At 39.7% G+C, this 144179-nt stretch overlaps 2 protein-coding genes across 4 annotated transcripts in view; both read left to right on the top strand.

Annotated features, from left to right (window-relative positions):
• LOC103821481 (zinc finger protein 474) overlaps window positions 1-9626 on the top strand; it is a 10871-nt gene extending 1245 nt beyond the window's left edge. The window contains 2 exon segments of the mRNA XM_018921168.3: window positions 6109-6289; window positions 9475-9626. Coding sequence (XP_018776713.2) covers window positions 6109-6289; window positions 9475-9626 — 333 coding nt within the window.
• Window positions 9627-49245: 39619 nt separating this feature from the next.
• On the top strand, window positions 49246-143658 carry SNCAIP (synuclein alpha interacting protein). Of its 3 annotated transcripts, none has more exons than XM_030237114.2 (12): window positions 49246-49384; window positions 85050-85152; window positions 94877-94949; window positions 111763-112625; window positions 114270-114449; window positions 115878-115991; window positions 121351-121476; window positions 126735-126904; window positions 133414-133506; window positions 135922-136990; window positions 138718-138785; window positions 143026-143657. In XM_030237114.2, exons 2-12 carry the CDS (start codon window positions 85096-85098, stop codon window positions 143108-143110), a joined length of 2898 nt encoding a protein of 965 aa, XP_030092974.1. In that variant the 5' UTR covers window positions 49246-49384; window positions 85050-85095; the 3' UTR covers window positions 143111-143657. The 3 variants fall into 3 exon arrangements, with proteins under 3 accessions (XP_030092974.1, XP_050843148.1, XP_050843147.1); XM_050987190.1 differs by lacking the exon at window positions 49246-49384 and adding an exon at window positions 52932-53054 and having other exon boundaries at window positions 143026-143658; XM_050987191.1 differs by lacking the exon at window positions 138718-138785 and having other exon boundaries at window positions 143026-143654.
• The last annotated feature ends 521 nt before the right edge of the window (window positions 143659-144179 follow it).

Here is a 144179-nt window from a genome sequence, read left to right as displayed (position 1 = left end):
CAGTTTACTGAGGACTGCATATTCAAAGGCAGCAGTTCTGGGTATAACAACAACAAAATAAATAAGACTGCACATTTTTTTCCACTGAATTTGATTCAAGATCCAAGAATAAAGAAGTTGATTCATATTATCCAAAAGCTACACAGAGTTTTGGAAAATTGGATATTTTTTCTGCATTTGTTTCTGCACAAGCTGTCTTTTGGCCAGGAGTTTTGTAAGATAGTTGTCTAAATTTAGGCCCAATGTCCAAATTAAATGGCCTATTTTTTTTTTTCCAAATGCAGGTTGGAATCCTGATTGCCTACATTACTTTTGAAAATGGGATTTAGGTCTCTCAGTCACCAAAGGAATGCAATGCTATGCAGAGCATTTCTTAAGATGCTTTAGAAGGCAAAGTGTGTAACATGTTAGTTTACCAGCTGCTGAGTAAAATTAAAATAATAGCATCACCCTAGTTCACATGAGACTAAGGACTTCCTGAGTCCCTTTTTTATTATGCTATATGGGGCCACTAACTGATATATTTTGGCAAATAAATTTATTATGCTATATGAAGCCACTGATATATTTTGGAAAATTGATCTATATTTGGCAAATTTGCTTTTATCAGCGAATTTTACTTCATCCACAAGCAGTTCAAAGTGCTGCACAGCTGCATTTATAGTTGTAGGAAAAGTGATGCTGTTTATACTACATTGTGCTCTTTCCTAAAGAACTGTCATTGCTCTAAAGTTGATTGTTCAATGAAAGGCATGGGTGTGAAGCAGAGAGTTTAATCTATCGAACATAATTCTGTAGATTATAAAAGAGAGGGTGAGAGCAATTTTCTATAATTATGATCCCATAAAAAAACTTTAGAGTGTGGTTTGGCACTGACAGTGATCTGTAAAAAATGTTACCCTCTTGCACAACGTATCTGCGCCCTTTGTGGATTCACTCACATCTGCGGACTTGTTGAACAACAACATTATTGCCACTTTTTACTTCTGTGAGCTCTGCAGAGCCAAAATGAAATCTGTTCAAATCTGTTCTCCCTTCTATGTGAACAACAGGTTTCCTCATTTACTTCCAAGCAGTTACACTTCATCAGTTGCAGCAGAACTAATGTGGCTGTATAGCTTGAAGTTTGTAAATTACTTTGAGGGACTTTATTATTAACAATGACTTTCAGGAAGAGATGATGGATTTTGTGTCTTTGAGGTCTATTCTTTAGTGCAGAATTATGCATTAAAGGCATAGATGGGATGGGAAGATGGAAAGAAGTGTCCTGTGATCCAAGGGGTTCTTCAGGACTTGCAGACAGCTTTTAAGAAGCTGTCAAAGGAAGCCACTTTCCTGTAGATTTAAATTCTCTGTGAGAGAATCTTCATTTCCAGTTGAACATTTTGAAAGGTCCACACATTGAAGGGTGTGGAAAAACACTAAGCTTATGGAATAACTGCAGATTAATTATAAACAGGGACAAAGTCTGTGTCTCCACTAAAGTCTTCCTCCTTTTCCAGCATATGGTTTTCATTTTGCTTACCTTACCAGCTACTCAGCTGCTTATTAATACTGTTAAAAAATAGTGCTTCACTAGTGGTAGAGTGAAATGGCTACTGTTCTGGTCCTGGCTGGAAAGTATTTGGGGCAGTCCCTGTCTCATCTAACAGACTTACTCACTGTGACAGTGAATTATTTAAATACTTGCCTAAAGTCCTGATTCAGCCAAACATCAGAGGAAAGCAATAACTGAAAAAACCCAGCCAGTCCTTATGTATTTAAGAGAATTAGTGCTACTGTTAAATAAATTTATGCAATAAAAGACGCCCTAAATGAAAAACCCAGATTTTCCTAATTTTCAAAATAAAGTTCTGATTGATTTAGTAGTATACCATGTAAAGTGAATTTTGATTTTACAGCTGCAAGCACTTCTCCCTGTATGCCCTGGAATTCTCTCTTCTTCAGCAAGTGTGGCATCAACTAGGCCTGTATCATTACTGACAAACTCTTTCTCAGTTCTACATTAAATGTCTTTAGAGGTGGAGACTGGACAGCTTTTGTAAGCTATCTCTTCCAGTACCTCGCTCTCAGAATCAATGAACACATCTGAGTTAATCATGTCTGGCTATGTGGAATAACAGCCTATGCTTAGAGACTCTCAAGGGTCACATCAGCTCAGAAATTCTGCTTTGGATTCTGCTGTGATACCCCAAACAATGGAAGTGGTGTCTGCAGCTACTGAAACTCAGACTTGCACTAAAACAGAGTCTGTGTTCTATTGTTTCGTGGATGAAAATATGTGATACGTGTAAGTGAGCATCAATAACTTGCTGTGTGTATATGAATTTAGGGTTTTTGACAATAGATAATGCTGATCTTAAAAGCTTATTAGATGGTGCTGCCATCTTCTGTTTTCTTCTTATCTGGTTAATTACCTAAAAAGATTTCACTGATCTTCTTTTTTGCTCAATTATAATGCATTTTAACACTGTGTAAGTCTTGAACATTGGTGTAGCAAGAGCTTTGATGTTGTATTTTCCTCTAGCATAAAGCCATGTAGCATCTTGGTGAAGGGAAATCGTCTTCAGGTGCAGTATAATTCTAATGAAGGTGAAAGTCTATTATGAGCTTTTTTTCTTTATTGCAGTGGTTTTGAATACCTTCCTAGGAAAATACTGACAAATAAATTTGCAAATATAGAAAGTTAGATGAGAATGGACAGTGAATGGATAGTTTGAATGAAACTTACTGAGTATTATCATTGGGAATGACTGAGTATCCTTCCTTTCCTTGTACAATGCATTCATTGTACTGACATACTCAGTTTAAAAAGAGAGCACATCAGGAGCAAAATTACATATTTCATGTTTCCAGTAGAGTAATATTTTTAATTGTATGCATAATCTTTCAGAATTACCTTGCTGTTCAAGGCATATGATCCTAACATGAGTGCTGTTGTAGGCTGTGAAGTGCAGCTTTGGCTAGTCATGAGAACCATACTATACCTTGTCCGTGATCCTTATGCAAAATGCCTTTTACTTGGCTGAGAGGAATGTGTGGAAAGGGTTGCTTTCATACAATAGAATGCTGCTGCTAAGTGCTTGCACCATTCTTTTCCTGAGCCTCTAATCCATGGGCAGTTCAAGTCTATGACCAGAGCTCCATCCCAGAGCAGGATGCCCCCCCTTTTCCCATTAAAATAAATAGATAATTAAACAAATAAGAAGGGAAGAGGTGTGTGCAGTCCTGGATGATAAATATTTATGTAGGGAAGTTTGGGATTCAGTCTTATTGTGTGTACTTAAGAAGAAATAAAAAGCTTTGTGCAGTATGGAAGGATTTGACCTCATGTAACACCGCAACAGCAGCCTGGGGCTAACCTTAAGTAATGTCAGGTCTATTGAAAATACATAGTTGCATAGCCCTCTGAACTAAATAACTTCATTCATAGTCACGCAGACATACTTAGCAGTCTTGGAGTAAAAAAGAAAATACTGAGACACCAGAGGAAAGCCTAACTATACTGTTAGGTATTTGTACGTATTTTTATAATAACACATATCCTCAGGAACAGACCTTCTCTACAACCCTTTTTGAAAGTTAAAAACAAAGCAGTGAACAGACAGCCTAGCCACTGGCATGTGAGTAGTTTGGGTTGGAAAATTATGGTGTTTCCAAAAATAGTTTAGTTTCAAACTGCAGGCCTCCAGATGTTACATTTGGGATAGACACACTGAAAACAAAAAGAAATGAAGGGTAAATATCATCAGCTGTAGAAATTCCAAGTAAAGCTTATCATATCTTGGATTCCACAGTTAAAAAAAGAAAAATCTGTTACTACCAATTTTTAGGCTAATCTCTTTCAGGTTTTAAACATATGTGCCGAGAAAAATGTCTGTATACAATTGTATGTGTGGTGATGGGTCAATCTCACTATTTTTCTGGAATAAAAATAATTCTATCCTAAGAGTGATCTGATTTCTTTTAATTAATTCTGCTTTCTCCTGTTGTTTCTGTACCATTTTTAATTGTGGAAATAGCAAAAGACATTTCTACTGGAAAAGATTTCTGCATTTGCACTAGGATTTCTTTTTCTTCTTCTGTTACCATAGAGAGTCCCTATAATCTGAATGTAAGTCAAATTGCTCTTTCCTAGTTTGTAGTCAATAAGTAACAATTTAAATGAATGGTAGGAACTCACCTAATGAGAACTTGTGTGGAAAGTGTGTTCCCAGTGATTTTACACCTAGCATTTTTAAAGAAACCATTTCTAAAATAGTATAACCGTACCCACAGCAGGTATGCACACTAAAAAGAGTTCTCTGACCTCAGGAGTTTAGATTGTAGTATCCTTATCTAAAGCTCTCCAGAGCTTACAAATAAAGGTATAGTGTCTTCAGAAGACTTTGTATCTGGACCCAGAGTATTACTTTAAAATCAGACAAGTTCTGGCTCACAACTTGAAGTAAAGAAGTAAGTGAAATTTGATAATGAAAAGTTATGTTTTTAAAATAGCTGTTGCTGTATTCATCTAAAAAAATAGGAGAAGAAGGTTGTATTCTTATATATATTAGAAAATATGCTTATATAAAATACTGTGTTATCAAAGATAGCAAGAAAATTCCATTTGTAAGTCAAGAGGATGAAAATGTCCTTGGAGAACCTGTCTTTGGATGTTATGTTTCAAGACACTGTGAGAACTTTCCAGATGAAGTCCAACTTTTCCCAGAAAAAATACACTTTATAGAGTAGTATTTCTTTCATGTAAGTGAGATTGCATGTGTGATACAGGAAGGGAATCTTATGCAGATTGTTCACTAATGACATTTTCAGACTGGAACATAAATACAAGAAGAGCTGCCCAGAATTTCGCAAACACATTGATGGGCTGACAGAAAGAGTCATAAATACGGGAACAGGTTATGCTTTGTCTTACACAGCAGCAGAGGAAAAAATGAAACCCCCAGCACTCTTGTTTGAGTGAGAAGGGTTTCCTGTATTTGGTCTGGCATGGCTGTCTGTCTACCTTGAGGAGGGCAGGGAATAGCTCATCTCTTACTGGTATTCTGCAGTCAGAAGTGTAGGAAGTGCTGGCACTTGTGAGACCCATCCTTGTGCCTCAAAGTTCTTCTCTACAGCATGTTTTTATCCTACTTCCTAAGCACAGCTGGTACTGACACCACGCCTAGCCCAAGACGTGCCTAAGGACACAGCTGAGTCCGTAATCTGCAATACCACAGTAATTATACATTTTTCAGCCTTAGATTATGTATTTGTGGGGTTTGAGGTTAAGGAATCTTTTTCTTCTGTTGTTGAGCTGTTTTCCTCTGAGAACAAAAGCAGATCTTCAGTTTGGAAACATGGACTTGCTTAAAGTCTAGTCCTGCCCTTGCTGCAGTCACTGGCAAAGTTCACACTAAGGCCTTTGGGATAAACAAACAGCAGTTTCTTTTTTGCCTCTCATCCTGAAATATCCTGTCTTGGTTTTAATCTTTGAAGGCAAAAAATTCCACCAGATAACTAATCTGTGTCAAAAGTGAGGTAAAGAACCACAATCATCTCTTGGGAGAGCTGCCCTCGCTGTCCAGCTTAAGAGAAATACTAAGGCTGGATACAACACTTTGAGCTGTGTTCTGGTAGAAGATGGAGTTTTTCTGTTATTGTACTAGACTTCAAGAGTTCAGCTGATGAAGCTTTTGTTGCTGCTTTCCATTTAATGTCTGCTTGGTAAGTAAAAAATGGCTTCAGCCATTTAAGATGGATGCTGCATTACAACATGATGAAGCAGAGGTGGTGTTTTGGCATGTGAAGACTTAGCATTTTAATGAACTTGAAGGTATGAAAATAAAAGAGAAGAAACTTAACACATCTAAGTATAGATTAGTCACACACATCTCAGCCCAGCATCTGCAGAAGAAACCAGCCTCTTCCAGGTGCCCATTTAATGAGGCAGTATCTCTTACAAGCCTCAGGACTGATTCCAAACAAAACCAGACTGAAAAAAACAGTTACACAGATTTTACAGATAAAACATATTTTATCTACATGATTGCTTTCATACAAAGTCATTCTGATTCAAAATGAATATTGAAAACAATATTTCTTCTTCATGGTTGTTATTTGCAGGCAAAAGTGATAGGACGGCCACCAACAGTGATTTGCTACATATGTGGCCGTGAGTATGGAACAAAATCTATTAGTATACATGAGCCACAATGCCTGAAAAAATGGCACCGGGATAATGACAACCTCCCCAAGCACTTGAGAAGGCCAGAACCCAAAAAACCTGAAGTCAGAACCGTGCAAGGTAAGCTACAGATCAAATTAAGAGAGATGAGCAAAAATGTGTGAGGAATTAAAAAAAATATTTTAAAGCAACAGGTAAACAGTTTGCAAGTACTTTGTTCTCCAGTTTACTGTCAACATGTTGTTTTAAGCTTTGCTTCTACTTCACAGAAGGAAACCTTGTAACAAAGTCTTGAAAGTAAAAGTAGTCATTACCTATGGAACATGGCTCCTGGGACATCCCCCTCTATGTGCCAATGTGTCCTGAATTAAAACACAAATAGATTAGCAACCTGCTTCACAGCTACACTACTACTTTTTGGCTTATTTTAACACAGGCATGTCTTAAAATGAGCAAAAACATCCCAAGAATAATGTGCAGACATGACACAGAATCATTAAAATAAAATACCCTCAGGCAACATAGGTGTAGATACTTCAGCCAGATTCTTCTACAGTCAACAGCCCATCTTGATCCCTTTTTATTTACAAGTCTGAGAAGCTTTTATTGTGAGACACTGTAATATAAACACAGTGGAGAGAAATATATATGTAGTGCAAAGTAAACTGTTAATTTTTGCCAGTTTTACATGTTTGTGCTGTGGGTTCTGTTTCCTAAGATTCCACTTCTTCAAATCAATGAACAGTGATGATCCCCAGCATCCCCACAGATGGGCTGTCATATGTATCTGAGGGTCATATGTTCACTCTAGGATGTAAAGGAATTCCTATCCATGCTTTGCCTGGAAGCTGTTCCCAGGACTTCCCGTTCCCACATAAAGTTATTTCACTTTTCTTGGTGGATGCTTTCCCTGGCCCTGCCAGCTGGTCTGAGCTACTTTGGGCCAAGTTTGGACCACTTCCTCACAGGCATTTAATTCACACACACTTTTTTTTAAATTCCCCACAATTTCCCTCAGCTTCCCATAATGTCTGGAAAAGTAGACAAAGTCTCCTACAACTTACTTGTGAAAGAGTCATACACTAGATCAGTTTACAGCAGTACAAAAAATATGTCCTCAGAAGACATGCAGAAGAGAGCGGGATCACTGAGAACACTAACCAGATGTTCAAAATAATAATCAAAGTTGAAGTAATATAAAATTGGAACTTGGTTACCAGATGCCAAGTGGCATAGTTGAATCTACAGTAAAAGATGTGCTCAAAAGACATCTTCATTGTATTTGCCTTTTTAGATGTTAAGCACTTTTAAATTATTACACATTGTGTGGTAAAACAGATGGAGAAAATGAGAATTCCATGTGAAAGAGGGAGATGCAAAAAGGCAAATCAGATTATTTTGAAATACACTATTATTTTGAAGGAGTGAAAGCAGAAAGACAACCGCTCTTTGAGAAAACAATCTAGCAGAAGGCTCCCAGATATGAATCAGAAAGTTGTCTCATTTACTCAATGAGTCATATCAGGCGCCTCCAATCTCCTGTGAGGTGTTGTGTGCCCACAGTTCCTCTGGGGATACTGACCTGCTTCCAGCATCTGTCCCTAAATGCCTGCTGATGCAAGACTGATCAGTTCTGTAGCTTGAGCTAAAATTGTTGTTCCCCCTACAGTTGCCTCATATTCCTGGCCTTGAGAAAATAATCTGTGTGTTGTTCTTTTTCCATAAGACTTACTCTCAATCATGTGGTAAATGCTATAACTGACCTTCAGACCACATGCATGTACTGCATGTCTCACAGTTTCTCAGCTCAGGGGGGAGGGATTACCCCTGTTATTGAATGAAGCAGACAATGTTCAAAAAAAGCTCAGAAATATTAACTGCTTACATAAAACTTTTTAGAACTTACATAAATCTTTTTCTGAAAACTCAAGTGTCACAGGAAGACAAACACTTCACTCATTACACAGTGTTTTGTTTATGGAATGCCTAACACATGCCTGCAAGGAGAAAGTCATCTCTCTTTCTCCCTCTCTTTTTTTTTAATATTCCATAAACTTTCCAAAGTACAGAAAATACACATTCATTTCCTGCAAGCAAAGGGGATATTTGTCTCAGCCAAGAAAAGAAACACTACTTGGTTGCTCTTCTAACAAAAAGAACATTAGTAACAGGCATATTAAGAGATCTAAGGCTTATTGTGGTTATGTGAACCATTGAATATGATTCATATTAAAATGGTATGGGCCTTTAATGAAGAGCTCTCTCATGTGCCAATGACAGAAACCATGGAATATTTTTAAATGCAAAAATCCTTTTCTTTCAAGAACTGTCCACTGCTAACAGTTCAAAGAAAAAAAACAGATTTTAAAATCTTTTTCTATATTGTCATACCAAATAAGAAGGGTGAAGCAAATACGTCTTCAATTTGAGCCATGTGGACTTTTTTCTGCAAGCACTTCAAATGAAAATCCTTAAGATCTAAATCCAGGTATTAAGCAACCTGCCTGTCCTTTTTGCAAATCAGTTTGAAACAACACTATGTGAAAATCCATTTCAAAAGTCCATTTCAAGATGAAAGTAAACAAGACTTTTTTTTTTTACCCAAATTAAATCTTGAAAACACATCTGAGTGTTTGAAGAATGCTCCTGAGTTTTCAGAGCAGTCATTCTTCCCACAGTGGAAAATAACTGAGGTAAGGCTGGATTAGTGTTTAGATGACAATAGATGCATCACTGCAATGACTTCACAGGAAGTTCTGGCTTTAAAGTAGTGCAGTTTTTGTCTGTAAGGTTTTAGGCTTATCTAAGATTTACTCCACTTTTTAGCATAACTTACGTAGACTCTAACAGGAAGAAAATTGAGCCCCTTGATCCAGAGCAGTACAAAGAGCATATTCTCAAGTACAATATGCTCTCACCCACAGCCATCGTCAGATAACACATGCTTGTTAAACAGAGCTTGAGCAAAGCCAAAAAGTGAATTTGCTGATAATAGTAGGTATGCAAAGATGTTAATAATTAGCTGAGAATGCAGATCATAACACGCAGCATGATGTTTTCTCTGTACTCTCATACAATACAAAATTATTCAGTTTGAAGTTAATTTAATTCAACCCTTGGGACAAAAACCAGTCTTTTTATGTACTTTTTACTCTTTTGCTTCTTTCTTTTCATTTGCAAAAGCAATATGGTTTGGTTAAACTGAAAGGCTCAGTCAACAGGTATTTCCTGAAAATATTTTCCATAAAGAGTTGAATGTGGGTCTCCAGAATGAAAGCTGATACTTTCTTTTTCTAATTTTCCAGCCAAAGGTTTCTATGATCTTGATGCTTTAAATGAGGCTGCCTGGACCAGCGCCCAAGCCCAGCTAGTTCCATGTGATATTTGTGGGCGTACTTTTCTTCCAGACAGACTGATCGTCCACCAGAGGTCCTGTAAACCAAAACCTGCAAAGTGAAGTGGATGTAACACACATGCATACAAATGTATGTCTGCTCACACACACACAGACAGACAGACACACACACACATATTTATCCTAAGCTAAATAAAGTGTGCATGTGTTGTGTGCACACGAGTACAGACACTTGCACCCATGCCTTTCAGACAAACCATGAGAGAAATAAAATTCATATGGAGAGACATGGTCACCAAAATGTTATTGTGTAATGATATCATGTGCTCCAAAAGTCTCCAGAGTAAAAAGCAGCAGTTGCTACTAAAGTGTAAAGCCAAATACAGAAAATTACTTTGTTGAAAACAAAATTTTGCTTCTCCTCTTTCAAAGACACTCTGGTTGGTGTAAAGACCTTTAGCCGAACTTGACCAACTAGAGAAATTAAGTAGCTCCTTTCAGATTGTTTCATTTTTGTTTGGGTTTTCTAATTTTTGGGTTTTTTTCTGTTTGGAGCACTGTTCACACATCCATGTGTAACTGTATCTCATAAAGCCCTTGACTGCTGCAAGTGAAACCTTCCCATGTAAACGCATCCAGTCATGTAGTAGAGGCAGACACAGGCTGTTTATAAAAAACCACCCAGAAGCGTCCTATTTTTGTTTAAGAATGATGCTGACCATGTGATTTTCCTCAGCTCAGTAAACCCATCATGTCAAAAAATTTGTAAGTCAGGGAAGCACATCTTGGTCATGAAATTTGTAAGAGAAAACGTTTTAATGTCAAGACAAAATGAGCATGATGTCCCAGATGACTGGCAAAAACTGCCATCCTGCCCCTCTGTACCAAATGAGGCCATCACAGAGACCCAGTTCTGAAAGACTGGGTATTATACAAGAAAGCCATGGGGAAGGTGTTTGAAGGTGCTATTTTGAAAAATGCTGTTACCTTATGTAGACGAATGAGTGCCAAAACACATCAGTATAGGAATAGGCTAAACACGTGAAGGAAGCAATACTCCCTTTTACAAGGTACAGCAGAGAGCAATTATTATTTTACTTACTCTGAAGCATTTTATTAAGTGGTGAGGTTATTCAAAAGATATGACAAAATCCAGTACAAGTTGTGAACTAGCAATCTGGGCTTCCTGATATCATGAAAGAAACTGTACCATGTATGAGCTTAAGGCCTAGAGTTGTCTGTTATATATTATGTGATTGATGTGACTTTTCTCAGAGCATTCACACTTACTATTATACTTACAAATCAGAGGAAGCAAGTGCTTTCATACACACTAAAATGAAATATGGGTACCAACAACTTTTCTTTTCCAAGAGATCAAGCTGTGTGATTTGTGGAGTAAGTGAAACAAGAAGCAATATCTTTGTTCTGTTATTAGAGAAATGCTCCTGGCTCCAGCCCTGGTGGGCTGTTAATTCAGACTGGAGAAGTACCAGCATTCTTTGGTGAAAATAATTTCCAAAACAATCAATGGTACCTCAGCAGCCCTTTCATCTTTGGAATGAGGATTGTATAGTCTGAAGATAGATATCTTCAGGAGTCAAAGGTTCAGTTTCTGTTCTACAGAACAAAGCTGTGTAAACCCTGCAGATCTGTTCTTAGTGTCTCCAGTGTATGAAGAGGTGCTGTTGGAGCTGGACCAGTGCCACCCCTCCTCCTTTTGGCTGGGAGAAGGTGCATGTGGCCTGAGGACAGAAGAACAGGGGCACTAGTTTGTGGTTGCTAGACAGGCTCCTAGGAGCTGCTGGCTGGCAACATACACTGCAAGCCCCTGAGGCTTTTCTAAGTCACACCAAGTGCTGCCCCACTGACAAGTGGTTTGGTAATTGGAGGATTATGGATATCATATAATCTCACCTTTGTGTCCCCTCTTCTTCTTGGAACACTCTCTTTTCTTAGACACAATAAGGATTTTTTGGTTACATATGCCTCATTGGGTCATCAAGATTCACTACATCCACTTCATGAGCAAAAACATATTTTAAAGAAATTAACCTTTGCATTGCATAGTCACTGCAATGTTTGGCATTAAAAATTCAGCTCTGCCTCTTGGTGGAATTCATATATTGGAGTGTCATTCTGAAAGTTGGACTTAGTGTCTTGATATTTTAAATCTGTCAGAGATTTCACCCAGAACAAGTTTTCTGTATTTCATTGTCAGCTCTACACTTATATATTTTTTGGTTTCTGGAATTTTTTTCACAAAAAGCAGTAAAATCTGTCTGATGAGCTGAATGTTTATGAATAATAAAAAAAGTACCAATATTAAGTTTACATTCTGTCTTATCCAGAAGCACTGTTGTAGGGGAACTCCTGAAGCCATAAGCGTAGAGTATGTTTTCCACATCATCTTTTAGAAAGGGAAATGAGGACCTGCCAAATTAGGAGCTGTCTCCGCTAGCTAGTGATTGCTGCTGAGTTCTGAATTCAGTGTGGGATTTGAGAAATGGTCAGCCTTACCACTCACGGAGTAAAGTCAGCATTGGGTTGTGAGGGCTGATGGTGAGACCAGAGAAGAAGCTCAGCTGGAGCCAACAGCCCTCAGAAAAATCTCAAGGGTTGTAGCATTCCTTTCCCTCCACAACTTCATGGGAACAATGATTTCCAAAATATGTAGAAATATAAAAATCACTGATATAGGAGTGCATATTGTTCTGTTTCAAACTGTCATGCACATCCCAAGGTTACTCTCACAAGCTTTTCTGCTGAGCTCACCAGTGCTGATGTGTTTGCCAATGATGATAGTGAGGTCAAAGCAAGCTTTGTTTACTGGGAGAAGCACGGAGAGTGCCTTCATGGCTTGCTCTCAACAGAGTTAAAATGAGATCTTATGAGCATTACAATTATTGCTTGGCATGTATAATTTTGGCTTTTTTTTGCAGGAGAGGAAAAGGAAATGAGAAATTGAGCCACTTTGCTTCCTTTGTTTCCATACTTTAGTGATTTGTCATTTAACCTTATCTCATCCACTGTTGGCTCAATGTTATTTCCAGCTGAATCCCATGTTTCCTACTGCCACAGCACATTTAAAGAGCTGAAAAATATCTTCTGGTACTTCAAAACCAATGACATTTCATCTAGTTTCCCACAATTGTGCTGATAGCAGCTAAAACTATTCCAGGACAAAATATACAGAAATCCAGGACGTTGATTGAAAAGCAAAATTTAATCACATTAAACAAATGAGCATGCACTTCCCGATCATAAATAAAAGCCATGACTTACATTTTAGTTCAGCCATTTGAACCTGCCAATTTCAAATTTAAAAAAGAGGCATTTTATAAAAGCAAATCAGAAGATCATAGTCAAGCTAGAAGCGTTTAACTGCAGACTTGAAAAATTGGGCATTAATGCAAGAATCCATAACTGTAGTTAAGTATTATGTGTAAAGTATTATAATTTTTTGAGTTGGGAATGTCAGAGTTACCATACAAACTTCAAAAGGTCCTGTATCTTTAAGGGCAGTAGTTAAAAATGCCTGATAGGCTTGACCAAGATAGCTTCATGGACCTTTTTTCTTAAAGACTACTAGGAGTGAATAGACCACAACCTGAGGAACAAAAACATTTGTAAATATAATGTCAGTTTATAATTAATAATAGTGAACACTTATATGGATCTGTGAATTCTCTTTGCAGGCCACAGACCTAGAAAGCATATAGCACCAAGTAGAAATTATGTTTTCAGTATTGACTAATGTGAATGCTTAAGCTTTAGTCCAGTATTTGCAAACATGATTTTTGATCCTGCGTACACTGAAACAAATCCTACGTTTATTGTACTGTATGTATGTATATACTGTACTGTATGAGTACAGAATGATCACATGTTAACACATGTACATGTCTTAATCCAATTAGACTATGCAGTTTTTTTATGATAGCACACAAGCTTTCAAAGCTTATGTTTGCTTAATGATAGAACCTTATAGTTCAGAATTTTGGGTTTATTACCCAGTTCATGGAGCTGGTCCATGAAGAAGGAATTTTAGGTGGTCTTTTGTCTGAATTAGTATTTTCTTTGAGGGTCCTGTGATTAGTTTTGCTTCACTGTCAGTGGGAATAAGGCTTCTGAAATCTGTATTTCTGAACTGTGTCAACCACAGTGGGTACAAATGAGTTTGTTGTATCTGGAGACATGCCACCCCCAGCAACATGGTAGGATTGTGCAAAAGCAGGATTCAACAGGGGTGTGAAGTTCACCAAAAAACAAAAACACAAGCCTGGAAAACCCTCCGAGAAGTTGCCTGAGGGACTGTCTAAATTCTTCTGTGCTCTTTCTGTTTATTCCTTGGTCAATAACATAACTGACATACACAGTACTGATGACTCTGGAGCATGCAAGAATGAGTTACTCCTCCTAAATATATATTTCTTGAAAAACTTCTGTCATTTTCAGTTGAAGAAAAAAATTTATAGTCTTCACAGAGTTGAGAATAAAGGGTTGACAACAGAGCAGGAAATTGTACCTGACAAGAGAGACTCCAGGAGGTCAGACTGTTTAACTTCTCAAAAAAACCCAAACCATTAAGTACCTCCCTGATGGGCTGTATATATCCAGATTAAAGAGACTTCTTTCCAGAAGAAAACAACTGAACAATTTCCAAGCAGGAATTTGTTGCTAGTCAAACTCAGAAGTAAGAAACCCATAACTTTCAAGCAGTTTACTGAGATTTTCAGATTGTCTGTGGCAGGATTTTTACAAACAAAATTAAAAAAAAAAAAAAAAAAGTTATGCATAGGTATAATATGAATAAAAATGAATAAATTTAGGCCAGCCTTGTATTACAGTATAGCATGTAGAACACTGGACTCCAAGATATTTCCAGAGGACCATGAAATATAATAATTGAAATATATTTTTCAGGACAGAAAACAGTTTGTAGGAGTAGAAGAAAAATACTGCAAGTAACAGAAGCCTCTTTTCCACAGGCTTGTGTTCATATGTTAATTCCCCGGGTTCTGTTGTCCCATTGGCCTGTTGGCTCTGACCACCCCTGTTCAGCCCCCATTTCTGTTTATGCATATCCTCTAGAATGTTCTCCCTTCCCTGAATCCCCATTGGTCCTGTTTTACTGCATTGCTCCACCCTGTCAATGCCCAATGGCTTTCCCTGTCCCTAACCCCACCTTTGGAGCATTTTGCCCTACTCCCCTTGTCCCCCTAGCCCTCTGGACTGCCCCTCTTACCCCATATATAATCCTGGACCCTGAAGCCATCCTGGTTCTTGTCCCTGGACTATATTTGAAGTTATATCTTGTTTTTCTATAAACCAGCATTAGGATTTTCAAGCAAGAACCTGTCTCAGCACCATCCTTCGTCAGCCTTCTGGTGGCTTTGTGCTCCAGGCACAAACACATGGTCTGCCTGGGGGCCAGTTCGTAGCATGTTGCTACATCTGGCTCCCGAACAGGGCCTTTCTTACTGAACTCCCTGAAAGCAGCCATGACGATGACCTGCTGGACGGCTGTCATTGGGAAGAAGACGCGTTCAGGTTAGCCACAACCCTGTTGCTAAGCCTAAGTTTTATTGGGAAAGACTGATGGGAGAGCCAGCACCTTTCGTGCATCTGGAGGATTGACTCTGTTGGTGAGCCCCCACAGGACATCGTGTGCCTGACCTCTCTCCAGACCCACAGGAGGGTGAGTTGCAGGAAGGCTGCCCAGGGTCTGGGTCCTTTTCCATTAAAGGTCCTCTGGGTGAGGGAGAGCAGCCATGGGGAATGTGCTTAGCATGGCTGAATAGGATGTATACATGCCGGTTAGGGAAGTTTTTAATTCTTAGGGGGAAATAATTCTCAAAGAGGAATCTAAAATAATTCATTTGTTGGTTGTTTAAGAATGTTCCTGTCATTTCTAAAGACTCTGTTAATTCATTGGGTTTTTTGGGACTCAGTCAGGGAAAAACTTGATGTTCTGCACACAGAGGAAAAGTTAAAGGCTGCTAAATTCTGCCCTCATTTCCATTTAATTTGTGATGCAGTTCAAAGTTTATATTTGAACCCCACTTCCTAGTCCTTGTGTTCCTCCCCCCGTGCTCCTAATCTCTCTGTCCTGGAGAGCAGGACAGGAGATGGAAACTGCCTGGGGGCGCAGATGAGCCACCTGCCTTCTGCCATCTCCCCTCCCTTTCTACCTCCTACTCAAAACAGTCTTGGCCAGGCTGTTTTGGGTCCTACCCTAATCCACGCTCCAGCATCCTTTATTCCTTTTCTTTCTTACCACCCTTCCCAAAATGGCAGCGGCCCTGCAGGGGGAGCCATCCTCCTGAGTGACTCTCTCCCACTGCCCTCCCCATTTCCCAACCCTCCGAGTTCCTTCCCTATGACATGTAACACTCCCATGTCGGGCACCACCCCTGCATTAGGAGCCTCCCCTTTTGCCGAGAAACCCCTTCCCATCAAGCGCCCCGCTTGCCCTCATACCCCTGACCCAGACTCTTCTGGTCCCCCAGTATTCCAGCGCCATGGAAGTGGCGCTGACCGGCAGGCAGCAGTCTTGGCTACTGACAGCCACATCTTGGCTACCACCAGGCCATGCTGCTCAGCTGGCCATCACACCTCCAAGCCATATCCATCCTCCTCAGAGGAGGAGGGTGAAGGCACATCCGATTATCATCACGAGCATGATGGTCATTGACAGAAAGGGCAGAGGCAAATGGTCAAGGAAGAGGACTGGACAATGCCTGCTAAAATCCAAGCAGCCCCAGTGCAATACCAGACAGGAGCTAATCCCAGGTGGGGAGTCTTTATTTTATGGGGAGATGAAAGAACTTTGCAAAAAAGACAAGGATTTTAGGAGAGGGTCACCTTATTTTTACAATGTTTTGTCTGCAACTTTGACAGTGCATGTTTTAGTGCCACATGATTTAAAACCTATAATGCCTGTCCTGTTTTCTCCCACTGAATACATGTTATGGGAGGGAGTATGGAAAAGGCAACTTTAAAGACTCATAAAAGACTATGCAAATGAGGAGGGTGAGCATGCCTTATTTTAGAGCGCTTAGCTGGGGAAGGGGGACTACTCTAAGCCTGAAGATCAGGCCATTGACCTTCCCCAGGCTGTCTTGGAGGACATTAAAAGTGCTGCAAAAACTGCTGTAATCCAAACACCTGATGGGGTGACCCCCAGCCTTGGCTTTGCAGACATTTAGCAAGAGCCAGAGGAAAATCCCTGGACAGCTTTACAGTTGCAGAGCAGGACTTAATCCCAGACATATGGTAACTTTCCCCAGGATTTTCCCAAGGAAACCATAAACCAGTTTGATAAACTGTATCTATGTTTGTCCTGGTTTAGGGCAAATTTGGGAGAGAATTCCCAAAAAGGGTTTCTCCAAAAGCAAACCCACACGGCCCCCTCCCCCAACCGGTTCAGGAAGAATTCCTCAGAGAGAGGTGGAAAGAACCTGTTTATTTGACAAGCACAGCGCCCCCAACACACACAATGAACAATACCGGATGACACCACTCTTCCACTGCTCTGAGAAAGATGACAAATTCAGAAAGTCTCTCCTGGGGGTTTGCTCTGTTATCAGTCCCTCTGGCACTGAGGCAGCTGCTGCAGTCACAAGGTGTAAACTCTCTCTCCGTGTTCTAAATCCCAGTCCGGAGCAGTCAGCAGGTCCAGCGGGGTGGGGGGAACAGTCCAGAAAGGAATTTGGACTGTTTAGCTAAAGTAACTAATGAGAAGGGGGGAAAAAAAAGCAAGAGCAAGCAAAGCAGAAGCGAAGCAGAAGCAAGAGAGAAAGCAAAAAGCAGGGCAAAAAGCAGAAAAGCCGCCACATGCACTGGTGCTATCTGTATGTCCCGCCGAGTGGCTGATAAGAGACCCAAAACAAAACTCTCACTCTGCCAGTCTTAAAGGCACGGAACAGAATATCCAGCATAAATTACATACACACGGATGGGGATAACAGTCACCCTAGGACAATGTTGCACATCAGTGACAAGGCATGGAGACACAGTACCCATTTTCAACAAGTTTTTCCCCATTTCAATGGCTGTTGCTTTTGTTTGCAGGCTAACCTGTGTCCCCAGAAGTCAAGACCACCTATGGGCAGGAGACCTCTGTGTATGGCCACCATGAAAGGATTCTGGATGCTCTTCACTGTGCCACATGCCCTGAGCTGGGTGATCCCACAAGCCAGCCACAACGTTTGGGTCACCCTTGCCAGGACACTGAAACAAGATAGCCTGTGTCTGTCCATGGAAAAGCCTTACAATCCCCTTTCTACATGCCTAGTAGGGTAACCTATGGATGAGTGGCCAGTAGCTGTGGATGCCATCCGTGGAAGGCAAGGTAGCTCCCCCAACAGCACCCACAAGAAGCCTAGCCCAGTGGATACCTGGGACACCTGGACCGAGAGGCTTGAGCATGCACCAGAGGAACCCCAAGAATTAGATCTATTGGGATCTACGAAAATGAATTACTGTGTTAAGTTTTATTACAAGCCCAGATGGAAAGAATGGGACAGCAGAATGGTTAGGCCTGATGAAAAAAGAGTGATTGTTAGACAAAATGTCACTCCCCATGATTCAGTTTATACAAGGAGAAAGAATTGGTGTAATTACACATTTCCCATTATCTCTTGGTCCAGCCTGCATCCCAAAAGGTTACCTAAGGGTGTGTTCCTTATCTGCGGGGATCGAGTGTGGCCTGGGATTCCATCCAGCCTTCAGGGGGGTCCCTGTAGTCTTGGGCAGCTTGCTCTCCTGACCCCTGACATTACCCTGGTTCAAGACTGGAAGAGTCAACTGGCTTGCAAAACGAGATCACTTAATGAATTTGACGAAAATTGTGATAGCCAAATTACGAATTGGAACAAAGGTAAGAGAGTCACAGAGTCCCTTTTTTTACCTTGGGTGGCTGCAGTAAAACTCTCGGAGAGTTAAATCTTTTAGGGTTTTGGCTTAGCAAGCACTCCAATGCTACTTCAGTCATATTAAGCAGCCTGCTTGAAGATGCCGAGACCACCTGCTGTGGTACCATGCAGAACAGAGCAGCTGTTGACTACCTGCTGCTCACCTCTAGGCATGGCTGTCAAGAATTTGAGCGCATGTGTTGTTTCAATCTATTCTCACACAGTGAGTCTATTCATCAGAGCATACCATTTCTAGAAGATGAAATAAAGAAGACCCAAGCAGAAAGTGGTGGAGACTGGATTGATGAACTCCTTGTTGGCTGGGGGCTCATGGGTTGTCTCTTGTTAGTTAAAACTGTTTTGTGGGTTACAACTGTTGTTGTCATTGTGTTAGTTATGATAAACTGTTATGTTTGCTCTTTGCAGAGGTCTGTGACAGAGACTGTTTTAGTAAAACAAAAAGTGCGAGTCGTGGAGGCCCAAGGACCACTTACTAAAATCATCCCTCGGCCTTGGAAAAGTTGCAATAAGTAATACATTCCAATGTTAGGATGACAAAAGCCTCTTTTCCACAGGCATTTTGTGTTCATAAGTTAATTCTCTCTGAGTTCTGATGTCCTGTTGGCCCATTGGCTCTGACCACCCCCATTTCTGTTTATGCATATCCTCTAGAATGTTCTCCCTTCCCTGAATCCCCATTGGTCCTATTTTACTGCATCGCTCTGCCCTATATCCTGTTTTTCAATAAACCAACATTAAGATTTTCAAACAAGAACCTGTCCCAACATCATCTTTCATCAACTTTCTAGTGTTTTCATGCTCCAGGCCTCAACATGTGGTCTGCCTGGGGACCCGTTTGTAGCATGTTCTTATGACCAGTGGCATCTCTGGGGCAGGTATTCAAGAATTCAACGTTAGCAAATAAATAGAAGAAACAGAAAGATGCATTTATTTTAAAAATACCACCACCTCTCCAAGAATGTGGGCCTTCCCCTGTGAAACATGTAAATAGCAATGCTTCTTAAGGTAAGAGTGTTTGAATTGGGTTAGGATTTGTACCTGTATTTGGAAGCTGAATCAGACCACCAAGTCAGATTGTGATAAGAAGTCATTTAGAGCAGCAGTGAGAGATCTCAGGATTAAAAATTTTTAAGATACAGTCTCAAATGGAAGATAAGCTGCCAGTCTCATCAGAAAGAGATTGATTTCAAAACAATTAAGTGTTTTGCCTTCCTTGCTTTCTCTGGCACCTTAAAGGGAAAAAGATTTACCTAAGTTAGCTCATAGGACTTGTAAATCTCAATAGTTAGGAAACTGGCTGTTTCGGGTTAGTTTCACACTTTACTGTTGTAATACATCCAATTCAAAACAAATCATACTTACTTGCTGTCTATTTATACCAGGTTTAAAGGCTGGAAAGATGTAAAATAATGGCTTTGCCAGCTACAGCTTGTGATAAAAGCAGATTTCCAAAACCTCTTTCTCCAGTCTGCTCCCTCTTTGTAACAAATGCTGGTTTGTTAGCCACCATTGCTTTCCTTGTAGTTGTTTTCCTCCCTGTGTTCCCTGCTTTACCATTTAGACTTACTTGATTCATTCAGACAGAGGTGTCTTCTCTGAATACCTCTTGAATAGTTGAACTTCTCAGTGTGTTTCCATGAGGCTGCAAAATGTGTGCAGCATGGAAGAAGCCAGTGTCAGAAACATGGATCACACGCAACACTCCATGTTACAAGGCCGTAATCTGGATACATTCAAATAATACAGCAGAGCCACATGGAGGGTTTTTAATCCCTTAATATAAAATATTTACATTTTATCACACAGAAGATGTAGAAGGAGTATGCATCTTGAAAAACACAATTGTGGCTACGAGAATAAAGAGGCTCAGTCTGGTCAGTCTTCTCAAAGACAACACAGAGAGGCTGTTTGATCTATCATGCATGCCATATTTCAGCTCCGAATTTTCATTAACCAAGTACAAGGGTAGAAGTGAGCACTCACAGAATTCCACTTTGCATACTTTACCTTGACATGCCCAGGATCCCAAGAATGTTTTACAAACTTCATCTCATGTAGGTAACATAGCAGACTAGATACCAGATTCCTCATTGATGTGGCACTAAAAATACCTGGTACTACTTCCAGAATACCAGCTTTAGCAAAATTTAGACTTCTGAAAAGACAAGGGAGGACACCCATTCATCTTGTCTTGGCTGTTTTGAAACAGTCTGTGGAAAAAATCAGCAGTTCTCTAGTGTTTACCATTCAGTTTTGGCTGTGAAGCTGACCTGAATGCTAGAGAGAATAGAGAGTTGTCAGAAATGTGACTATGGTATGAAGTTGTCTGGACAGGCAGTTTATTTTCAGTGGAGGTAAGAGGCCTTTCTCCTCTTCCTGAGCATCTGTGGTCAAAGGAGTTATGTGCCTACAGATCTCAAGAGATCTAGCTGTGTTTAACTAGAGAACTGTATTATTATTTGGTAGCTGGAATGAGCTGTTGGCTTGTACAAAAGTTTGTCACATGCTAGGAAGGATCTGACGAAGGTCTGTGGACTTGATGATGAATACAGGACAAGTATAATGTAAGGCAGCATAATATTTCTAAGACTGAAGAATAAAGAGAGCTTCTATCCAGTAGAGTTAAAGAGAGCTTCTAGCCAGTAGAGTTCCAGCAATTATATATAGGTGCTATGAACGTCTTGAGGGCTTTTTATTAGAACTAAGCAAAATTTCTGGATTTCTTATCAGATCTATAGTTTGCTTTTTTTCTTGAATGTGATCCTTTCAAATATTAGTAGTCTGCTATTCTAAGGGAAGATTTGTCTATGGAGAAGGGGAGTTGGTAATCTAAGTCCCAAGATCCTTATTTAGGGACTACAGACTAACTTCTTAGTCTAGGAGGCACACTAAATGTCAGTGTGTTCTAGTCAAGCCTAGGACTTTCACAGCACTCCAGAAAAGATCAGGGAGGACAGCTCTGACCCTTACAGTTCCAACAATCCATCCTGAAATAAATGGAAAGATAAACTCAGTTACTTGAAGTCAAAGTTTACTGAAACACAGTCCTTTTTCTGTTTTTTTCTGTTTCTTGAGAGTGTCCTTAATCCAGTTTATAGTCTCCATCTGTCTCCTTTGTCCACAGTTTGAGTCTGCATTTTTTTCATGCCCAAAACCTGTTTACAACACCTCTCTTTGTAGATGGTTGTTTTGCTTGTGACTTAATTGGCTCACTTATGGGGTAGAACTTTTGTATCTTCTTTTCAAATTTATTTTCATCAAGTGTTTTCATGCATTTAAATAAAATCATGTAATAAAATTCTGTACAGTAAAATTACACTGATACAGGTAATTAGTTTCAAACAGCCATAGGAAGTAGATATTCCTTTGTCATCCAAAAGCTGCAGTATCATCCTAGTAAAATGAACCAGCCCTTACAAAACCATGTAGAGATACTTTTTATGGATAAAATCAACATGAAGGTATGTCAATTATCACTCCTCTCATAAGTAAAACAGTTATGAAAACCAAGCTTAGCTGGTATTGGGAGTGGCAGTCTCCAATGCAAGCAAGATGTTTGTCATGAATAAAGAGCCGAAAAAGGATACCAGCTGTTGAGAGCAGAGTTAGAGTACATACCCAGTGCTTTTCCACATTGTGGTAGTACAGATGTTTCTGATCTGTTCTGCTTGGGTCAGTGAGGAGGTTTTTGCCTTTCTGAGAGAACAAGCTGCAACAGAAACTGTTCAACCATGCTGCCATGCTAGAGTGTGCAGCACTGCACTTAAACATCCAGCTAAGTGCAACTCACCAGGTTCTGACCTTGAAAGCATTCTAACCACGATGATCCAAATAGGCTAACACACTCTATTTGCAGACAGATTTTGCAGCATATGTCAATTATCACCTGTCCCTTGCTCTGAGCTGCACGTGGCTGAACTGCCTTAAAAAACCCCCAGCTATTTCCACTCATATTGTATTTCTCAGAGTGCATCACCTAAAGTCTAAGAGAAATAGAGGGTTAGAATCCTTTGATGAATGTCAAACATTCATGTGAAGCAGGTTTTTCAATTACGTGTTTTCCAAGAGAAACTTGATTAAACAGCCATAAATCCTCTGACCCGGAAGTGGAAAGTATAAAGCAAATTCGCAGGTGAAAACCAGGCATTTTTAGGGTTGGGTCTTTTGCTAGTTTAAGGAAGTTGTTTTGTCCCTGTTCAATAGCAGAGGGGTCAAGGGAACAAAATCTGTTTAGGAGTAAAAGTAAAGGGCCAAACCACAACTCTAACTTTGATTTTAAATTTTTAAAAGTATTTTTCCTGCCTAATTTTTTATTTCATCCAAAGAATTTTTATATTTAAAAATCCCCCAAATATTTTGTGTTCTTAGATTCACTTGTTTCTTTAGATCTGTTTTTGTGGAGGAAAGAATACGATTTTCACAGAACTTGTGAAATTAAACAGTTAAAGTACTACACTTTAATTGCAAAGTCTCATATGCAGCAATTTCCTACTAGTTCCCGTTCTCATGACTTTTCTAAATCTACAGAGAGAAAAGGTGTTCCGGAAGCACTTTGCTTGCTGCAGGCTTGTCACCAATTTGGTCCATCGCTCACATCCACACCAGTAATGCTGCATCATCTTGTGGATGACCTGCCTTACATAAAACAGGACTAAATGACACAGCTGACACAGCTGCACTGGCACAGCTGACTACAGCTGGAAGCTGATACAGTCTCACAGTAGCAGACACGGCCCTCTACAGTATATGTACCATAAGAGAAGTGACTAAAACAGTCACTACAGAAGAAATGCAAATTATTCTATTTAAAAGGTTCAAATACGTATTGTTACCCTGTCTTTGTAGCAGATACCACACTGTAGCAAAACAGCCCCCCTATTCAGTATGTCAAATATATTTTTGTCCTGTCTTGTAAACAGGTACTTTCACATGTGGTAAGAATGACCAAACCTGGGCCTTAAAAATGGATTTACTTGCGTTTTAACAAAAACCAGCTTATATAGTTAGTTTTCTGAAGAGGGGTTTGGGGATTAGTGACAAGTAGTCTGTTGGAACTGCAAGCACATTAACACTGATAGGTTTTTAAATTTTTTTTTTCTGTGACTCTTTGGTTCACTCAACTTTAAATTATTGACAACCTCATATCTGCAAGAGGCACTTGAGAAATGCTGTGCTTGCTGTGTGCTTGAGAAGCAATGAAGCCCAGCAGGTGGCAATATAAGCACTTCTCCTAATTTAAAATCGTTGAACACTTGAAATCCAATAGCATTATGATTTATTCTTTCATAGGTCTGACTTGCATGGAAAATAAGCCTCAACACTGAAGGTGATTCTATTCACTAAAATAATGCAAATTCCACATGTGAGAGTCTGGCATTCTTTCCATCTCTGGATCCTTCTCGTGCCTGTGGAATTCACCAAGTGCTATTGCATTCATCTCAGATTGAACAGTGTCATGTAGCTGTGACCAGATTACATCTAGAAACACACCTCAGATATTTTCTTTATTTCTGTATGCTGGAAGAATGAGATCTCACCAGAAATTTCTCCTAAAGTGCTGTTCTAAGCAGGTTTTACATATGAGTCAACATGAAGTAAATATTCTCATATGGTTAAGGTTTCAAAAGATTTGCTCTATCTGCAATTAATCAGCTTCCCTCAAAACTATGACCTCCTTCTGCAGTATGACTTCAAAATCATGTCTGCTGGTGGCTAACACTGATTTCCAGCTCTTTTTGTACATAAATGTACTGTTTAAAGAGGAATTAAATTACTTGAGATTGGACTAGAATATTTTACTTCTAATTAAGACTCAAAGAGTTCATGTGAAAAGGCATGTGAAGGGCACAAAGGAAATATTGAAAGAAGATGTTTGTAGCCATAAACTACTCTTATGAAGTGTCCTGATCATCTGTATATGCATAGAGAAATTTATGGAGAAAGTGAGTTTTAGTGGACATCAAGTTCTCTTCCAGGCTTGTGGATACTGAAGTAACTGGAGAGTTCCCCCTTCTCTTCAGGGCTCCCTAGGTACTTCAAAACCAGCCATTATCTCAGGCTTAGAGCCTTTGCCAGGCAAGGCTCATTACCACCACTCTGATGAAACTGGTTGGTGGAGTGCAACGTTACAGCTAAGCCCTGTTTTCCTCTGCCCACTCTGACCTCCAAGAAATGGTTCACTCTAACCTGACTTGGTGGTTTGCTAGGAACTTGAAGTTTTCTGAAAGCCTGATAGTCTGAACTGTAGCAGACAATGCAGAAGCTAAAATTAATATTTAATGTTGCAAACCAGTTCTCGAATAACTCAGATGCAGATAGACCAATATGGCTATGTAAAATCTTTGGCATTTTCTGTAATGCTGATGAGAAACAGGTCTTTGCAAATGCATTCCCAAACAGGGATTGTGGAGAACAGAACTGGTTGCTTCTGCTCATAGTAGCACTGTTGCTTGAGGAATCTGTTGAGCAACGTGCTCAGTCCCAGGTCTTTTATTCCTCAATAATATTTATCTAATACCTGCTACTCACACTTCTGTCACATGTCTAGAGTGAAAGATGCACATACCACAGACCAGCAATGTCTAATGAATGAGAAGACAGCTCACTCCCAGCATTCCTCCTGGCTCCCAGAGGGACTCCTTCAGTAATTTCTCAAAGCACCATGTGCCAGGATCCTTATGCTGTATGGGAACAATTCACAGGATGCTATAAACACACTATCTGACATGCTGCACAGTATTTTCTTAACATTTAGGAACTTAGCTTTCTGGTATACTACTTGCACTTTTGGCTCTAATTATACTTTTGGTTTTGTTTCCTGTTTTGCTCTTTTGTTTTCAAAAAATTAATAATGTAAATAAATTTTTAAAAGGAAAAAAGAAGGACATAAACCCCACAAAATGTGCTCTCTCAGGCCCAGTCACAGTCCTAGTCACACACTAGGGGCTCAAAGGAAGTCACTGCCTGCCTTCTGACCTGGCTGTACCGGGAGAGGACTCATGATTTTCAAGTTAAGAATTGTTCCCAGAGGCAACACTTGGAACCTTAGCAGGTTTCTTCTGCTGGCTGTGACAGGAGCTGAAGCCCTGTCAGTGAGAGAGGTGAAGACCATTTCCTTTCTAAGTCAGACTGTCTGACAGACTCTCATGAGAAGAGACTGCAGTCTGACAAGGAAGTCTCAGCACTGTGTCTCAGTGCTACTTGTGGTCTGTGACTCCCTAGCCTCGGGGCCCAGCCTTCAGACACAGACCCATGTAGATAAAAAGCACCAGGACTGTGGCACACCATCACCATCTGGGTTTGATGAAAACAACTCAGAAGCAAGGCCACCTGTTAAATATTGGGCACTTTCACCACCCTCTCCCCAGCTATTCAGCATTACATGGAGGCCTGTGCCTGGGAGGATGCACCTTGGCTGACGTGCATCGACCTGGGGAAAGAGACGTGGGAGGTGGCTGGGAGATTGGGAGTTGCTGGGTGGAACATGGGAACTGTCAGCAGCTCCCAGCCCTTTCCCACATCACTCCTCCCTGCTGTGTACCACCCACAGGCTGCACAGAGGAGCTCACTAGCTTAGTGGCGGCTTCCCATGCCCAGAATTGCCACCACTGTGTCGCCACTTGGCTGCCCCCCTCACTGAGTGATGCACGTGGTGACAGAAGTGATTTCCATTGCGTGCAGGTCTCCCTGACAGCCCTGCCAGGGGTCCACAGCCTGCTGCAGACCTGGCACAGGAGGGGGAGTAACAGTGACCAGTCACAAAGGACTGGATGAACATCTCTATGAGATTTGGATTCCCAAGTTTTGAAATATATTGAAGGATTATAATGGTGCTTAGGTTACTTTTCCTAAGACGGGGAAGTACACATCATGCTTATCACTGTAGCATCAAGAAGGCTCAAGTCTCTTGCTGCCCAAGCTACATTTGTTTAAAAACCCATGGGGCAAAAATAAAAGACATACTAGCCATGAAGGTGAAAAGGTGAGCCTTCTGGATTCTAGCATTTTATTTTCTTCAAGCCATTCTGTTTCATCTCTTTTTTTCCCCTCCCTCCTATTTTCATTTATTGTCTATATATCTGACCATGTCTATATTATCCTGCTTTAAGTTTCAGCAGATATACTTTAAATGTTGCCAAATCTTGGTGGGTAATATTTCATTCTGTATGTCTGCATATGCCACAGACTCAGTATTTTTGTGGATCAGAAACTTGGTGGAATGTTATATTTTGGAGAGGAAAAAAAAAAAAAAAGAAAGGAAAAAACCTGCAGCCTGAACTTTGGTCTTGTTCATATCAGAGAATGCAGTGAAATTGTTTTTGATTTCTGTGCATGTAATTGAGATCAGACTTTGGCTGAAGCCATGTGTTTTGTCAAAGGCAGAAGACCACGGTCACCTTTGGGATATTGATTAATTATAACCACCAGGCTGTCTTTCCGGTGCAGGTGGTGCTTTGTTATATATATATCATGTGTTTTTTCTCCCTGAGTATCTGACTTACTGGATCTGCAGACTTCACAGCCTTTATGAAGTGTTTTGTAACAAGGAAGAAATTAATGGTCAAAATCAGCAATGAGCCACAGAATTCAAATCTAGACTGGATCATTGTAGGAGCTGTGGCTGGGCTGGAAGGTATGGTTATAAGGTTTCATCTACTTACTATGAAGAAGTAATGGATTGGGGCAAGGTGTTAGGCATCTGCCAGTGCCTGCAGGTGCCCAGCACCCACATAGGTAGGGCCCATTGCAAGTACACACAAGTGTAAAATGAAATTGGACTATTCCCCACACATGCATGTAGGATTACAGAGAACAGCAGGAATAGCATTTACAGAATCCTCCTGACCTTGAATTCACCTCATCCTTTTTCAGTACATAAACTACTGTAAATATCTAATGTGGCATACTGCAGCTTGATGCAAGCCAGCACAAAATTGCATTTAAAGAATTACCTCCTCTTTTAGCAACCGGGTAGAATCAAAGATGACCCAATTTCAGCTGTTTCTTACATGCACCAGATATTTGCTTCTACAAGGTCTCAGTTGCTGCTAGAAACACAGTACATTTTCTGCAGCACTGACAAAGAGAAAAGGCTTGCCTTGTACAGAAGAGTACAGATTCTTATCCTGGTAATACAATTCACCTAAATACCTACAGGAAACCCCAAGCTGAGTATTATTTAAAGGGTGCTGAAAAGCTACATTTAAAACACAGCCTTTCTAATTTCTGTCTCATTTCCTTACTGAAGAGAGGAGAGGAAGATGGGGTTCCTGTGGTGTATTAGAACAAGGTAGGGCCAGTGAAGGTCCCCACAGATGCTGCTTCCAAGAATATAGACTCAGATTTCCTAAAATGCTGAATATAGACTCAGATTTCCTAAAAGCATTTACAAAGAGAACCCCTGAACCTGGTTGTGGAGAAGAACATGCTAGATCCTGGATGATTACCTACATTAAAGAAGTAACTGCTGGATGATATGTTAGCAGTGATTCCCAACAATCCCTCTGTATTCCCTTCCTCTGCAGTATCTCAGGATGCCAGGAGGAGCAGCTGCAGCACTTGGAGGCAGACGTGTTAACCAACTCCACTTCTGAGATCCATCCCAGTTTTCAGCAGCAGGAATGGCCAGCCTCCGTCTCTGTGCCAGAGTTTCCCCAAGGGGGATGATGTTTCCCTTGCTCACCAGGTGTCTGAAGAACTAACATCCTCCTTGATCTGCTGCATCAACAACTACCTCCATTTCAGCTGGGTTTCTTTCCTCACCAGGCTCTGTCAGGAACAATCTCCAACAGTCACTATCCATGTGTTCTTGTGATGGCCCAGCATGGGAACAGAGCCTCTAGGTCAGGCTGAGAGGTGGAGACAAAAGTAAGGGCTATAAAAATCTGAAAGTGATTTCATAAAATGCATCATTTTCCTCCAGAAGAATTAACTATATATACTGTAGTTGTACCTAATCAGTACAAAATACATTTGAGAACAAAACCCATCATATAATGTGGAGAGGAATGCTTCTAACTCAACTCATCAGAAGAAGTCCTGAAGAAAATCACAGCTACAAATATAATGGGCAATGTCAGGGTTTTATAAGTGATAACCAGTTAAATATTTCACAAAGGATCAGCTGAGAAGGAGACCGGATATTAAGAATATGAATTATGGGTTAGCTTTTGCCAAACACTTGTCTTTTATCTTTGTTCATATCACAAGCTCTGAATTCCAATCTCCATATCTATAAATTGTTCTAGGAACAATAATAAAAAAGTGTAAGAACTGTGCATTGCTAATGTAATTAATGCCTGACAAGTATCTGGAAAAATTAACATGAAATACTTTGAAATTCATGCAAGTACTGTTCTCTATCACAGGCCTGAAAAATATTTAAAATTTTTAGTTGTACAAATTTTAAATATATTTATTTTTATTAGTTACTAAATATTTAAAGAGAAAATCACCCAACTTCCAGACTTTATAGTTGTATCTCAGCAAACAAGCCAATAGTAGTGTGCCTCTGTGTGTTTGTGAAAAAAAATGAGGCAAAGTACAGGAAGAACCAAAGACTACTTCAGAAGTGATCGAAGGAGATGAAACATGTCCGGAAGGCTTTTTCTTTGTTTGTTTCAGCATGTTCAAGGCTGTTCGTGTATAGTTCATTTACTGCATTTTCACAAAGTGTGAAATTTGTTCACAATTCTGGGTGCAACGCAAATGTGTCATTGTTTAAAAGCTGATGTAGAGTACCAGGAAACACCACAGGGATGGATTTTATCAAAAAATGGGCTGGGCAAACCTGGAAAGTTGAAAGGTATCAGTAGCCAAGAGATTATCATTCCCTGGTGGTTTCATTTTTACAATACCAGCTCCATTTTATTTTTGCTCTGTTGGAACACAAGCTATTGTGCTGTTGCTGGAAGAAGATACTCTGCTTTAAAAATGAGGACAAAATCTTGTGACAAGCAGCAAAAGACTATTTGGTGATGTCTGGGGCACTCCAGAGGGTCTGATCCCAGCTCTATCACTAGTGTGCCATGCGCAGCCATGGAGCACTTCAGTTTCCAAGTGGGATACTGCTACTTAGCTTTCCCAGGGATGTTGTTCCTCTGTCTCAGACATGCACTTCAATGAGCGGATTGCAGAAGTTCAGTTTACAGTGCTGCTGTTGTTAGTCACAAAGCATAACAAACTAAAGATTAACTGCTTTCTTGTGCCACTGAAATGACCTTTTCCTTTCTTTAGGGCTTTGGATTTTATCTTTGTGTCTGCTGTGCCTTTGTGTAAATTTGGGTAGTCTTTGTAGCAAGAAGGCCCTAAAGCTAAAATCCCGACCCTGGAAGAAAAAACCACAAAATTGCCCTTGATTTTGGTGCAGGCAAAAAATTCTGGGACATTTACCTGACATAGTTCTTTAAATGAGTTGAGGTGTATTAACTGATCATCCTCTGAATGGTAGAATTTTCTGTCTTTTTATATCAGGGAAGTAGCCATTATTTTCTTCTGTGGCACAGAGTTGCAAAACAGTCTTGGCTTATTACACACACACAAAAAGTTATGATGTGTTAGCAATAAATGCTTAAGTGAAGCAACTCTAGATTTTCAAAACAATACCCATAATCTGGGTGGTTTTGAAAACTCTGCTTTTTCCTGTAGATCTAAATTTCTTACCAGACTTTTTCAGCCTTTAAAAAAATGGCTGTAGTTATCTGACCTCTAAAAGAGAATTTATTTAGATTAATGGATGGCTTGCTGTAATTTTTTTTAATCTAAGTGGATAATAATAATAAGTAAATAATTCATTCCTTTGAGCCATGATTTCAAATTTGAACAGCATAAATTCACCTATACTTTTCAAATAAAATTTCATAGTTTTTCTTTATTAGAAAATTATGAGTTCCACTAATTATTCTCTGGCCTTCTATGCAAGAGATTTTTCAGTACCTTTGATCATTCTTTGTTTCTTCTCTTTATTGCCTAGTGTATTTAGTGTACATTAGTTTTCTCTCCTTCATGGCAGAGGAATAAAACAACTGGTGATGCTGCACAGTTATAATCCCTTAAGTGCTTTGTAGGAAAACACACAAAAAAAGAGTCACTGATGTGTGAAATAAATGTAAAATACTGATCTGTAGAAAAATTGTTTTGTGGCACAATAAGATGTTTCAAAAAGAACATTCTTCAAAGGCAAAACAAGAAAAGAGATGGTGAAAGATTATCTCATCATTCTCTTAATGCACCAATACCCGGTATAACTCATGCCAACCTTTAAAATGGAGCTCTGTTTTTATCTTTTTAATTGGGATTTTTTGATATTCCTAATTTGCCAGTGCACATAGGAACTGCTTTCATTAAAGGTTTGGAAAAGAAAAGATGTTTTTTCTTGTTTTCTTTTTATGCTTATACAGTGTTTACACTGTCTTGGAATGTTTCTCCAAAGCATACTTGTTTCCAAAGGATAATGGCACCAGGCCCTTCCCTCAGTGAAGAAGGCAAACCAAGCATCATTTTTCAAGGAAGCAGCATCAACAAAAATAAAAATACCAACATCATGTGGAAAGTACCCGATTTCACTGTTCAGTCCTCCAGACTAAATGTTCCTTCTGATCTGAATTTGTGCCCACTGAGACCTCAGTTCTGCAGTCCTCTGCATGTGTTCCCACACCAACCCACCAGCAAACATCACCACAGCAGAAGGCACAACATCCTTTTTCTCTATACGCGGTATCATTCACCTACACTAAAGTGTCACATTTACATCACTGTAAATTAAACACTTAATTTACAGTGTATGAATAAAAGGTTTTGTAATTGCCACCAATGTCTGCATGTTGAAAACTTTCAACAAGAATGTTATGGAAAATAATTCACAGAAATAAATCACGGGTTTTTTCACCTGGACTTTGAAAGCAGTTCCAATACTGCTAGATGAGAATTTACATTATTGCTGTGACCCTCATTAAGGTACAAAACATAGGCAGCTACCTTTACCCCAGCTACTGGCTGCTCTTTGAGAAGCAATGCCATTTTGTGTGAACAGAATCTGGCTTACTGCATAAGACAGTAAAACCTGTCCTGCAGCTTCTGTGTGTCAAATACTGACACAAAATACCTCTAAAGCTGCTATAGCTTATTAAAAAATGCTAGTAGTTCAAATTAATAGTCAAGACTTGATCATCACAGCCTGTATGAGTCTAAAATAAATACAACTAAAAAGAGGACAAATATATATTGAGTTTTCTTGCAGTAAAACAAACAAACAAAAACACCTTCATACTTGGCATTTAATATTTCAGAGCCTGTTTCATGCTTAAAACCAAATCAGGGCATGCCAAAACTTACACTTGTCAGAAACAATGTACTTTCATTTTGGAGTACTTTTAAAAAATAATAAAACAAGAAAAGATATGACAGACTGGGCAGGCTGACAGCAACCCTTTTTCGTGGCAATTCAGTTATGAGAAAATACACCAAACTTGCCAATTCCAGATTCAGTCACATTGCCTTTGGGGATATTAACATTTCCTTTAGTGTATTCCAGCCACCATGCAATCCAATGCCTGGGAAGTCTAGAAACGGGCTTGTGAACTGTTTTGTTTTAAAGTCTTCCACTTTGTATAATGAACAAAATAGTTCTTGGAAGACACAAGTTTTTCCTCCCAAGAGAATGTCAGAGGCATTCATCGATGCAAAGAGCATCTGCAACCTCCTTCGCAAAAAAAAAAAAAAAACCAAACATTTCATGCAACATGAATAAATTTCTCTTAGAAGCAGAGGAACTTTCTTGTTTGTCTAATCCTTTCTGAAGTGACCTGAAATTCAAATCTATTTGCAGCCTCAATAGTGTCAAGCTGAACTTGTCAATCATTTTGGAATGAGTTCTATCATATTTGATGGAAAAGGATAGCACTGCTCACTTAATGCCACACCATTTAGATTGTGACATTGCAACCACTGATGAAATCTTCAAAATTTGGCCTACTAGTCTTTAACATCAGCAGGATGCTGGATGTTCATCAGCAGGACAGCAAACATTGGAAATGGGGAGTGAACAAAGGGTAGAAAAAGTCTATGCTTTTTTTTTTCCTTCTGATTTTTCATTAACTCAGACACAGTTGAAAATGTGTGTTTTCTCTTTTTAATTTTTTTTAATGAAATATACACTGACCAGATAAAGTGGATTTTTAAAATATTAAGGTCTGACTTGTCTTTTATTTCCTGAGGCCAGTGCTTCAGTAGGTCTGACATACCAGCCAGAACATCAGTTTAGCACTTCTTTCTCTCAACACAAAGGAAAATATTTAGGGTCTTGATTAAGGCCTGCCTGCCAGACATGCCTATTTGGGAGGCTGAGTCACACCATGATCAGTGGGACAGCTGAAAGCCCTGGGGACAGACACAGAGCACAGCACAGAGCTTCCAGGCAAGGCAGGAGCCGGAGCATCAGAAAGAGCTGCACTGTAGATCCTGAGCCCTCGTTGAGCTGATGGGCCCAAGGAGCAGCTTCCACCCTTCCCTCCCTGCCAGTAACAACTGCATCTGATAGAAACAGAGAAGCCAGAACAAGTCTTCCTTGTGGCCTCCTGTACCTCGTTTTGGGAGGTAAGGGGTCTCAGGGCAAAGGAATGTCTAAGTGTACCGGCAGGAATTTGTTGCTGTTCTTGCATGCTTCCAACACCATCTGATACAAAGGATAATTGATGTAGTTTTCCCTTAATTTTGAACACTGCACATACAATTGAAAACAACAACTCTTATTGTCCTTGTACACCTTCCAAAATCCAAAAGGATCAATTATATCCATAGGAAGCAAAGCCTCTGCCCTTGACACTTGCCTGCAATTTCTTTGACCCTGACACATTTGAATCTGACACATCTGTGGAGCCATTAGCAGTGAGTGCCTTTTATGAGACATTGCCTCTGATATTTTTATCGTACTCCCCAGACATTATATCACTAGAGCACAGTGCTCTAGTGATATAAGCTCTGATACAGTTTTCCATGACACAAAGTTTTTCCATAATGTAGCTGAAGCTGTCACAAGAAATGGCTTAGCATGGGTGGTATGTGAGGGCATGCAGCTTGTGTGCTGGGGGAGTTGTTTAAAGTAGTGAAAAGCATAATTTGGTAGTAAGAATCAAGGGACTTAGTCTGCATTTCTTTTATTGTTGCCAACGGCTGCTTCTTTTATCCAAAGAGATTAAAATATGCTCTTAAGTGCCTGCAAAGCCCTGGAATGTGTGGTTTACAGCAGTATTAAGAACTGACCTATAATTACAAATAGACATGGCACTAATAATTTATTTGGTAAGCTTCTGAAATGCTGACTGTTTCATTCCTTCTTATACATTGAATTTAGGTTGTACAAAAGCAAGCAAAGCAGGAGGTCATGGTTTCCCCCCACATCCCCTTTCTCCAGGAATTCAAACAAAGCATGTTATTTCTGGATGTAGTCTGGGTCTGAATGTTTTCTTTCCTTCAGAATCCATGGCAATAAGCATCCACAGCTTTGTGTAACCCAAGCTGAAGCTGGTCAGTTGTTTCTTATATGATACTCTTAGTGACAGGGGTTGTCCATCTTACAATGATGGTCTCTGCAGAGAAAGCAAGAGGCCAAGGAGACCTTACAGTGATTGGGATTAGCTTAGAGACACCACCTGGCTGTATCCACCCTACTGCAGAAAGCTTTGCCACTTTTGCAAGCATCAAAGTCTAGGCACTCATTGCTTTCTCTGTGCCAAGTGAAAAGACTTTGGCAGAGACTAGTCAGCAGAAAATGGAGGCCTTTACAGTTCGCTTTATATACTTGCTGTGTCACTCATGTAAGAATGAAATGTACCCATCACCTACGACCAGAGGACTAGCCCTCAAAATATGGCTTAAAGAGTGAAACTGTGAATTCTGTCTTGCATGGATGAACTAGTGACTGATTTTGTGGCTCTTGTTCTAAGTCAGCTCTTCAATTTTTTTAAAAGGAATCAGATTTTTGGTACTATACTGGACATTAGGAAGTGAAATACACTGTTATTTTCACCTCGTGTGTTGACCTACTTACTTTAGCAATAACATATTCCGAACTGGAATGCCTGAAATTAAGTATTACAGCAATAGAAGAAGACTAAGCTAACAGTGCAGCCCTGTGTCGAGAAAGAAAATTTGAGAATTTCAGGTTTAAGTGTTAAATAGGAATTCTTAACATCACTCCTAAATAATGAAAATATTGCAGGATCAATATTTTGGAAAGAGTCAGTAATAGCTGGAGCAGTTGCTTGCTCTTATGCTTTTTCTGCCACTTCCTTCTTCATGGTCCTCATAATTAATTAAATTGTATTAGCTGAAACTCTGACTCCTTCAAATTAATTTTGCTTTTAACATAAAAAACTATCTTTAATGAATATTATGACAGGAAACACAGTAGTCAGACTGCACAATAGGTTTTAAATATTGTTCACTGTAAAGTAAGTGTTGTGATGCTGTATGCTAAAGAGGAGTCTTCTTATGGTAGATGTCCTTAAAGTTTGCTGGAAGTGTGTCTTCCTTCACAGGCAGTGCAAGCCCCACTGCCTGTGCCCCAACAGGCAGATGGTGATGTGCCAAGGCATTGTAGCTTCAGCCTGCCAACAGCACCCTCTCACACAGCCATGCTCTCAGTCGAACTCAGAAACTGAGCTCTAATTTTGCAGTTCTTTTGATGTATTTAAGAAATTCTAACTAATTCCATCACAGATTTTTCCCATGCATGGTTTTCAATGGGAAATTAACAGCAACAAAAAAAGAGTTCAGTTTGATGGTTATTTGTTATAAATGAATAATGGAGAGTATCCAGCAGCAGCAGAAGACAAACTTCATCATCTTTTCTTCATGGATATAAAGGAGGTAGCATGACAATTTTACAGGAAAAAAAATCACATTAAATTTGCTGTTGTAAATGGGGAAGTAACACAAGAGATTTAACTTACAAAGAAAATTTGTTGAAGACTCCTAGAAGACAATATATTTTGGTTCTGATATATGGAAGAGCTTTACTCATTCCAGTTACAGGCATCAAGCAAAGCTAGGTGGCAGAAAAAGAGAATAAATCTCTGTGCCTCAGTTAGGACTTATTCCCCGTGCCAAAAAGTAGCACAGAAACAGCAGTGTGGATGTTTTTCTCCATACTGTCCAACCTTGGTTCAAGTTCTTCTATAATGCATTTCTAATTTGGTATCTTTTCCTTCATTTTGCTGCCCATTTTGCCTGTGGCCTGCTGACTTTGGCTGGTTACCCCTTCAGTCTTCTCTACCATCCTGTGCACAGAGTCCTTCTTCTCTAGTCTGAAATAATTGACTTGTAACTGCTTTCTCCATGGATTTCTCACTTTGAATCTAATTTCACCAAGAATATAGTGAAAGGTATGAGTGACTTTTTGGATAATATTGCTGGATATTTATAATTTCAGAGTAGGTGAATGCAAAGGACAGGTGAACTTTCCATGCTATTTTCATGGTTTTTTTGTTTTCCTGAGGTAGACCAGTTTGCTGTGATTGTTACAGCCGACTAGAAAGTGTGAAAATTCTGTGCTTGCAATCCCTGAATACACTGAAGCTTATCAATATTTCAGGAGGGAAGCTGGGAGAGCAAGTATCTTCCTTTTGCCATTTGTAGTCACCTCCAGTAACAATATGTGCAATGCACCCAGCCATTAGGGTCTTCTGATTTTCAGCTCATTGCAGAGTACAGGTGCTTGCATTTTCTATTCTAATGTAAAAGCAAAAATCATTCCAGTAAAGAGAAGATTGGCTTGATGTATTGTCCTCTATTTACCACAAAAATTCCTTTTTAAAGCAGATGAATGTACTTGGATGTTCAAACATGGGCTGACAGATCTAACTCCTGCCCTACTTTTTAGACTGTTAATCTCCTTGACTGAAAATCTTTCGTGATAAACTTTTCATGAATTAGACTTCAAGGATTATAACAACTGAGAAAAACACTGACTTATAAAGGGGCTCTTTCATGCGTAAGGAGAAAGGTTTATCCAGAGTAATCCTCTCTTTGCACAGCTTATACTATTGCCATGGCATGGGACCCTAATACTTCTGTAGCTGAAAATAGGTCAGCATTTCTCCAACACTCATCTCATTCAGCAGTACCCACCTATTCCTTTATGCCCTCTTAAATTTCATAAGCATATGTTTTTTGAAAAATTTGCCTTGACTAAACAAGGCCCATAGGTATTTATACCTCTAGTTGTGTGGGATTGTGCACTGTTTTATGTAGATTGAAAATATGCCCTAATGTCACAAACATGAAAAAAATAAAACTAAAACCAAACCAACCACAAAGCCACCACAAAAAACCAAAAAAACAGTGGTGATGAACTTATTCGTTGGTTTTTAATAATGACACATTGGTGGAATAAATAAGTGTGTATTCCCATCAACTATCTGCATTTTTTTGTCTTTCCACATAAACCTAAAAAAAATTAATTTCCTCCATAAATCTAAAAACAATTAAACAAGCCTAGGCTTATTCCACTCTGAAATAAAGCATTGTTTTTAAGACTATCTGGATAGCAGAACTGAGAGACTTGATACTACTGGAATAACCTCAAATCTAACCCCATTACCACAAATCTAAATGTATCTTATTTTAAACAATGGCAAAAGCTTAATTACAGAAGTATAGAACTTTATCAAATAAAACATTTTTTTTTTTAATTTTAGCAGGTTTTGCACACTCTGAATCCCTCAAAAAGAGCAGAACTTTATGGGTCTGTTTCACAGAATATACAGAAAGCAAACACAGATTAAGGGCCAAATGAGTTGACTTTTGTAATATGGAAACATGACATCTTTCAAAATCCTGACCCCAGTGAAGCCGGTGGAGATTTTGGTTTTTTTCTTTTCACTAGAGCCAGAATTACATTCTGTGTGGGATCTGTCAACACTTCAACAAATTACTCTGAATCCTGTATGTCTTCTTAAAATATATTATATTAGAGAGAGAGAAGCATGCTAAAAAGGATTATTTTAACTGAGTTAAGCCACTTAATCATCAATTTACTGAAAGTGTGCTGTTTACTCTGAAGAGCAATGGCAAAACAAGAATTATAAACGGAATATTACTAGTGAGTATTACTTGAGATATTGAATTGCTACTACCCATTGTAGAAGTTAGAGCTGTTACTGTATGTTTCACCAATCCAAAAAAAAAACCCAAAAACTTTATTCCCTTACCTTAGAGCACAAAAAATATTCCAAAAGGGCAAAGTAAAATTCTCCAACTGGCAGATAGCAGATGAAGAGAACTCAAAGGGGATATCTCTTATTTCTGTATAACATTTTTCCTTAAAAATAGTGAGGTCTCTGTAGCCAACCATAACTTTGATTATAAACCTTTATCCACTTAGCTAGTGGGAGAGGTTTTCAGTGTATCACGATGTTCACAATGTATATAACACCTTCTGTATTTCTGACTCTTTATGTTGGAAATCTAGTTTGACTCTAACTGTTATATACAGTGATTTCTAATGAATGTGAATATCTAAGCATATAATAAATTTGTCTTGTCTGTTGTTGATGGAGTAGTCAATGGAATACCTGAAGTTGGTTAGAAGTTAATTAATTCTTCTGCAGGATGCCCAGCAAACACACTGTGCTTCCCTAGCACATATAGCCTAAGCCATTCTGCAATCAGAATGAAATAGAAAACTCAGCTCTAAGAGGCTTGTCTATGTTGCCATTTCTTGCCAGAGTTTTTGTGATTCTGACCGTGAGGGAAAATGCAGGATAAATATGGAAAGTATGGAAAGGCAGGATTCCATAAATTATACATGAAAATGAAAGAAGCTAAAGTAGGAGGAGATACGAGATGAGTGATAAATAGATCATGTCTATTAGGGAGATTATAATGAAAATCAGTTGTGGCAAATAAATTTTTGTTTCATTTCAACAGCAACTATCTCCATAGTTATGTTGGGTCAGATGGGGTAATTCTGCTCATTATATTTTTCCTGATAATAGTCTTACTGAGTTTGGTTTGGGTTGTTTTTTTTTTTTTAAATTATTTATTTCTTGACATAAACTAGAAAATGACATAAACTAGAAAAAAAAAAAAGAAGAAAAAAATAATGCAAACAGAAGGGATATGTCAAGTCAAGGATATCAAATCTAAAATAGCAGCTGGCTGAGACAATGTTTGGCAAGGAGAAGAACAATGCCAGAGATAGGCATCTCATTGCTGGGTCAGGATTACTTCATATTCAACTGCATGAAATATTTTACCATTTCCTTTAGGTCAATAAGGCATTGAAAAATCATCCATCAATGCAGGAACATCTGCTATTTCTATGCAATGTCACAGCAGACAACTGAGAACAATCTGACACTGGCAACAGTTTTGGATTTTTGTATAGAGAAACAACCGAAGAAACGTGTAAGAATTCTTCTACTGGAGGTGAGGGGCAGCCTCACCTCCAGTGCTGGGGGCAGTTTTGAGCACACCAACACAAAAAAGACACTGAGCTGTTAGAGAGTGTCCAAAGGAGGCCACGAGAAAGGTGAAGGACCTTGGGGTGAAGCCGTGTGAGGAGTGGCTGAGGTCACTTGGTCTGTTCAGCCTTGAGAAGAGGAGATGAGGGGAGATCTCATTCCAGTTCTGCAGCTTCCCTGTGAGGGGAAGCAGAGAGGCAGGCACTGATCTCTTCTCTGTGGTGACAGTGACAGCTCTGCCAGGGAAGGTTTAGGTTTGATATCAGGAAAAGGTTTTTCACCCAGAGGGTGGCTGGGCACTGGAACAAGCTCCCCATACAAGTGGAACCCGACAGAGTTTAAGAGGGTTTGGACAATACTCACATGGTGTGATTTTGGGGCTTATCCTGTGCAGCTCTAGCAGCTGGACTTATGGATTCCTTTAAACTCATGATATTCTATAATTCTGTGAATACATTTATGATTACTCCATATGGCCTGAAATTCCTTAAAGGAATTTCTGTTGCAGTTAACACTGCTCTGACCTATTTTCTCTCTGAATCTGCTGACTGTGTTCCCAACCCTCTTACATACTGTACTCAAATTCTCACCCAGTCACCCAGTAAAATCTTTTCTTAAATGTTTTGTATATTTCTAATTGTGCCTTCCTTTTCCTGCTTTCAGAAATCCTTCCACTTTCTTGTTTTAACCTGTGCTTGGAAAAAAATTGTGAAGTCAGCCTGTAATCTTGACAGGTGCTAAGCGTGCAAATTCCACAGCTTTTCTTAAATTGTGTGGCTTCAAATGGAGATGCAGGATTTTGGCTCACATCAGTGTCAGATCACAATTGTTCTTGTTTTGCCTATTTTATCCTTGAAGTTCACAAATCCTTTTTAGCTAAGTCACAGTTACCTCCATGATCTCCAGTGATCAAATTTCCACTTACATTTTATTTTTGCTGATATCATCCTTAAGTGAAAGAACTAACTTCACACCCTTAGGTCCTGCTCTAAACTTTGCCTTTTCATGCTTCACTATTTAAAACAGACATCCAAAAGCAGTAGCTGGCAAAAAAAAAAAAAAAAAAAAAAAAAAAACAAAGACACCTTGGGATTTTTAACTGGCCAGGAGACAGCATGTTTTGGCTAATGGAGGATGATGAGCCTTCAGGCTGCAGGTACATAACTGCAATGTACCATTCCTGGCCCAGGATAATCTCCCAAAGACTGAGGGATGTGATAGCCTGTTGCTGTACAAATCCTGATAGTACTGATAGAGCATCCAACTGAGTAGGTTTCTGGGTTAAACTCTAATTTTTGGCTCAGATTGTCTGGGATGTTCAATTTGGTCTTGTCAATCACACAAGGGGGTGTGGGGGAAGGAGGGCTGAGTAGCTTGGTCCTCATGTTGACCCAAGGCCAGCTCCCAAACCATTTTAAGTGACCAAAAGGCATTTCTAAACCATACCAGCTGATAGCTGGAGGAAACATTTGCCAGGTTAGCATATCATGCCAGCTTCTAGTTCTTGGGCTGGGAGGACACATTGTCTGTAAGGACCCACCAAGATACTAATATAAGTCTTCCTTGGAAATTAGGAAATGCTGTTCTGGTAGATTATAAATAGTATTATTTGGTAGACTATAACTAGTATTACTGGTAGATTAGTAGTAACCTATCAGATTTTTAATCTGATAGGTTATAAACAGTATTATTTAGTATTACCAAACCCCTTGGTAATCCTCTCATATTGCTAAGAGTGTAGAAGGAGATAATATAATTTCACATCTTCATTTTCCAAGCTCTCAAGAGGCTAAGTATTCTGGATTTTTTTCTCGTTATGCAGGCACACCACAGCAACAACCAGTATCTAGAACAATGGAGTTGTCACAAATTGCAGAGGCTGGTACTTGCATGGTGGCCCTTGAACAGAGAACGTGCTGCCAAGAGAGATTCAAATAAGTCTCGTTTCTTCTGGAGAAAAAAAATTGGAACCTGTTTTTTGCCATTTTAAATAACAATAATATATCAAGAGAAAAGACACAAAAGAAAGATGAGGGGAAACAGAAACAGCTGGAGAAAAGAGAAAAAATACCTTCTGGTATTGTGTACTACACTAGTGTAGTACACAATACCAGAAGGACAAATACAAAGAGAATACCATGCAAGATGTGTTATCATTAGCTAATATTATCCTCCTTATGATGTATTGGAAGGAAAAAAATAAAAGATCAGAGTTGGAATCTTCATGGGTGGAAATCAACATGATTCTTCTTTGATTAGAAAAGTTATGATAATTTAGAACAGCTAAGTTGGGCCCATATTGTTTTTAGCCTTTTTTTCTGGTCCTATTTTTGTAAATCACAGCGATGATCATGGGACAGAGGATGAATTGACAATACGAACTGTGAATCCCATGGGACATGACTGCTGTTTCGAGTTTTCGAAGTCTTTTGAATGCTTAACACAATGCTACTTGAATAAATAACAAAGTTTTCTTTGGCAAAAACCCTTTTTGGTATTGAGTGACTAAATTATGCCTTCAAATGATAATTACCAAATTGAGTTATTGCTGGTTCATAATGGCACATGTGAGTGTTGGGAGAGGGAAAAGTTGATTCTGTGTTATTGACCATGAGGGGAGAACTTGTATTCCAGGTTTAGAGAGCATCCTGAGTTTTGGGGGATTCAGTTTGGACTTCAGTTCTGCTTGTGCTTTGAAAATATGCCCTCTTCCTCATGAAGAACAATATGTTGTTTCTTAATTAGGTTTTGGTCTATTTTATCCATAGTCTTTATCTTCTTGTCAAGGGTATTTACAAAGAGGACCACAGTCTAATATGCCTTTAAAATTGTGATTCTTTCATGAATTATTTATTGCAGACAAATACTACTTACTAGCAACAGCAGAGTAGTAGAGAAAAAAGAACATAAATTGATTCTTCTTTAGTTCCCAACACTTTAAACAGTTAGATGTCAAAGATGGCAAAGAGAAAGGTAATAACAACAGTAGAAGAAACAACAGTGGAATAGAGCACAGAAGAGCCAAAGGAAAATGCTGTCTGAAATAAGCTTGCTGTAACTGCCTCTAAACAAGGTGAGAAAAGCAGTTTTCCTGTGGTTCTGCCCTCTGCTCTGCTCTGGTGAGACTCCCTGGCATGCTGCATCCAGCTCTGGAGTCCCCAGCACATCCACCTGTTGGAGTGAGACCAGTGCAGGGCCACCAGGTTGATCAGAGGGGTGCAGCACCTCTCCCACATGGAAAGGCTGAGAGAATTGTGTTTGTTCAGCTTGAAGGCGAGAAGGCTTCAGGATGACCTAAGTGCAGCCTTCCCTTACCTGAAAAGAGCGTGATGGAGAGGAATGTTTTCCAAGAACATGTATTGACAGGAGAAGGGATAATGGTTTCAGATTGAAAGAGAGCAGGTTTGGTTTAGGTATTAGGAAGAAAATCTGCTGTGAGGATGGTGAGGCACTGGAACAGGCTGCACAAAGCAGCTGTGGATGGCCTGTCCCTGGAAATGCTCAAGACTGGGCTGGATGGCCCTGAGCAATGTGGTGTAGTGGGAGGTGTCCCTGCCCATGGAAGAAATTAGAGGATCTTTGAGGGCCTTTCAAACCCAGTCCATTCTATGATTCTGTGATTGTGATTTCTGTGATTCTGATCAGAAATCAGCCTGAAATCTGATACCTTAACCTTAAAGCAGTCAGGTTAAGTCAGCTTGAAGATTCACAAGACATCTCCTCTTTTCCAGTAGGAATGTATACTAATACGTAAAAATCTTTAACTCTAAATGTTAATTATGGTAAAGGAAAGCAGAATTCTCCCATGTTTTTCTTTGTTCACAGAACTATTTCCAATCTTACAGATGGAATCTCAGGCAGACAGGTGGTTTTAGTAAGCTCTAGTAAACACAGATTTGCCAAATAAGAAGTCATGTGAATGGGAATTTTTATTCCTTATGTGAACATTAATGTTCTGAAGCATCTTGTCAGCAACTGAGAAGGTGGAAACTCTCAACATCTGATCACTGCAATGATCAGATGCTACAGGTGAAATGGTCTTCTTCCAGGACCAAGCAGCACCTTTACTAAAGGTGGCTGTATCCTTGTGTTGACACACACAAAATGCCTGTACTCCGCCTTCTGGGTAAATGCCACATTTTTTTGCTGTCATGTCTCTACATTTATTGAAACTCTCAAACTATTTTTACCTGAAATAGTGCCTCTGATAATGAAAAAAGTCTTCTGAGAAGTTAAGAAGGCATCACAATGAGAGTGGTCTGTAATGGGAGTAGTGTGGCCACTGTTGGCATCTTTACTTTTATAAGAACCAAAGCAGACCACTACATATTCTCATTTGTTGAGCTAACCCAGCAAATGAACCCTCTCTTTGATGTGAACCAAGAAGGATAAAGAACTGATGTTTATTTTCCAAGGAATAATTTCAGGGCTAGTTTTAGCTGTCATTGTGTCGAGTTCTTTTCATATAAGTAGACATGCAGGTAGAGGTGTGTGTCTGCGTGCAACTGCAGGTCTGCACGTGTTGCCTGAGATTCAGTAAGGCAAGAGAACAGGAAGCAGCCACCTCTCTAACTGCTTAGAAACACTTTGTTTTCCTCTGTGTCCTTGAGTTCCCTGCACAGAGAATTATTGTAGAACTCTTCAATTCAGCAGAGAAGTAACAGGCCCCAATACACTGGTCAATCCCCAAAGTTGAAGCTTTTAGGCCTTAACTTTTTAATGGGAATTTGCTTTCCTTTTAGGCCTTTATTACAGTCAGCTGGTTTACAGAGTGTTTTCTCTAGAGTGTTTTTTAAATCATTATTTTAGCAATTACTTAAAGACTGTTTGAAATGTCTTGCTTTGATCTAATTCAGGACATAGAGTCTTCTGCCAAGGGATTGACAGTCAGCACAGATCTAAACTTTCTCAAAATAATGTTATTAACTGGGGCATCTTCAAAACAGTCAAATCAGTAGTGGTGTACTGGTTAAAGCTATAAAGTTTTTTATTAATTCACGGGGTTGCTGTGACCAGAATTCACTTCTGGCTCTTACAATAAGTTTATGGTGGTACAGATTTTGCTTGAGGCTCAAGTGAAACATAATATTTGGTCTAAGTCCAAGTTAATGTGTTCCCCAGTCAGGATTTCCTCTAATGACTCACTCATACCCCTAATGAATTGAAAAGGATATGTGTAAATTGACATTGAACCTAAACTCCAAGGCTTTTGACTTTTTATCTTATCTCTGGATTGGCACCATACAACATCTTTATATTCCAATCACATTAAAAAAACAACTAATTTTCCTTGTTTTTCTTGCCTAATGAGGTCACATCAGAGAATCAGTGTCATATATGCAGGATGGGAGAAAACTGGAGTGTAATTCTGGACAGCTAACCCCACGTATGCCCAGTATAAAACAGTAGCCAAGTAATCCCACAAAGCTCTAATGCTGGAAGATAATGCAAAAACCATTCGGGTCAGCTGCTTTGTGGGATCTGCTTCTGTGCATGCTCTCATCCTCTGAAGAGTGTAAATTCACCCACCCCTTAAACAGGAGCATTCCCCTGGCATGAGATCTTGCTTCAGCATGGGAGGGAGAAGGAGCTATGCCAGGGCAGTTATGGAGCAGACATGTAATCCCTTGCTTCAAATTCTGTCTTGCCTTGTGGCAACTTGCTAATGTGGCGATATTCAAAGGTGGTCTTGGTACATAAAGCAGAGGAATAATGACAGAAAAGAAAAAGACAAATATTTATTATTTTCTGTAATTTGTTGTAAGGATCACACTTAGAAGCTTTCCAATTTGCCAAAATTAATTTTCAGAATGAAAATCTGTGACGTCAAATATTCACAAATTCAAAGTTGTGGGCTTGTATTACTATCAAAATGTCAGGAAAGTTTTAAGAAATCCTTTATAATCTATCCAAAAAACTTTTGGAAGGGGGCTTGAAAACATACTGTAAATACATAGATGTAAGAAAACCTATGAGAATGGACAGCTTCCTATTTATATTGAGCAAAGTCAGAATATCAAAACTCAAACAAACTGAATGAGAAGATGGACAAAGCACACATAATTTAAAAGTTAAGCTAATGATCTATTACAACAATGTTGTTAGGAGTATAGTAATCAAGATTAGATCACTTTCTGAAAAACATTCTCTAGTTCAACCAGGAATTGTGGGGCTTTATGCCAGAAATCATAGCAGCTGATTATGGTAATTGTCCCTGACCTTTTGATGCAGTAATGCCATGTACTAGCTTTCCAACCATACAAACTACGTTCAGTTCTTCTGCACAGCTGTGCCAAATGTGTGAGCAGGACCTTGGATGTCACATTGTGAAATTCTCTGTGTGATTTATCCAGCAGAATAGATCAAATAAATAAGCATTTAATAAAGCCCAGTCTTGAGTCTCCTCTCCGCCCACGATGCTGCCAACTAAATGGCCTCTTAAGACTGCAGAAAATACTTTCTGCCCAATCCCAGGAATAAAGCTATATGCACTGAAAGATGGTTTTGAACTCATTATTTCTGGTTTTGTAAGCCTCTCTCTTCTTATGGATAAGGAACTGATCTGTATTCTTTTCAAGGCAAACTCTTGCTTTCTGAATTCTGCTGATGTGAGATTGGCCCACTGTGGGCTAGCAGATCAGGTTCAGGCATTACAAACACTGAAAACAATGCAAAAACACAGCAGAAAACAATTGTTTTATTGCAGTCCTAGCTATGTAGCCTCAATTTTCCTTCAGATGTAGCAGTTCCATGAATCTCAGATGGTCAGCTTACTCATCAGCATATGTGTGCATGTGTTTTTCATAATCAAGGTGAAAAGCTAAGTCATTACTTCTAGCAGTCTATGAAATATTGTCATAATTTTCTCAGCCTAAGAGAATTGTGCCTATACCATTATTTGCTATATTCTTATGTGCTTCTACGAATTAATATTTTTTTCCAAATTGAGCAAATTCTTTTATATATTTTGACTGAAGGTGGGAAAAATTAGGAATGATGATTTTCAAGATTTAGATGCAAGGTTGACTTGATCTGTGTCCTGTTTACATCCACTCAGAACCTGAAAGGTGAAGCCAGGAACAATTCACCTGATTTGGACTCACACCTTTGAAATCAGTAGATAAATTCTGTCATGCTCCAAAAATGGTATTCGCTCTTACTGATTCTCAAAGCTAAATATGTTTTTGATCATTTTAATTTTTTTTTAGGAGAACATCTAAGTGCCCCCGTGACTGCCTTGAATGACTGTGAGGCATCATGGTTCATCATTTGACTGAACTAAAGCTTGTTCTTTGTTATTTCAGGAGATACTCTTACACTGTAATTGCTAGGTTTGGCTACTGTGATACTGTAGGTGATGTTCCTTGGTGGAGATATTACACATCAGCAGTCCTAGGTCACCATGGGGAAGTTCACAGGCTGCCTGTATGTGTCAATTACAGTCCCTAAGGTAACCAACTGTTAGAGTTACCTGTACAACACTGATTCCCAGCCCTAAAAATGGCTCTGGAAAAAATGGCAACGTACTTTATGGTGCTGGGCTCATCTCTTCCAGGCTTCTGCTGCCTCCTTTCTGTTCCTGCCTTCACAACACTGCTGCACATACCCAGGAACAAATATAGAGATACTACCATTGGTCCTGCATAGGAATAGAAAAATCTCCTGCAGGAAATGTCTCCATTAGCTTTGTGCCCTAAGTAAAATGCAGTAATGTCTTCATAAGCAGTGTCACACAGCACCACACTTTTAAATCTGTCTCAAACTCATCTCTTAGAAGAATTTCAAAAGTAATGGAGGGTTTTGTCCTGTGTTCATTAAAGTCAATGTATGTGACCACTGATGGAAGCTGTGATTGCTGCTGACTGCCACGGGCCCTTGATTTGGGCACAGATCAGTCAGTTCTCATGTGCATCCAGCCATGCTCTGCAGTTGACACAAATAGTGGCCTTGGCTTCACCACGTAGAAATATCAAGGTTCAACAAGCCACTAAATGATCCTGCAGAGACATACTAGAAAAACAACTGGCAACATATTTTTTAATTACTTTACTCCATTGGGAATAGGATTATCAATGACAAGCTTTTTACCTTTTCAGCAAATGTTTGTATTTGCACACACAGCAAGAAGAGAGCTAAAATTGTGATTTTACTTTAGACAAAAAATAAGGATGGGGCCATATAACTGGCAGTAAAAATCCATCCTGAAGTTCTTACAAGAACTGAAGCTGTGTATTATAATTGAAGGGTTTTTTACAGTCATACAGCCTAATCAGCATTTCTTATTTAAGCAGTATTTTCAACAATGATTTCAGAAGTACATACACAAAGAGGGTTATCAGTACTAATTGAGACACTAATATATAACATATACAAAAACATTTGGCAAGTTTTTATCTTACAAATTGTATTTGCATATGAATGGTATTTATAGACTCTAAATTAAAATAAGATTTTTTTGGTTTTGTTTTTTCATCTACAGTGTTTGTCAGGCAGGTCATACTCCTATATGACATTGTATTCTGGAGCTGACCTGCATTCCTTTCAAACCACTTAATCTCACACAGCTGACCAACATTCCTGGATAAAACCACCTAATCAAATGCCCCAAATGGTTACTAATCTCCATATATGTACAAGTGTGAAATGCGCAGTATCCAGATGTCCTTTTCCTAAAAGTGAATTACATAAAAGCAGAAGACCTGTCCAAAGCACTCCTTTCTCCACGTTCAATATGCACGGGTAGTAAAGATACTATTGCACCACATAGCTGTATTTGCGCACAAACACTAGAATCCATCGCTGTAATTCCTATTCAAGTTTGTTTTCTACACATCTTAAAAATGCAATTTAAAAATAAAGAAATATAACAGCTTTCCACTTCTAGGTGAGTTTGTTAAATAAGCTGAAAATGCACAATGCTGCAGCTCCTAGGTAGCTCAAGTAATGTATCATGGAGGACTGTATTTCCTTTCATGTCCGAGTTGCTGGGTTCAGATGACAAGCTTCTCAAGCTTGTTAGTGTCTGATAACTTTGTCTCAGGACTAAGCAGAATTAAAAGGAGGGGAGGAGGGGAGTTTAGGCACTTTCACTAGAAATCCCTACAGGAAGAGCAGAGACCTACTTAGCTGGAGACTAGAGCATTTTCCCCATTTCCAGAGACACTCGTACAGAGCAGTGCTATGTGCTGACTGATGTGGGCATGCTTGTGGCAGTGCTGAGTGTGCTCTGTGGGCAGTAGTTTCACTTAAATTCACTTAAATTTCCTATTTGCATCTCTCGGGCTTTTTCACTCCTCACTCATCCGAGCAAACGAAACATAAGATGTTCTGTGTTTGAAAGGTAAAAGCACACAAAAGCAGTGGAAGGTGGAAAGGTATATAAAGGGATACACTTTAAGACACAGGATGGAAAATGTGCCCATAAAAAGTAAGGGGGAAGCAAAACAGGCTGAATCACAAAGAGGAAAACCCAGCCAGAGGGTTCACTTTTCTGCTCTCTTGGTGCTGCCATCAGATGCCTAGGTGGCAGGGCGTTACTCGGGCTACCCTCTTTGGTGGATCCTTTCTTCGTGCACCGTTGCAGTGTCCGAGGGACAGCCGGCGGGTTTCTGCCCGGCTCATCAAGCACCTGCAGCGGCGGGGTGCAGAAGCACCTTTAGCAACACTGTCTGAGAAAACGCTGGTTTCTTGCCAAGGAAGGAGGGACCAGCTCGATGAGAAGGCGTACAAGGATGCCACCTCCTCTGTCCTCGTGAACAAGAGTAAAGCAGCGAGGCTTTCCAGGTTTTACAGCAGATTAAAAAAAAAAAAAATCCACCTCAAACCCGCAGAGTTTTATTTTAAACAGATGCGAGCGGATTGAACTCGGCATGTTCAGGCTCGAGCTCTGCTTTTCCATTAATTTTAGCGCAGCGGCGTGCCACACGCTTCGCATTGGTCACGCCAGGGCAGCGTTTTCAGACACCGCGGGCAATCGCTCCCGACGCGCGGGACCCGCGGGGCGGCGGTGGCGGCTCCGGGGGCAGCTCCGGGCCCCGGGCTGCGGCCGTGGCCCCGACCCGCCGCTCCCGCCGCTCCCGCCGCTCCCGCCGCCCCAGCGCGGGGTCCCGCGCGGCCCCCGCCCCTCCGCCCCGCGCTCCGCGCCGCCGGTCACGTGGCAGCGCCCCCCGCATTGTGACGCAGCAGGGCCGGGCGGAGCCGCCCCCTCCGTCCTCTTCGTCCCTCGCTCCCTCCTTCGCTTTACCTCTCCTCCTCCTCCTCCTGCCGCTCCTGCCGGCCGCTGCCCGGTGGCAGGGGCGGAGGGCGGGGCGGCGGGAGCCGGGCCGCTGCCGGAGCGCTGCCTGCACCGGCGGGGAGTGGCGGGGGGCGGCAGCCGAGAGGCGGCACCTGGATCCTTCCCCCGTCTCCATCACCCCGGCCGCCGTGGAACGGCCGCGGCCGAGAGGAGCGCAGGGGTGAGGTGAGCAGAGCGGAGCGGAGTGGACGGGGGCTTTGTTGCCGCCGACAGCGCTGCCCCCGGGGCGGCGGGAGAGGGGGCGCGGAGCTGAGCCCGGATGCCCCGCGGGGGCGCGGGTGCCGCTGGAGGCGCTTCCCCCGCCGAGGTATCCCCGGGGGCGCCGGAGCGGGACTGCCGGGCGGCGGGAGACACGGGCAGCAGGCGGGAGCGAGCGGCGGCAGGGGGGGAGCCCCGGCCCCGGCCCCCGCCAGCCCGCCCCGGGGAAGTGCTTTCCGCATGAAATCAGGGCTGAGTGCGGGGGGTTTCGCTGGGACTGAGCACATACGTGATGTCAGCCGCGCCAAGCCCTGGCAGCGCAGTGTAAGCCGCTGACACTCGCCCCCGCCGCAGATCTGCCGCTGCTCTGCTCGGAGCCGGGCGTCCGGGCGGGCACCCAGCAGTCAGCACCCTCCTGTCCCGCCGGGCAAGCCGAAATCTGGAAGAAAATCAAGTAGGAGTTGCATGTTTGTAACCGTTGGGAAACAAATGCCAAGTTGTCAGGGAGAAACATGCTCCACGCTTTGTACTCGGGTCAATCCAAAATCGTGTTTTTGCAGCAGCGGGGATCAAACCTTTTCATACCGGCATCAATGAGTGCTTTATGTGAGCAGATGTAATTTATATAAAGAAGAGCTCGAGGATCAGGTTCCGATGGTACTGGATACATAAAGAAGATGGTTGGCTTAAAGCCACATCTCACAGAGATATTAATCAGTCACAACTGGTCCTCAAAAAGTCCCCTCACCCCAAAACCCACCAAAAAACTGCTAGTGCCTGTGTTTTCCATGGAAAATCTTAGCATCTTCGCCTCATTTTATACCTCAGCATTCCAGCAGCAAAAGGTAGCTGAAAAAAATGTTTAAAAAAATACTTCTGAAGCAAATCACTAGACTGTTGGACCTTTTCTGTTATTTAAATGACTGAAGAAAGATATACAATCATACCATTTGGAAAAAAAAAATAATATTTTGTGCAAATAGTAGTGATCCTGCAGCCAGAAATTATATTGAATGATGTGCATGCCTTTAGCCTTCTGTAGCATGCTGTAGCAGACTTTTAATGGTGTCCTGCCCTTACTGAATTTAGGAGTTATGTGCACTGCATGTGCTTCCAGCAAGCCATAAAAAGCATGACCTGTTGCCTTACTACCACCCATAAACATGAGATTCTTCACCCTAAAATCCTCTGCAACTTGCTCATGTGTGAGCTCATGGTCGGTGAACTTGGTAAGCCACTTTAGTCTTCATACTGTTAAGCCTGCAAATATGTCTTGTGGAATACTGGAGCCATATTTTGAAGATTTAGCAGGTAAGCTGAATAACTGGTTGCAGGCGCAGGCTTGGGGGATTGCTAAAGGGGTAATTCAAACACAGTGAGAAGCACTTTTCATCTGAATGAAACAATTAGAATTTGACCTGTTTAGTTGTCAAAGAGACATTTGCCTCATCACTACAGCCCATTTGTGAAAAGGCCTGTAATGAAGAGGCTCCCAAGGGGTATGTGGTGTAAGACTGACTTGTGCAGGCTGGCCATTTTGCTTAATACAGTCACTTACACTGTCTTAAACTGGCAGTTCACTTATTTTTCAGGTGTTTGTGATTTCTGGTCTGTGTCATTGATTTGGTGTGCTGCAGAAAGCACATGTGTGATTTGCAGCTTCTGAAACAGTGAGTAAAAGAAAACTACATCAGAGTACTGGCCCAGGGTAGAGTTACCTCCAAATTCAAGGAGACTGGTTAAATAAAAACCTCCTTCTTTTTTGAGCAAGCAGTCCAGTGCAGGCTGTGCAGGCTACTCAGAATACTTTTAAGGGTCATTTTGGAACAAGCAACTGGGCAGGTAAGGAAGTTCTGTAGAAGATAGTAGCTTACATTAGCCAGAAGCTGCTTGTCTTATCTTTTTCTCTAATGACAGCAACGTGGAAAGTAAGTATGTCATGAGTTCTTTGGGGCCAGCTTCTGAGTTTCCAAAGAGCTGCATGTAAAATTAGACGAGGTGACTTGTCTAATTTTTGCTTGGACAAGGTGACTGAAGGTACCCTTGAAGATTCAGTCTCTTCACAGAGTACTGTGAATTAGTGATGTGTCATTTTTTTCATAATTGCAAAACCACAATCCCAAATATTAGGTATTTTGTAACTGTTCCTTGACTGGGCATAAACAGAGCTTGAAAAACTAAGAAGTGTCCCTCTGCTTTCCAATTGTCCATTTTTTCTGGCAGCTGAAATCTGTTCCCATGTGGACTCCATAGGTGCAAGGGTTCATCCCACGCTTACCTGGAGTGGAATACCACCTGCATTGGCACAGCTCTCTTTCTCACAGTCCTCTTCCAGGATCTCTCAGACCTGTACCTAATTCCACAGCAGCTCTGTCCTTGGACACTTGCCTGATTAGAAGCAGAAAGGGAAAAGCATGACAGCCCCACTGCAGCTGTTATAGCTTCTGTCCTCTGAAATGGAGACTCACAAGTAGCGCTGCTTCCACGTGCTGGATATGCCAGCAAGAAAGTGGGAGCAGAGAGCCAGAGGCAGCCCCGTGGGGTGGCTCATCTGTCACAGACAGCAGCACAAAAGTCCTTTTGGCAGTGGTGCAGATATGATGGCCCTTGTCACATAGTTTGGTGTCTTGAGGTGGTGATGCTACACCTCGTGATCACAAAGACAGTAGTTCAGCAGCCTTTGTGAGATGCAGCAAGTTATCTCCATCATCTGGTGTTTAAATGTTTCAGCTGACTAGATGTAGCAGAGCTTTATCTGCACCCTTGTCTGTCTCTGATTGTGTGCGTGAAGCTCCAGAGGCAGACCATGTATCATGACTAAGGAGGCAGGGAACAATTATTTTTTATTTCAATTTTAGAATAAATCTTTTCAGGTAGGTGTCAAGAGGAGAATATTCTCATCCTTCCTTATGCAGCCATTATAATTAAAATTAATGCCAAGTAAAATAAAGAAAAGTTTATATTTTTCATGTGCAAGTCTGTAAGTAATCTATTTGCCAGTGCTTTACTGTGTGTTTCTTAGCAAATAAAGTGGTTTTTTACAGTTGAAATCTACATAGTCAATGTCAAAATGAAAAATATGTTAGAAAAAGTTGAGAAACATTGGATTTTGGAAGGGCAAATAGTAATTCTTTTCAGCTCTTGTCTGAACAGGACCATAACTAAACTAAATTGAAGGAAATGGTGCTTAGATAATTGTCAAGAGGACTTGGAGTAGTGTTGTGTCTGAGCTCCTTCTTTTTCTGGCAGATCTGTTGTTTCTCAAAGGAGGTAGAAGAGATAGGCTTCCACGAAACAGGTGCATAGTAAACACAAGGGAATTTCTCTTTAAATGCAAATATGGTTCTACAATAGATTTATATGCACAGTGGAACCATTAGAAACAAGAAGATAGAACATATGCATCAGATACTTTATTGATTTAAGTCCCTAAGAGAGTTCTAAACTGAGGGGGGAAAATAATCAATTCATTTTTGTGGTAGAAATATTGTTTCTATTTACCTGTCTAAGGTGGAACTGTGATTTCATCTTCTACAATAAAGCACCAAGTGATCCAGAGGTCTGAAGGTCTTAGAGTTACCAAAGAAAAGTACAATTCAGCCGCCACAGTTTGGCAATCCAGGCAGTCCTTCATTAGGTATGTTTTCTTGTGTGTTAAGGAGTGTTTACAAAAGCTTATTTTGTATGAATATGAATATGGCTGATTTGCACTTCATAAAGAATTATCAAGCAGCACTTAAAAGTGTATTTTTTCTGATTAAAACATAGCATTAGGTTTGCAAGGTTTGCTGTAATCATTTCCTTTTTGGTTCAATTTCCTCCTCAGTTGTTTGCAGTCAAACTGCTGGCATTATTTTTGTTTATACCAGATAAAAAAGCATTGTCTTTCTTATCTTTTAAACTCAATGCAGTGTACTACATGACCTCTTCTTATATATAAATCCTCCCCTTTCTCCCCCCTTCTGTTTTATTGTTACTGAATCAATCTGGAGCTTTCCATTTAACATGAAATTCTAATCAGGAACGTAGCACTTCCCTTCAACCCCCCCCCCATTTTAACCAACTTGTTTACATCTGTGACTGAAAATCAGGCTGTGCTGCTGGAACAGGCTGCCCAGAGAGGTTGTGAAGTCTCCTTCCTGGACCAGCCTGGACATGATCCTGTGCAGCCTGCTCTGGATGAGCCTGCTTTATCAGGGGGGTTGGATTCAATGATCTCCAGAGGTCCCTTCCAACCCCTGCCATTCTGTGAATCTGTGATGTGCATGACTGGGGCAAGCATGTGATTGCAATTTGCAGCTGTGGTTCTCTGTGGGTTATTCATCCATGTAGTTCTTCTGCAGGATCTTGCCATACTGGCCTCTTTTTCTGATAGAGTTAGGAAATACCTTTAACTGCTTATATGTGCATGTACATTCCTCATGTTCTCTTTAACTAAAATTCGGATGTAAATATTCTGCCCTTTCTATGCTATGCTGTCAGTTCCAGTTGAGTCACAATTGTAAATTTATGAAGATCCCATGGGCTCAAGATTTTAAATACTGAAGTTGTTAGCCTGTTGAGACACTTATTTGAATATTTGTAAAAGCTGTCTCCAAGCTGCTTTTAAAAGCAAACCAAAAAAAAAAAAAGGGCCAAACAAAATGAAGCAAAATATATTTCGGAAATATACCACACACAGAAGCAGAAGAGTGCTAGTAAGGTAAATAAGCTGTATCATATTCCCTGACCCACATTCTACTGTGCTAAGTATAAGTGTACTCATTTCTCCTCTTGTTACATGGAAAGAGTCCTCGGTTGTGTGTCCAAATTATGTTAATGTGTAGGATATTACCATTTTGCAAGCTCATATACTGAGCTCCGGATAAAGCACAATATTTGTGGTTGTTGCTAGGACATGGCCGAAAATTTACCTTGAGTTACAAAATGGAATCACCCGGAAAGTGAGCTACACTTACATGATTAATTATTTGCTTCTCACTAACACTGAAACTCTGACAGGCTTGGTACTGTGACCACTTCCCTGGGTGAAGAACCTTCACCCTCTGTGTAAAGAACTTTTTCCTAACATCCAGTCTAAACTTCCCCTAACACAACTTCAGGCCATTCCCTTGGGCCTTGTTGCTGTCACCACAGAGAAGAGTTCAGTGCCTGCCCCTCCTTTTCCACTCAGGAGGAAGATGTACCTGCAGTGAGGTCTGCCCTCAGTCTCCTCTTCTCCAGGCTGAGCAGACCAAGTGACCTCAGCCGCTCCTCACACGGCTTCACCCCAAGGTCCTTCACCTTCCTTGTGGCCTCCTTTGGACACTCTCTAACAGCTCAGTGTCTTTTCTGTGTTGTGGCACCCAGAACTGCCCCCAGCACTGGAGGTGAGGCTGCCCCAGTGCAGAGCAGAGCGGGACAATCCCCTCCCTTGCTGGTCTGGTGATGCTGTCCCTGATTCTCCCCAGGATGTGGGGTGTCGCCCTTTTGTTGACAAGAGCGGAGAGCAGTGCTCATGTAGTTACCAAATTCACATTTATAAGGTAGAGGAGTTCTCCTATGTGCTAGATGCAACCAGGATATGGTTGGGCCTTTTGACTGCCAGGGCATACTGTTGACTCATAATCAGCTTGCTCTTGATCAGAATCACCAGATCCTCTTCCATGGGACCTTTCATTCCTTCTTTAGCCTCTCAGTCTGTCCTTACAGCCAGGAGTGCCCTGTCCCAGGTGCCAGAACATGGCTCTTGCCCTTGTTAGGCTTCATGGATGGTGATTGCTCAGCCTTATAATTTGCCAAGGTGTCCGCAGGGCATCTCTTCAATGGAGTCAGCAGCTTCTCCCAGTTTAGTGGAATCTGCTGGAATGGCGCTGCCTGGTGACTGGATATTTGGCTGTGTTTGAGTGCTGAGATGCTCAGGTCCAGACAACTAATTGGAGAACAACTGTGCATGTGCTCAGGGTTTCCACAAAGAGACAGGCAGCCGCACAGAATGTTTATCCCTGCACCCAAAACTTTATGTACTTTACTAGCTTGCTTCTTCCCATGGTAAATTGGCCTGTAGGTAATCCCTGCTGCTGTGATCCAATTCCTCCCAGGTCTTTAATTGTCTGAGTCAACATTTGCTCTTGTGTGTCTTTATACTCTCCTGGTAAGGCAGCAAAATATGCTGAATAACTGCATTCCTTCTTGTGATTTAGCAAAATGCACACAAAATCTCCTCAGAGTGAATCATTCCCTGTGCAGTCCGTTTAGGAACACGCGTGGATCCCTTTGGTCACTTGCTGGACAAAAGATAGTAAGCCATCCTGGAGATGATGTCGTGGTTTGGTGTCTCTTCTGTAGATGGTAAAGCTGGGTGAATTGCTGTCCTTGAAGGTTCAAGTTAATCTGGCCTGACTGTGAATTCCCACAGGAGAGGCCAACCAACACATGATACAGGAGTATAAGGGAGGTCCTCCACAATTCCAGCTAATGGAATTTAGCAAAATGGACACTCTCTCCAGCATATGTTCCTCATCAGGTCCCATATGCTTTACAGTATGCTTCCAGGCTTTTTGCAGATGGAGTTTTTAGATGAACATATCTACAGTAGCACTATTTCTGGATGCGTCTACACTGCAATGAGTAGTGTGATTGCAGGACATGCAGACAGCTCTGTAATTGCTTTGATCTGTATGTGATGTGAAGACATGCCAGCTTAGACTTAAGAGAGGGCTTTCCAAGCCTTCTGGACAGTTATTAAACTATGCTGAAGTCTGCTTTCATCTGTCTCCACTGCTATTTTTAACAGATGAAAGTCTGTCCTCTCTAGATTTGCACTGCCGTGGATACACCTACAAATGCTGACATAAACTCAGGACGGCATGTCCACTTCATGCCTCCTGCAGCATTGTTGGTGGATGCTCTGCATCTGGGTGCATATCCCTTTTTCTTTGTATTGAGATAAACTCCATAGAAAAGCAGACTAACTGTCTCACTATTTAATTACCCTCTGTAAGGAATTATAGAAAGGGCATTAGAGTGTCAGAGAAACTTCTGGCAAATTTCCATTCCAAAAATTAACTTTACAGTCCCTATTCCAAATTTGTTTGTTAAATGCAGCCTTACGGAACCATCATATCCAGGCCATATATTTTTGCAAGTGTTAAAATCCAAATGAGAGACTGGGTTAAAGTAGCAGTGTTAGAAAGTGAGCATTTTGAAATGTTCTGTTACCAAAACATTTAATCTAGAGCACAACTATGGAGAGGAAAAAAGTGAAATTAAATGAATGATAAGAAATATCAGCAATAGCAGTAAGGTCACTATAATATATAAAACACAACCCAACTCTGTTAAAAGGATTTGGAATTATTTTTAAGGGAAGGAATGTGTATGTTTTTACGAACATACTTGCACTCCTAAGAGGTTATTGTTTTCGTTTGTGGAGGTTTTATTGTTGGTTGGGGATTTGGTCTTTTAGGGTTTTTTTTTTTGGGTTTTTTTTTTAGTTTATGTAGTAAGGGTTATTTTTGGTTTGTCAGATTAATTGTTAAGTTACTCCATCTGCTTGAGAATGAAGTCAGTGAACCTTCTTATTAAGTCACTATATTGTATGAGTGAAGTTTGACAACAGGTATAGTTGCACATCACATTTTAGTAAATTTTTTATGCAGAAATTGATTTTCTTTCTGCATTTAAAAACAATCAACCCACCAACAAAAAAACCAAACCTGATCTGTATCTAAGGAGATAGTCTGAAAATGTCAAGTGTCTAATTCTCTCACTGTGCACTTTCCATGCTATTTACAAAGCCAAGGGAGAAAACATGGCTTAAAAATTAGAACATAAAAGGATTAGCTAGTGCAATGTTTTATATTTTTTTTCATGCCAAAATAATATTTCACATAAAATCAGTACTGTCAGAGGAAGAGGAATACAAAATAGACTCTCGTTTGTTACTGTGACATGAGATATGCTGTAGAGGACTAAGGCGAAACTGAGCTTTTCAGCCTGGCAGAATGTTACAGCTTACTTGTCTGCCAAGAAAATACTTTGTTTCTAGATAAATGGTTAAACTGAAATAAATAAAATACTCTTTTATCTTTCATCAAACAGTTCTTTAAAAGAAGTGTTTCTTACTCCTGTCCTTGACACCTTTCTGAGGAAAAAGAACAGCCTTAGTTCACTGGATGCTGCACAAAAATGCAAGCTAAACCTGGTTTCTGCCAGGCTGGTGGTGGTCTTGAATAAATTATCTAATTCTTTTCACTTAGGAGAAGAAAATATAGTAGAGAACTGCAAATTGACAGTAGCAACATCTTTTTGTAATGTGGCAGTCAAACAGTGCCTAATGTTTTTGTTATGAAAAGGATTAATACTTTATGTTGAACAGCTCCAGCACCTTCAAACTGTGAGGTGTTCAGAGTGTGGGACGGAGAGTGAGGCATCCACCACTTCTCTGGGTAACCTGTTCCAGTGCCTCACCAGTCCCGCAAGTTAGGTTTTGTTCCTAATACCCAAACTAAACTGGCTGTTTTTTAGTTTGAAACTATTGCTTCTGGTTTTATTTCCACAAGTCATGGTATAAAATGCCTCTCCAACTTTGCTGTAGGCCTTCTTCAGGTACCAAAGACCACAATGAGGTTTCCTCAGAGCCTTCTCCAAGATGAACAAACCCAGTTCTCTCAGGGGACATGTTCTATCTCTTTTATCATCTTTGTGGCCCCCTTTCTGGGCTTGATGCAGAAAGTTCGTGTCCTTCCTGTGGTGGGACCCCAGAGATGGATGCTGCAGTGGGGTCTCACCAGAGCAGAGCAGAGGGGCAGAATCCCCTCCCTCACCCTTCCCCTCACCCTTCTGCCCACACTGCTTTGGATGCAGCCCAGGACTCGTTTGGCTTTCTGGGCTGTGAGTGCCCATGGCTGGGTCATGTCCAGCCTCTCACCCACCAGCACCCCCAAGTCCTTCTCACAGGGCTGTTCTCAATCCCTTCATTCTCAAGCCTGGATTGATACTGATAATTGCCCCAATCCAGGTGCAGCACCCAGCACTAGACCTTGTTGAACCTCATCTCGACCCCTGTGCCTTCATCTTGAGCCTGTCCAGGTCCCCTTGGAATGGCATCCCACCCTTCAGGAATGTCAGCTGCACTGTCAGCTTGATGGCATCAGCAGCCTTGCTGAGGAAACAGTTTATCATGGTGGCCAAGAGCTGGCACAGGTTTCTCAGAGGTAGTGGAGTCTCTCTCCATCCTTGGAGATATGAGATACTCGAAATCTACATGGATGCAGACCTGGGCAAGAAGCTCTAGCTGAGGCATGGGCGAGGGGTTGGACTGCTTGATCTCTAGGACTCCTTTCCATCCTCACCTGTTTTGTGTTTCTGTGAAGCACTGTGAAAAGAAGAAGCATTCTTATAATTAATACACTTAGGGCCACAGGGCCTGTGTCTCTGGCTCTGTGATGGCAGCCTTGCACGCACAACCCAAAACACGGCATGGCTGTGGCCAGGAAGGATGTGTGTGTGCTTTCTTATTTAGGTTCTGTTCGTTGAGCCTTTTGGTGTTGGGTATGTGGGGTAAGTGAACTGCAGTGAGAGCCGCCTCCCACTTCTGGCAGTGATCAGTACAGGCTGGAGATGTGGAGGGATACACAGGAACACCTGTGTGCTCCCATGCTTCTCCTTCTGGCCCTTCTGCTGCTGTGGTTTTCTGTGGCTTCCTGTAAGCCCCTTTGTTTCCAGCCTCTGGATGGGGATAATAATGCTTTCTTATCCTGTAATACTGTAAGACTGTGAATGAATTGAGGAACGTTTGTGAAACACTTGGACATTTCTGATTAGTATCCATAAAAAAAGCTGCAAGAATATCTTCCGCTTGCTATAGGGCCTTGACAGTCTACAATTTTAAATAAATTTAGACTAGTTAAATGCTGAATGGGGGAACACAGGAAATGAAAATGCACACCTGATATTTCTGAGTAGTTTGGGTGTGCTCTGTGCAAGACAGATCACCTTTTGCAAAGCACTGAAGTGGGATCCTTCAGTTAGTCCCTCCATCAAAATCAGTACAAACAAAGAAACGTGCTCATGCGTAAATTTTGTAACATTGTGGGCTTTGATGTAGTGAGGTAGAGAGGTTAATTTCTTTAATATAGTTTCTTTTTTTTTTTAATGAAGGATTTTAGGAATCTCTGAAGACATTACAAAATTTCAGCTTAAAATAAAAGTACTGCTCCTAGTTGGCATTTCTGCCAGCTGTTTAACTCATCCCACTGTTTGTTACAGCACTGATAGCTGCACAGCTGAACACTAGTGCTGGTTGTATCTGCTGCCGATAACATTTTAAACAAATAATATTGGATAGCAGTGTTCTACGTAGAATAGCATTGTATAGCTGCAGTTGCAGTCTATTTCTCAAATGAGAAAATAATGACAGTTTCAGAAGACAGCATCCTGGTTTCGGGGCACAGATGTCTCTCAGGAATAATTTGGTTGTTTTTCACTGAATATTCCAGTTTCCACCAAACTATAATGGAAATAAAAGGTTCTTTTTTGACAGTGCTTTAATTTACAGTAGTTTGCACTGTTTGATTTTTAAGAAGTTTTGCAAACAACATCTTAGTCTATGTCTATGGAATAAAGTACGAAAAACTCTGCAGTTTCTCTTCTGTCCTAATTTCAATTTTATCAAAATGAAAATATTTGCATAGATGTTAGTGGTCAAGTGTAATTTCTAAGTCAGAGGAAAGTTGATGTTTGCAGTAGAAATTATATTTTTTTTAAAATTATTTTCTATGGTTTTTACATTAAAAGTAAATATAGCAAAAGTAAAACTTGTAATACATGCATATAGTATTTGTCAAATTTATTTTATTCATCAAGTAGTGTCAAATGAAAGTGGTTTGGTTTGAATGACAAGAAGTGTGTGTTCTGAATTGTTTGAGTTCAAGATTTGGTTTTTTGAGTTTGATGTTTGGTTTTATGGTCCATGGGCACCATGTGCACAGATATATGCTCTGTGTGATGTGCCCTGCATGAGGCTGGCTCACATCCCAAACTGAAGTCTAATGCTGGTTACCGACTGCTGCCCCTCACCTGACTGCTGGTAGAATTCACCTTGTTTCATTGGAAAATTCAGCTTTGGAATTTGGAGTATCAGAATTTGCTAGAGTGTAGCTCTTAGATGTTCTAGTCAGTTTCAGGGCACCAAGGATGGGGCAGTGGAATTGACAGCCCAAAAATAGAAAAGGAGAGAGTAGAAACGGGTGTAGTTGGAAGACTGGAACCACAGGAAAGTGGTTGCAGAGAAAACAGGCCTCCCACAAGAGAGCAGGACAGCACATAGGTTTCACACATATGGTGGATACACTTGGCATATTCTGACTCTTGAAGCAGAAAATCTACTTACATAGGAGTTTTCCCTTGACTTTATAATTAAAGCTTACATGAAGCAAAAAATCATCATGAGACTGAATTCAGGATTTTGGCAGGGAAATGTAAATAAGGCAAGTTCTAAATTTCTAACTTCAAGTGCAGCATTTGAATGTTGCAAACTTAAGAGCAGTGTTTGGCATTAAGTCTTTTCCAGGATATTTCTAGAAATAATTTAGCAGGCCACTGTGGGGCTACAAGGTGTTGAAATTTGACTGGACTATTACTGAATTTAGGCTGAGTAATTTAAATGGGAAAAAGAAAGGTGCAAGGAAGTGTGTGAAAAATTCCTTTTACTCATCTGTGTAAAAAATAATAATAATTAAAATAACCTCTAACCCTAACATGACCTAACAGATGCTTTGAACTGTAAAAGTATGTTAAACAAAGATATTTTCAATTGCTTGGTTTTATTGAAACAACACTTATAAATTAAATGTGTTCTTTAAAAGCAAATGCAGCATAGGAAGATTTATGGGGATGATATACTGATTAAATAGGTTCCATATTTTTCTATGATCAGTACCTGAAGAAGATAAGATGAATAAAGATGCAAAGTACTAAGGAGAGAAACTGAAGTCAGGATTATAATAATAATAATAATTTACTTTAAATAATATAATTTACTTTAAGTTATTGTACTGAGCAAAAACTTAAGAAGGATTGCTGCCTCAGTACTACTGCCCCCAGTGCTGCTGCCACTACTTCAGAGAAATAAGAGAAACCTCAGTTAATGGTTTGAAACAAGAGTGCAGTGAGTCACATCTGCTTTATTAAAGATGTTGACACAGAATCCTCCACCTCCCCCTAAACCAAGGCATGATTTGGAAAGGCTGAGCTCTGCTACGCTTGATTTCATCCTAACATAAGTGCTGGAGCCTGCATTAGCAGTGGTAGTTGCCATAAGCCCTCTATTGCTTTGCCTTACTTTGGGGCCAGGTATCTGTTTCCTTGTGGATGTGGTTACAAGGGTGTATTATTTTTGGATTTTTACATAAGAACTAGGCTACCAAAAGAAGGCATATTTTTTATTTCTGTAGTTCATGAACTCACAGCAGCCCTGCAGATGTTCGATATTCATTGCCTTTGCCAAAAGAACAGAAGTTGTGAGTGCTTTGACGGCACAGTACTTTCCAAATTGTACCTGGATTAAAAAGTTAAATCAAAATTTCATGCATATTTTTTGGTATCAGTTTCTTCTGGCATTGATTTGGAACCGTATCCAACCATTAATTTCTTGAATGCTCTGCTTAATTCTCCTCAAGTGTACATCTCCAAAGTCTTGCTCAAGTAAGTATGAGGGCAATGTACACACACATTTTCTTCTATGCTGTTTATTTACTTTAGTAAATATTGTGCTGCTTTGCAGTGGTTCTAGGTGACACATGTGCTTTACGCTTTCAGCCACCATTTAGGATATGCTGGTTGAATTTCTGTTTTTTCTGTGTATTTCCATACAGGACCTGTAGTGGTTGATGTCTTGAGAAGTGGCATGTGGTATGTTAGATGGTCTGTAGAGATGCAGAGCAAGACATTTTCAGTATTCACGTAGTTAATTCCTTCTTATTTGATGATGTTACTAAAAGTTAGTTACACATCTGTGTTTTCTGTGTGTACGTCAGCAGAGTACTGGTTGTGCAAAACACCTCAGGACTCAGGTCAGCTGATCTCCCAGTCCTTGTTCAGCAGTTAACTCCTGAATTTAAGGGCATAAGCACTGGCTGTATTGTGGAATGCACTGTATTTGTCACTAATATTCTTTGAAATAATGAAGAGAGCTGCAAATAATCTTGACATGAAATAACACAGCATTTTATGTCTCTCAGTGTTCCAAGTGACCATGACTTGATCCATGTAAGTCCCTGGTTCGGCCTCAAATCTGGGTTTAATGAAGGATTTACAGAAATGCTGAACAGCACTTGTATTTTCACATGATTGATGCAGTGTTCTATTTATATTTTGCAGTTCTGCATTATAAATTATTTGATGTTAAATATAAAAAACAGATGAAAACCTATGGCTTTATTATTATGTATGCAGGGAAGATGGATATATACACATACATACTCTCTGTATTGTGATTTTTGAACCTCTACATATTAAAATGTATTATTCATTTCTGCCAACAGTCATGAGTCAGTGGAAAATAATGGGCGCAACCATTTGAAAAATGCGCATTCACTATTTGCTTGTATTCATCTCAAACTTCAGACTGCAGATGTGTAACCATTCATTTTACTGTTCTCAGTGATGCGTGTAAGCCTCCTGAGGATTCACATTTATGAACTTCCTGCATTGGCATTAGCAGAACAGAGAGGTAACATGAAATAAAAATTTATTTCTGCCGTAGAGTTTAGTGATATAAGAGGCAGTTATTAAAAAGAATCAACACTCAACCTGATTTTGTTAGTTCAGCTGCTGAATTTCCACTAGTAAAGTAATAAATTCAATTTGCAGTGGACTTTTCCTAGTAATTGCAAACATTGTATGTACATTTTCTCCAGGGAGTCACACTTTGGAATAGCAGTGGGGGTTTTTCCCTGAAATTTTGCAGGAAGTAGTGAAAAAAGATGAGTGTCTTTTAAGATTAGTTTGTAAAGAAAGCTTTTCTGGTCAGATTTCACTTCTAAAATGACTGAAGAACAGATTTGTTAAATTCCTGATGTTCTGCTCAATCATAATTTTCCATGGAAAATGATGTCATACATAATCTCCAGATCTGTATGCGAATGTATTATTTTAACCTGGGTTTGGTGTTAGCGTTGAATTACCAGTACTCAAAACAAATGCATTTGAAGACTCTTTGGCTACTTCTGCTTAAGAAAATATTTTTAAAGCTCAGAGGAAGTACAATGAACTAGTTACTAGCTGCACAATTTATACTTGAGCCTTTGTACATTCGGTGCTACAAAACATATCAGTGGCAGGTTTCCCAGTGTTGTGTATTTTCTGTTTTATTACTGGTGGTTCCAGATTCTGCTTTTGGTCTAATTTAACACCATTCATGGCTTGATAGGGTATGCATTATTTTCCCTTTGTTTCAGTGGCTTTTGTTTTGGTTTAGTCCACTCATTGATATGGTATCCTTTTTATGGTTTTCACCATTCAAAAGCAATGGGAAAAGCCCTTTCATAGATCCTGACAGAACTGCTTTTTACATGTTGCTGAGATCTTGCAGTTTCAGAGGTTGTGTTGATTATGGGGTAGTACAGTGTGATAAATCATAAATTCAATATTACTGGAACCTCCATAAGAAAATATTGCACTGTCAATTCATTGCTGTAATAGTGGCTCTTGAAACAGTTTGGAATTCGTATTTAAAAAAAAAAAAAAAGAAGGCTTTTTTTTCTTATTTTATTAATATTTTAAAACATGTTAAGGCTCATGTTTGTGATGGGGAAGAAAGCAAAACCAATGTTTTAATTACAGGTATTGGGTAATAAAATGTTCTCTAAATGTATTTTAGATCTCCAACTGCAACATGGAAAATACAAATTTTACCAGGACCAACAGAAATAAGTATTCTTTTCCCATAAATTGAGAGGTTTAAACCAAGCAAGATGCTTGAAAAATTACAGCACTTGCAAAATATTTTAAAAATATTTACAGTTACAATTTTTCTAGACATGGGCTTGCAGAATGGCAATGTAATACATAAAGTGCTTTGTGAGAGATGGCTTCCATAAAATGGAGAAAGTGAAAAAATCTCCAGTGCTGGCATTTACATCACTGTAATTCTGCAGAGCAAAGGAAGTAAATATCTTTCTTGCTTTGTAAACTAAATCTAATGTACATTAACAAAAAGAGTTAGTAATAATTGCTTTGCATCCCTCACTCAAACCCTGTGGTGTACTTTAAGGTTCCCTGTCCTGGTTGATGGAAGTGGTGATGGCTTGGAGTCAGCACAGCTGCTTATACAACTTCTACATCATTCACTGGTGAAAGTGGAAGGGCCATCAGTGCTTGCTCTTTCCTAGAGATTTTCAAAGGGAGCTTTTCAAATATCTGAATTGAAAAATATGTGTATGTTACAAGTTCACTTAAGTTCATTTTTGGAGACTGGCTGATGTAGCAACTCTGGGTTTCAGGTGAGTGGATGAATCTTTTACAATAAGAGCAATTCCTGCCTTCTTCTTCAGTGTAAATCTGAATTTTGGATTTTGTGGTAGATTAGGTAAAGTGGGATATTCTGTAGAATTGCTTATTATATTCAGTCCTGGTTTCTGTATGTACAGAAGTATACAAAAGTGTATTTTCTGTCCTAGTGAGACTGCCAGCTGATTCTGAAAGATCTTATTAGACCTGGCTTTCCTTAAGGAAAGAGCCACTCTCCTCAGCATTAAAGGATTAAGCATTTCTTGCTTAAAATGTCCTGCTAGGGCTTTAAAGAATTTGTACAAGCATTAACCAACTTGCAGGCAAAAGGAAAGTGCTGTGATCTTGCAGGGAAGAATGTAGCTTCCTAAGGATTTTGGTGATAGGCTCTTTGGATCTATCAGTTAAGGGAGAGATTAGTGTCTTTATCGCCTGCAGTTCTACAGATGTGCCTGATCTCTTGTGGAAACTCTTTCATAAGCCGCTTAGTAGTTTCTTTGTGTGACTCTCCAGCACTTTATGGCTCTGCATGCATTTCTGCAAATCCTCAAGGAACGGTACTGCTACAGAACTCAGTTTTGCTGGTCTGCACTTGAATCTGTGAGCATTTGAACAGCCAAAGAGGGTGAAATTCTTCATTAATGGTCAGAACTTTGAGAACTTGGCTCTGAGGACTGGAAACAGTTGGATCCAGGATTTCAGACAGATTGGACTCTGACAGCTGCAGACAATATACTCTCTTTTCTTTGCCCAGCATGGTTCTGCTGGAATTGTAAGGCATCATCTCTTATCTCCTAAGAGCATTTGTGAGAGTAACAACTGACTTTTGAATAGCAAGACTATACTTTTTCAAAGACAGATTTTCTAGATAACAAGCAGCATAAGATCATATTCATCAGTAGCAGCTAACTGCTTCACTGACATAGCCATCCAAAGTTCCTTTTCAGACCGTATGGCTATGATAAATATCAGTGAATCATCTGTGTAATTGAAACACCATATGAGCATCCTGGATCACATAAGTTTCATAACTTTGTCAGTATTCCAAAATTCAGTTTCTGGGATTGGCAACACTTTCTTCTGTGTAGTAGGATATACAAAGCAGGAAATCCTTGTTCCTCTTTCTCACCAGATGTAATGCCCCTTTACCTTGCAACAAGTGAATGGAAAGGAATAATTTCTTAAACAGTTGCAACTGGCACTCATTTTCTCTAAGTAGTGTTAAAGCTGTTTTCCCTTCCTGAAACTGGGAGAGATCCTAACTGTTTGCTTGTTTCAGTGTATATGTGTGTGAAAAAGAGGTAGTAAAAGTACTCCTCTGTTGGGAAAAAATGGAATTACAGTGTTTCAACACTGCCTAGTCGACTGCATTTATTCCCAATGAAGCCACTACACTTGTACCTTGATCACATGCCAAGACTAATGATTTGTTTTTTAGATACTGAAAGTTACGTTAATAAAACTACAAATTATAGTGTAGTGTAGTAATCCATGAGCACAAGCTTTCCTATGACAATATTGTTTACTGGAAAACTAAACATTCTAGCATTGGTTCTTAGTTGTTTGCCTAGATTTTTGAACCAAGTCTAGCCAATCAGTGTTTCTGCTTACTTCTCAGTTGCAGACAACTAAACACTTGTCATGCTGTGCTGCTCTTTGCCAAATATTGTCAATTTGGGATGGGGGGTCATTTCTTCTAGTCTCAGTTTTTATTTTTATTCTTTTACATCCTCCTAGAACTAGGAGTAGACATGTTGCTTGGCATAATTTTTGAGTGAAAAAACAAGAGAATGTGGTATTTGACCATACATTCTTTCAAATCCCTGTCAATAGATTGTGCTAAATGTAACAGCTGTTCTTGGTGGGCCCAAGAGTCATGACTAGAAAAGAGTTTTTGAGGCCATCACAGTGGAGGTGGAGGGCTTGAGGGGGTCTGGAAATGAAGATGATAGTTTAGTGGTGAAAGGTCAGCTCTTTGCTATGTATGATAAGCAGTTTGGGCGTACAGCTTATGTATTTTAAATTGCAGTCCTTCTCAGAGGTCATCCTGAGCTAAATGTTTGTTTCACTTGTGAAAGCCAGCAGCTAGAAACCAGAATGGGGTATTAGTTAATATAACCAGAGATCAGAATTGCCTGGTTTGGGCATGCTTTTGGCATGCTTTTCTTGTTGCTGTGAACAGAAATGTAGTTGGTGTGGATCAAAAATGAGGCTAACCACAGAGGAAAAAACTTAATTTCAAATCAGTCAGTAAGTAAGTAAGTGTGTCTCTGTTACTCCCAACTGGTCTACTGCAAGGCCCTATCTGATAATCTTGAGCTATTTAACATCCTAATTCACTCTTTATAGTTGAATGCATGTTTTGGTAGGTTTGCAAATGACAAAGGTTTAGTGAAGTTTGAGTAGGACATATAAAAGAAAACAAAATATGTTTTAATTCACACTGTGTAAAAAGTAAATAAAATTTCTTTTAACAGTTGTGATAGTCTCATCCTTATAATGTCTTGAGGGGTTTGGATACATTTGTAACTTTGAGGCCATTGCCCCAATTTTCCATTAATTTGCAGCTAAATTTTGTTCATTCAGCTTCATGTGTTTTAAAATGAGGCTCTAATTAAACAGTTTCAGTAAGCTGCAAACATTTCCTGTTATCCAGCTCTGATTTTTCCTACCGTTGTCACCCGTGTCCATGTATTCTGAGGTTTTTTCTAGACAACAAGGCTGCTTTTTGGCGCCTTCATTTCCTTTCCATGTGCCGTTGATTAACAGTGACACCCACAGAAGTAGCTGTCCTACTAGAGTCCTCTAGGCAGAGCACTTAAAACTCTGGGCTTTAAAGAGTAAAAGTAACACAGAGAAGAGAAGTCTGAATAGTATCTGGAGAGAAGAGTCCTGGATGGAAAATAACAGAAATGCAAATGAAAAGTTTTCCTGTTTATTTTAGTAATTTATGGTGTGGAGTCATAACCAAGAGATAGATTTAAACTTTAGTGGTAGAACATTTGTGGTCTGGTTTCCAACTGTAGTAGCAAGTCATTGTGGCCAGCTGACATACAAAAGGTTAAAAATACTAGTGCAATATTTTTGCATGTGGTAAAGGAAAGCACAGTCATTTAAAAACTAATCTTACCATCTGTGATATTTCAGCGTGGAGGGGACATTGGTTATAAGTTTCTGTATGTTTATTAAAGGTCTGACTTTTTTCTTTCTCTCCTGCATTTTCTGCAGCTGTTTCTACAAATGCAGCCTAAGTGTGAGCATAATGCTGGTAAATCAGAATAGAGGGGTTGTAAATCCACATTTTACAGATTTAGTAAATTACAAAGATCAGAAGTGTACGACCCCCTTTCTTATTCGTGCTGTCTTTTGAACACATTATTTCAAGTTGCACAAATTGTAAAGGTCAGTTTTGTTCCAGTGAGTAGAAGACAATGAGGCATGACTGTTCATCTGTCTGGTAAACAATTCCCAAAAAAACAACAGCTGGAAAAGAAGATGAGACATGAGACAATGTACACAGTAGTCCTGGCAGACTTCTCATTGCTACTGATTCTGGTTTTGATAAAAATAGATAATTACAGTAGGTGATACAGGATCACAGAGCTTTTCAGAAAGACTAATTGCTAGGTTTCTGATTTGGAATATCAAAGAAACTATATTTAAAATAAAAATCCCCAAATACTTCTGGAATTTTTCTCTGGTTGCACTGAGAATTTTTCCATGTCTATAATGTGGTCTCATTTTCTCTAACTGAATTGTGTTGTCTGATGCAAGAGGGCAAAAACTCAGTTAAGAAGTAGTGAAGAAAAAATAGTTGAAAAAACAATTCTGTTTCTTTTAGATTGTGAAGAGTGATCTACATTTTTCAAATGGTGAAGTTTATTAAAATTTTCATCAATGTTAGTGTTCCTCATCCAGAAATTTGTGATTTTTATATGTCCCTAATGGCTAATAGATATTTAGCTGAATGACAATTAGTAAGGGAGCTGTATTGGTCTGTTTGTGTTCTTTTTGATGTATCAGTCAATAGTAATAAAAAAAAGAAAAAGAAAAAAGTGAGTTCAATTTCAAAACTTCTTAGCAACCATATAAAAAATAACTATTGTATTGATTTTCAAAACCTCTTAGCAACCACATAAAAATAGCCACTGTATTGATTTCTCTGATAATTGCCCTGGAAGAATGGTTGGAGTTTAGTGGTATAAACGTAATGAAATGCATTTATCAATAGTCTGTGTGTTGGATAGGCTGCATAAGAAGCCAACAGTAAGAAGCTGTCAATAGGAGGTCTAGTTGTAAACTTTCACAGCCTTTTTACAGATTCATGGTAGTGCAGAAACCATGAAAATAGGAGAGAAAATTAATATTACAGAATACCTGTTGCAAGAGGTAGACATTTGGAAGGAAAAGCAAGAGTAATGCCCTCTTCATTAATCTTGCAAGTTCCTTAAAAGGATGTGAAGCACAGTCTGCTCTACATATGTTGTAGATTTTATGTAAGAGACTTTGTGAGAAATATTTTCAGAGCCTGCTGGGATATAGTCAGGATTATGGCAATTTCCCATAAGAACATGTGTTTACCAGCTACAGCTTCCTTCTGAAAGACTATTAAAGAATGGCTTTCATGAAGGGTTGGGTTGTTTTCTGTTTGAACAGGCAGAACAAACAGGATATCTTGGTCATAATGAGCAGCATAATGAAATTATAAGTACAGTCTAATTGCAGCTTGTTTATGTCATGATTATGCAAACAATTCTTTTGATAGGTATTTCTGTTTCTACATCTGCTAAAAAGCCTTTAAACAGCGGTATCTCTTTTTTGTTCCTATCTCTGCTAAATACTTCAATATATAGAAAGGACATGAGAATGAAAAAGCATTGAAACCCTGCCAACCTGAAAAAATGCAAAATTAGTCCTCATTTCTGCCTTGGATTTAGTTCTCAGTGTTGGATATCTTACATGTGTTATAATATCCTGTGTTTGAAATATGAATTTCCTGTTACTGAGTTTCACACACATTTACAAACTAGCAAACTAATAGAAAATAAATGCTTAGAGGGAGCATTTAGTCATTGTCAGTATAAAAGCCTCCAATACTGTTCCATACATAACTTCAGAGACCTGCTTGAAAGAATCCCTTGGGTACAGCCCTGGAAAGAAGAGTTGGAAACCGCTTGTTGATCATAGAATGGTAGAAAGGTCTGGGTTGGGAGGGACCTTAAGGAACATGGGCCGTGGTGGGATACACCCCAGAATAATGAGGGAACTGGCAAAAGAACTTGCCAAATCACTCTCAATCATTTAACAGCAGTCCTGTTTTAGTGGAGAAGTTCCAGCTGACTGCAAATTAGCAAATATAGTGCCCATTTACAAGATAATCCAGAGAACTGTAGCCCTGTTAGCCTGTCACTGGTGGGAGTGGGAGCTGCAGATGAAGTTTATTAGAGAGGCTGTCCCATTGAGTCATGAGGTACAGAAAGGACCTCCTTGGTTTCTAAACTCCTCGTAAGAGGGGCCTGAGTGCAGCTCAGTCCAATCTTAGCCCCAGTCATTTGTCAACAGTTTAAAGAACTTTGTCTCACAGAATTACAGGTGGCACATCCGATGTATATGTATAAAATGTATTATTTATGATGAAAAATGATCAGACAAAATATCTTAATCAGAATCACTTACTTCATAGTATAAAATCTAAAACTACTAGTAGCAAATAGTGTAAGATAGGATACTGCACTGTATCAAAGGAATTATATTAAAGCTAGCAAAAAGAAACAATTATTAAATAGAGACTGATGTAACTCACCATACCAGTGCTTGTGGGCAGATCTCTTTCAGCCTCGAGGAGTATCCTTGAAAGGGCATTCCCACTTTAGAGGGGGAAACTTCATACATACTGCAATAAGGAAAATGTTAGAAGCACCTAACCACGTGAGAGTGGACTGGACTTTTATAGTATAAAGTGATTGATTTCCAGTCACATGTCTCCAGTTGCCTCAGTAATCAGGATGTTAATTTGGATTTAGTGAACCAGACTGGTTTTAGCAGAATTCAACACCAAAAGCAGCACATGGTTCCCCTGCTCAATCCACTACTGAGAGCCTTGCAAATAGGATATTGTCCAGTGGCTGTACCACATTCCAGGGCAGAGCATCCTGCTACACATCCTAACCTTGATCCTGGGCCAGGTCATGGAAGAGATCATCCTGAGTGTTCTTGCATGGCGCATGCAGGACAAGCAGGGAATCAAGCCCAGCCAGCATGGAGTTATGAAAAGAAGCTCCTGCTTGGCCAACCTGATTCGCCTTCTGTGCCAAAGTGACCTGCTTTCTAATTGAAGGGAATGCTGTGGACCTCCTCTATCTAGATTTCAGTAAAGCATTCTCCATCTCCCACAGTATCCTCCTAGAAAAGCCAGCTTGGATGGTGGTTCTTCAACAACTAAAAACTGGGCTGGGTGGCTGGGCCCAGAGAGCCGTGGGGAATGGAGCAAATCCAGCTGTCACTTTGTCCTTAGCAGTGTTCCCCAGAGCTCAGTTTTAGGGCCAGTCCTGTTTAACATCTTTATTGATGATCTGGACGTCTGGGGATTGGGAGTAGTCTCTGTGAAATTGCAGATGGCACCAAGTTGTGTGGGCTTGATCTGGTATAGGCTAGGAAGGCTCTGCAGAGAGACCTGAACAGGCTTGGTCAGTGGCCTGAGGACACTGCAGGATGTTCAGCTGCAACCCCAAAGCCAGATTCTGCATTGGGATTGTGGTAATCCCCTGCAGAACCACAGACTTGGACAGAACAGTCTTGAGAGTGCCCAGCAGAAAGGGAGCTTGGGTGCTGGTTGATGAGCCAGTGTGTGCTCATCTCCTGTGCTCAGCAGTGATGAGGCACACCTGGAGCTCAGTTCTGGGCCCCTCACTTTAAAGAGGACATGGAGGTGCTGAAGCACACCTAGTAACAGGCAGTGAGGATCTTGGAAGGTCTAGAAAACATGTCTTATGAGAAACTCCTGAGGGAGATGGGTTTGTTTAGTCTCGAGGAGGGAGGGAAACCTCATGGGTCTCCACAACTCTCTGGAGTCTCTTCCTGGTCCCTTCCTCTGCCACCAGTGAGAGCACCAGAGGAAATGGCCTTAAACTGAGACAAAAGTTCAAGATTTAGCTCAGATAGGAGATTTAGCTTAGGTATTAGAAATTTGTTTCCCTGTTGTCAGGGTCAGGCATTGGGATAAGTTGCCCAGGGTGGTAGTGCAGTTGTCATCCCTGGAGGTGTTTAAAAGAGGGATCTGGATTAGGAGCTGGATCTAGTGGTTTAATGGTTTAGGGATTACAGTTGTGGTGCTGGGTTGATGGTGGTACTTAATGGTTGTAAAGCTCTCTTCCTACCTTGATGTTTCTCTGCCCCCAATGATGGGGAGGGACAACTTTCACTACCTGAGATTCTTCTGCCCAACTAGAACTTGAGCATTCCCGGGATGGGACATCCACCACTTCTTTTCACTGTTCTAGTGCTTCACCACCCTGCTATTGAAGAATTTCTTCCTAATATCTAATCTAAGCCTACCCTCTTTCAGTTTGAAATCATGGTTCTTCTCCTGTCACTAACTTCCTAATAGTCCCTCTCCATCATTCCTGTAGGCTCCCCTCAGGAGCTAGAAGGCCACAATAAGGCAGTCCCTAAGCCCTCTCTTTTCCAGACTGAGAGCGAGGAAGAGTGAGGCTCTTTTCCATGAAGACTTCTCGAGTGCATGCTGACAGAACAAGAGGCCATTGGCACAAAGTGAAACACATGAAATTCCATCTAAACACAAGGAAATGCTTTTTCACTCAGGCTGGTCACACACTGGACCAGGTTTGCCGAGGGAAATTTTGGAGTGTCCATTCTTAGAGATATTCAGAAAGCAGGTAGGTGCAGTTCTGGATTTAAACCTGACCTTGTGTGAGCAGAGGGGTTGAACTAAATGAACTCAGGCAAACTCTTTCAGTCTTTTTCATGCTGCTGTTTTGGGTGATAACGTTGATTACTTTTGAGGATACATAAAGCTATTAAAAATGTCTTTGCTCGTTTTAAATTTTTTTTCTTTGAATTTTCTCTTCTATAAAATTGATTTTTGTTGATGGAAAATAATTTTTAATTCAGTTTTTGCTGTTACAGTTTTTTGCTTGTAAATGCAGCTTTTGCCTCAAGTGTCCTTTTTGAAATTACAGGAGCATTTCATTTGAGAAATAAATTATATTTCATGGAGATGATACTGGTCTTTTTTGTGGGAAGTAGCCATTTCATATATGAATGATAAGAATTTCACACTTTAAGTAGATTGCTTTATTTGCAACTATTTCTTATGCCTCTGGGTGACAGGTTTTTAAATTTACATGTAGGTAATTTGAAGTGGACATTATTATTTTTCTTGTAATAGAGATTTGAGAATTGTTATTTTCTGTGGTAAGCAGAAACACTTTGTTAATTTGGAGTCATGCTGTCACAAAAATGTTTAATGGGAAGACTGAACAAATCCAATTTGAGAACAAATAATAACTGAAGATAACATTACAATAAATACATATTCACAGAGCAGTATAAAGTAAGAAGCAGAAGTTCATTACCATATAAAGACCATTTTTAAACAAGTGAAGGGAGCAGTCCCAAGCCCAAGTAGGATTAGTGGCTGGCAGGAAGTAGTACTCCACATCTTAGGTAAGTGTCAGGAAAGCAGCCGTAAAAATAAGTACAACTACAGGCAATCATGCTTGATTAGTTTAATGGCCATTAGCAAAAAAAAAAGGCTAAGAATGAATAGTGCATTGTTTCATTTAATCTCCCTTCACAGGTAGAGCCTCTTTTTTTAATACGGAAAATTACTAAAAAAGAAATTACATTAATGGTTAAAGTTACTCTGTGGTCCCTGTGTGCAAATATAACAGCTTGTCACAGTGAAGAGGAGAGGATGCTGCTGCTGCACACTCAGCAGAAGCTGTACCTCTCTGTGTGGTACCTGGATAAAGCAATGCTTTTCCTACTGGCATCAGCTGACAACTGGAAAGGGGCAAAGCCAGACCCAATTCCACTTGTAGTGCAAAAGTTAAGACGTTAGAAGTTGAAGTAAATCCCACCACCTGCTTTTCTTACAGTTTGTCTGCGACTACATCCGAGGCAGCAGCTGTGTCTTTCACTCCAAACCCAGGGTGTCCAGTGTGGGCACTGTCCCACTGGAGATCACTACCAGCAGTGGTATTGTAGAAACAAGCTGTGATAATGGAGGAGCGTTTATTCTTGCTCTGTCTTCTGGTGGGGTTTTTGCCCTGTCTTTCCCTGCTTTTACACATATATATATATATATACATTATTTACAAAGGGGGGTGGTTTGATCTGGATTTCATCTGCATGTCAGTCAATCCTAAAGCATATTGAAGGAGTTAGTTTGAAATAGCTGAAACAGTTGCCATATAAGCAAGATTGCAATGAGATAAGCATATTAATTTTGCATGACTGTGGCATATTTCATATTAAGAACAAATAACCATGGAGTACTTCAAAGGGAATAAAACCATAAATTAATCAGCTACAGCTAATTAAATATTCTTGAACAGATTATTTGACCTCTTATTTGTTTTGATCCTGTCATCAAAGTTAAGCAGACAGTGTATTAGCTTTTTTACAGAGCTTGAATCATATGCTGTGGCGGTTTGGAAGTAAAAGCTATTAATTTTCAACTCCTAAGGTTTCTCTTTCAAGGCTAAGTGAAACAAACAACTTAATTTTTCTAAGCCTCACTCCAAAATGCTCAAGTGCATATTTCTGGCTGAATGCTTGGAGTCCCCGTTTCTTTATACTTGAATATTGAAGGAATATAAAACTATTGAATGGCAAGAATGGTTTTTTAATAAGAAATCTGTGGTGGTTTGAAGTGAGCAGGTGACTTTCCAGTTGGGTTCCAGTAAAAACAACTCTTAAGTTTGTCAGATCACTCAGTAGCCTGAATATTAGTTTCTTCTTGCTAGGTTGCTGTAATTTTTTGGAAATGAAGGAGTAGAGTCACTCTCTTTTAATACGAATGTAATGGCTGTTGATGAGACAACTAAATGGACCAGAATTCAAAAGGCCAGGAGATGCTTCCAGCAGCCTAATAGACACTCCTTGTGCTGAGGTGGGTAGTGTCTGAGACAAACAGATATCAATGGCAAAGCTTGCTTGTGTTCTGCTGCAGCTCAAATGTCATCCTTAGGGTAATACTTGCAGGAAGTTATTTGAAGTAATATTCAGCTTGCTAAAAAAAAACCCCAAAAACATGAGGAACTGTATCTTAATAAGCATGCTTTGTCTTCACTCTGTGTATGCTGACACACATCCTACAGATGTCAGTCTTTGTAGAAGTTAAATATATTTGATGTTAAAATACCTGAGGTTGTGATTAATTTTCCATTCATTTCATGGAAGTAGAAGAGTAGGTGAACCATTAATTATTACCTACTTCCACATGACTTCTTCAAAATCATAGAATCACGGATTTTGAAAGGTCATCTAGTCTAAATCCTCTGCAATAAGCAGGGATCTCCTCAACCAGATCAGGTTGCAGATCTGTCCAACCTGACCTTGAATGTTGGCAGATGACAAGTTGTCAACTTGTTCCAGTATTTCACCCCCCACATTGCAAAAAAATTATTCCCTACATCTAGTTTAAACTAACCAACTATTAAGTTTTGTTCTGTCTCTACAGTCCCTACTAAAAATCTGTCCCCATCTTTCTTGTAAGTCCCCTCTGAAGTATTGAAAAGCTGCAGTAAGGTCTCCTTGGTCCTTCTTCAGATTGAATACCCCTGACTCTCTCAGCCTTTCCTTGTAAGAAAGTTTTTCCCTCCCTCTAGTTATTTTTGTGGCTCTCCTGCAGACCCAGTCCAATGGGTCTTTTCCTGTGCTGAGGATCCTAAAACTGGTCACACTATTTGAGCTGAAATCTCATGAGAGCAGAGTAGAAGGGCAGAATCTCCTCCCTGACCTGGTGGTCACTCTGCTTTTGGTTTGGACATGTTTGGCTTTCTGGTCTGCAGAAATTGTGCAGGTTGTGCATCTCACTTAAGGTCCCATGGGACTGAATAACAGAATCATTGAAGTGTAGAAAATCCCGAGTCAGTAGATAAGCATAATCAAAATCCAGCTCCAGGCCCTGCACAGGGCAGCCCCAAGAATTGCAGCCTGTGTCTGAGAGCACTGACCAAACAGTTCTTGAGCTCTGTCAGGCTGGTGCTGTGACCACTTCCCTGGGGAGCCTGTTCAGTGCCCAGCCACCCTCTGGTTGAAAAACCTTTTCCTGATATTGAACCTAAACCTCCCCTGGCAGAGTTTCATGCCATTGTCTCGAGTCCTGTCACTGTCACCACAGAGAAGAGATCAGTGCCTGCCTCTCTGCTTCTCCTCACAGGGAAACTGCAGAACTGGAATGAGACCTTCCCTCAGTCTCCTCTTCTCCAGGCTGAACAGACCAAGTGACCTCAGCTGCACCTCCTATCTTCATACCTCTCCTTTGAATGCTTTCTAATAGCTTTAGATCCTTCTTATATTGTGGTGTCCAAGACTGAGCACAGGCCTCAAGGTGAGGTCACTGGAGTGCAGAGCAGGGTGGGACAGTCCTGCCCTTTATATGCAGCCAATATGGAAAAACACATCTTATCAGGGTCTGGGTATATAACCAGGAGAAGTTCAACTACATTTGGCCAGGAATAAATATATTTGTTCTTATCTCAAACCAGTTCTCTGTGTACACTGGCTTCATTAGGAGCAGAACTGGGCTCAGTATTTGGGACTGTTCAGGGCTGTGGGTGGATTGGTTCTGTATGTCTGGAATGCAAAATTTTTCTGAAGAAAAATTTTGCAAACAGCATCTTTTGGTCTTGGAAAATTGTGCTTTGCTGAGTTCTGTCTTCCTGTTCTATCTGTGTAGCTTGTGCACTGATAGTACTTGAGTGGTGATTGAAAGCAGTGCCTGTATTTTTACTTGCCTTAGAGGTATCATACTATTATGAATTGCTGTTGTGAACTTTTAAACTCAGGAGTTTTTCTGAATAAATGTGATAAGGGATTAGGTAATCTTAGTTGCAGAATGCATTCCTTTGCTGAAATAAATCACATAATTTTTCAGCTTCACTGTTACTTCTTTTTTTTTTCCAATAAATTGTTATTTAAAATTCATCTTAACTCTTTAATATCTCCTACCACTCCTATTGAGTCTTCCCTTTATATTTTTATGTTTAAGACGTGACTTGATAGGTAATTTCAATGACAAGTTGTAGAAAAAATGTTACATCGCATGATCAGAAAAAATACTTTGGGAAATCTAGAGCGTAACAAAAATTGGTTGCACAATGCAGTTCAGAGTACATTATATTATCACAAACCCTTATATGACTTTTAAATACCAACATAGTCTAAGCATGTATCATTTTGCCATTTTATCTGAATGCATGAAGTAGTACGTTTGCAAAGGAAATCAACCTCCATTTGAGCTTCATTCTCGCTCTTTATCTTTCTAAAATCACTGCTTAAAAACTTATTGATTATATCCAAGTAATTTACCCTTTAGAGATGATGGAGATAATAGAAGTATGAGTTGGAAGCTGGGGTCTTCTAAGAGTGCATATATGTGTAGTGTTAAGTTTAAGCAGTTGCACATACCTGGATGATCATGGTAGGTCCATTCCAACTCAACTATTCTCTTCTATTCTAATGAAACTGTATGCTTCCTATGTGTTTGATGCTTTCTATGTCTTTGATGCTTTCTCCTTGACTTCAGCATTTATCACCTGCAAAGGCACCATCTGTATTTAGTGAATAAAATATTGCGTGTTGTCTACAAAGCTTCAAATGTGTCCTCTTCCAGTGTATTTGCATTATGTTTGTATTTAACTGGATTACTCTTGCACCACAAGGCTCTGTTAATGGACAAGGACACCAGCTATACGAAAATCCAGACACATGTGGAATGACCATGCAATCCCTGTCTCAAAGAACATGCAATCTTTTATAGGAGACAGCACAGCCAGGTACTAGGGAGCATAAGAAATAATTGGATAGCTAGAGAGGTGGTAGTGTAGCCCAGTGTAGCTAAGCTTTCTTGCCTTCATTCAGCAGTCCTGTTCTCACATCCCCCAGCTGTGGCAGTGCTCGTGGACTTACTGTACTGCTTTCTGCACATTGTGTATTACATAGAGGTGGAAGGCCAAATTCATTTTCGGTAGAACTTGCGTGTTACAGTAGAATATGAGGATGGAGGAACTGAATTCAGTTGTAGCCATTTCCTAGTGCTGACGTTCCTTCCTCAACAGTAGATTTTAATTGTGTGCTGGGCTTTTCATTGCATGCTGAATAGATTTAACATAATGTAATGTTACACTATTGTGTTTGTTTGAAAGTGAAGAAATTTGGGGTTATGATCTTGGTATTACTTAATGGTAGGGAACAAAAGTTGGATGCTTACCAGATTCCAAGCATTAGTTGAAACGCATACTGTGTGCTTAAACTAAAGATGTAGTGTCTTTCATTTCAGCCCACAGATTTTGTTCATCTTGAGCTACTATAGCTCCTGATGCTTAGGAACGACCATACGTTTATTTTGTTATCTTAGACCTATAATTGAAAAATGTAACCTTATCCCCTAATTAAAAAGCAACTGTCATGGCATTCTGGCATTTAAAGCCTAAATCTTTAATATTAACTGTGCTAAAAGAAACTTAGAAGTATTTTACGTCTGATACACTTTATATTTGATTGAAAGTTGAAGTAAATCCCCAAATATTTTGTTAAAGTAGTTCTGACTTGTGGAAAACAAAATCCCATATGGCGTTTAACAGGATTTCTTTGATTTACAACTGAAATAAAGGTTTAATTGACAGCAGATCTTTTATTGTTATTTGTTCTTGGTTTTCATGTATCCATAAATAATTAAAATTATGTATTTTCAATTACATGTTTTATTTTGGCTCAGTAAAGGACATTTTCCCTGTGCTCCCTCTTGGATTTAGCTTTTCGCATGCTACACTGAGACTGCTTTTGTCTGAAAGGATCAGTCTGCTCTCAAAGCTACTGAATTCACTACAGCCTTGTGGTGGAGGCACCACTACAAGTCAGTCACGCTGGTTTGTTCAGCAGTTTTGCACTGAGCAGTCGGGACAAGAGCCTGAACCTGATGCTTGCAGATATCCTGCCTCCTGTGTCAGTCTCCTTGCTCACTCAGTTAAATGGCTGACAGCAGATGTGCACCTGTAGGGCCTTGTTCTTGCCTGTGAGCACTAGCATGGGTTATGGGATGGGGCTGACCTGACTCTTAAAGCATTCCTGCCATTCCTGCATTGAGTCTTCTTCATCCTTGTCCTAGGGTGACTGTTATCCCCATCCGTGTGTATGTAATTTATGCTGGATTTTATGTTCCGTGCCTTTAAGACTGGCAGAGTGAGAGTTTTGTTTTGGGCCTCTTATCAGCCACTCGGCGGGACATACAGATAGCACCAGTGCATGTGGCGGCTTTTTTGCTTTTTGCCCTGCTTTTTGCTTTCGCTCTTGCTTCTGCTTCGCTTCTGCTTTGCTTGCTCTTGCTTTTTTCCCCCCTTCTCATTAGTTACTTTAGATAAACAGTCCAAATTCCTTTCTGGACTGTTCCCCCCACCCCGCTGGACCTGCTGACTGCTCTGGACTGGGATTCAGAACACAGAGAGAGAGGTTACACCTTGTGACTGCAGCAGCTGCCTCAGTGCCAGAGGGACTGATAACAGAGCAAACCCCCAGGAGAGACTTTTCTGAATTTGTCATCTTTCTCAGAGCAGTGGAAGAGTGGTGTCATCCGGTATTGTTCATTGTGTGTGCTGGGGGTGCTGTGCTTGTCAAATAAACAGGTTCTTTCCACCTCTCTCCGAGGAATTCTTCCCGAACCGGTTGGGGGAGGGGGCCGTGTGGGTTTGCTTTTGGAGAAGCCCTTTTTGGGGGATTCTCTTTCAAATTTGCCCTAAACCAGGACAATCCTCAAAAGGCACACCGGGCTCCAGGGATTGCTGATGGTGTGACTGTTTGAGACTGTGTGAAGAGAAAAATCCAAGGATTGATCTACCTCAGAAACTAAATCTGTGAACAATTGTAAGCATTACATCTTGGTAATATGTACCATCAACTCAGAGTGGGTTTTTAGTGTTGCAGGAGTTGATGGATTGATTCACTGCCTCTAATGCTTCATTGCTACTATCATCAGTAATATTAGTAATATTAGTATTATTCTAGAAATTGCTCTTTTTGTCCCTTTTTTCCCTAATTCATCTGATTGTTAGCAGCAGGATTTGAGCTCGGGTGTCTAGTTTTAGCTGAGAAGGAAAACAGCAGAGGAAATCTGTTTTGAAAAAGAGAAGGATAAGTTTGCTTCCAAACACTACTACTATCTGTTGCAATGCAATATATCCAGTATGTTATTGTACTGATAATCCTAGTATTACCTCATATCTTTATAGTAGTTTTTAGCTTTATTTCTCCTGGTGAACTGGTTCACAAAATTGTAAAAAGATTCTTTTTTCCCTGAGTACATATGGGTGATCTTTATGTGGTTTTCTTCTTTTAGTTGTGAATTCTGAGAGCCAACTGAATTTCATTAACCTGTATAAAACATTCATATGTCTCTCTGCAAGTCAAATTGCCAGGCAGGAGATGCCCTTTTTGGGGTTAAAATTTTGTGGAAAATTAAATTACTAGCTTCCAAAATATAGTTAGGAACATTTGTAGGTTAAATGTCAGACATTTCTGCTGACAAGCTAGAGACAGTCATCTGTATTGCTTTGATGTTGGTACTGGAAACACATTATTCATCTCATGTCAGCCACTGCTAGCAGCTGTAATTTTGGTTGCAATTATTTCTGCCTTGAATTTGACCAGTTGTGCTTATCATCCTCCTGTGAATCCTATTCAGATTGTTTCTGCTTCTGGTGTTGTGCTGGATCCAGCCATCACAAAGCTCTCAAAATAGTCACAGCTCTGAGTACCATCCATATGGTTTGGATTATGCATGGTGGAGTTCTACTGAGTTAAACTGTATCCAAAAAGTACACCTTTTGCATAAACTCCAAGTATAGTCATGAGAAATCTTATTTAGTCATAATAATTGAATTGAAGTGCTGTTCAATTTTTCTTTGTTAAGAAAAAAATTAAAATCTTGTAGCAAAGTGAATTTATTAATCTCTTCCCCTTTCTTTTCTTATAACTGAATACTGTTTTCAGAAAACTTTCTGTAGAGAAAATGTCTTTGTTTTGGTTATTGACTTCCTTGTCAGCCTTTGTGTGTTTCATAGTCTCTAAGTTTTGAAGACAGAAGATAACTTTTCGTGGAAGTAATGATGCAGGACTGTGGACTGAGTTCATGACTGAGTTAATGGGTTTTTTGCATCACTAGGTGGAATGAAGTCCTTTTGTCAGCTGTGTATGGATACAGAAAATTTCTTTTGCTTCAATGGCTTCTTCCAATTTGGAGTGAAAAAATAAATTTGAAAGGTTGAGATCTTTCTGCTCTACATCTTGAGATATGTATTAACCAGGAATAATAGTTATATTACTAAAGCTGTGGAGTTTTTTTAACTGGAGTTTCTAATGACTACTTCTGGAGTTTTTAAATTAAAGTGACTATTTTAATTTTACTTTTAAAAATTATTTCAGAATTTTATTTTTAAAAAAATTATTTAATTTTAAGTGAATGACTTCAGTTTTAGTTGAAAATAAAAACTCTGGATCACTTCTTGATTCTTCCTTATGTGATATGTTTAAAGTAGCTTTATTTTATCTCTTCTGTTGACTTTTAAATATAGTAGGTGGGCAGCTTTTAATCCATTTTATTCCAGTGAAAACCAGAAATTCATTGGAGCTTTGGTTTGATTTCAGACTATTTCTATATTATATGGTCTATATATGTTTTCAACCTTTAAATTTATATTTTAATGCTCTTTCCTTCTTCTTGCATTTATCACCCTATATAGTAACACAGTACTTTCATTTGTCTAGGACAGTACATATAGAATCATGCAAATATTCTGAGTTGGAAGGGGACCAAAAAAATATTGTAGAATCCAGCTTTCTACACAGAAAGCCCCAAGAGTCACACCATGTGTCTGAGCACATTGTCCAAATAAACCTTGAACTCTGTAAGGCTTGGTGCTGTGATCACTTCCCTGGAAAGCCTGTTCCAGTGCCCAGCCACCCTCTGGTAGCTGGCATATAGAGCCAAAATTTGTCAAATACATTTGGCATAGACAGTCAGCCTTTGTCTTGCTTCAAAAACTGTAATGATAATTTGGTTTGAGCTGTTGTCAATGGTCACAGTAACAGACTGACAGCTGGTTCCTCCTTCTCTGGAGGGAGGTCACAGGTCCTGCCCGCAAATAGCTTCTGCATCGTCTCCATTCTCCACATGCTCACAGGTCCTGAAAAGACCCTGCTCCAGCATGGACTTTCTGTGGTATCACAGCCTCCTTTGGGCTTCCAACTGCTCTGACTTGGGGACTTCCATAGGCTCCTCCATGGGCTGCAGGCACAAGGCTGTCCTGCCATGACCATCACCATGGGCTACAGGGGAATTCCAGCTCTGGCACCTGGACCACCTTGTCCCACTCCTTCACTGACCTTGGTGTCTGCAAGGCTGTTGCTCTCATATTCTCTCTCCTCTCTCCTGGCTGCTGTTGCACAGTAACTTTTTCCCTCTCCTAAAACTGTTATCCCAGAGGTGCCACCACCATCACTGACAGGCTCAGGTCTCATCAGCAATGGATCTTCTTGGAATGCTCTGTCTGGAACCAGCTCCATCAGACACAGCAGAAACTTCTAGCATCTTCTCTCAGAAGCCAACCCTGTAACTCTCCCACTACCAAAACCTTGCCTTGCCAATCACTGCAGTACATTACCAGTGCACAATTTACCTGTAATGTCTATGAAATACATAAACCTTTAAAAATATGCCAACACTTTGTGTTCCTGTAAAGGAAAATCTGCAGTAAAGAAGTTTGTAGACTTGAATGTGTCATGCCTTTTTACAATAGCTGTTTCCTTTCATTGTCAGGTTTTTGTCTGATTTTAGTGGGTCCCTCTGAGAATAAACTTAGCATTTGGGAATGTGCAAAATAAAAAGCTTCTGATGAGTTTCACATTAGAGATACTTCTGGTTTTACCTTTTGTAGCCTTTTCCCACTGCTTCGCTCAAGTCTGTCAGTCAATGTGAGTGAAAATTGTAGGGAGTTGAGGTTGCTATTACATGCTGCTGTCCTCCAGAGTGTCACCACACAATTGCTTGGAGACTAAAAGTGAGAAAATCCTTGGGTTGAGATCACGACCATTTAGTAGGGAAGGGCAAAAGCCGTGCATGCAAGCAGAGCAAAACAAGGAATGAATTCACCATTTTACATCCCTGCAGGCCAGGGATCTCCAGGAGAGCAGGGCCCTATCATGCGTAACGCTGACCTGGGAAGACACAAACTTCATCACTCCAAGCACCCTCCTTTTCCTTTCCTCCAGCTTTCTATGCAGATCATGATGTCATCTGCTGTGGAATATCTCATTGAGTTAATTGGGATCATCAGTCCTGGCTGTCCCAACTCCTTTTGCACCCCCAGCTTGCTCACAGGTGGGAAGGGGTAAGGAGCAGAAAAGTCTTTAGCTCTATGTAAGCCCTGCTCAGCAGTAATGAAATTATCATTATCCCTGAATTATCAGCTCTGTTTCCAGCCCAAGTTCCAGTCCCAGACCCATCCTATCTGCTGTGAACAAAAATTAGCTCCACCCCAGCCAAAACTGGAACATTCACTTAATGAGAAAATGATGCTGATAGAGCTTTAGTAACTTGGTGAGAAACAAAAATTTGCTTTTCCATCTATTTCAGCATATTACTGGAGTTTTGCCTGCTGGTTCTCTTTTTAATGGCTTCTCAAGAACAGGTGTATTAAGGTCAGCTTTGTGCTTGGATAGTGTGTTATTAGGGAGATAAATTACTGAGGTTTTGTTTTGTCTGACACTTACAGAAAAGCTTTTTTTTTTTTCCAGACCTTGTTTCCTACGACATTTTTAAATGCGTGCGAAAGTTCCACACAATGATTTTATTTAGGCCTACACAGCTGATTTCATTATTCATAAACATATTTCTTGGTAGTTGTCATATGAATAAATCGGGTTTGTGTCTTTTTTTTTTCCTTTAGGTGTTTCCTTTGCTATGTACCAGTACTGAAGGATTTAATTTTCTTCTATAATAATACTTATAATAATAATTGCTTATGTGGTGACTCGCATTATTTTAAAATGTATTGTGCTTTTGTTTTCTAGCTTCCTTTAAAATACCTTCCTTCTTAAAATACCTTCTTTTTCTTCTGTGGCACTTGTCTGTAGTGATTACACACACCTTCATTGCAGTTAGGATTGACAGTGAGAGGTTTATTGTCTTCAGTCTTCTGATTGTTGAAGCTTCAATTTATTCAGATCTAATATTGACTTTTCCAGACAAATTTCTTGCTTTGCAAGAGAATTTGCTCTTCTTTTCCTGTTGCTGTAAGAAAATGGTTGATGCCCCTGATAATTGGTGCATGTGATATAATTCTGGTGTTGAATTTGTTGCTGTTCTGGGGGATGTGCACTCAGAGCCTGAGGGGTGGTAAACCATTAATCTTTAAAGCACCGACTGCATTGTGCGTTAGTCTGCTTGTAAGCAGAGATAAGGTGTGATAGGACTTTGCTGTCTGTGCACAACAGAAATCTCAGCTCTTTCTCTGCCATCTTGGGCAGAGGAAAACTACAGTAAAAGGAGTTGCAGTGAGGAAATCTCTCATCCTTATGAGAAAGCACAAGATCATGAGGGTGTTCAACAGCTTAGGTCTTTTTACCTGTATTGAACTTCTGGTGGGACTGAGTGATGCTGAACCAAGTATTTTTTACTTCTATTTCAAGTAGCACTTAGCTGTTCTCCCAGAAAACTGGAATATGCAGAAAATTTACAATATGCAGAGTAGAGGTAGTAAATTGTATTTATCTTCTAAGATTAAGTTATGAAACACTTTGCTACTCAAGCTAAATGTTTCAGTATTGTAGCAACTATATGAAAACTCTTGTGTGTGAGTTTGGCTCTCTAAAGACAACACATTTCTCTTTTCTTAATTAGGTCTTTACTAATGTGCTGACTCACCCAAAATGTCCATAAGAGAATAATGGAAGCTCCTGAATACCTTGATTTGGATGAAATAGATTTTAGTGATGATATATCGGTAAGTATAAGTCTTATTTTATTTGTTCAAGTGGATACAACCTGAGATATCTCAGTCCTGATGTAAAAAGCAATGCTCTTGTTAGAAGCCCCACTTCTTTTTACTTCATTTAAGAGAAGTTTTAGATAGGTTAAATGTAGAATAAAAATCAGATGTTTTGTAAAGGAAATCTCTGTAAAAAACTTAGAATGAAAAACTGATTCCTCTCCTTCAGGCAGTAAAAATTACTTGTAGACCGAATTAATAAATTATTTTCATTTCTGGGTTGCTTCTCTCCTGTTTTGTCCTGAATGAGCTATATGTGCTGTAGTGCTAGCCCTAGGCACCAGCATTTTAAGTTTACTTTTTTTAATCGAGTGTATTTCAGTTGTAGAAAACCTGTTTCCCTCACCTTTGCCTTTTTCATGAGTAGCCATTTCCCAGTACAGCTCAATTTTATCAATAGGTGTGATGTGGTAGTGTACAGAAAGAGATAGAAAGACTTTGAGGAATTCATAGGCAGCAGTGATCCTTAGTGTCACAAATAAATCAGCCCTAATTGCAAACAAAAGTACTTTCTACATTTTCAGTGTTTATAGGAGGCGCTGGTACTGTATATTTCTCTATTTCTCATAATACTACCCTACTACCAGTGTTTCTGCTTTTTGTGCAATGGAGTTGTTCATATGTTCAATGTTTGATAAAAAATAGACTTGAATACATAAATTAAATCTCCTGTAAGAGAATTTATTAATTCAGTTTTCAGATTAAAGTATGCCACCATCTCCTTCCACATATTTCATAGTTGTATAGTTTTTGGGTTTTTTTTTCACAAAGGTCCTGGTTTTCCCGTTAGCATTTGAGGCTCCTGATTCATTTTAAAACATTCCAGATGCTTTATTCACTGACAAATTCCTTTTGAAGAGAATGTGTATTTTTCTACCTATTGTACTGTTGAATTTTTATTAAAGCAGAATATGGCAAATGCCCAAAATATTACAAGACAATCAGCCAATATTGAGTGAATACCTTATTATGGGCAACTTTCTTTATATTCCTGTTATATGCCAGATTATGTCCTGGTATCTGTTTCTATACTCAGTTTAGTAAAACTGTAAAACATAATAGATGTAACCTTTCCATGTCCCTCCCACTGTGGCTGTTGTTGCATACTGGTGGGTTAGGTTATTCACTTTTCTGCTGAACAGCTCAGGCTGCCTGCTTTCATAGGCTGTTCTTTCAGTGGATGCTGAACATTAAATGAAAAATCATCACAAGTGATTGAGGTAGTAGTTTTACTCCCTGCTTTAACAAGTAAGAGGGCAAAGGATTTGTTGTCAGAACCCAGATCAACAAGAGAATTCATGATTACTCTAGTGCTTTACTCATATCTCATCATACACAGTTTAGAAATACCTGACCTTCACATTTTATCATTAGCCTGCTCTGGTAAGAGCAGCTGCATAGCATCTGTATTAGCAAATTATATTATTCATGTTAGCCCTCTGGTTCTAATCCAGTGCAGAAAAGTGACTAATAATAATGGCAGCAAAAAGGCTGTTAAAATGATGCACTTACAAATGTACCTCATTTAGAAAGCTGCTGTTTGTAGTCCAGACCCTTGTCATCCATTTCAGCAAAGCTGACCAAAATGTAATAATTTAAAAAGATAGACAGAAAGACATGAATTTGATTTAAAAGGCAAATATATAAGTACGTAAGGGAAAGGGGGTAGGGGGAGTGGTTTTGGGTTCTTAAATTACTTTCCTTTGTTTTGTTTGGTTTTGTTTGGTTGGTTTTTTGTTTGTGTTTTGGGTTTTTTGTTGGTTTGTTGGTTTGTTTTTATGTTACATTTGTACATGAGGAAAGGAAACTACATTTCTCCAGTATCAAGGAATCCTAGAAGGGTTTTTTTCGGAAGGGACATTGGAAGATCATTCAGTTCCAATCTCCCTGTCATAGGTAAGGATACTTTCCTCTAGATCAGGTTGTTCCAAGGCTTGTTGTGATGGGTTGACATTGACTGGTCATCAAGTGCCCACCAAGCCACTCTGTCATTCCTACTCAAGAAACTTGTGCTTTAGGGAGAGGGACACCACTCACCAATTAGTGTAATAGTGAAAAAAGACTTCTCTTGATGATATTAATTTATTGCCAATCAAAGAGCACAGGATGATGAGAAACAAGAACAAATCTAAAAGCACCTTTTCCCCACCCCTCCTTCTTCCCAGTCTCAGCTTCACTCCTGAGTGCTTTGCATTGCCACCTCGATAAAGCACAGGGGGATGGGGGAGGATGGGGTTTGGGGTTAGGTACTAGTTTGAAAGCAAACCAGTGGGAGATCCCAAGTCAGAAATATAATTTAATAGGAAAATTAAAGTATATGCAATAATACAGAAACACTGACACAGTCTGAATACGACCTGACACCCTGTGGGTCAGGTCACACTGTTGGTAGCAGTCTGATTAAATGGTGTCTGCAGTCTTCTTGAAGTGATAGATGTGGTTCTGTTGGAGCAGTGATCCTGTCGAAGGGTTTGATCTTCCTCTGAAGATCCAGTGGCGGTTATGGAGCTCTTGTCCTCTGGGAATTCAGTGGATAAAGCTGTGTTCCAAACTTCCAATCATATCCAGGTAGGAATACTTGGATCCTCCTCCTGGGTGGAGCATCTCAAAATGTATGTTTTAATTTTATCAGTCTTGCAGTGAGACTTGATGGCCCATTAGCAGAAGACATCCCCTGGAGTTAGGGGTGAGTCATGAAGAAGATAAGGAGCACTCCCCCACCTGGTTTTAACAGCTTATGAAGATGGTGATAGAATACATACTTTTGGTACATATTACATTGTAATCTAAGACAGGTTATCACAGTAGAGTGTCTCTACTGTTCTCTCCTCATCTTCTTCATGCCTGCACCAGCTTGGGGTCCCACGCCCACCAGCATGGGGTCCTACCCAGGGAAGGCAGTCCTCTGTGAACCTCTCCAGTGTGAGCTCTTCCCAAGGACCAGCATTCTTCATAGACTGCACCAGCATGCATCCTTTCTATGAGATAGAATCCTTCAGAAGAAGACTGCTCCAGCATGGGTCTCACACAGGGTAACAGTTACTGCCTGAAAAACTGCTCCAATGTGGACTCCTCTCCACAAGAATTAGTTCCTGCCAGGATCCTGTTCCAGCACTATCTTTCCACAAGCTGCAGGTTTCTTCAGGGCATATCACACATCCCAGTGTGAGGTTCTCTGTGGGCTGAAGGCTGGATATCTGCTCTACTACAGTATTCTCCTGTGACTACAGGGGAATGTCTGCTACAGCATCTGGAACTCTGCCTTCCCCTACTTCTTCACTGACCTTGGTATCTCACATTTTATTGTTCCTCTCTCCCAGCTGCTTTTATGCAGTGGTTTTTACCCTTTCTTAAGTCTGTAGTCCAAGAGGTGCTACCAACATCTCTGATAGGCTCAGCCTTCACCAGAAGCCAGTCCAACATAGAGGCAGCCTCCACTCGTAGTTTGCCACATAAACCAAATAAAATCATGTGGTGGGCATCCACAACTTCTCTGGGTAACCTGTTGCAGTGTCTCATTACCCTCATTGCAAAAAGTGTCCTTGTTGTATTCAATCTAAATTGGTGTTTTCTCATTTGCCCCTTGTCCTGTCACTATAGGCCCTGGAAAACACTTTTTCTGTATTTTTCTTACAAGCCTCCTGTATATGTTGGAAGGCCATAAGAAAATCTCCCTGCAGCCATCTGTTCTCCAGAATGAAGAATCCAAACTCTCTCTCAGCCTTACTTCGCAGAAGAGGAGGCCCAGGCCCCTGGCTATTTTCATGATCTTTTTCTGGATGCACTGAACATGTCCATGTCATTTTTGTCCCAGTGGAGACAGTACTCCAGGTGGATTCTCCCAAGAATGAAGTCCGTGGGAGAATCGCCTCCCTTACTCTGCTGGCCAGACATTTTGTGCAGCCCAGGATATGACTGACTTTCTGCTCTGCAACTGAGCATTGCCAGTTTATGTCAAATTGTTCGTCCTCCAGTATGCCAAGTCTTTCCCTGCAGGGCTGCTCCAAATTTCCAAGTCTGTATGGATACTGGGCATTGCTCTGACACGTGGACGCAGGATCCTGACCTCGTTGAACTTTATGATGTTCACATGGGCCCACACCACTTGTCCCAGGGTCCCTCTGGATTCCATCCCTGCAGCAAATCAACCACTCACCTTGGTGTCATGTGAAAACTTGCACCCAGTCCCATCATCTATGTCCTTGACAAAGATATTAAATGCTGTTGGTTGCAGTATGCATCCTTCAGGGACACCACTCATTGTTCAGTTTTACTTGGGGTCTGAGCTGCTGATTGTAACTCACTGGATGTGGCCAATTCCTTCTCCATCTATCTGTCAGACCCAAATCTCTCCAAATTAGAGGCAGGGAGGTTGTACTTGTATCAGTGTGCCAAAGACATTACAGAAGCTGAGGCTCTCTCTGTAACTCTCTCACTCCATTGTAGGAGGCCACTGTCTTAGTCAGGCACAATCTTCCCTTTGTGAAGCCATGCTGGCTGTCTCTAACCACCTCTCTGTCATCCATACTTTCAGCATAACTTCCACGAGGATCTGTTCCATGCTCTTACTGGGCACAGAGGTGTGGCTGACCTACTAGTAGTTCCTGGGGACCTTCTTTTCATCCTTGTTAAAGGAGAATGTGATATCACTTTTATCAGTAATTGGAGACTGACTGCTATGACTGTTAAGATATTACTGAGAGTGGCTTAGCAGCTACATCTACCAACTCCATCAGGGTTCTGGAATGATGCTCATTTTGTAGACTAAGATGGTTCCATTCCTGATCTAAGTGGTATAATATATTTGACTGTAGTTCAGACAGCAGAATAGGTTTCTGGGGCTCTTGTTTACAAACTTTTGTTAAACAAAAGTAATATTCTGTGTGCAGTAGCATTAAGCAACCAAGCTGAATATTTTCATTTATTTCTTCATTATTAACTGCTTACAGAAAGGAAAGGGGAAATAAAAGCTCTTCAGGTTGCATTAAATTATAGCACATTGTCAAATGTATGTTTTATGCTTTCACCTTTTTGCTATTTCACCTGATTTTGACTATAAATTTATTCCTGCCCTGAAGTTTTATGCTATTTGTATGGTTGCCTGAAGGTTTCCTAACCCTTTGGTTGGAATGCAGGATTTGCACTAGCAAATTGAGAAAATTGAAACCATTTTATTTTTTGGTTTACAGAAATAGTACAAGATAATCTCATCATAACCAGAGTTCCTCATGCTAAGATACTTGTAAACTGTTAGAGACTGAGTGTATAGATAATTGCTCTGATCATTTTCTCAGCTCTGTATGAATGAAAGGCAGGCTTAGTGGTGCCAGTGTGAGACTGCGCCTGATTTAAAGGTTTGTGAAATGCAAGTGCAATAATTGAGTTCAAATCCAAGTAAACAGCTGTTGAATCATCAAGAATTTTGGAACAGCTTTAAAAACTTCTTGTGAATCCTTGCCTGGCAGGGAAGTACGGTGGTCAGGAGTATGCCCAAGTTGCTAGCTTTCCATTTACTCAACAGAGAGCCCTTCCTGAGCCTGCTGCACCCTTCCTTGTCCACAGGAAGGCTGAGTCACACAACCAGGCTTTGCCTAGCCAGCCACCAGTCGCTGGGCTCAGTGTGCAGGGTCCTACCTCGCTGTGCAGGCACAATCATTAGCTGCAGCAGATTGATTCATTTACCATCCAGCTGAAGCTCCCTCTTACATCTCCCTTTTCTTCCTGTCTCCCATTTCAGAATGAAGCAAAATGCAGATGACCACTGGGTTGTTTATAGGAAGTGTTAGTTCCAGAAAAACATTTTGTACACCTAACAGTGTCTGTAACAGTGTCTAACCCTAGTAGTCCCCTTTTAAGCTAAAGGGAAGAATAACATATCAAGTTTCTATATAAAATGCACAAAATGTAGCACAAATAACCTAACTGGTGCTACAAAGATGGTCATCACAGCTGTAAGAAAGACATTTAGTGTGAGGAGGTGATACTTCCCACATGCACCATACCAGTCTAATCTCTTTCCTTCTCTGTTTTTTGTTTGGAAGTTGCTTAAGTTGACACTACTATTGAGAAAAATCTTCCTGCAACATCAGGCCAAGTATTGTTCCTTTACTTTTCCTCAATATATCTTGCTATTCTCAAATAAATGTCTCAGAAATATGATGTCATTTCACAGTTAATAAATTATTAAGAAAATGCATTGTAAAGTCACTAATTTAATAGGTTTTTAATATCAATGACACTTTTTTTCCCCAGTATCACAAATAAACTGCAATGAGACTATTTACTTGGACACACTTGGAAAAAACTTCTGAAATGGAGGAAGGTGTCTGTGTTCAGTAACAAAATGAAAACAAAGAGCTCTGCCTTTAGGATCATGACAGAATCATTGGTGGCAGTAAATTATTTGAGTTCTGATACTGCAAACAGTTGGAAGTGGTCCTTCATGCTTTGGGGGTGTCATGATTATGACAGTGTGGTCTGAGAGTTGCTCTATGCCTGCGGCTTTGCACTTTGACTCCATTGTGGGTACAGCAGAATGTTGAAAAGTAACTTTTTTTTTCTAATTTACTTGGGCTTTTTACTATTTTCTGTAATATTTCTCTGCTACTACTCATGATCAGTTATTTCTTCTTTCTGATACTTCTAGAACATAAGTGCATGTGCAAGTGGTGGGCAGGTGGCACAGAGCAGAACAGCCCGATTAAAGATATTTTTTCTCATGTGTTTTGTTTAAAGTTCATTGCATTAAAATTTGAAAACTATGTGAAATTTGAAAGGTTAACATTGACATTAATTCAGATTCTCTAGTACAGTGTTACCTAATGAACAAATGTTATTGCATTATCAGGGAAGTCCCATTTTTCCCTGACTTAGCAGTGTCTGTTGGAAAAATATCTGGGAATCTGTTGCACTTGCACAGAATGCTTGCTACTGCTTCTTGTCTCATTTGCTGTTGCTACTGCTCTTCCATCTTACAAAGTTCTTTAGGGGCTTAATAGAATACACTATTTCAGCAGGCCTTAAATGCAGAAAAGGAACCCAGACCACAAACAGTAATCAATAATTCCATTACATGTGTTATCTTAGGAACAAGCTCTTAGTTTGTTACTGAATGTCACCATCCACCACAACAGGCTTTAATTAAATACCAAAGATCACAGAAAGCATTGACTGAGGAGGTAACAGGATGTGCTCATCTCCTACACTGTCAGTTATGCCCTTGGGCATGGCCCTCAGCTCTGGCTGAAGTGGTTACTCCCATGCTGAAACATGAGAAGTGGTGCTTTATTTTGCATGCAAAAAAAAAAAAAAAAAAAATTATTGAATGAAGAGTTGGAAGTAATTAATTTTAAATGCAGTTGAATAAGCATTAAGTCTTAAATTCTGTTCCAAGGAAGGAACAGAATTTGATGTCCTGTGTAACCTTGAAATTTACAGTTGAAGAAAAGCTAGAAAACATTATTGATTATTAGAACTGGAGCTAGATATGTGAGAAATCAGTTCTAGTTGGGAGAGCTGGGAATGGATTGTTTTTATGGTTGGGAAAGGTCCACTTGAAAAGGTAATTTTATTTTTTTTTGTGGACCAAAAGCTGGTTCTTTACATTTTAACCACAAAATGCAGAAGGCAGAAATGTGAATTTGCAGAAGTATTTTTGAGAACAGAGATGAGTGGGAGGAATACTGTTAATAAAATCAAACCAATATTATTAAAATGAATAGCAAATTTATAAACATTCAGTAGATTTTTGGTGGTGGAATACATGACTGAATACCTTTTGGAGCAATGTTGAAACAGAAAAAAAATCTGCTTTTCCAAGAAAGAACAGGAAAAAGACGAAAAGAAGGACAGCTTTCTGTTTTTGAAGTTGTCTGACAAAATACATAGCAATAGAATACAAAAGGCCTCTTTCTAATTGAATTACAAACTGTGTAATAGTTTAAACTGCAACAGCTGGTCTTATGAAGCTACCATATTCCTTGGAGACATGCTCCTTGGATTCTTTTAAGAATCTTACTAGACCAGTTCAACATTGCATTCTAAGTCTTTGTGCTGAAATAGCAAGATGTATAGCTTAACAGCTCAGGCTTTATTAAACAATAACTAAAGTGAAGCAGAGCACATGGTGTTTTTCCATGTAATAATTTGTCTTGAGTAGCATCCTTCTCTCTGTCTCAGCTCTGTTCTTTTTTGCTTTAGGTTGTCATATCCAGAAGCAGTCACAGCCTTATAGACAGCCCCTTGTGTAATGGGGATTGGAATCACTGGGTAGGTCTGGAGTGCTGCTACACATTTTAATTAATAAGTTCACTCTTGATCCTGGGAATACTTACAAGAGTTTCTTCTTGTGGTTGAGGTTTCTCAATACATCCCTGAATTAGGCTGGCAAGGGAAAAAGAAGGGCCTGGGAGGTTTTCTAGGCTTAATGAAGTAACTACAGTCATTTGAGTAACAGTCTTAAACTTGCACCAGGAAAGTACTCTGCAATTGGTCACATGAGCTTGAATTTAGATTATTTTGAAGGAGATTTCCAGCTATGCTTTAAAAACATTTCAAACACCAAATGACAAACTGACAGCAAAACCCAATACAAAGTATCACCATTTCTTTTTTGGGTGGAAAGTTTATATGGTTTTATATGTAGTTGTTTAGCTTCATTGGTCAACAGCACACCAACTAAAAATATCTGTTTCTTTGAAACATATGGTCTTTATGTATTAGAAAAATTTCAGTTGTGCAAATCATAAATATTTTTTTTATTTAAGTTTCCAAAATACTGTTTTTACAAGTCTTTTTTTGTATAAGCAGAGTAATTAATATTTCTTTCACAAACATAATGATTTTCATTTGTTTAAATGGAGATTCCTGTAACATTTAAGCATTTGATCAAGAAAGACTTGCTATAAAGCAACTGCATATCAGAATGTATGGTTTTTAACACTGGATCCTATGTCTTTCTAAAGGTATTACACAAGTATATAAGCTAAAATATTCTGTTTAGTAAAATACCTATGGCACCTCTGTTTTGGTTTTTTTTTTTCCATTTTTGAATTGTTAGTGTGGAGACTAATATATGAATTAGAATATCTAATTCATATTAGATGTGGGGTCTTTTGTAAATATTTTGTTTACATCAACATAATAGTGCAAGTTTGCTTTAAAAAGCCCAGATTAGAGAAGTGAACCTGTTGTCTGATATGTGTGGGTACACATCCCCCTCTCTGAAATAAAATCTCTGCAGCACAGATATTTTACATCCCTTTTACATATTGGTTTGTGACAGCTTGAATTGTAATTTTTAAGCACGGTAATTGTTGCAGTGCAGCACCACAGAGGTGCGCAGGTAAGCAAAGGGAGACCCTTGAAGCCTGAGTGTGGTCTGACCTCCCATGTGTCTCACATTGTGTTTGTGCCTTGAGTAATGGTGACCTGCTGGAAGGAGAAGTCTGAGGTGAGGAGGTGCTTTGCTCTGGCTTTGAAAGTCTGTTTCATATGTCTCCAGGTGGGAAACAAAAGCAGGTGCTATCTGCTTTTCTCATGCAACCTAAGACCATCACACTGCCAGAAGCAGCCTTGGTTTGTAGATTTAGTTAGTGTCCATGACACTTTAACCTCTTGAAAATCTTACTTTTTGTCTTTTTTAATTATTACCTCTATACATTTTTCTCCTTTTTTACAGTATTCTGTAACTTCTCTCAAGACCATCCCAGAATTATGTAGAAGGTGTGATTCACAGAATGAAGACCGATCAGGTATGATGCCCATTTTTGTCCGCCATAATATTCTAGGCTTTGTTTTAATCATGTACAATTTGGCAACAATAACTTCTTGGCAGTGTCCTGTTGTTTTGTTTTTCCTCATTTATGTACAGTGTTCTGGAAACATGAGTTTCTTTTTTTTCAACAGATGTTAGTTCATTAGAAGGAAAGAAAGTTCCAAAAAAGGATTTGGCTGTATACAGATAAATGTAGGGCTTCATCTCAGCAGCTCCAAACCACAGTATGTGCAACAATTTACTTGAAAACCCGAGAAACCATTGGTAACAAGACGTAATAATGTAGGCGCCAATGAAAAAATGTTGGATACGTTTCCTACCCATATGGCCACGACCAGTCTGAGGGATGATGTTTTGCCAGAGTCTGAAACTGTATCATGGATGCTACATGATAGAATCTACTCTAAGGCATACTGTAATAGTTAAGATTAAAGCAGAGTTTTTTAGTTTAATAGTGTAAACTAAATGAAGAATCATGGCATATAGATGAGAACCAGCTGGAGACCTTCCCCCTGCCCCCTGACAGAAAGTGCATTCAGTGTTGTTTTTCACTCTGTAAATCAGATTAATCTGCTTTTATTTTTCTCTTCCTGATGGAGGAGAAATGAATTGGTAAGAGAAGCATTTTTGTTGAGCTATGAAAATTTTATTGTGCTTTTTTGATCTTTTAATTGAACTTTTGTTAATGCTGTTACATCAAGTACTTTTATAACAGAAATAGGAGATCTGGAATTGATGGGATGATACAACGACTTGAGAACCATGCTATACTTCAGCAAATTTTATGCCTATATTTCCTTTCAGACTTTTTAAATTTTTTACTGTGTTTAACTTAAGTGGAAACTTTCTGATTGCTACTTCTTACAGAGTTATTAGAGGCCAGGTCACCACATGCCACTGTCCTTGGCAATAAAGAGAAGCAAAGCTCTCCTTACAATGCTTACTTGCATATTACTTTCACAGTACTTGCTTGCCTACACAGGGATTGCACACACAGTATTATTTGTTGAAAGCAAGAGCAGGGCAGAAGTGTAATAGGTGAAGACTCCTGATGCAACCCCCTCAAATTGCTCTATCTCCTTCTACCCCAGTCTCCACCCATCCTCCCCTGCATATTCCCCTCTTTCTTCACATCCTTCTCCTTTCCACCCTTCTATCCTTCCCCTATCTCATCCCTATCCCTTTTCTTCTGTCTTCTTCCTTCCTTCTTGCTGGTTCTTCCCCCCTTCCTCATCCCTTGCATCCTGCCATCCTCCCCTTTCTTCCATTTCCTTCCCACTTTTTTCCTGTCTTCTTCCTTTCTTACTCATTCTTACTCCCACTCTCCCTGTTTTCCTATTGTCACACCATTGCGCCACACTATTCTTCTCCCACTCTTCTCTCATTCCTCTTGCCTCCTTCTCTCCTCCTTCCTCATTTTCACCCACTTCTCCCCCCTTCTGCTCATCCTTCTTCCCTGCCATACTCCATAGCATTTAATCCCTCATTGCTCCCCACATGCTCCCGCCATTCTCTCCCATATTCCTCCTCCCATTCTTCCTTCATTTAAAATTAAGGTACTAGTCATGAAGTGAAATGTAGTCCAATAGTAAGGATGAAATACTGGTTATGAGCTCTCCTTTAGACTGTGGGATCCTGACAGCATACTGTGTATCTCTCTTGTTCCGTGGTGGCCTCTGCAGATGGACATTATTTTGATTATGATTTTATTTGCATCACTACTGTTTTGCAGAGAAAATCAAAAACTCTACAACTTTGTAAAAGTTGTAAAGCCGGTATGTTTATTGCAGCGCTGGACTCATGCGGGGATTACTCCCCTTAAAAGGCATGCGTACCTCTGGGATCTTCAGGTCCCCTTTTTATCCTTCTCCCCAAATACATATGCATACAATTTCACAATAGGTTCATACATATTCATTTTACACACTTCGTGTGACATTTAGTGCTAGTTCTTTTGTTATCAGAAAAAATTCCTAGGCCAAGTTGACCTGTCTCCCCCCTCCCTTATCTCTGTCTTTCACTGAAGCAATTTCTGAGCTCAGACTAAACAGCTAAGATTCCAAGGCTTAACTAAAAGATGTACATTTAACCTAAATCAAAAAGGATTTCTACCCTGGAACCTGGAAAATTTCTACTCTGTCTCATTCCCCCCCTTTCCTAGAAAATAAGTAAATTCTGTCGCAGACTCCTACGACAATAGGTGTCTCCCAATGCTTTGCCATGTACATTTGATAGGGATGTTAACATAGCTACTCATTGTAGTATTCTCTAATTCCAAATTAGCAAGATCAGTTATAAATATATACAAAACAATTCTGCAAGTGAAAGTATGAACCCACTATCAACCGCAATATACTCATTTTTGCTCGTGTAAGCTTTAGTCTCAGTTCATTGTCTCCTGATGTCACTCTCCAAGGGGGTTTTATGGGCCTTCTTCACTCAAGAGTGATGGACCTAGGCATTCTGCTCCTTGATCTTGACTGCAGTGAAGGTGGTGAGAAGCACTTGGAACGGTCTCTCTCACTGTGGTTCCAAAGTTTTCTCTGTAAGAGACTTAAAATATATATAATTTCCAGGCTGTATGTTACGTACTGGCCCATCTAGCTCCCTGCTCCGAGCTCCAGCCACGTGTTTCTCAATTTCTCTGTGCTTAAAGCTACCATGTAGGTGGCTAGTGTTACCTCCCCAATGTGGGTGGACATTCCCTTTTGTATTCCATATGCTCTTCCATAAAGCATTTCAAAAGGACTCAGCTTTTCTTTAGCCCGAGGTTTAGTTCGGATTCACAATAGTGCCAGTGGAAGAGCTTGGGGCCAGGGTAGATTAACCTCCTGCCCAAGTCTCACAATCTGCTGCTTAATCAAATGATTCATTTTCTCCACCTGGCCACTTGATTGGGGGCGGTATGGAGTGTGAAGTTCCCAATCTATGCTCAGGTGGCTACTAATCTGTTGCACTATTTTGGAAATGAACTGTGATCCTCTATCCGAGGATATTGTGGCTGGAACTCCGAAGCTTGGTATTATTTCTTGTAATAACACCCTGGTCACCTCTCGGGCTTTGATAGTTCTGGTGGGGAATGCTTCTGGCCACCCTGAAAATGTATCTGTCAATACCAATAAATACCAATACCCCCCTTTCCTTGGGAGTTTTGAAAAGTCAATTTGCCACTGCTGTCCAGGCCCATGACCTCTCCCAATCTGACCGAGTTTTGGTTTGGGAGCATTTTTGGGGTTAGTCTGGAGGCAAAGATCACACTGTCGGGTCACCTGAGTAATAGTGGCATATAAATTCCTAGCAACTATTCTTTCAATCAAGTAGGTGTATAGGGCATTTATTCCCCAGTGTGCTTTCTGGTGCTCTTCCCTTACTAGTGACCACAATAAATGAGAAGGGATTACCAGCTTCTTTTCAATGGTAGCCCACCCTTCTTGGTTATATGTCTCTTTTCGATCTTCAATTAATTTTCTATCTCTCTTACTATATTCTGGCTTACCTTCAAGGGAAATTTGTCCATCTGGAATTAGGGCTCCTTCAATAGTTACCTCACCTTTTGCTGCTTCCTTTGCCTCTCTATCCGCCAGCTCATTTCCTTTCTTCTAATTCTGAGCTCGCTCTTTGGTGTGCCTTGATATGCATAATTGCTACCTTTTCAGGCAGCTGAACTGCTTCTAACAGCTGGATTATCTCTTGTGCATGTTTGATGTTCTTTCCCTGTGAGGTCAGAAGTCCCCTCTCTTTCCAGATGGCTCCATGTGCATGCATCACTCCGAATGCATACCTCGAGTCTGTGTAGGTGTTTATCTTGTTTCCTTTTGCCATTTCTAAGGCACGGGTCAGGGCAATTATCTCGGCCTTCTGTGCAGAGGTGCCTGTTGGTAAGGGTCCGGATTCTATTACCTCTCTGCAGTTGGTCACTGCATACCCAGTATGTCGCTTTCCATTGGCAACATGGCTACTCCCATCAGTGAACTAGGTCTCTGCATCGTCCAAAGGAGTGTCCTTTAAGTCTGGGCGGCTGGAGTAAGTAGCTTCAATGGTCTCCAGGCAATCATGGTGCACTGCTTCCTCTTGATTTCCGCTGAGAAAGGAAGCTGGGTTGACAATATTAGTCAATACTATTTCTACATCATCTTGCTCGACCATGGTGGCCTGGTATTTCAGGAACCTCTGTGGTGAAAGCCAATGGCCACCCTTTACTTCCAGTACTGTGGACACTGTATGGGACAATAGCACAGTCATTTTTTGTCCCAGGGTAAACTTGCGTGCCTCCTGAATATTCAGCACGACTGCTGCTACAGCTCTGAGGCAACCTGGCCATCCTTTGGCTCTTGCATCTAGTTGCTTGGAGAGGTAAGCAACTGCCCTCCGGTATGGACCCAAGTCCTAGGCCAGTATTCCCAAGGCAATTCCCTGTTTTTTGTGGGAAAATAGAAAGAATGGTTTACTTACATCTGGAAGTCCCAGGGCTGGAGCTGACATGAGGGCACTCTTTAGCTGGTGAAAGGCCCATGTGGCTTCTTTCATCCACAGGAGATCTCTGTTTCCATTGGCAAGAAGAGCATAGAGGGGTTTGACGAGCAGTCCATAATTATAAACCCACAGCTGGCACCACCCTGCCATGCCCAAGAAGGTTCGGAGTTCTTTTATTGTCTGGGATTTTGGGGTTTGGCATATGGCTTCCTTGCGAGCCTGCCCTAGAGTCCGTTGCCCAGCACTCACCTCATACCCCAGGTAGATTACTTTCTGTTTTACTACCTGTGCCTTTTTCTTTGATACTCTGTATCCTTGGAGTCCTAGGAAATTCAAAAGGCTTACCGTCCAGGCCACGCATGCTTCCCTAGTCTGAGTGGCTACTAGAAGGTCATCCACATACTGCAACAGCCTTCCTTCTTCCTGTGGAGCTTCCCAGGACTCCAGATCCTTTGCAAGTTGCTCCTAAACAGAGTGGGGGAATTTTGAAGCCTTGAGGCACATGGACTATGTGAGCTGGGTTTTTGCACTGCTTTTAGGGCTTTCTCATTTGAATGCAAGAATTTTCTGGCTGGCTTTGTGGATAGGGAGGCAAAAGAAGGCATCTTTCAGGTCTAAAACAGTAAACCAGCTTAGCTCAGGTGTTAAACAAGTTAGTAAAGTATATGGATTTGCTACTACAGGATACAAATTCCTCATTATTTTATTGACAGCCCTCAATCTAGTACCATTGATAATTGGGCTGATTTCTTCCCTATCTTCTTTTCAGGGGGTACTGCTTAATTCTCACTGGTTGTGTTCCTTTCTTAAGCCTTTTTACTATGAAGGGGTGCATTCTTCACCCTCCCTGGTACAGCAGAAGCCTATACTTCAGAAAATACTTGTTCTAATATTTCTTTACTAATTTCTTTCTTAATTTCAATGGCTGTCAATGTTAAGCCTAACATCTTTATATCATTTGCCTCCAGAGTAACCCCCACCATTTGAGAATGTTTAGAGAATTGGGCATATACAAAAGCTTCTAAGTACACATGTTACTTTAAAGATTTGCAAAGGTATGCCTTCTCAGACTGGTCAGTTGTTCCCCAAGCTATAACACAATGGTTCTCCACAGGTACTTTAAAGCTTTATTTAAAACTGAATATACAGCTCCTGTAACAACTAAAATTTCACCCTTATCCTTTTTCTGGTCTCACTGCCTCTCGAAGAGAGCTTTGTTACCTCCTAGTTCTGGATGAACTGCCAGGAGGGGGATGGGTGCGAATGGGTATATCTTTGGAGCCTGAGTCCTCTTCCCTTTTGGGGAATTCCTCCTCATCCTCTTTTACTTTAGGAGGAGTCTTTAATAAATTATAAGTACTTATTTTGCGAGCTGTAATTGCTTTGCATTTCAGTATGATAAACTTTCTCTGACTTCATACATTGCTATCTTTTGCTGCATGCTGAACAACGCATTTCATTTGCTTTCTCTTTGCTTTGTTTTCTTTTTCAAGGGCTAGCACCAGTAGGTCAGAGGGAGCTCTGAACCCACAGTTTCTCTGCCATTGGGTGAAGTCTTAAAATAAAACTACATCAACATATGGGACTTTATTTCATTTCCTTTCTTATTTTAAAACATCATTAACTATAATAAGGTATTATAAATCCTTTTTTCCTGAGCCGCCCCTACTGGCAGCTTTCTCCCAGTGAGCCCCTCCCAAAGGGGCTAGTTCAGGAACTTTGCTCTTTATACTATCTTGTTTCTACCCAAGCCTCACCGTGTCCTCTTTTCTCAGTTTTTCCCACACACAGACCTTCAGGTGGCAGGCTTTAGATGTGATCCTCCACACATAAGCTTTAAGATCTCAAGTTCTGAATTGGCTTGATCAGGAACCTTAAATTTACACTTAAGGCACAGAAACTCTGCATTGCACACAAGGTGCCAGCTTCTCAATGCACCAAAAGTTCTCAGGAATTGCTTGCAGGCTATTCCATTTATCACTTCGGGTTTATCACTTAACCTCTACGGTGGGCTGTTTTCAGTTCAAACTTACTATATTAACTCACTGAAGTCTCATAAACTCATTCATCTCTTCTATTTAAACTTTGTTTTGCAACATCTCAGTTTTTTCTAGTTCTCTTCTTGCACAATCTAATTCAAGCATTTTTACTGACACTCACTTTACTGCCTTGCAATAGGCTGTGCTTGTTACAGCAAAAACTTTGATATGCCCACAAACACAGACACACACCGCTCGCCCCCTTATCTCAAATTCAAAAGTCAGGGCTGGAATTGCTGTGGGGGGAGAATTCTTGGAATTCCTTTAGTTCAAAACATAAATCACCATACCCTAGTTCTTCTGTGTAAAACACTACATTTGTTGCAAACAAAATCTTAAAATCTCCACAAACACCACTATACAACTCGAGCATCAAATTACCACAATGTGGGAAAAGAACCACACAAACTCACCGGGAAAGGGCATATCTCTCAAAGTGCCCACTTTTCTCAACACAACACAGCACAATACAATACAGTTCACCATTTACCCACACGAGTTTCCTCTGGTCTTCGCACACTCTGGACACAATCAAAATAACAGCGCACAGCAAAATTCTAGAGATAAAGTCTAACTACCAGGGCAGAGGAACTCCCTGAGCTCCTACTCACAGTTAAAATGTGCCCGACCTTTAAACACAATACACATCTTGACCAACGTTTCTTCACTAGTTCCACTTCACCGCAGGGCACTCCCTGCTCCCACAGCCTGCCCCGGCTGGTGCCTCAGGCCTCACTCGGTCCCTTCAGTTGCAGGTAGAAGCCCACCGCACTGTAGATATTCTCCCTTTGTACACTATGCACTCACACAAACACACACAATGCATGAACTACACAGCAATACAGTGCCCGGACACCACACACAGACACAGACACTGACACAGACACACAGACACACTCACACACACACACACACACACGAGTTCACTCGAACCCACCCCCAGGGCTGCTAGCAGCAGCTCTATCGGACAGTGAACTCTCGCCTCTCAGTCGCTCTATCGAGTCTGAGTGCTCAGCCTGTGCTCAGCCTGCAGGCACAGGCTGAGCACTCAGACGTCTCTGAGTGACTTATTCAGCCTTCCTATCCCCCGGGGCCCTTTTAATACATACCGAATCCACACGTCAGCAGGTCCTTGTCTGTCCCGCAGAAGGCAAAGCGAGACAACAGAACTCCTCCGGGAAGATCCCGGAGCGCACCTAGGAGGTCCCTCTATCCCTCCTGCCCTGTGGGGACAGAGATGGAACCTCCTGGCTGGCTCGCCAAAATGTTGTGCGGAGAAAATCAAAAACTCTACAACTTTGTAAAAGTTGTAAAGCCGGTATGTTTATTGCAGCGCTGGACTCATGCGGGCATTACTCCCCTTAAAAGGCATGCGTACCTCTGGGATCTTCAGGTCCCCTTTTTATCCTTCTCCCCAAATACATATGCATACAATTTCACAATAGGTTCATACATATTCATTTTACAGACTTCGGGTGACATTTAGTGCTAGTTCCTTTGTTATCAGAAAAAAATCCTAGGCCAAGTTGACCTGTCTCCCCCCTCCCTTATCTCTGTCTTTCACTGAAGCAATTTCTGAGCTCAGACTAAACAGCTAAGATTCCAAGGCTTAACTAAAAGATGTACATTTAACCTAAATCAAAAAGGATTTCTACCCTGGAACCTGGAAAATTTCTACTCTGTCTCACTACTCATCTATTCCCTTAAAAAGGGGTTGACAGAAGCAAATACAGTAGAAGAAGACAGTAGTAGCTCTGGGGAGTCTGCCACTAGAAGTTAATTGCAGATTGGTTAGAAGTATTGAATAAAAAAGAGGTCTTTTGTGCTGATAGTAGTATTGGCAAAGTGGAAACAGTACTAAAAGCTGGGTTTTCTTGCTACTTACCATTTATTTTGGTGAATAGGAGATAGTACTGAAATATTTTTATTTTACTCTGTTTCTTTACTAAGTAATAATACTGTGCTGAACAGAAATGTATCAATTTACATGTCTGTACAGACTTCAGCATCTCAAGTATCTTGAAATATCAACAGGGCTGGATTAGTCAACAGTATATACGACTCCATTTGATAACTTTTCACAGTTGCTTTTGACTCAGTCCTTTGCCTTCCCTATACTGTTGATCATTAAAATAATGTTGCCAAAGCATTGATGATGTGCGCTATTTTTTTAATGAAAATTGATTATACAATAAATCTTTCATACTGTAGCATAAAGCATTCATACTAATTTATATCTGCATTCCACTGTTAATTCAAGTAGTTACAAATAAAAAAACTCAGAGGTTTTACAAAGTGCTGATCCAGCTTTTTACCTTATACTGACTCCTGCTTAGTTAGAGGTTGGATTTCTCCGTTAAAACTATGAGAAGACTGTGAAAGTAGCTATCCAATAATTCTTTTTTCAAAAGAACTCAAAGTTAAGCAAATGTTGACCATAGATAAGACATGTCATAATCTAAAAAACAATTGTCTGTCATCTTTGTCTCAGGAAAATATTCAATTCACTAATACAATTAAGACAAAATTGTACAGAAAGGAAGATTATAATTTATACTTGAAAAAATAATTATATATATGTATATATACATATACATATATACATATATATATATATATATTCAACTATTTTCACCAGCCGGATTGTTAGGACAGATATAAACCAGATCAGTTTCTTGTTATGGAATTATGTTTCTTAACTATATGGCTAATAATATGGAAGTGTTACTATTCATTGTTTGCAGATAAGTTTGGTAAACAGCCCTGTCATCCTGATTTTCTTTCCCCCTTTCATGTAAACATTGAAAAATAAGTTAGTAATATACAAAAGTATTTGGTTACATTGTTTTCAGATTACTCCAAGCACTTTTAATCCTAGGCAAGTACTGATGTTTAGAAGTCAGTGTGTCTTCTCTAGTATTTCACATAATTCCTTTAGCAGACTTTTGGGTTTTTTTAACTATTTCTGATGGCCTGTAGCTTTTGTTCAGATTACTTGTTCTTTTGGAAAGGGAGGTATTAGAAAGTTTTCCCAGTGTGTAATTTTTCCTCCTTGAAATGCCACCATTGCCTCCCTTTACTGGAGAGCACTGGCAGGTGGAGTGTATTGTTGGGAAGGTCCTATTCCTGCCTCACCCTTTTGCAAGATGTGCATGACAGCCATGAAGCAGCACAGTCTCCGTCCTGACTCAGAATCAAAGAATCACAGAACATGCTGAGTTGGAAGGTACCCGCAAGGATCATCAAAGTCCAACTCCTGGTTCTGCCTAGGACACCCCAAGAGACACTCCATGTGTCTGAGAGCATTGCCCAAACAGTTCTTGAGCTCTGTCAGGCTGGTGCTCTGACCACTTCCCTGGGGAGCGTGTTCAGTGCCCAGCCACCCTCTGGGTGAAGAACTTTTCCTGGTATCAGACCTAAACCTACCCTGGCAGAGTTTCATGCCATTCTCCTGGATCCTGTCACTGGTCACCACAGAGAAGAGATCAGTGCCTGCCTCTCTGCTTTCCCTCATGAGGGAACTGCAGAATTAGAATGAGATCTTCCCTCAGTCTCCTCCAGGCTGAACAGACCAAGTCACCTCAGCCACTCCTCACACGGCTTCACCCCAAGGCCCTTCACCTTCCTCGTGGCCTCCTTTGGACACTCTCTAACAGCTCAGTGTCTTTTCTGTGTTGTGGCACCCAGAACTGCCCCCAGCACTGGAGGTGAGGCTGCCCCAGAGCAGAGCAGAGCGGGACAATCCCCTCCCTTGCTGGTCTGGTGATGCTGTCCCTGATTTCCCCTAGGACACAGGGGCCCTCCTGGCTGCCAGGGCACTGCGGGCTCAGGTTCACCTTGTCATTGACCAGGACCCCCAGGTCCCTTTCCATGGCACTGCTCTCCAACCTCTCATTCCCCTGTCTGTCCGTTCATCCAGGGTTACCCCATCTGAGGAGCAGAATGCATCACTGTCCCTTCACACAGCTGGTGATTGCCTTGGCCTCTGATCTGTCGATGTCTCTCTACAGGGCCTCTCTGTCTTCAGAGGGAGTAACCAGCTACTCCTAATTTTGTATCATCTGCAAACTTCCTTAGTATTCCTTCATGTCCTGCATCCAAGTCCCTTGTGACTTCTCTGAGTCCTTCTTGGATTTAGGGAATTCTGACTCAGGAAAGTTCCAAGGGATCCTTGGAGCCAGTATATGTGTCAGTACACCCAGATTACAAGGAAAGAGATACAATATTGGCAAAAAATTGCAGGGAGAATCATTATTTATCCACAGTAAAGTGTGGTTAAGGGTAATAGTTTTTCCTACAATCGTGCATCAAGATAATGATCTTTTAGGTAGCATCATATTCACTAAGGTGGACATTATCTCAGCTGTTTATAGCAAGGTGCTAATTAACTCCAAGACTGTGGATTTAAGCCTTGTAGAGGCCATTCACTTAAGAACTGGACTAGATGATCCATGTGGATCCCTTCCAACTCAGAATATTCTGTGATTCTGTAATTTTTTTCTCTTCAAAGATAAAAAATTAAAGAGTCTGGTTTAGAAATGGACCAAGCTAGCACATTTTTCCTGAAATGAAGTGTTAGCCAGAGTGCCCATTGATTTCCAGCATTGTTTAATATAGACTGATGAACTGAAACAGAAATCAGTCCTTTATGCTTTTGTTATTAAGCATGAAATTGGTTGCATTCTTTCTGGGCAAATTTTCTAAGGACAATTGAACAAATGGTTCAAGACAACAGTGTTCAACAAGCTTCACTGAACCATGTCATTGTTGAAGTATATTCTGTCATCTGTGACAGCTTTCAGTTGTCATTAAATGGCTTTTTCAAATGAAGGCAGTATACCACTCTAGAACTTTATTGACTGATTGGTAAAAACAAATTCACTTTTAATGTCCAGCAGTTATCCTTCTGCACTGCTTGGTTCATTCCCAAAGAAACTGCCATTTGAAAAATTATTCAAAATATTAGTTTCCTAATAGAGAAAAATAAATCAATGAGCACAAAATTTGAATTTTTGTCTCAAGCTCTTGGTAGTTTTTAGTTGTATGAGAAAATAAAGTAGAATTTGATTTGGAAGCAGTGTTAAAAACCATCAATTTCACAGACTTGTATTCTATATTCTGTAGTCTATATTTGAGACTATACTCTCCAAATATCTCCCAGGTAAATATGTCTGAAACAATAAAATACTGATTGGATCATTCCTTGGTAGAATACTGAAGAATTTTCTTAGTAAAAAACCAGTTGTGCTGGCTACGTATAAGTTCTTTTCCTTACCAAATTTTTGCATCCTCCCTCTTCTTTTTTCACACATTTTGTGCCAGAATGATTTCTTCTGATTTTTCATTAGAACTTTGTTTGCTATCTTCCTTTTACATCCATAGATCACTCTATACAAGAGTAAACTAAATTTATTAATTTACAAATTTCCTTTATTATCTATTTGAGAATGACAGCTTTTGTGTTATTCTTGCTCCAGCCAAGATAAGAAAAAATATTAATTCACTGAGACACAAAATATTTGAATTACGTGGAAAAAATGCACTGTTATTTAAAACCATTAATTATTATTTACTCTGTATACTCTTCCTTTCTTCCTTAGAGTGACTTGAAATTCCACTTAAATGGGAGCAAACCCTCTCCATTTTTATCTGTGCAGGGTTGTTCTTTAATTGAGGTTCTCATGCTATAAGAGTTCATGTTAAAGAACTCCAGTATATATTCCTGGTACAGGTTATTGATATATTAAAACTGTAAAACAGTGCCACCTTCAGTCAAAATTAATTCAGTTAAATATGAATTTTGTGATATTAATAAAGGACTAAATAGATACTCAGATCTGGCTCTGACTATCCACTGATTTGTAAGAGACACCCCTTCCTCTATCACATGGAGCCCACACGCTTCTGTAAGTGTTGGCAAAAAATTGGTGATAACAAAAATGAGTTTTTGGAAAGTTTCCCTAGTGTAGTCAACGCCTCAGCTCCTGTTTACAAAGTCAGAATCACAGTGCTTTATCTGGACCTGGAATTAATGTGTTTCTTATTTGATTCAAGTCTCTGCTGAAGGTATACCACAAGGAAGAAGCTCAGGCATTTCTTTCAGATGACAGTAAAACTCCAAATATGAAACTGTAGATTTTCTGCATGTCCCCTCCTAATATTGCATGAGCAATATGTTAAAATAGTGCATTTAAAAATTATAGGCAGTTGTCAATGCCATTTACAAACTTTCTTAAAGTAAGACATGACACTCATATTTTCATTGTACTCAGGACAATTTAGAGGCATTGTGTGTTTGGCATTAGACTCTTAAGTATCACAGAAACTGTCTGTCACAAGTGTAAAATTTCATCTGTGCATGAGGTTATCTTGATGATTGGAGAAAACTCAGTTACCCTGTAGTTCTACAGATGCTTGTATGCCAGATAAAACTTCACCTCTAGACATAGAGATGATTGAAAAATACTCTGAACTCAACCGATGCTTCCAACTGGTAACGTGTTATAAGGATCAATTTTTATTCCTGAAAATAGAATCAAGTGGGCATTAAATTGAAAGATAAGTTGCTTCCTAGTTGCCCCCTTTTCTGCTTATTTGCCCCCTATAGTTCTAGGACATCTCTAAGTAAATAAATAGATAAGAAAACATATAAATAAGCCTGCAGGCCTCTGGACTCATTTGCATTTTGTCTTCCTCGAAAAAAAAATAGAGCACAATATATGGTGAGGTACTACATCTGCAAATTTGGCCCTTGCAGGTCTTTGTCAGATTAAGGGTTTTTTTTGTGCCAAAGAAATATTTTGACACCTCAGGTCTATCAGGCAACTTACTCTTCCTTACCAATGCAAAAGAAGTCTGTGATTTTTGTGTTCCTCACTCTTTTTGCCTCAGTAATACAACAGTGGAACTATCCAAGTCTCTTGTTTAATGAGTAAAATTTTGGGAAATAATTTTAACACATAGTTGGGAAAAAAAATGTCATCACCTTTTAGGAGTGTACCAGAATTATTTATCAGATTCTGGAATCAAACTAGCTGCTCCACATTCTACCCCCCTGCCTTAAACTCAGGCCATCTTTTACTGTTGTTTATAAAATAATCAAACAGTATTTATTTGACCCAGACTTTTAATGGCCCCTGTCTGAGTTCATAAGTATGGAGAGATGAGCAAGAGGCTTTTCCTCTGGAGCAGCTGTTTAAGACTACTCAGCATAACTCCTGCCGTGCTGGAGCTTTGGGAGCTATAGGCAACACTTGCTTTTGCTTCTTCAGAAAACAGGCATCTGAGAGCAGAAAGAAAGAGATTCAAGCCATGTCCTGGTCCACTCCGGGCTATGGCTGCAGTGTCAAGTAGAGGGAAATCATGCTCCAACTGCCTAAGGACTGATGCAGCTCCCAAGGAGTAAATGGCACAAAGAAAATACTGTGTCTCCTAGTCTGACTTACTTTTGTCTCTTCAGCTATATGGTTAAATGCTATGTTCTGATCCTTTATTAAAAACAGTGGAAATTCATTCTCAGTTAAGTGGAGAGAATGTTTTTAAGTCAGTAAAAATATTGCTAACTGACATTAGCAGTATTTGGTGTTCCAGTTTTCCCTGGAAAGGCTGTGTTTGTAAGGAGATGTTGGTAAAAAAACCAATGAAAAATGAAAGTACCTTACTCTGCTCTAACTTTAATGAAAGAAAGGGGAAGTACATGGCTTCACAATTATCTGAGGCAAATTTGTAACAAACATCATTGCTTCTTCTCAGTACTTGATTTTACAGTTTGGTCACCAGTGGTTTATGTAAATGCATATTATTAAAGTTAAAAAGTGGAGAAAGTGAAGCAACAAAATAAATGTAAACTGAAATAAAGTGACGACAAACAAAATGTTGATGCCTTTTCCTCTGTCTAGACCCCTGTGTTGAAAGCTGTGTTTTCATAAAACTCAGACAGAATTCATTTCCATATTGAGTGCTTAATAGTTCCTGTCAGAACAAAACAGCTGTGAAACATATGGTATCCATTTCCCTGTATCACTTGGAAAAAATTTCACATGTAAATAAAACCAACATAAAAGTGTAGGCCTTTGAACCTAGAATCTTATACAATACATAAATAAGTCAGTACAGTGCGTTCTTTGTATTGGCCCATTAAGTTACATGCCTTTTGATTATTATTATTTTTATTTCTTCTTCGGAAATGTTTTCTTAAGCACTTCCAAGAGTATTAATGTAATTTTCAGACATCCATAACTACTAAGCCATACTAATCTTTTGCTTCAGATATTAATGTTGCACTGAAAGTGTATATATCTGTTTCCTTAGGAAGGTGTTCATGGCAAATTGTGTGTTTTGACCACAAATTAGATCCCACTGATATGCAGTTAGCACATGTTATAAATCTGCTTTGTTTAAACAGTATTCTTGACTTTTAGACTACATTAACTCTTAGTGTACCTTGAAAAGGGCGTAGTAACTGCCTAAATGCTTTTGTGGTTTTAGTGCTGTCCCTCAACTGATAATAACAAGACAAAGAAAACTATTTGCCAGAATTCCACTTATTATGAAGATCATCAATATTACCAGATGGGACTATTTCTGAGGGAGTACAAATTCAGAAGGATTGAGTTCATGTTCAGTAGGATTAAGAGTTCAGTTGACTTGAGCTCCTTCCCTTCTCTCAAGTCAGATTCACTGGTCAAACCATCCTGCAGTGCTCTGAAATAATTGTCTGGAAAGTCCAGAGCTATAGGTGTGGATGTGGGTGTGGGTGTGAGTGTACACAGGTTATACATATAAGGGGTGGAAAGTTTGGCAGAGAAGCCCAACATAGAGAGGAGAAGTTCAGAAGGAACATCACATTTCAATAAGTAGGCCTAATTTTTAGATCAGAGAATCACAGAATTGTTTAGGTTGGCTAGAACAGGTTAAGCCAGGTCTGTGTCCAGTTGAGTTCTAACTCTAATGTTGGAGATTTCAAAAAGTCTCTGGGCAACTATGCCAGTGGTTGACCAGTCACACAACTTAAAAAGTATTTTCTTGTGCTCAGATAGAATTTCTTATATTTCACTTGGTGCTGGTTTCCTCTTGTCCTGTCATGGAGAAGAGCCTTGTTACCACTTCTTAATGCTGAGATTCCTCCTGACCCTTTCCTTCCCCAAGCTGAACAGTCCTAGCTCTCAGCTGATGTTCATTAATTTCTTGTTCTTGTAAAAAAAAATACATCTTCCAGAGGAAACATGCATTAAAAATTGAGCTGTTGTTATTGGTGCTAAAACAAATCTACTAAAAAGCTTTGGCTAACTCTTCTGTTGCCCTCTCAGAAAATCATCCTACTCTTATGATGCCTCTCAATACAGAGCAGAGTACAAACTAACATAGTTGGGCAGGACCCCTGTAAGTGCCACTAGGGTATAACTCACGGAATGGGTCAGGTTGGAGGGGGCCACAGCAGGTTATGTGGTCCAGTCTCCCTGCTTAAGCAGGGCCATCCCAGAGCACATGACACAGGATTGTGTCCAGGTAGTTCTTGGGTATCTACAGTGAAGGAGATTCCAGAACCTCTCTGGGTAACCTGTTTCAGTACTCAGTCACCTGCCCAGTAAAGGAGTTCTTCCTTGTGTTTGGGTGGCACTTCCTGTGCATCAGTGTCTGCCCATTGCCTCTCCTGCTATTGCTGGGCACTACTGAGCAGAGCCTGCTCCCTCCTCATGAAGCCCTCTCTTCAGATACTCATAGACATTGATGAGGTCCTGCCCCAGTTGTCTGTTCTCAAGGCTGAACAGGCACAGCTCCCTCAGCCTTTCCTGGTAAGAGAGATGGTCCTGTCACTTACTAGTAACAGCCTGGACCCACTCCAGGAGCTCCATGTCTCTCTTGTACTGAGGAGCCCAGGACTGGACTCAGCACTCCAGATGTGACCTCAGCTGGGCCAAGTAAGGGTGAGGAACACCTCTAGATCGTTGCTGGCAATACTTTTCCAGAATGCCATTGGCCTTCTTGGGCACCAGCACACATTGTTGGCTCACGGACAACTTGTGTTCTTGGTTAGAACTTGATTAGAACTAATTATTTGTAAATATTACATTATGCATCCTTGAAGAAAGTTCCTTTTAGGAGTGCAAAATTCTTCACTTTTGATAGAGATGCCATTAAATCTGTTTGGATGTGAATCTGGCATGTTATCATATAATTCTTGTTTCTGGTGTTTGGCCAGGTGTATCTTTAAAGCATGCTATCATGTCACATGTCAGGTAGCACTCACTGCTAAATCAAATTCCTTTATTTCTATAGTTTCCAGCAGCAGCTGGAACTGTGGGGTCTCAACTCTTCTTGGAAATGCACAGAAACCAACAGGAATTGCAGATGTGTGCAATAAATTCAGACCAGTGAAGAGGGTTTCTCCATTAAAGCACCAGCCAGAAAGCTCTGAGAACAATGAAAGTGATGACCAGAAGAACCAGAAGGGGGAATACCAGAAAGGCAGTGATTCTCAGTCTGCACCTCCAAATGATGACCAGAGTCCAGGAGAAGGAGAGAGCCTTAAAAGCCAAAGTACCGACCCTGCTGTTCTGCTTGGGGAGCTGGAGCACTATGACCTGGATATGGATGAAATTTTGGACGTGCCTTATATTAAATCAAGTCAGCAGCCTGTTCCTTTTACAAAGGTAGCTCCTGAGAAAAAACTTTTAAATGTGTGTTCAACTGTGAACGGTCTAAGTGTCAAGACCTGTCCTGCAGGGAGCACAGAGAGCTCGCCTGCTGGCGGGACGCAGTTCTGTGTGCTGTCTCCTGTGAAAGGCGCTCAGCTGAGAAAAACGCAGCCCATTGTCCTTGATCAGCACAAGCATTCAGCAGAAGAATTAGAGCTTTTCCAGCCTTTAGTTAAGTGTAGCTCAGCCCATGAGTCTGAAGCCCAAGGCAAGGGCTTCTTCAGCAGGACACTTGCTGATCCTCTTGCTCTCAAAGCTGAGAAGACTATGCCGAACTGCCACCGGAGGACTTTCCACCTGCAGACGGCAGTGGCAGAAAGCAAGCAGCTAGAGGAGCTGAGTATGAACTGGAGCAGTGCAGGGGGCCCAGAAGAGAGGAGCGAAGAGGTGAAAAAAATTAAGAGCATCTTAAACATTGTAAAGGAAGGCCAAATATCTTTACTGGTAAGTATCATCTTTTTCATAAGAAACATAGAATAAAAGTAATCTGTGATGTGGTTTATTAGGCTAGCTAAGCTGATGTTTGTATTTTGAACCACTGCCCTTTTTATCTTGTAGACTCCTTAGAAATTAAGCTTATGGGCTTCCAAATGGAAAGTATTGATATTTAAATAAAGTATGTAGCAAAACCAAGATACTCGGTTTATGTGTGCATGGCCAAGATTGCTGTTTTATACAGTACACTGAAATTATAAAGAAGACAGATATTTTAACTAATAGGATCACTTGAATATCAAATTTAAGTCCTAACTGAGTTTTGCCTTTCACATTTATGGGTCGCTTTGCTCAATTATTCTGGTTTACCATTGTTGTTACGTAGAGGTTGATGATGGGAACAGAGAGGCTTCTGTTGTATTCTGATTATTATTCAAGAGTGTTTATGCTGCCTTGTTGCAGCAGCATTCTCAGGGAGGAGCTTTCTGTAAAGCTTTGTTGGCCTCTGACCCGTATGAAGGTTTTTTTTAGTAAATTCAAGCGCTGTGATCAGGCACTGTCAATGATGGTTTCCAAAGTAACTGGCTGCAAGTTAGCACGATGCAGAGCATGTGATCTCCACATGCAACAGCTGGTGAAGGCACAGTGTATGTATAAAAACTGGTTTTGTTAGATTTTTGTTTAGCTTCTCTGTTTAGCAGTCTAGCTCAAGCACAAAGGCCTGCCATTAACATAGAAACAAGGACAAAGGAAGATATTCAAAACTAGACAGAGGCAGAAGAGAATTACAGATTACTCATAAAGAAATAAAAGCAAGTTAAATTAGTTAAATTCATCCTGAAACAGAAATTGGGGGGGAAAAAGAGGACAACATAGGTAAGAAAATATGTATTTTTTCCAAACTGGTTGAAACCTCTTCATGAAGTACACTTATGGAACAATATTCTGGCAAGACTACATAACTTTGTTATTGCTACTTCTTGACTCTGTCTTCAATCTTCTCTTGTTCTTTTGGAGTTTCTCAAAAAGAAACTCCAAAAGAGTTTGTCTTTAAATTAGAATTGGGCAGAAATAATGCATTTCATCATAGTGGTGATGAACTTCGACTAAATATCTCAGCAATTTTTTTCATGGAAACAAGCTATTACACAAAATTCTTCTGTCATGTGCTTTAACTATGTTTTAAACAGTGCATAGCATAAGCTACCACCACTTTTGTGATGAGCAAAATTAATCAGGAATGTCTTTCAGAAGTCTTGAATATTTTCTCTTCAATTACTTATCAATATAATACAAAAAAAAAAAAAGAGAAAACTCAAAATATTCAGAAATTATTAATATATTTTGCTGTTAACTTCTTGATTAGACTAGAGCAAAGACTTAGTGGTACTTAAGATCTTGCACTGTTGCATGACAATTGCATGAGAAGGAGAGAAACATCACAATTAATCAAGCCACTGAACATCCCACTTCTGTCCTTATGCTAATAGTACCCAGGTTCTATACAGTGAAGTGAAAAGCTCTGGGTTTTGACTTTTAAAAGAACATGCTTGTTGGGAAACCTCCTTGTATTTGGCTTGTGTCTGGGGCTGTGAGGATAAATGTATCTTTTTATCCTTAGCTGTAACTAACATACGGCTTTTTTTTTAACAGCCACATTTAGCAGCAGATAATCTGGATAAGATCCACGATGAATGTGACAACAATCTGTTGCATGTAGCAGCATCAAAGGGACATGCAGAATGCCTGCAGCATCTCACGTCTTTGATGGGTGAAGACTGTTTGAATGAACGAAACATTGAGCAGCTAACTCCAGCTGGGCTAGCAATAAAGGTAACGGGCCCTTTCTCTACTGTAAGGTGACATAAAGGTCATTTAGTTTCCTCCTGTGATGGCAGTAAGAAATGCATCCAGCAGGATGTTATTTTTCAAGCTTTATAAGTGAAGGGAAAAAGCCCTGTTGGCTGGTACTATATAAGCAAAGTAAAATGGATTGCTACACAAGGTGTAATATCCACTGTAAAATAATGACAATTTTTACATTGTTATCAATGCATATGCATTAATTTTTAAATCAGTCTACTGAATCTGAAGACCATTTTTTATATTTCAAGCAGCTTTCACTTAACTTGTATTCAGTTGTTTCTTTAGGGAGAATAACAGTTTCTTGTTTTTTACAAGTACTGGTATAATCTTGTAAGACAAGTGTGAGAACAAGTTTACAAAGCATAAAAGCACCTTGAGGTGAAAATTCCAGGTTGTCTAAAGCAGCTGATGATTTAACCATAGTAGTTCTGGTTCTTTGGTGAGATTGAATGGTTAAATGTCATTCCTTTTATCCTCTAAATTCCTTAAGAATGAAGAAGGGAAGAGTTGAAACATAATACTAGAGTTTCTGTTTCTTTGAGGGGGTTTATTGTTACTTGCTTCCTGGGAAACTGAGAAGACTGGTGGATTCCAACCTGCAGTTTTGCATATTTGAGGCATCATTTCAATGACCTAGGGCCCTACTGCAGGTGGCAGGGTTGGGGTTTTTTATTTTTCTGGGCCAAGCTGTATGATTAAAAAATTAAACCGATCCTAGTTGTACTAATGAAATGCTCTGAAATCTTGGCCTGTAGCAAACTGTATATTTACAGCCTGCCAGTTTAAAGTCTCAGAAAATTTTTGCAATTTTTCTTTCTTGTTTATTCAAGGTAGGTATATAACATGTTTGTAAGCCAGTAAATTCTGATACTTATTACTTTTGTGGAAAAGAGGTGCACACCCCAATAGTACAACATTACGGGAGTTACAAGTGGTATACAGGAAGAGCAAGAAAAATAAATATCATTGTATTGGTGTTGAAAACCACTCTGGAAGTAAGAATCAAGAGTCACAAGATTTAGTTAAGCCAGATGACTTAAAGGCTCTTGCAGAACTTGGCAATGACCCAGGACAAGTCCAGTTATGTAGGTCATTATTAGAAATACTTGTGCTGGGGCACCCTCACTTGCAGGAAGAACTTCAGCACATTCACACTCTTTTCTGTGAATGACAAAGAATGCTCAATTATTATTGGAAGTAAAGGAACCAATTGTTAAATAAGCCAGCCTTTCTGCAGAAAAAGACAAAAGGTGTTATTGGCTTATTCTTTAAATTCTTAACAAGCTGGAAATTTCTAATAATTCTGATAAACTTTTTGCTCTCTAGTAGATGTGTTTAGAATGGAAACAGCTAGACTTTAGAATGAAATCTAGACTTTTTTTTTTTCTTGTTTAGAATGGTCAGCTGGAGTGTGTTCGGTGGATGGTGAGCGAAACAGAAGCTATTGCAGAACTCAGTTGCTCAAAAGACCACCCAAGCCTTATTCATTATGCAGCTTGCTATGGCCAGGTATGACTTTCTTTTACTTCTTCAAATAGGTGACTTAGATGCTTGTGCAAGAATTTGAATTACAGTGTGTGTGTCATTGTGTGGCTTTTAATTAAGGTGTTCTGAATTAGTTGAAGTATAGCAAAATCTTTCCTAACTTAACTTGTGTAATTTTTTCAGCATTTTCCCCTCTAAAGTTGTTTGCTTGTTTGATTGATTAATTGTTTTTTGTTGTTTAGGTTAGCTGGCATATTAGGTCAACCAGTAAATCCTAAGAATGTCTACAGAGATTAGCTGTCACCTAGAGGACTTATAGAATACATCAGAAGAGCAAAAAAATTTTGCAATTTAGGAATTCATTGTATTGGCAGTGAAGTAAGGTGGAACTTGAACATCGTCTGTCTAGCTTTAGCCACTTTAGTTGAAAACTACATACAAACGTAAGTTGTAGATTCACAGAATATTCTGATTTGTAAGGGACCCACAAGGATTATCAAGTCCAACTCTTAAATAAATGGCCCATATAGGGCTTGATCCCATAAGCTTGCTGTTATTAGTACCATGCTCTAGCCAGCTGAGTTAATTGTAAATCAATCCTGTTTCACACCTAACTTGTCTATGAAAATAACAATGAGACACACTGAAGTACAGCATTCTAGTGCTTTGCTAATATCTGGAGGAACATATATGCCACTTACTTACACTACATTCTCTTCCCACAATGTCTGTTTTCTCCTAAGTATATCTTGCAATAACCCATCTTCAAGGGACCTTCTCCAGGATCTATTGTGAAAGAAATAGTGATCAGTTATTCTTCTCTAATCTCTTTGGCAGATGGACCATTTTATCCCACAGTTTCTTTGACAGACATTTAAGATAAATCACAGAATCACAGAATCATAATCTGGTTTGCGTTGGGACCTTAAAGATCATCCAGTTCCAACTCCCCAGACATTGGCATGGACACCAAACCTCATTGATTTTGTGCTAGTGTTTTTCACTCTTCTTAAGAGACAGCAAACAAAATATAACCACCAAGAAAATATTCTTTGTGTGTGTGGTTGTCTCATTCAATGCCAATTATTATGGCATATTTCTGTTGCTAACAGCTTCTGTCCGAGCATGAATTTACTGTTGGAAATTCATGCTCGGACAGGAAAGGAAAGGAGGCAGGTTTGGACGGCTATGGAGCTGGGAATCTACCTTTTCTCCTGCTGTTTCTCTAGGCACAGAGACGCCCTTGTTTTCATGCTGTGCAAAGATCTCCTTTTTTCTGCACTTTCCTACCATACAGGTGTTACTCGTGCGAGATAGGATCCTGCTGGATATACGTATGGATTGCTGGTGTTGGCAAGTTGCTGCAAACTCAGCACTGAGGATAAGGAATATGTGAGCCAGATCAGAACTGGATTAGAGAAAATAGTGCTTGCTACTGGGAAGAAAAAGTTGGGAAGAGAAAGTTGCATGTGAACTTAAATTCATATCTTCACTTGATTAACCTGATTTTGTCCTCATCTCTAAAGATATTTATATAAACTAAAGACAATAAAGTTTTGGGGTTTTTTTTAGTGAGCTATGCTATCTACTGCCAGGAACAAATCTGGCACACTTTATCTAGATTCTTTTCAAAGGAGAACGGAAGCTCTACCACTTAAGAAACACTAGTTACAGTCAGCCACCCATGAAATTTGAAAAGGTGATAGATAAATTGCTGCCAAATTTTCTTTGTTAGCTGAATGCCAAACAAAGTTCATATGTAATGCCAATTATCTTTTTTTTACAATCCATAAACAACCTTCAAACACGAGGGAATATTAAGGCTGAAGGGGTGCCAGACTATCTTACCCAACTGTGTTAAGAAAAAAAAAAAACTTTGAGAAATTTAAATGCTTACTTGGCACTGTCCTGGAAGCTTTAATTTATTTTACCATTACTTACATGAGAGATAATCCATATAAACACTGGTCTTGGCAGAATTACAAGAGTAATATTTTTACAAGGAAGACCTGTTATTGAATCCTTTTCTAAGAGAGTCAGTCCATCCATTGTTTCTCCAGGCATTAGACATGCACGCCATATTTTTCTTCAAGAATTATAGTTTAGAATGGACAGCAGAAGGGAGTTCATAGCAAAGTTCCTGTGTTAAAGGTCATCAAACTACAGTCATGGCCTGCCTCCAAGGACAAGTCAGCAACATTTTATTTTTCCAGTGGGAGAGGGGACTGCATAAGTTAATCTGATTGGAGAACAAAAGCTCAAAGTCAACCTGTAGCCTGGTCAGCATAGCTCCTAGCAAGGGTTTCTTTAAGCATGAGATTATGCAAGAGAAACCATGCTGGCTGGCAGGCCTTTTCACACTGGGCATAAGTCATGAGTACAGGGCATGCCAGCTGTCTGACCCAGTTCACCAGCCATGGGAAGGTGGGGGTGCCATCCTGAGTGCACATTGTCCTGGTCCTGACTTAGAGCTCCATGGGCTGGAATGCCTTTCCATCAGGGATGTTGTGGTAGTATGGACTGCACAGGTAAGAGGCAGAGGGTGGGGAATGCCAAGGATTTAGGGTTTCTGAACTCCAGAGACTCTAGGTAGACTTTGGCCAACCAGCCTAAAGCATGACTGAGGATCTAGAAGAGATCCTGTGCATGCCTTGATGGTTGTGCTGTTCTGGAGAGCACAGTGGGAGGGAGTGTACGACATTCAGATATGCAGACCTAACAAAACACCTTTGTTTTACAACCCCAGATATTTGTCTTCCTGTCTAATGTCATTATTACAAGGGCAATGTTGTTTTCACTCACTCCTGCTCCTCTACTGTGAAGAGATACTGGGAAGGCCAGCTCATTTAATTAATATCAAGTGTTGGGGCTAGGATTAACTATAGAGTCAGTACTCTTCAGCATGCTAACCCTTCCTTCTGTGGGCCATCTAATGATTTAAGTGTCCCATGTTGTTGTGCTCTCTTCTCTAAAAGTCATCTGATGCAGCCAAAGTCAGCAGCCTCTCCCAAATTTTCCTGAGATCTCTTTGGAGGGAGATTTGAATTATGGAAGGTCTAGAATATGCCAGAGAGGTGTTAATAACTGCTAGAGCATAAGCATTTTTAGGTCTTAAAAGTAACAGATATACTGAATAATTTATCAGTATTTATCAGTTCCTACTACTTCACAAAAAAGTGATTTTTTTTTCATTGTCTTCATCTGATGAATTTTCGTACTATATTTCCTTTTGTTTGAATAAATTAAAGACTATAAATCTATTCCAAAAAAGATTTTTCCTACAAATACAATTATGAATCTTATAGTGAAATGTGGCATATTCTGATATATGATGGTTTTGTTTTCCCTAGTCTTAAGTGAAAAAAAATTGTTTTCTTGGGATTTATTTAGTCAAGGATAAATTTGTTGAAACACAAACTGTTTGAGTAGATCTATGATGTTGTGCTGGTGATCACTTAGTGCACAGGGAGTCCTACATACAGATAATTGAATAGGGCCACCCAACCACTTGATTTCCTTGTTGATAAGATAAATTACTAGAAAGCATAATTTGCTCCATGCTGATTGTGATAATAAAATTACAGAACATTCTTAACATTCTTAATATTCCATTCTTAATATTCCAAAGAAATATATGATTTCAAGGCTATAGCTGTCTTCCAATTCTTCAGATAAGTTTTGCTAAAATATTTTTCTTTTCATTATTAAAACATAGGGGCAATTCGTAGGGGTAGTATAATTCATCTTCCTTTTTGGCCAACACTACTGGCATATTGAGAAATGCTCAAAAGTATTTTTAAAGGGATTTGTGATCTGTAGTCATCTCTCCATGCTGGCTGTCAGCTGTGTTGGGCATTCAGCCAAAGAGAAGTCAAAATACCTATGCCTTCACCCTGTAGTAAGAACAAAATTGCTTCTAAAGTGAAGATATGAAGAAGATAAGCATCAGACAGAGTAGCTCTCTGAAGCAGTAAGCAGAGACCCAGATGCATGAATGGGCAGAATCATCCTGGAGTGGCTCTAGAAGGGTCCTCTCCTTTTCGTTGTGATTAAAATTTCTGTAGTACTCTTACACAAAAAATGCAGGTTTGTATCCAACCTTTTTAGAATTTTCTTTCTTCATTATTATCCTTTCTCTTTTCTACTTAATTACTGCTCAGAGTCCCATATGTTCTTTCAGTACTGTTTTATTTAGGTCTACTTTAGTTTTCCACATTTCTGATTTTGGGTGATTTATGTACTTATGTGTCACTGAAGCTGCTGAGGTGCTGCAGGTTTAAGTCTGTGGATCAGCATTTGCCTCAGCAACACTAGAATCCCCAAAGCCCCCTTGAACTGGAGCTCTGAGTCAGTATAGCATGATACATATCAAAGAAAGATATTAAAAAATACATGTTTAAATAAAAAAGTTTTATCCTAGAAAGTAATCTAGTCTTTTCACCTTTTCAGATAGAAAAACTGGGAAAACAACTGTAGTCAGCTTTCATGGACCCCCTTTTCTATGTAATCTGTAGATTTATTCTAGATTTTCAATATGCATTGTATTCATCATGGCAAAATGAAATTTAATCTGGAATGTCATGGGAAGTTCCTAGATAGAAGAAATTTTTTTCCAAATAAACTCCCTGGGGGAAATAAGAAATCAAAAAAGTTTAGTGCACATATATAACTCTCCACTGTTAGAAAAGAATACTCAAATAAATATGTATTGCACCTACATACACACAAAAAAGGGTATTAAAAAAAAAAGTTTCTACTTCAGTTTTGGCTTCCAGACCTTCAGTGACAATTTTTTGCAGTCCAAGTCTCCCCATCCTTCCCAACATACAGGGCATAGAGGTCCATGAGACAATATACATTGAGTTCTCAGGGTAGCTGTATTTTCTGGTTTTAATTGTATTTCTTCTTCTTTAGCCCAACCACAAAGAGATGGGGAATGATTATAGATTTGAAGAATCTAGCTGCTCAGCTCTGTCATCTGAGCATAATCCTATTTTAATTTTTCAGAGAAGCTTTTGTGAAGTCTGACCAAATTTCTCAACCTGATTTTCACCTTGATATATGGGGATCATTCTTCCTTAGGTTTCATCACCAGCCCAGAGGCTCACACAATCTTCATGTACAATTTCTCAGAATGTGTTACAGTACTCGTATTTTTCCTATTATTTCTTTTTATAAAATAAAGTATTTCAGCTTTTTTTCTTGGGGCAAAAAAAGAAACCTAAAACCCCCAAAAAGACAACCAGAGTTCCATGAGGCACTAAGCCTACAAAGTTAAGAGAGACTGAAAACTAGGAATTATTGGATAATATTAGTAATATATGACAGCACCAGTATTCCTTTTCATTATTTCTTTTCTTTTGTGACATTTCTTTGCCCTTAGGAGAAAATCCTTCTGTGGCTTCTTCAGTTTATGCAAGAACAAGGGATTTCACTGGATGAAGTTGACCAGGATGGAAATACTGCTGTTCACATAGCTGCCCAACATGGCTATCTAGGATGCATACAGGTAGAGTGATAGCTACAGCAGAAACCTCTAAACCTCAAGCTTGAATGACAAAAAAAAAAATTAGAAATCTAAGTGGGAATAATTATTGATACATTAAAATATATCAGAAGGAAGAACTTTAAACCAGTAGGAGTGAGACTGAAATATTGAAAAGCTCTGGGTTTTGATTCTATTTTCGAGCATGCTGTTGTAAGCCTAAGCTAACTTGTATTGCGAGATGAAAGCATGATTATATTGTTTATGTATAAGCAGCTAGTGTGTATGTTTTTGTGTTACAAAAGGGAAGCCAGTGCAGATATGCATACTTTTCTCATTACTCTGATATTTTCCTTCTGTTTCTTTTTCCATTGAAAAAGGATTGTTGTAGCTATTGCGCTCAGGGGAAATATAAAAGATGTGTTTGTTGAACAATTTACACCTTGAACAAGCCATCCTTCTCAGACTTACCGCCCTGGAATGATTCTGTGCTATACAATGAAGAGTGATGCTGATTTCTAACTAATTTTCAGTAAATCATCTTGGCCACTGAAAAAAATATGGTTCTATTTATTATTCTATAGAGGTGCTAAAAATGGTCATTTGTCCAGCTGAGAAGGTTTACCATCTACAGTTCTTAAAAGAGCTAGAATAAACCAGTTTGGATATCTGTGGTCAGTGCAGATATACCAAAAATCATGGAGTTGAACTGGATGGCTGGTCACAGAGTCGTAGAACCATTAGACTCTTAAGGCTGGAAAAGACCTCAATCATCAAGTCTGACCAAACTAGCACCACCACCATGTTCACCATTAAAGTGTGTCTTCAAATGCCACATCCACACCGGTTTTTTTTGTCCAGGAACACAGACTGACCACTTTAACTGGTCAGTCTGTTCCAGTGCTTAACAACCCTTTCTGTGATTTTTTTTTTTCCTGATAGCTGTTCTAAACTTCTCCTGGCACAACTTGAGGCTACTTCCTCTCATCCCATTAACTTGTTACCTGCAAGAAGAGGCCAATTCCTACATGCCTACAACCTCTTACCAGGCAATTGTAGAGACCAATGTTCCTTTTCAGTGTCCTTTTCTCCAGGCTAAACAACCTCAGCCTCATAGGGCTTTTGCTCCAGACCTTTTCCCAGGTCTGCTGCCCTTCCCTAGATTTGCTCCAGCACCTCAATTTCTTTCTTCTTGTGGGGGGCCCAGAACTGGTCACAGGGCCTGAGGTCTCACCAGTGCCCGGTACAGGAGTATGGTCACTGCCCTAGTCCTGCTGGCCACACTATTGTGGACACAGGCCAATGTCCTTGGCCTTCAAGTGCAGCTGAATCTCATATAGTTGGCCTCAGTCCTTTGATCTAGTTTGTGTAGATCCCTCTGTAGAGCCTTCCTGCCCTCCAGCAGATCAACACTCCTGCCCAACTTCATGTATCTGTGAATTTACTGATGATGCATTTGATCCGCTTGTCCACGTTGTTAATTACATTAAACAGGACTGGCCCTAACCCTGAGCCCTGGGTAACACCACCACTGACCAGCCACAATCTGGAGGTAAATTCACTCACCACTGCTCTCAGAGCTCTGCCATCCAGCCAGTTTTTCACTCAGTGAACATCATAGGCAGCCAGATGCTCCAGGAGAATACTGCGGGAAACCATATTAAAGGCTTTACTAAAATCTAGGTGAACACATCCACAACCTTTTCCTCATCCATTACGCAGGTCACTTTGTCATAGAATGAGATCAGGTTGGTCAAGCAGAACCTGCCTTTCATAAACCCGTGCTATGGGTGAGATCCCCTGGTTGTCCTATACTTATTGCATGAGGATGGTCAAGATGATCTGCTCTATGAACTTGCCTGGCACTGAGATCAGGCTGACAGGCCTGTTCTTCCCTGGATCCTTCCTTCTTCAAACCCTTGTTATATGTGAGGGCCAAGTTTGGCAACTTCCAGTCACTGGAACCTCCCTGGCTGATCAGCACTCCTGGTAAATTATTGAAGGTGAAGCAACTAACGTTGTGTTAATTGCAGATGTACCCTCTGTCCATCAAATTTGCTAGAACCATTAGTCACAGGAGTACATTTCAGTGTTTGTGTTGTCAGCACTTTGAGCAAAAGCTTTTTGGAGAAGAAATAATAATGAAATTATTCCAGGAAATTGCAGAGATGTATTTGATAAATAAACAAGTCATTGCAGAAGAACAGATTAAAAAAAACAAATAATCTCTTGGCAGAAAGGCAAGAAATGAAAATTAAAATTATTAAGTCAAGTTAGGGAGGAAAACATGTCTAAGAAGGAGCAGTAGTTCTCCAAGGACTCAGATATGTATCAGTAAACATGTTTTTACTGTAACCATGCGTGAACCAGTCCACATCATTCTTCAGGCCACTGTAAATACAGAACATTTGTATTAGTACAGCCCAAAAAGAAATAGGAGAGTTAATTTTCATTAGCTAACCTCTCCAGAGATCTAAGGATATTTCTGCACAGTTATGTTGGATCTACAGCTGTAGAGCTATTATTATTTTTTAAAATTATTATTATTACTATTACTATTACTATTATTATTTTTACAGTCCAGTTATATATTTGGTCACCCAGAAGACATTACACTGTAAAAGCCAGTTTGAGAGTATCACAAAATAAAAAAAGGAAAACAGGTTGAGCTGAGTGAATAGATTTAAAAAGAAGACAGTCAAATAGATTTGGAGGACATGACCATCTCTGCATTTTCTTGTTGAGGGAAAATGTCTTTTTTCTTAAAGACTTGAGGAATGGATCCTGTCTAAACTCGTAAATAAAATAAACAAACCATCACATCCATGCTGAATCTGGTGGGTTTACTGTTGTATTTAGACAATTGCTATGATCAGTTGGAAAAAATGGGTAGAATAAATGTTTATGATTTGTTGGTGGGGGGCACTGTTGTGGTAGAGGGTGTGCTTAGGCTTCCTATGGAGTATGTGTTTAGGGTTGCTATCTCAACAGTGCCTCATCAAGATGTGCAGTGCATTTGAAGGAGAAATGGGCATAGATTACTTTGAACAGAGTGGTGACATCTGCAGGCTGTTTTCATGGATAAAACTAAACAAAGAAGGGATTAGCCCTGCTTCCCCTGTGAAGAACAAACCTTCATAAATGGTTAGAATTTATATAATAATGGCTTAGGATTCTAAAGATTATTTTATTTTAGGTAAATATGCAATTCAACAAGTGCTGTTTATTGAAGTGAGGCCATGAGAAATAAGTTATGAAAATATCTAGTGGTGATAAAAATACTCAATGTCAGTAATATCACTTCACTAACACCTCACAGTCTTAAATGTAGTTGATGTTTTGGGCTGTGAAACAAAATAAGCTCTGTGCCCAGTAAGCTTACAGTCTAATTTAAAATAATGTACTGTAAATAATCTGGTAAGAAGAAAAAAGTGATAAAGGAAACAGAGGAACTATAGGCAGCAGCATAAAAAAAAAAGAAGAATCACAGGCTGTCAGTGATTCCCTGGCCTGCTTAGTCACTGTGTTTATGACCATATGATGATGCTATCATGTTTCAAACTATATGATTACCTTCTGCAAGGTCATTACTCTCCTTTGTTTTCTTTCTTGACAAATTAAGCCCAACCTATTGATATGAGATGCAGTGCAAGAGTTCGTAACTTTCATTTCCGTATGGTTTTAGCAGATCAGACAGATCACCCATTCCACTTCTCTCTCAGCAGATGTCGAGGTCTCTGTGTCTGCTGTTTGTGGTCAGCCTCAAGTCACTCCAACCCTCAGTGGTTTACCAGCTCTGCTTGGATAAGTCATCCAAGAGCTCGGCCATTCAATTCCTCTTCTGCATGTGTATGCATAAAGTTAATGATGCTGTAGTTTCTGGCTGTACAGGATCACAGGTTTTCCTAGGGGTTGGTATCAATGCACTGCTGGGAATATTTAGGTCCTATTTTACCTGTCCATCAATGCAAATGGCTACTAACTCTGATTATCACAAACAGATCATAAAGAGGGAAGACTTGGTCTCAAATCTTGCTTCAGTTATTGCATGTCTTGAGGCCAGCCAGCCAGAACTTTTTTTGCATTTTGATCACTCGTTGTTCTAGTCTTAGAGTGACTCAGATGTCATGCTTACAACCTGGATGGTTCTCCAGCAGCAAGCTAAGGTTCTCTGCTGGTGCTGTGAGTAACACAGGGACATACATCAGAGTATAGGATCTTAGGATCTTTTTCTTTAAGTCTAAAAGCTGAGACATATTTCAGTATGTCTTCAAAAGAAAGTAGTGACTAACCAAGCAAGTGCAAAGCAATGAGATTCTCTCAGCATTAAAAAGCCACAGTGACCTAACCCCCCACAAAATATCAACTAGATTGATACAGTCATTGTACAGTTCTTCATGTGCAGTAAGAAATTTGTGCCTATCTGACCTAAAGTATCTGCCCTGTCTTTCATATCTAAGCATTACTTAGTCAAGGAGACAGGACACTGAGACTCCCCTATGGAGTGTTTTAAACATAGGGATTCTGCTGTAGTAGAAAGTGGAGAGTTAAACAAAAAAAGGAGTCAGCAAATACTGTAGCAAAGACATTACTAAAATGAGATTCTAAGGGTGTGTTGCAATACTTTTCAGTGTAAAGATCCCAAGAAAAGACCTGGTAAGCTATTACAGCTTATCACTACCCACTATAAATTGGCTAGCAATGTGTTCATGCTGCTGCTGCTCTGGACTCAGATGCCATCTAGAACAGATGTCCTGTGTCTTCTTTTCTAGGTCTGCCATGTGTAAAGTTATCACAATGATCTGTAATACAGAGATATGTTCATCTGCAAAAGTTTGTTACTGTGGTGCAGGAGAGAATCAATAGGTGGCCAAACAAAAGTCCTCTGTTTTCATTTGGTAGTCCCACTCACTGTATGAATGCTACAAGTGATGCTATGCTATACAAATGAATGAACAGAAAACAAATTCATTTAGTAGAACTTCAAGGAGAGAGGCGGGAATAACATATACAATGTAGTCTCTTTATAGCTCTTGTGAACTGCGGCTCACTCTTCTATGTTCCTGTTGCACCTGAGTGGTAGATTTTGTTGGTATGTGGTTTTAATTCTAGCTTCAAACAGATTTGTCAGTGACTGAATTTTAAAAATTACAGGCTTAGACTATTGTTTTTCAAGGATTTTATTCAGGAGTGCTTTTTGTCCAGCCATTCTTGCACTGATCAGAAGTCCCAGTAGAGATTTACACTTACAGATGTCACTGTTCCCTTTTATGTTTTTACAGACATTGGTTGAATATGGAGCAAATGTCACCATGCAAAACCATGTGGGAGAGAAACCCTCGCAAAGTGCTGAGCGACATGGGCACACCATGTGTTCCCGCTACTTAGTGGTTGTGGAAACATGTATGTCACTGGCCTCTCAGGTTGTCAAGCTGACTAAGCAGCTGAAGGAGTAAGTGTTTCATTGTTAGCAAGAGGGGTTGATCTTAAAACAGTACCCTAATTCATCTTCAGTTTATTAGCAGTCTCTATTTTCTTCTTCTTCTTATATATGACATTTTAAAGTTGGATTTCTACCTTATTTCCCCACTCTTTCCTGCTCTCGAATATTTGCTCCTTCACCTTTAGCAGCTCAGTTTTTCAGATGTTCTTTTTGTGGCAGTTTGCTGTGGACATACATGAAGGGAGTGGCAGCTGAAAGGGGTACGTATGAAGAAATCTATTCTCTTTTCCCTTTGCATATCTGGCAATCACATCATTACAGATCATCATTTCTGCTCATATAGCATGCTTTTATCTACAGGTTACAGTGCTGGGTGTTGATGTTGGGAGGAATAGTAGAGACAGTAAGTGCAAGGAATTTTTTTTGGTCTTGGAAAGTCACCAAAACATACAAAGGCTATGCAGAAAATATCTTCTGTTCTATGTTTCTTCATATGAACTGGTTTTAATATTTTGGTATGGTTTTTATTAAATATTCTGTAAAAAGCCAATTGTTTTGAAACACAAATTATTCTAGTTGCTTCCTTTAATTGTAGATACAGTTACTGTGGCTTAGCATGTTAGTATCCTCATAAGACTCTTAGAAACCATCAGCACTGACCTGACATTGTTCCAGCACAGATATGTGATCAAGATGTCAGCTATCACAGTCCATGACTTCTAATTACCCCAATGACTTCTAATTACCCCATGTTTCAAGGACACCATATCATTTTATGGTGATTAACATGTAGCTACCTGTATTAGGTATGAATTACAACACACTACTAACAGGAGAGCTGCAAAGTGGCCTCAGTGAGAATGAGTGAGGGATTTCCTTTTGCTAGGCAGAACTCTCTAAAACAGACCCACTGCAGGACACAGCTAAGCCCCACTGGTCCTAAACATACCTAAAAAAAGGCAGAAAATGCCAGAGAGACAAAGGAAACAGAAGAGTGATAATCAGAGGGAGCAGCAAGGCCAGAGGGGCTGGAGGTGCACCAAGGTAGAGAAGGCATACCCCCAGATGGTCCCTAGAGTACCCATGGTAGAGCAGGTACATCCCTTGAAAGGGCTGCAGCCCATGGAGAAGCCCAGAGCCAGTGATACCCTGGTTGGAATGCAGCCTGTCAAAGACCCACCCTGGAGAACAGGAAAGGGTGAGAAGAAAGGAGCAACAGAGAGAAAGTGCTGCACATGAACCCTGACCTGTGCTGAGTATTGGCTTGCTGAAAAGACTGGGGGTAACCTGCAGCAATGACAAGAGGGCAAGAGAGGTTTCTGGAGTGAAGCCTGGAAATGGTGAAGAGGAGCTAGACATGCAGGTGAATCTGGGAGAGAAGTTGAGCTTGGAAGAGGGGAGGATAGATAATTTAAATGTATTCCTTATTTGATTCCCAATACCTGAACCAGTAATGAAATATTTATGCTAATAAACCATGAATTAACTTAAATTCCCTATGTTGAATCTCTTTTGTCCATGACAGTAACAGGGAAGTGAACTCTGTCTTTATGTTTACTTTTTGCTCTTGCAATATTTGCATGCTTTTACATTTATAATGTCAAAAATACAAACACTGAACTGAGCATCATTATAACATTTACCATTTTCATCATTTTATACCCTGTCAATGTTCCCTGGATATGCCAATATACTTTTTGTATTTGTCCATTTGTTGAAAAATGCTCTCATCTGACATAGAGCAGAAAAATAAACTTAGGGCATTTTCCTAGAAGACAGAATTAGCTGCTAACTCCTATCATGAGTAATATAATGGAATATATTTTCTCCATAATTTAGTAGAAAAAAAATCAAAACAAGAAACACACACACACCAGGAAGAGGAGGTGGCAACCACAGAATACCCATGCTTCAGTTCTTTTTCTGTTCTCACACAGTACTTGATAGGATTTTACCTCTCGGAAAGAAAGGAGTTGCAATGTGAGTCAGCAGGCTGCTTACTCACACAGAAATAGTCTAGTTGTGACTTTCACCACAAAAGCATTAACACTTAACCAAGTATCCCGTTGTCTCACAGACTGCATCCATAGGAAGTAATTGAAATTATTCTTATCTGGCTCCTGATGAGTTTCTTTGCTTGTCTCAGCTCGAGTTAAATCTCCTTCCCTTCAGCAGCCTATTTTTAATGCTTCAGGTCAGTTTCAGTAAGTGCAGCAGCAGCCTTTTCTCCCTCTTCTACAGAGATGTGTCTCTTGTGGAACCCCATTGCTGTTTACTGAGGCAGTGAAATAATCTATTTTCTTCTTGAAGGAGCAGCTTCTGCATGGCTATTTGGGCTGCAGGCCTCAGGCCACAAGAGGTTTTGATAAATGCAATGATAAATGCATGTTTTGATAAATGCAATGTTCAGAGGCTCATGCTCAGGAGCCAGAAGGGATGATGGAAGAAGAAGACTCTTGCCCTGTTTTGCAGTTGTCATCCTTCTGAAAAATCCAAGGAATGTACAAAGTGCATCAATGGAGCAGCTTGTCAAGGGGCCTTATTTGCAGCAGGAGAATTCACTGTCTGCATCTCCTCTGAAAATCCTGAAAGAAGTTAAAAATGTCCTGAAGACATTAGATGTCAACAGATGGGAGTGAAGTTTGCTATCCCATTCTTTGAAATGTTCTTAACATAGCTGTAACATAGGAATAACTGCAACCTGGGCAGTTGAGCTCTCTTTCCTGGATTTTCACCAGTACTTCTCCCAGGGTTAATGAACACTGCTCTAGAGACAGAAGAGGTGTGATTGTAGCACAATCATACCTCAGTGTTTTGACCTGAATGGTCAGAACACTGAGGGCTCTTGTGTGTTTCCCAGCCTTCCCTCAGCTTCCATAAGCACGAGCTGCAGTCTTCTTTTTTCTGAGTGCCTTATTGATGAAATATAGGAGCCTCATCTGGTAATACAATTTCCCCAATCTAAGAAATACTGGAATGGTTGATATTCTGCAAGAAGAAAAACAGTGTGGAAACTCTCTTAGACAAGTACTTATCAAGACCTAAATCTTCAAATGTTTTAACCTAAAGAAGGATGTATCATCTTCCATTCTCTTTTTTATGAATTCTTCAAGTCATCAAGCAACAAAGAGGAGTTCTAGGGAGAAGTTATTCCAAGCTGTCATACTGCTTGGAGCCATTTATTAACAGAAGACATAAAATCAAAACAATAACATAATTTTTTTTTTTTCAGTTTTCACATCTTTCAGCTCTTTGAACCAAAGCAGCTCAGATGACAAATTCAGAGTATAGAAAAATATTTTGAGCTGAGTGTAAGTCTCCATTCAGGGGCAAAAGCCTTTATATTTGGAAAAAGGAAATAAGGGGAAATTACAAATGTTCCATCAAATCTTCACAAGAGGATTAGCTGAGGGTTTCCACTGAAAGGGGAAAAACAAGCAATTCTTTCCATAGGTAGAAAGGAAAGTGGCTCACAAAGACCTGGTGTTACTGGCTTAAAATGCAAGCTTTGCTTTAAATCTCTTGCTAATTACAGGTTTTTTTCAATCCATTATGGCTTTCTGAGCTAAACAGAATACTTAGACCAGTCACAAAAGTTTCCTATAGAGGCTGTACAAAGTAATTTACTTTCATTTTACTTCCTGTGGTCTTCACAGGTCTTACAATCTTAGTTATTCTCTCACTGATTTCTCCTGCCCAAAAAAATCCTTAGTTGGCAGTGTAGAAAATTCCTGCTTGCCGTATAACTTGTATTATTTGGACTTTCCTGGTCTGAAGAAACCATGTCAGAATTAATGACAAAAAGTGAGTGCTTCTATAGACTTCTTTTGCAATGCTGCCTGAAAATGGATCTGCATTTCCAGATGGTACTGCCCCACATTTATGGACCTGGATGGGCAAATCAGTTAATGAGTGAGACACCTACTGATTCTTCTGATATGATGTCAAGCCAAAATCTCTGCCAAGGTGGAGATCAACACAAACCATGGAGTCAAAAGATGAGGCTGAGAAAATGATTTCATATTCTGTGTTATATGAAAGAAATCCATTATTTTCTGGAACATCTTAGGAACAGCTGTAAAAATAACTGAATAAAAAATTTCCATAGTAGTATGGTAAAATGTGTGCAGGTTGGTGTGATTTTTCGTTGTGTGGGGTTTTTCCTGGGGTAGGTCATGTTATATAGACATATAGTAAGAAACCCCATATAAACTTTGTAATGTTCATCTCTTTTTCAGTTAGTTAAGCCATTTTATTTTCTGCTTTTTAACACAGTCATTCTTGTGTTATTTGAAAAAAAAACAAAACCGGAGAAATAAAAAAGCATGCTATGAGAGATACTCCTGCTGAGCCCAGTGCCTTAGCCTATTCCCTCTGCAGTTACTGAGCTCCCTGATTCCATAAGGAGGTATTTGGGGTCCCCAGATGTCTAACTAGACACCAGAGAGGCCATACATATTACTCACTGAGAACACTGGCTATGCTAAGATCCCCAGAATTTGACCATCAATTGTAATAAAACGAGTGCAGCCTCTTACCTCTGAAGCTTAGTGATCTTGTCTCCTAAATCAGTCTGGCTTTAATAGTTTGCACTATTGCTATTCCAAGAAGTTGTGATCCCCTGTTTCCATTGTTAGCTTGGGATGTATATGTACATGTTATTTATCTTTAGGGATAGTGCTGGCAAGAAGTGTGGGTGTCTGTGACTTATGTACTAACTAGTTAAACTGTGAAAATGGAGTAAACTTCAACTCTTTAGCACAATAAGTTGTTAAAGTGGAATGAGCATTACCTCAAGAGGTAGACATGTCATAGACCTCCACTGAAGCTAAAAATGTAGAAAACTGTTAGCTGCCTTATTTAGAAAAAGAAATTGAAGGAGTGATAAAAGGAAAAGAAAACAGATGAATTGCATCACAACTTAAACAGAATTTCTCTGGCTCTTATAGGAGAGTATCTGGGGAACTGCAATATAAGCTAATGTTGACAGATGGTAGAAGTAATTTTAAAATAGTCTAAGGAAGTGTGTCGGCCAGAGGAAGAAAGATGGAAAATTAAAGGAAGAAAGGATCTGCATAAAGCATGGCTGTGTTGTAAAATGCAAGGCAGTATGTCAAGGTCACACCTTTATTTCTATTTCATTTTTCAAACTCACTTTGATATATTAAAAGTAAAACATATTTTTTCTGTGAGCCCTGTAAGTACAACCTCTAAAGAGTGATCTGGCCTTGACATTGCCAGTTATAAGGACTGCATTTGGAATACAGCTAAATCTTTTGCTGATGGCATGTAAGCTAGGAAAGTATCTAGCTCATTGGTAGAGAAGTGCCTTAGTTCTGCAAATCCAATAAGAATAAAAGTGCTGAAAACATAGACAGCAACAAAAGCACATCATGGGGAAACCTGATAAAAAGTAATTTTCCCATGATCATTTGGCTAGGACCAGGGAATAAAAACCTCTAAATCTCTAATTTTCTAGAAGTTTTCAAATAATTCTGCCTGTGTAGTGTTTAGATGCATTGGAAATTACAGATCACTAAACAGACGTTACTTGTGGTTGTCAACAAAAAGGGATGTTTTGATGTAAGAATGGAATATCTGAATTGTATGGAAGCAGGAAAAATATGATCTTTTTTGTGGCAAATTAATCTGCCATTCTTGTACATTAGGGTTTGCAGGTTATAGTGCTCAACTGAGACCATCCAAGGGAAGTAGGTATGTTGCAGGACAAGCAGATGTGATTACAGGTGACAAATGGAAAACGGAGTTTGTACTGTGGATATCACTCTCCTTGACAATTTTTAGGTATTACTGCAATTTTTTAAGTGCTGGTCTCTAAAGTTGTTTGAAAAGCCTTGTAGATCACAACACCACACTGAAAGTGATACACTTGGGTAGGTATGGTACAGGGATAAGGTGGATGCAGAGCCCAGGTAGGACCTTTGAAAAGGTTGCACAACAAGCAGATGTGGTACAGACATCAAACACCCAACTCCATCCTGCAGCTGTAGTTTCGACCAGTCCTTTCCAGTGGGCAGAAACTTTTCTCTGAGTTCATTTGCAAGTACAAAGGGAAGAGAGCAGTTCCCTGAGCTGTTGCTCAGATGATGAAGGCCATCCACCAAATGCAGGAAGTGACTGCTTAATCTGTGTGCTTTCCATTCTTTTCCATAAACAATTAACAACAAATGCCCTAAGTTTACCACAATTTTGTGTCAGTTTCAATTCACTGGTGCTTATGATCATACCCTTGTCCTTGTATGAAGTATAATAATTAATCTGACAAGTTTTTTTCAGTTGTTCTTGTACAGTGATCACGAAATGTCAGCAGAGATTTAGACAAAAGCACAAACTCTCTATGTTCTTATTTATAAGTTATCTATCGAGTTTATAAAGTACAGGTGAGGGGGACTTCTTTCTCTAATTCAAAGTTGAAATGGTAGTATCAGGTTTCCTGTTAACTTACTTATGCAGTCAGTTTTACAATTTGAGGTAAACAGTCTTGCATTTTCTTGCAGGCAGACTGTGGAACGTGTGACATTACAGAACCAGCTCCAGCAGCTTTTAGAAGCCCAGCGGTCGGAGGGCAAGTCACTGCCCACATCCCCAAGGTAAGGAGACTGGAACTGTACTGCAGCCTGCATTTGCACATTTTCATAATATATCAGTTATCAGGAAAAGCTGTGGTCTGGCTAAATAGCAGATGTGTTCTGTAAAGAAAATGTGGGGCTACCTTGTGGACTTGAAGCTGAGCTTCTAGAGTTTGACAGTAAGTAATGCTGATAAATATTGGAAATTTCTGAGTATAAACTAGATAGTCCCTGCTTCCCAATAGAGTGAAAACCAATTTACAGTGGAATGTAGTGTGTTTTGAATTAAATGAACAGCAGAAGAACCTAGAAACCCTAGGAAAGATGTAAAGTTTTATGTTTTGTTGGTCTCTCATACATTACTTTTAGCAGTAAGTTACCAAAAGTTGCCAAAAACCTCTGTTTTCATATTAATAAGGTTCCTTATACTCATAAAATCTTTTACCTGCTGCACCTTGTATAAAAAGTCAAAACTCTGGAAACTTGTTTACGTATCCTGTCAGAAGTCACAGAAAGAAACACAAGCTTCAGACAGTAAAGAGGGAGAGAGGGGACTGGGTCTCTCTGACAGTGAGAGATCTGCATGGAAGCAGATGAAACAAGCATGACTTCACTCTCACAGCAATCTGAAGATGATTTTGAAAGAAATAAAGTAACTCACATGCAAATAGAGCTCAGTTTATCCTTATTTTTTAATCTGTTTTCCTCTCTGGAAGCCCTATACAGTGCTTTTCCCTTTTTCAGAGTTGTTAGGGGGCTACATTTATGTGAAAATGTAAAACCAGCATAAAAGCTTCTGCAGCCATTGACAATCAGAGCTGTGGTCATCAAGTATAAACTTGAAGGGTCAGTGACAGCTTTTTTTCAATTCTCACAGAATCCTGAGCATTTTCTTGTAGAAGTGCTCCACGGCCCTGAATGTCATGTGTCACTATTTCAGACAAGTGCAAACAGTTGCAGTTGTAGATTACAAAGACATTAGGATTAGAGAAGCATTTGTGTAAAGGAACTTCAGCTAGGAAGGGACTGTAAACTCCAAACTCCTGCTGAAGTAGAAAACCATACTGGAAAAAGCGTGGTTTTCCTTTTTTTTAGGAATCTTTGTCTTCCCTGTGTGCCAGCTCAACAGATGGGACCAAAAGCTGTTTTCCAGCTCATTTGGTTTCTGTGATTTTTGCTGCCTGATCTTTCCAAGTGGTCTCTCATTTGAGTTCTGGTGTGTACCAGGACTGTTTTACTTTCAGTATCAGGTAAGATCAGGTGAAAGCAAATCCCTCATCATTCATTATTCCTGTAAAAGGGTAGGCTTCAACATCATTTTGGTTATGTAAGCAAGTCTGAAAATTGTGCTCTATTTATTTTATTTCTGGCTACTCCTTTTCCTTCTAATTGGACCTCACTTGTAGATATTTTCATCATCCAAGGAGGCACTAGCAGATCTAAGAGAACATATCCCTTTTAATAGGAATGTGCACTTTAGATAAATGCATGTTCATTGGAGTGTGTAGGTTTGCCTCAAGGAAAAAAAAACCCATAAAATTAGTTGAAAATTAGGTGTTTAGTATAGGCATGTGAATTTTTTACGCTTTGAGAACTATAGACTCATCAAAGCAGAAGGTGATTGCCAACCTCACAAGAACCCAGATTTTGTCATCTTGTCCTTGCTTAGAGGAAAAGTGGTTTGAAGTAAGAATGTGAAGTATTATGAGCTCTAGAATATGTCACAGGAAAAGAAAAGGTTTCTGCAATTTACATTCTTCACAAATCAGGCATTGTTGAAATTGCTGTTTCCTTCTGTAAAACCATTGGAATAATAAATTCAATTTATTATTCTATTAGTATTGAAATACATTCATGTCACCTTTCTCTTGCTTGTCAGTATTTCATATTTGAAAAGGTTTTCAGTGCAAATTGCCCTGATATTTTATGAGGTCTTGTATGGTTGTTATTATTAATACCAGATGCAGTCTAGATTTATGAAATCAATGCTATACAGAGAGGTTGGTACTTTCACAGGACTTAGGATAAGCTACTTTTATATTATGATGTGACTTAATAGTAGGCACTTGGCCTTGTGGAGTTTTTTTGCATGTCAAATCTCACCAATAGGAGTTGTTTCTCTAGAGTATGCCTAATAAAGTCATATTTGGTGTTTGAATAACCATTCTAAGTTTTGATTTTAAGGAGGTTTGTTTGTTTTTCGGGTTTTTTTTTTTGTTGTTGCTGTTGTAAGAGAAAGTGAAGATACTCAAATACTCAAAGAGTATTACATCTTTCTCTATGGAATCTATGCTGTGGCATCACAGTAATGAATTGAGTAGCAATGAAAAGGATAAGTAACAATAAACTGAGACAGGCACATATATTGGAAATGCCACTTTCACATTTTAGATATGCCTTAATTTTGCTGTGACATTTCCTCTTTTTTTCTTTAAGCTTGCCGTCATCTCCTGCTTCTGGCAAACCTCAGTGGAAACCATCTGAAGCAGATGAATTGTCTCCACCAAAAAGTAAATTGAACACCCAAGATGGGATTCAGATTCTTGGCAGCTTGGGAACGAGCACATCTACTTGTTCTCGGGCTAAGATAAAGGATGAGGACTCTGATAAAATCTTGCGCCAGTTGCTGGGGAAGGAAATCTCTGAAAATGTCTGCATGCAGGAAAAGCTGACTTTGGAATTTCAGGATGCTCAAGCATCCTCCAAGAACGTGAAGAAGATTTTGCCAGAGAAAAGGGAGTTGAAGTTAGCCCGACTGAGGCAGCTGATGCAGCGGTCTCTCAGCGAGTCAGATACAGATTCAGCTAATTCTGAGGACCACAAGAACACCCCTGTGAAAAGAACTGACAAACCAAGACCCCAGCCTATAGTGGAGAGTGTTGAGAGCACAGAGAGTTTGAACATGATGCTTAAGAAGCACACTTCCACAGCAGGACGGCGCTTCCCTTTTGGTATCAGGGTCTCTAAGTCTGTGGACGGCCACAGTCCTTCCCCGACTTCGGAGAGCAGCGATGTGGATAATGAAGCCCCGTACCAGCCTGGTGCAGTACCTCAGAACCAGTTCTGTGCAGACACCTCTCCATCCAGCACTGACAGTGCTACTGCCCAGAAGGTTGCCACCAGCCCAAAGAGTGCTCTCAAGTCTCCATCCTCAAAGCGCAGAACCTCTCAAAATTTGAAGCTTCGAGTAACTTTTGAGGAGCCTGTGGTGCAGGTGGAACTAGCAGAGTCAGAACTAAATGAGGAAAAGGATAAAGACCGGAGCAAAGGAGTCGTGAGGGCTCCAGCCAGCTCTGGGGAGCATGCAGGAGACCAGCTGAAAAGGCCTTTTGGAGCCTTTCGGTCCATAATGGAGACACTGAGTGGCAACCAAAACAACAACAACAACTGTCAAACAGCAAACCTCATCAAAATCTCCTCAACGCTGCCTTTTACCTCACTAGGAAGGAAGACAACAGAAAGCAAGGGAAATCCAGAAGTTGTCTCAAAAGGAAGAAACAAGCCAGTGAGTACCCTGAAAGAAGGAGGGGCCTGTTTTTTTCTTTTCTCATTAAGTAAGGCATAAGTTTGACAGCTGCTTCCTTCTGCCTTTCTATTGCAAGATGATGCACACAAATACTTTATTGCATTTGACCTACAGAAAGCCCATCTACTTTTCAGTTTTGGAAGAATTTTCCAAGGAGTGGCAGGTATTTCTTATGTCTAGAGTCTCTGCTCCTAGGGCACATGGTTCCCATATTCTGTGATGAAAGCTTCCCACAGAGATGTGATTCACATGGAAATGATGTTACATACAATGAGAATGCCAGTCTTGAAACCGTGTGTTTTCTTAGGGGTAGATAAGTGAAGGACTAGCCCTGTCCTGTCCTATAAAGACTGATGAGGCCAACTGAATAAGAAAAATAACAAGGAAATATTGCAGAAATGGTCCTTCCTGCTTCTGTGGGAGCTATAGCCAACCCTAGGTGTTGAGGCTGTCAGCAGCAAGTCTTCTTTGACCACCTTCTCATAGCACAGAGTCTTCTAGTGTCAGAGCATGTGGTTGGCCTGTCAGAAAACATACTGGGCTCAGATCACTCCCTCTCCTCAGTGAACAGAGTGCCTTTTCTGGGAATCTAAGGGAAGGGGGGATGTGTGCACTTAAAAGGCTGGTCCTCTTGTTTAAAAGATAGGAGAAAATACTTGGAGCAAATACATCTTTCAAGGTTTTAGGTCACAGGCTGGACTCAGTGATCTCAAAAGTCTTTTCCAGCCTAGTTAATTCTGTGATTCTGTGATTTTGTACTGAATAGAAGAGACAGATGTGGGAAATACTGTGGGTGCAGTATGTTTGTGGAGTGGAGGGAAGTGTGAGCATCTGGAGATACAATAGAAATGAGTGAGATTATTTAATCCTCTGTGGAAGACAGGCAGGGAGGGAAGCAGTAGATGGAAAGACATGAGGTGAAGCAATAATTTCAAGACTAAAAAAACCCTTAAAGTAGGCCAATAGGAGGAGGGGCAGCAGTAGTGAATTATATACTGTAAAAAGTATGACAAGTTAATGGGAGAAAAATACAGGAAAATCTTAGGCAAAGAGGAGGCAAGAGAAAGAGTGGAAAGAGAGAACTAGGAAAGAGTGAATAGTCCATATTAGACCAGTAGTGCTATTGCAAACTGAAATGAAATTAAATTAAACTGAATGAGTGGGACTGCATTTCCTAAAATCTACTCAGAATCACAATATGAACTACTAACTTGAGTCTTTAAAGACATGCACCATCTAGTTGAACAGCCTGTTTAACAAAGAAGTATTTTTATAACACAATGGCTTTTTTTTTTTTTTTTTTAAGGGTGATTCAGATTTTGTAGTGACAGGGAAAAGACAGTCTGTTTTCAAAGATGTTCTGATAGGTTGCAGGGCCATGAGCATTATTTTGTAGTTCCCTAAGAAATTTGAAGGATTGTATGAGGTAATTCTAACAGTATTGATGCTTGCAATATAAAGTGCTTATTCTGTGAAAAGACCATGTTTGCATGTCACTGCTGCCAGCATCCGAACTGTGGAAAGAATAAATTTTCATACCAACCCAAAGGACCACAGCACATATCTCAAAGAGGTAACAGGTTCAGGTGCAAAAAGAAATGTTTAAATGTTGCCGTGGTTATCTGCATGTTTTAGTTGATTTCCAGGTTAAGCATGTGGGAAGCTCTGTGCATGCTCTTAATTGTTATGATGTTGTACTTCTTTAGGATCCTTACTTCAGCTCCAGCAGTCTTTCTTCTAGCACGTTGAATGAAGAGCTGTGTAACTATGCTTGGTATGTGCTTATGCGTGGTAATGTTTAGCATCTCTGTTGCCTCCTTTTCTCAAATTTTATGTATTTGTTAACATTGCAAGTGAAGCACTCGAACTGATTGATTCACAAGGGGGAAAGTAGATGAACATCTAAATTCCTAGAAAAGCAAAAATTTATGATGGATTTCTGCTGATGTCACCATTGAACTAGCTACAGGATTTCAGTTCCAAGCAAGTACCGAAAGTATTCATGCTCATAAATCCACCAGGGTATATAGCAGACTTTGGCTGAGTATCCTGCCTCTGTTGAATAAAAGTCAAGTACCAGATGAGAATGGAAATTAAATTTCCCCTCATGAGAAGAGCAAAAAGACCACAGTTCATCTCTAAAGAGAATACAGAGAACATGAAGCCAAATGCTTTACTTTAAGTCTAAGTGCTCTTCTACTTTCACACTTTTTTCTTACTTTCCCTTAGACTTTGGAGTTAAATCTGTTTTTTGACTCTTTTTAATAACTCTGACGTACTCAAACTCTTTAATTTAGTCCTGATCCATCCGGATTATTCAGGCAGATAAAAACCAGTCCCTCAATTCCATAAAGATAAGTTGGAAAAAACAACACTTGATAAAATGTTTATTTTATAAGCAAATGCTCTCTAAAAATGACCTGTCATTTTCAGTTAACTCTTAACACTCACAAATTCTTTTTTTCTTTTTCTGTTAAACTGAGATGTAAAGTTAGTTTGATATTAGTTATTCTGCAGTTCAAGACCCTAAGTCACTTCCGAGTTAGTGTTTTCTAAATATCTAACGCATGGAGGAAGGGAGGTCCATTCACTAGTTTTCTATTGCCAGGACCTTCCCATACTTAAAAACTCAATTTCCGTAATGGAAACATGAGTCTTGTTCAGGAGCCATTGGCACAACGTATGTGAAACCCGAAACTGTAAGATTTCCAAGAGGTTTCATTCTCTCCTGAAAACAAAGAGGGAAACTTCTGTGCAGAAAACTGGATAGCAGCAGTTTGAGGGAGCATCAGTGGGCAGCTTCCACTCAAAACATCCAGCTGCCTGTCCAGATCATAGAGTAATACAAAATTATTAATCTCCTCCTTATGTTAGAGCCATCTCCTAGGTGTAGGCAGTTGTTGTAATTTGTCACTTGCCTTGTGTAACTGCTCTGGTGTGAGAATGGCAATGTGGCATTTTCCCAGAAAGGAGAGACAGGGAATGTCTGGCTGCGACTGCAGGGCTGTGGAGTCACTTGCTGGGAAGGGACATGGTTGGGCACGAAATCCTGGCTGTCCCTCCAGGCCCTGCTGGTCCAGGCACCATGTCCTAAAGCTGCGTCCGTTACCATGGACACTTGGAGAACCAGACAGTAGGAAGCAAGGAGCAGAGTGCGTGAAAGGTGCAGCTTGAGGAGGTGTTACAGTACCCACAAATTAGGAAGTGGGCAAACTATGTGCCAGAGTCTGTGGCATGAGATTTCCGAATATCACATAAGAATGGAAGTCGTATTTTGCTTTTCAGAAATCAGGACACAGACTAAAGGTTCTCAGAGCTTCTAGGTTAGCCTTTGTAATGACCTTCAGTATACATTGTGATTTTTGAATAACAAAGTGGGTGTCTGTCATTTGTCAACTACACGATGCCCAGTGGTTGTGACATCTTGAAAGATGAATCTTAAAATAATCTTTGAATCTTAAAAGATCATCACCGTTGTATGCACTACAACCTCCTGGACACTGAATTTTCACTGATTAGTCTGGGTACACTACATAATTAGCATTTCAGAACTATTTTGAAAAAAATAAAAAACTTTTTTGGAAAACAGGACAGTCTTTGGTGGTTAAAAACTTTACAGATTTTTCCATTGGGAAGTTATATTTGTAGACACTGTCCCAAGCCCATTGTGACACTACACCCTTATAACAGGGGATTTCATTAGCATTTTCTGAAATCTGAAGTCATTATACAAAATCTACTTTCAGTGAGATTGCATTCCTGCCAACTAGTTTCCAGCACTTTTTCTTCAGCTTCTCTTCTTTTCATTTGGATTTCTTTTTTTTGTTTGGTTGGTTTTGGTATTGGTTTTTTTGTTTGTTTTCATTCAAAACAGCCCAAAGTACATTAAGGCTTTGTAGTTTACTTTTTCATGTTGGTCACAGCTTAATAGTAGAAGACTGTGCTAAAATTTTTAGTAGCCTATTTAAATTTGATACACCCTAATTTTCCTAAAGCCTTGGAGGAAATTTTGGATGTGCAAGATGGTTTGGGATATTTTTTCCTCTTTTGGAAGGATTAGCTAGTTTTTGCATATTACAGCTCCAAGCAAATACTTGTAGTATTTTTTCTATCTTACCTGTATGCCAATGAACAGTTCTTTCCCACACTTTGAATCATCTGAGATTTGCATTACATTAAAATAAGCAGTAATTCACCATATCAATATCAAACCCTGTACGTAGGTACAGCTATGAACAGCAAAAATTCCTTCCTACATGGGGGCTCTCAGCAGAATCCATCATCAGATGTCTGTCAGATAGTAAAATGGGCATGCTTCTAAAACAGCAAGTGGATCTAACTAATACCTATCCCACTGCTAGGCCTAATACTGGATAAATTACAGTATATTTGATTCTCCAAAAAAAGAATGATTCTCTAGATGTCCAAAGAAATAGTAACCATTAACTAATTACTAATCAGTAGCTAGTAACTATACCAGTAGAGTATGACATGAATGTGAAATTAGCTTTGTTGCAGAAGATTTACATTTGTTCTCTTGTGAACTGTTGTGATCATGCATCACTGCTTGTTGCATGAGAGGATGTATTATTAGTGGTGATACAGGCACTAAAATACATTAGAAATCTAATTAGAAATTTGGTTACTAATTAGCAATATTAGTAATACATTTTCTCCAGGTTGGGAGGCACAGTTGTAAGAAGCATATCTGTTCTGTATTGTCACCTAGAGACATCTGCAAAAATTTTCTTCTTTGAGGTCACACTGCAGCTGTAGAGCTGCCAAAGGGGCTCTTTGGTGTGCCTAGTGAGCCTCTAATGGGGAACTCACCCACAGGCTCTTTCAGCCCTGCAAGCCTAGGCCAAAGCAGCAGGTTAGTCTTAGCCCTATAAAGCATCCTTTAGTAAAGATCCACAGTTAATGCTATGATAACAGCAATGCACCTGAAATGCCAACATGCAGCATCCTACCTCCTCAGACTCAGTACTGCAAAATCTGTCTTGTCTGGCTCAATTCTGTGCCTTTTGATCTTGCTTTGGGTATGTGACAACTGTAATTTGGATGAATAAAGAGGGCTTTAACCTAGAAGGATCACTCATGCACTTACGAGGTCAGCTTCTGTTAAACCCTAAAGTAACCACCAGGTTAATTACCCATCCTAAGTATAAGTTTCTTAGGAACATTTGATTCTTTGTGATAGTTGTAGACTGAAATAAAGCTATTCTGGCTTACAAGAGTCAGGCTTTTGAGTTAAAGGCAAACTACTTCGTACACGCTCTAGGGTCTGTCCTTTTCAGCAGCAAACCAGCTAGTCATGGTTGTATTGCAGGAGTTTTGCTCTTCAGTAGTAGTAACTAAAAGTGAGGCTCTTAACAGGTTTGAAAATTGCCATGGGTTGGATGCTTAGTGAACAATCAGTTGGAAGGTTAATGGAAGAGAAGGGGAACATACTAGGAATCCAGAACAAGAACATATGTAAGGAAGTGGAGTGCCACAAATATGTTGTGCTTAATTTTTTTGCTCTAATTGGCAAGCTGTCACTCAAATCTCCTACACAATAGATAGAGAGGTACATTTCTCTCTGGTGATTATTAACAGTGATAATTCTGTTACAGGCAGAGTCAGAAACCAATAGGATATGCCTCATGTTGATTGTAGTGAATCCTTCTGTCACTGTGATACTTTTCTCTAAAGTACAAGGAATTTTTTTACTATTCTTTGCATTTTTACCAGAACATGACAACAGCATACTAATTAGTTCTGTGACTTAAATAGCTCCTCGTCATCCCATTGGTTTTCAGGTTTAATTTCAGAATGAATTTATAACTCAGAAAAATCCACAACATTCAAAAGTATTTTGTTTAGCATATATCTAGAAAAATAAGCCCAGAGAGAAAGATTAATTCAGATTTGAATAGATACAAGTGGAACAAAACAGGGCAAATAAACATATTGCCAACCCCTTTATATTTCTAATGTTACCACTGAGTAATTTTCTCCATTTTTTCCTCCAGGCATGATGACATCAGCTGGAAAATCCAGAAATCTGACAGTCAAAAGAGTATTGAAGAGCCAGAGCTGCAGGAAGTCTTCCTCTAAAACATGTCATGATGTCTCACTTTGTTTGAAATACCTGACATATAGCCTTTTGAAACACTAATATGAGACATACCCCTCACCAGCAGCTGTTAGGATGCCTTAATTTGTATCAGTTAGACCATATACAAATCTTTTTTATGATGTATGTGTATATGTAACTTGTTTGTAAGCTGTGCTGTGTAAAGGCATGGGTGAGCAGAAGTAACAATTTGAAAATTGTTATGACACTTGCAACCTCCAAAATGTTTGTTAGGCCACGGAACACGTTTTGTACTTTGTGTCTTGCATGGGTATATTGTCATATATCTTTATTTCCCTTTGTCAGCAGCATATACTGTCAAAGTTTCATCCAGGACTCTGCCTGTGCAGCTCCTCCGTGAGATCAAGGCAAAAGCATTGATTTTTTTTTTAGTATGTTTTTTCTGTTGGTATTTCTATTTTTTGTAAAAAGGAAATAAAGATGGTGTTAATAGGATACACTGCTTGCAGATACTTCCTGTAATTCTTTTCCTCTTTTGAGCTGTAAAGTTTTTTGTTCTTTTTGATGTTCATTTGATAATTAGACAACATCCAGTTTCTGGATTTCAGTAAAATAGCTGTGTCAAAAGTTGCTTTAATATTTAGTAGTCTTTTATCAGCTTTAAAATGTGTAGAAATAAAAAAAAAGTGCAAATGCAGTTTTAAGTTACCAATTACTGCTACTTGCCAAGCACTGGCAATGTGCTCAGCTTTGTTGAAGTTACTGCATAATCTGCTGAAACTCTAATCCACATTCTCTCAAAGCTGTCATGATCTCTTTATTGAATGTTCTTCTAACTTTTCAGAGAAAATTAATTAATTCACTTCATTTCTGGTAAACTATGAGTACATTCTTCAAATGAATCCTACAGCACAACATCCAAAAGCAGACTACTAGGCAATCTTTACTTGTCGCATTTATTTATAGCAAATATGTGCGCATACATTTGCTTTATTTTGTTTTGATTATGTTGATTTATTTCCATTTGAAGACTGCTACAGTTTGCTGAGAAAGATTCAAAAAGTCATGAGGATTTGTTGTGCTGACTGT

The sequence above is a fragment of the Serinus canaria genome, chromosome Z (assembly GCF_022539315.1).
Source record: "Serinus canaria isolate serCan28SL12 chromosome Z, serCan2020, whole genome shotgun sequence".
In the NCBI taxonomy this organism is placed as follows: Eukaryota; Metazoa; Chordata; class Aves; order Passeriformes; family Fringillidae; genus Serinus; species Serinus canaria.
The sequence above is the reverse complement of the archived record's forward strand: the minus strand, read 5'-3'. Positions and strand labels throughout refer to the sequence as shown.

What these genes read in the sequence shown, in the direction of transcription:
- SNCAIP (XM_050987190.1), top strand. Translation starts at nt 85,096, where the DNA reads ATGGAAGCTCCTGAATACCTTGATTTGGATGAAATAGATTTTAGTGAT. An exon ending in ACAGAATGAAGACCGATCAG is followed by an intron (nt 94,950 to 111,762) that starts GTATGATGCCCA and finishes TTATTTCTATAG; the next exon opens with TTTCCAGCAGCAGCTGGAAC. An exon ending in AAGGCCAAATATCTTTACTG is followed by an intron (nt 112,626 to 114,269) that starts GTAAGTATCATC and finishes TTTTTTTAACAG; the next exon opens with CCACATTTAGCAGCAGATAA.